Source organism: Artibeus jamaicensis, unplaced genomic scaffold (genome assembly GCF_021234435.1).
Source record: "Artibeus jamaicensis isolate MK-2021 breed Jamaican fruit bat unplaced genomic scaffold, CSHL_Jam_final scaffold_666, whole genome shotgun sequence".
NCBI classification, from domain to species: Eukaryota; Metazoa; Chordata; class Mammalia; order Chiroptera; family Phyllostomidae; genus Artibeus; species Artibeus jamaicensis.
In genome coordinates, this window is record NW_026522053.1 from 2,017,976 (window position 1) to 2,126,152 (window position 108,177).

Sequence of the window (108,177 nt, forward strand, 5' to 3'; positions counted from 1 at the left end):
GAACATAGGGAGTGTGGTTGGCAAACTATTTAAATGTCCCCCACTGGACATTGCTGTACTGCAGTGATTTTCAGCCTTTTTCTTCTCATGGCACACATAATTATTAAAATTCATCAGCACACCCCCAAAATTTTTTTTTGCTGATCTGACCAAACTAAGCTGTACATTTTATTGATATGCAAGTAATAATAATAATACTAATAGTAATCACCTACCCTTTTATCTCCAAAGTGACTTCAAAAAATCAGATGCCTATACTTGTATATAAGGGTTTGTGGTACCAAGAATTAACCAGACATGGCCTTTTCATGTTCGTGACCAGTAAAATGCAAATCTATTATATGGCCTATGTATTTATGGTTCAAGAAATGGCCATAATGGCCACTTATGGTTCAACACAGCCCTTCCCACCAAAGGGCTGTATTGGCTGCTATCATTTTTTTATTTGACAATCTAAGGAAAAAGAGGTCAGTGCCCCTGACTAAATAGTCAGATACTGCATGTTTTAAAAATTCTTGCAGCACACTGGTTGAACATTGCTGCTCTTCTGGAAGCCTTTCCCTTTCTCCCTCCTCCCTCTCACCTGTGCGGTCCTTCAAATTCCTCTCCCCTTTATTAGCACAGAATGACACAGCCCTGAAGTGCACATGCCCTCTGCCACGTGGAGCCGCTTTAGAAATCTTTTGGGCAAAGCTATCTCTATAAGCCTCAGTTTTATGATATGTAAAACAGAGCTAATGAAACCTACCTCAGGGCCTGTGTGATGATGAAATAAAATAAATTTCTTCGTAAATTTTCCACATTATTATTACTATAAGATTTGTGAGATTTCTGAAAGTTCACTAGAAAACTATCTAGAAGGATATAATATCAAAATGCTCACAGTAGTTACCATTAGCTGTACTTCCTTTTTTTTCTTGATATCTTTCCATATTTATCCATTCGTTCCACAGGCATTTATTGTATTACGCCAGGCCTGTGCTAAGAAGTTAGGAATACAGAAATGTCCTAGACAGGTAAGGAACATCTAGAGGGAACATTAATCAAATAATGGCATTAATCAAATAATGACACAACTGCAGCTGTCATAAGTGATTAAGTTTTCACAAAGCAGAAATCAGAAAAAAAAAGCAATTTCCTATAATAAAAATATTCTAAGGTTATGCACAGAAATTTCTACAAACACTGAGATGGAGGGGTGTCCAACCTTCCAGCGTTTGTGCACCACACTGGAAGAATAAGAGTTGTCTTGGGCCATACATTAAATACATTGAAAGAGTAATCACAAAACAAATTCAATAGTGTTTTAAGTAAATTTACAATTTTGTGTTAGGCTGCAGGTTGGACACCCTGAAAGATGGGATTACTAATGATTTCGGGAAGGACTCGAATACAGGAACAAGGCAGGCAACAGACAAAGAATGGGAAAGTCCTAAAGCTGCCTCTTCTGAAATTTAGCCCCTGGAAGGGCGTCCCCCGCCCCAGTGACCTTGATCTGAAGGTGGCGTATTCAGTACTCGGGTAAGCCAAGAACTCAATGCCAGCCAGTTACCTTCCCGAAGTTTTGAGACTTGCCCGCGTTAGTTGCTAGCGCTCGGGGACAGTTAAGGAGGGGTGCCGACTTAAGCGCAGCGCCTGGCGCCAGCCTGGCTACAACCCCGCCCCAGCCTAAGCTCGGTGGTTCCCAGACCCGAGCCCACAAGGCCTGTTCCGAAACTGCTCCGGCCAGCCTGTGTTCGTGCCCCTGATGCACTCCCCAACGCCCCGGATTCTTCCAGCATCTTTGTGAGCTCCCCCCAGGATCGTTCTGGAGGTGCCCGTGTCCCACGATCGCCCCATCTGCCCAGAGAGACACCTCGCTCCCCCTCCCGCCCCCCCCCCCCCCCCCCCCAGCGCCAGCCTGCGAGTCCGGTTCTCTGCTTCCTGGTTCTCTCAGGGGCCCACCCGCCCTGCACCCTGGAGAACCAGGCTACAAGCCACTGCTACCTCCTCTGGATTCTTGCAGCCCTGATCAGCGGCTGCCTCTCCAGTCCGCCTAAAAGGGAGGTAGGTGCGGCAGCAGTCAGTTGGGTCGATGGGTGCGGGTTTGGACGCTGTAGGAATGCACGCCCCGTGCAACCCGCACTGGAGCCCGCAGGGTCTGGGGCTTGGAAGTGGGTCCCTAGGCGTCGCAGGAGAGTGTTGGAGGTGCTTCTGTCCTGTTTAAACTCTTGGGCTCAGTGTTGGCTTCTGTAAAGCGGGGGAGTTGTGCAGGTTAACAGCATTCTCTACTGGGAAAACACTTGGCACGCAAGCAGCTGGGAGAGGCTTGGGGCCTTCGCCCGGGTGCCTCAGGGTCTGCAGAGAACAGGGACAACATTGCTGTTCTGTCCCTGAAGGACTTGGAGCTGCATGCCTCACTCCAGCCCTAAATGGAGGCCAGAATTCTGGGAGCTTTGAGGACTGTGTAGAGTAACCTTTGCTGCATTGTTGGCTAAAGGAGTCGGGTGTTGGCAGGCTTGGCTGACAGATGAGCCAAAGGGCCGGGCATAAATATGCGTTTGGAGGCACGGGGGTGCGGCTTCCCGGGTAAGTCTTGGCCTAGTTTTGTCTACGCCCCTAGTGTGACAGGAGCTTGCCTGGGAGGGAGCCTGACTTCCGGGGCCTTTGGCGCTGGTGGCCTTAGGGCCACTCAGCCAGGAAGTGGAGTAACACAGTGCACTCCTGATATTATGGAGGAGGAAACCGAGGTCCTGGTGGTCTAACAACAGACTCTAATTAGCAAGATGGACAAAGTAAAAGAGGGAATACAGAGCAATCAAGTGGAACCTGATCATGCCTGATGTGGTGTGTGTGTGGGGGGGTGGGGTTGCAGAGTAGGGTTGGTGGAGAAGGCTTCCTGGAAGAGGTGATGTATCAACTGAGTTGGAGAGGATGCCTGTCAGTGGAAGAAGGTAGGGGTTTAGAGATAGAGGTATGCAGGTATCCTTCTCTATAGCCTCCACAGCACCTTGCATTCATTCTTGTGTTCATGTATGAATTTAACAAATACAGTAAAACTTCTTGATGATATGAATCCAGGTGTAACATGATTAGGATTGCCATCCCGCATTCCTCTCAGTCCCCTTCTCAAAGGGAGTGAGTAGGCTGAGGTCACAAGTTCTTATCCTCAGGAGGTGGGGGAGGCAGGAAGTCAGTCCTGCTAATCATTGAAATGATCTCTATCTATGTATAATCAATTGTGTGCAGTCTATATGATTTATCTTTTTTTTTTTCTTTTGTGCTGTGTGTGCTGGGATAGTACCTTTTGGCTGATTAAGAATAAATCACTGATTTGATTTTTAAACATTTTGAGTGTATTATCTTGCAGAGACAGCTATTGGCCACCAGCATCCATGTTCTTTTCTTCCTGGGGTATCACCCAGATGAATTTCCCAGGCTCCCTTACAGTGAGGTGGGTTGTTGTGACTGAGTTTGGCTGATGGTATGTGAGCAGAAATAGTGTGTTCCCCTTTCAAGCCTGGACCCTAAAAACCTACCCCACTGTCCCCTTTTACCAGCTGAGTTGAGAGGACTCTCCGGGCCTGTAGGAGGACAGAGTCACCAGCCTGGGGGATCCTGGGCCCCTGAGTGACTGTGGACAGAGCATCTCCTTTCTGTCCCCATCCCATTGCTTCGTGGCTATCTGCTGAAGAAAATGGGATCCAGTAAGCTCTTTGCAAGGTCTAGGGGTGTGAGTGGGGCTTTTTGGCTGTGGCCTTCCCCTTGGGCTGTTCTGGCTGATCTGTTCCACTGTGGAAGGGTGTTATGCCTTTTTTTTTTTTTTTTTTCTGACACTGGTCTGATTGATTCCCCAAAGAAGTTTTGCCCATTTTTTAGTAGGATTGTATCTGGTTGCCAGGACACTCAGGAGTATGGAAGGAGGCAGAGGGTCAACAGCAAACTTGGATTCATTTCGGATCATTCTCTAGGATTCATTCTTTCTGATTCCCTTTCTGATTCAATCATGAAGCTGAAGCAGAAAAAACTGATGATCAGAACTACATTCAAAGTATTAGCAGCTGGTAGACTGATTAAAAAACAGGACTTTTTGTGTTGGGCAGATCAGTTACACTGACCAAGAAGCTGTAGACTGTTACCTCCATGAACTGAGAATTTTCTAGCAGTCAAAATGATGGCACAGGTAAACACAGCTCAGCTCTTCGCACAAAAACATCAAAATTACAACTAAACTATAGAACAATCATTACTCAGAATTGCCAGAAATTGAGCTGAATGGAAGTCTGACAATTATGGAACTGGTTGGGCAGTTCATCCAAACTGGTGGGGCAGGAGGTGAAGACAGGGAACAGGCTAGCCCCATGTCCACATGTGGTGGATTAAAATTCAGGAGGGATATCTTGGGAGTGAGGAGTTTCAGCCCCATACCAGGACCCCCTGCTCCCACAGGGTGCCAGTGCCAGGAAGATAAATTCTCATAACTTTTGTCTGCAAAAGTCAGCAGGGATTTAGTCAGTGGAAGAAACTTCTGAAGTCTCAAGAATTCCTCTTAAAGAGCCCACATACAGACTTACTCCATCTGAGCTCCAGCACTGGGATAGCAGCTTGAAAAGCACCAGTGGCAGACAGGGAGGAACTGAAGTGTCTGGCATCAAGGCAAGAACTGGGGGACAGCTTTCTCTCAGATAGAAAGATGGGCATAGGCAATTTTCCTGTTTCTGAACTTTCCCCTCACAGAGCCACAGAGCCAGCAGGGGTTGCCATATCTGAAATTCCATCAACCTGGCCAACATTGTTTACCCCACCCAGTAGATACCCTGAGGCTCCATTCCACCCCACTTATGGGCCTATGCAATCTATTAACAGTGGCTTTTCCATATGAATGGCTGGTCTTGGCTCAGGCTTCACAACTTCCTAAGTCCTCTCAAACAAGCTACAGACAGTCTCAGTTAGAACCCCAACACCCATACCTCTTATTAAGAGGTACTGGTCCCAGCCCTGGCACTAGCAGCAGCCAGCCTAGATTCACAGCTTGGCTTTGCCTGGGAATCTTCAAGGCCAGCACAAGTAGCAGCCATCTCAGATTACTTTGTAGCTCAGGCAGGGTAGACCCAGGCAAAATACAGGTGGAGACAGATCTTGGCTTGTACCAGCTTGGAAACCACAGAGCCTGTGCACCCAGTGGACAACTACAGACCACATTGGAGCACCATTACCCTGCCCCTGCACAGCTGATCCTCTATAGAGGAGAGCTGTGGTCACAGCCAGTCTTTACAACTGACTGACCTGGGGAAATCCCTCCTATTGTCCTGCTAACAGCAATCCGGGCTCAACTACAAAAGATGGGTCTACTAAGCTCATACTAAGGGTGTACTTCAAGTACCCAGCTTGGATGATACAGGAGGCTGTGCTCCTGGATTCCATAGGACACCTACTACATTAGGCCACACTCTAAGACAGGGTGTCATAGCAGCTCTACCTAATACATAGGAAAAAACACAGGGAACCTGCCACAATGAGGAGACAAAAATAACAAAACAAAACAAAACAAAAAACATGGCCCAAATGAAAGAACAGATCAAAACTCCAGAAAAAGAACTATATAAAATGTAGATAAGCAATCTATCAGATGCAGACCTCAAAACACTGGTTATAAGGATGCTCAAGGAACTTAGTGAGGACCTCAACAGTATAAAAATGATCCAGTTAGAAATGAAGGCTACACTAATTAAAATGAAGAGCAAGTCACAGGAGAACAACAGTACAGTGGATGAAGCTGAGAACCAAATCAATAATTTGGAACATAAGGAAGTAAAACAACCAATCAGAACAATAAGAAGGAAAATGAATCCAAAAAGTGAGGATAGTATAAGCAGCCTCTGGGACAACTTCAAGAGGTACAACATTTATCTCATCGGGATGCCAGAAGAAGAGAAGAAGCAATAATTGGAATCTATTTGAAAAAATAATGAAAGAAAACTTCCCTAATTTGGTGAAGAACATAGACATACAAGTTCAGGAAGCACAGAGTCCCAAACAAGATGGAATCAAAGAGGTCCACTCAAAGACATATCATAATTAAAATGCTGAAGGTTAAAGACAAAGAGGGAGTCTTAAAAGCAGAAAGAGAAAAGCAGTTAGGTACCTATGGGGGATTTCCCATAAGACTGCCAGCTGATTTCTCAGAAGGACCTTTGCAGTCTAGAAGGGGTTGGCAAGAAACATTCAAAGTCATGAAAAGCAGGGACCTCCAGCCAAGATTGTTCTACCTAGCAAAGATTTTATTTAGAGGACTTCCAGCCAAGCTGGAGGCATAGGTGGAAATACTGTTCCTCCTCACACAACCAAATTTAAGGACAACAAAGATTTAGAAACAAAAACACGATCAAAACAGACAGAAAATTGAACTGTACCAAAGTCCAACAACGACGAACCATTCATACAAACTGGTAAGAGGGGTGGAGTCAGTGGCCAGCAGAAAGAGGTCCCAGGAGGAAAAGGTGGTATTTAGTGGACCTGGGCAGGCACAGGGATGAAATGGGCACCCAGTAAGGCTCACAAGGTGGCTGGCTGATTATGGACACACATTTGTATGCAGATAAACCAGGCAGTGAGACAGACTGCACAACCCAGGGCCCCAGTGACAGGAATTAAAGCCTAAAAGCAACTATTGGAAAAACTTTCAGGGGTTGAGGTGCTGGGAGAGGCTCCCAGCCTCACAGGAGAGTTCATTGGAGAGACCCACAGGGTCCTAGAACGTACACAAGCCCACCCACCCAGGAACCAACACCAGAAGGGCCCAATTTGCTTGTGGGAAGAGGCAGAGGGGGCCGAAATCTGAGAGAGAGATGAACAAGTGCCATTGCTCCCTCTCTGACCCTGCTCCCAGTCACAACCCAGCAACTGGGTTGACCCATTCCTCATACGTAACAGATGCCAACAGACCAAAACATTACGGCCCAAGCAGAAGAACAGCTCAAAGTCCCAGAGCCAATACTTTTAAGCGACAAAGAGATAGCCAACCTATTAGATGCACAGTTCAAAACACTGGTGATCAGCATGCTCACAGAACTGGTTGATTTAAGTCATAAATTAGATGAAAAAATGAAGGCTACACTAAGTGAAATGAAGGAAAATGCACAGGGAACCAATAGTGATGGAAAGAAAACTGCAACTCAGGTCAATGGAATGGACCAGAAGAAAGAAACAACCAAACAGAAAAGAATGAAGAAAGAAGAATTCAAACAAATAAGGAGAGACTTAGGAACCTCCAGGACATCATTAAATTGTTCCAACATCCGAATTGTAGGGGTACCAGAAGGGGAAGAGGAACAGCAACAAGTGGAAAACTTATTTGAACAAATAATAAAGGAGAACTTCCTCAATCTGGCAAAGGCAGTAGACTTCCAGGAAATACAGGAAGCTCAGAGAGTCCCAAAGAAGTTGGACCCAAGAAGGAACACACCACGGCACATCTTAATTACATTAGCCAAAATTAAAATGAAGGAGAGAATCCTAGAAGCAGCAAGAGATAAGGGGACAGTCACCTACAAAGAAGTTCCCATCAGACTGTCAGCTGATTTCTCAAAAGAGACCTTACAGGCAAAAAGGGGCTGGAAAGAAGTATTCCAAGTCATGAAATCCAAAGACCTACAACCAAGATTGCTCTATTCAGCAAAGCTTTCATTTAGAATGGAAGGCCAGATAAAGTGCTTCTCAGATAAGATCAAATTCAAGGAATGCATCATCACCAAGCCCTTATTATATGCAATGTTAAAGGGACTTACCTAAGAAAAAGAAGATAAAAAATATGAGCAGTGAAAGGACAGCAAACTCAGAATTATTAACAACCACACCTAAAAGAAAAGCAAACTAAGAGGACAGCTAGATCAGGAGCAGAAACATAGAAATGAAGATCACATGGAGGGTTAGCAACAGGGTAGTGGAAGGAGGAGAGAGGGGGAGAAGGTACAGAGAATAAGTAGCATAGACGGTAAATAGAAAATAGACAGGGGGAGGGCAAGAATAGTATGGGAAATGTAGAAGCTAAAGAACTTGTGACACATGGACATGAACTAAAAAGGGGAATGGGGGAGGGGATGTGTAGGATGGAGGGGAACGAAGGGGGGGATGGGACAACTGTAATGGAATAATCAATAAAATATATTTTTAAAATATTTTATTAGACTCATCGGGCAGATAAAGAGCTTCCCTGGCAAAAAACTAAAGGACTTCATCATCACCAAAAAATTATTATATGACATGTTAAAGGGACTTATTTAGAAACAAGAAGATGATCAAAACTATGAACAGTGAAATGGCAATAAATACATATCTATCAACATTTGAACCTAAAAAACAAACAAGCCAACAAGAACAGCAGAGACAGAATCATGGATATGAAGAGCATTTTGATAGTTGTCAGATTGAGGGGTGGGGTTTGGGGGAATGGGTGAAGAGGTGAGGGGATTAAGAAGTACAGAAGAGCCATGTGGCTGTAAAGTACAGTATAGAAAATGGAGTAGCCAAAGAAGTTATAGGCATCACCCATGGACATGAACAATGGTGTGGGGATTGTCTGAGGGAGTGAGGGGTGCTGGGTGCAGTGGGGCAACAGGAGAAAAATTGGGACAACTGTAATAGTACAATCAACAAAATATAATTTTTTTAAAGGAGAATTTTCTAGAAGGTGGTTATAGTGACCACCATGGGATAAAAGTGGCTTGGGCCTTAAAGTGTTTCTTGATTAAACTCTTTTAGCCAAGGCTGATGGGCACAATAAAGAAGGCTTCAAACAGAGGAAGGAACAAGTCACACATATGCTAATGACAAAGGGGAAGATGACAGTCCTCAGGTCCCCAAAGCTCCACAGAAACATTTTAAATATCTGGAAAGTCAGTGGGTGGACAATATTTAGTTTTTCCAGTGTGGCACTTTCTAGACTTAGCAAGAAGTCCACAGGGAGCAAGTACTGAGAGGCAAGTGATTCGACTGCAGAAAATTCTTCTGGGCCAGTGGTTCTTGAAGTTAAGGGCACATGAGAAGCAGCTGAGGGGCTTGTTTAAACACACATTGCTAGGCCCACACCAAGAGTTTTTAGTTTAGTAGGGCTAGACTGGGGCCTGAGAATTTGCATGCCTAAGTAGGACTGCTTCTGCTGCTAATGGCCCCAGGTCCATGTTTTCAGGACTGGGTTAGCCAATGATGACTGAGTGAAAGCCCAGGTTCAGCCTGCACTGGCCTCAAACCCATCTGCTCCATTTCCTAGCCATATGATATTCAGCAGGTTATGTAACCTCTCTGTTCCTTCATTTCCTCATCTGTAGGATGAAGCTATTATGCCTATCACTGGGATTTGGGGGAGTCTTCCTGGAAGAGATGACATCTAAGCTGAGGCTTGAGGGAATAGTAGAGGAGTTGGCCAGGGGATGGGTAGGGAGGGCAGGTGGTGATGTGTGCTAAACTGAGGACACAGGATGAGCAAAGCCCAGGGATGGCAGAACCCATGTCCTCCAAGGAGCTGAGCAGAGTGACAAAGCCAGTGCTTTGTGAGTGGTACCGAAATGGTATGAATCTGTTCCAGGCTGTCTCAGGGCAGGACCAAGGAAAATGTGCCATTGAGGTGGGTGTGGAAGCAGCAGGTGTGGGATTTCTGTCCATATCCCATTGCCCCCAGTGCAGTTGCATGGTCCCACCTAGATGTAAAAGGTGCTGGGAAATGTAGTCCCTGTCTGAGCAGGGGAGCATAGGTTTATGGTGAGAACCAGCAATCTGTGCCACAGTGGCCTTTTCTGGCCCCTGGCCACCTCTCTCAATTCTTCACCTTGCTCACTCTGCTCTACTTTTTTGATTGAGTGAATTTTACAGATGAGGAAGCTGAAGTTCAGTGAGATTAAGTAATTTGCCCAATGTCCCTCAGCTAGTAGCAGAGTCAGGACTTGAATCAAGATCTGTTTGTCCCAAAAGCCTTATCAGGCAAGATCCTGGTCATGAGTGCTTTTTGAGGACTTCCCCATGATCCAGGCTTTTCCACTAAGGATCTCAGCCATGTTTTCAGGCTAACCAACCCCAGACAACTTGTCATTATTGCTCCATAGTCCCTCTGTTCCTCCAGGGCTGCAGTCCCATTATAGCCACAAAATTGCTAGTTTTCTCCAGCTACTTGTCAATTCATGCATCATACATTTATGAAGGACCAAATGTGTGCCAGGCATCGTGATCTTGGCTGAGAGATAGAGAGGAATGAGACACGGCCCCTGTTGATTCAGGCACTCATGTGGTCCGGCCATGGAGAGGCCGTTATAAACAAGAGCTCCCACTGAGAAGTGAGACATGCTCTTTCCCTGGAATACAGTGTGTCCTGGGTACATAAGAAGGGTGCCCATGAAGTCATCAAAAATTAAAATCCTAGCCCTTCTGTGCATTTTGTTAACTGACGCTATAATGACAATAATTTGTACTTTGTTTTTTTTAAATTTTTTTATTGATTATGCTGTTACAGTTGTTCTATTCCCCCTTCATTCCCCTCCACCCTACCCCCCATCCCCACCATTACCCCCCCTTTAGTTTATGACCATGTGTCTCAAGTCCTTTAGATTCTATATTTCCCATGCTATTCTTGCCCCCCTTCTATTTTCTATCTAATCTCTATGCTACTTATTTTCTGTACCTTTTCCCCCCATCTCCTCCTCCCACTCCCCTGTTGCTAACCCTCCTTGAGATCTTCATTTCTATGTTTCCACTCCTGATCTAGCTGTCCTTTTAGTTTGCTTTCGTTTTAGGTGTGGTTGTTAATAACTGTGAGTTTGCTGTCCTTTCACTGTTCATGTTTCTTTAACTTCTTTTTCTTAGATAAGTCCCTTTAACATTTCATATAATAAGGGCTTGGTGATGATGAACTCCTTGAATTTGATCTTATCTGAGAAGCACCTTATCTGTCCTTCCATTCTAAATGAAAGTTTTGCTGGATAGAGCAATCTTGGATGTAGGTCTTTGGATTTCATGACTTGGAATACCTCTTTCCAGCCCCTTCTTGCCTGTAAGGTCTCTTTTGAGAAATCTGCTGACAGTCTGATGGGGACTCCTTTGTAGGTGACTGTCCCCTTAGCTCTTGCTGCTTCTAGGATTCTCTCCTTCATTTTAATTTTGGCTAATGTAATTATGATGTGCCTTGGTGTGTTCCTCCTTGGGTCCAACTTCTTTGGTACTCTCTGAGCTTCCTGTATTTCCTGGAAGTCTATTTCCTTTGCCAGATTGGGGAAATTCTCCTTTATTATTTGTTCAAATAAGTTTTCCACTGGTGGCTGTGCCTTTCCCCCTTCTGGTACCCCTATAATTTGGATGTTGGAGCATTTAAAGATGTCCTGGAGGTTCCTAAGACTCTCCTCATTTCTTTGAATTCTTGCTTCCTGGCTCTTTTCTGTTTGGCCATTATTTGCTTTCTTCTGGTCCACTCCATTGATTTGAGTCCCAGTTTCCTTTTCATTGCTATTGGTGTCCTGTGCAATTCCATTCATTTCAATTAGTTTCGCCTTCATATATTTGTCTAATTTGTGGCTATAATCAACCAGTTCTGTGAGGATCCTGATGACCAGTGTTTTAAACTGTGCGTCTAAGAGTTTTGCTATTTCTTCATCGCTTAGATCTATGGGCTCTAGAGCTTTGAGAACTTGCGCCATTCTTGGTCTGTTCTGGCCCTTTAAGTGTGAGAAGCGGTGCCTTGGACTCCCAGGTCGCTGGGTTGTGACGCTGTATGTGGGGGCGTGGTCAGAGCAGGGAAATGGCAGCGCCCTCCACTGCCACCTGCCACGGGGACTGCCGGCCCGGTCCAACCTCCCACTCCCTCGCCTATCCGCTCGCACACAAATGGGCGACCACAGTCAACACGCAGCACTGCTTCCCTGCTGTCTCCTTCGCAGTTGCTCGCCTGGTGGCTCGCTTGGTCTCTCACTAGGTCCAATCCTGCACCTGGATTCCGCGCGTCTGGATTCCGCGCCTGAGTCCGTCTGACTGAGTCCTTCTGTGCAACCCCTCACCAGTCGCTGGTTTCGCCCCTTACCGGTCAGGCTGAAGAATTTGTTGTTAATGGACTTCCGAAAAGTTCAATTTTCCGTGTTCTGGCTGTGTTTTCTGTTGCTGATATTTAGTTGTCTCTAAACTTGGTTGTGTGAGAAGGCACGGCACATCCACCTATGCCTCCATCTTGGCGGAAGTCCCTAATTTGTACTTTGTATTATAAAATGTATTTTTCTGATTTTGAAAACCATAGTATAGTCTTTATACCATAACAGGTTTTTTAAAATATATTTTATTGCCCTGGCTGGTATAGCTCAGTGGACTGAGCGTGGGCCTGCAAACCAGATGATCATGGTTCAATTCCCAGTCAGGGCACATGCTTGGATTGCAGGCCAGTTCCCAGTAGGGGATGCATGAGAGGCAACCATACATTGATATTCTCTCCCTCTCTCCTTCCCTTCCTCTCTAAAGATAAATAAATAAAATAAAATAAATAAAAATATATTATACTGATTATGCTATTACAGTTCCATTTTTTCTTCCCTTTATTTCCCTTACCCTGCACCCCCTCCCACCAGCATTCTCCCCACATCAGTTTATGTAAACAGGTCATATGTATACGTTCTTTGACTTCTCCATTTCCTATACTGTTCTTAACACCCCCCTGTCTATTTTGCACCTACCATTTATGCTACTTATTATGGTTTTTCCCAGAGTGGGGCAACCCCCTTAGCTGTGTTGTGGTATGTGGAGGCAGGGTCAGAGAAGCAACAATGCCACTTGCTCCGCTCTTGACCAGCTTTCAGTCACTTCCTCCACTACCCACAAACAAATTGGGTCTTTCTGGTGCTGATTCCTGGGTGTGTGGGCTTGTGTACATTCTAGGACCCTATGGGTCTCTTCAGTGAACTTTCCTGTGAGACTGCGAGTTTCTCCCACTGCCACAATTCCCACAGGTTTTTATAGCCGGAGGTATTGAGGCTTTATTTCCCTGTGCTGGTACCCTGGATTGCATGGTCTGTCTCACTCCCCAGTTGTTCCTCTCAGTTTATCCATATGCAAATGTGGGACCACCTTGTCCTCCAGCCACTGCCTTGCTACATGTCCTCTCTGCCCTGGCTGCCCATCTCCATCTCTCCTACCTGTTTGAATGAATACTTCTTTAACTTTTTGGTTGCTGGACTTCCATAAAGGTCCATTTTCTGGCAGTTGTGGTTATTTTTTGTTTTTAAATTTGTTGTTGTCCTCCTTTTGGTTGTGCAAGGAAGCACTGCGTATCTTCCTATGCCTCCATCTTGGCCGGAAGTCTTCCATAATACTGTGAACAAAGCACAGTATATGGCAGTGATTATTTTATGAGCCTTTAGCAGCACAAATATTGGCTCCTTGGTTCAGTTGTGGATTGCTCATTTCATCAGTGAGTAAGCACATTTCTCCTCTTTCTGGTATGTGTGGAGGTTTGTTTTTAGGAAAGAAAGGAGAGCAGATAAGGGAAGGCTTGTTGGAATTCGGCCAGAATCATTCTAGAGCAGGTTTCTCAGCCTTGGCACTATTTACAGTTTGGTACATAATTCTGTGTTATTGGGCTGTTCAGCATCCCTGGTCTCTATCCACTAGGTGCCAGTTGCACTTCCCAAGTTGTGACACCAAAAATGTCTCCAGGCATTGCCAAGTGTCCTCTTGTTGACAAAATTGCCCCATGTTTAGGACCACTGTTCTGGACTGTATTTGTTTCCTCTTGCTAATGTGACTAGTCACAAACTTAGCAGCTTAAAACAATACAAATTTATTCTCTGAATTGTTCAGGAGGTCAGAAGTTTAAAAGTCAAGGTGTCAGCAGAGCTGTGTTCCCTTGAGAGGCTCCAGGGAGATCCATTTCTTTACTTCTTCCGCTTTTACAGGCTGTGCATTCCTTGGTTTGTTGCCCCTTCCTCCAACTTCAAAACACCAACAAATGACTCCTGCTCTGTTGTCATTTCTCTTTCTCTAACTCTGCCTCTCCTGCCTGCTTTTATGAGGACCCTATGATTGTGCTGGGCTCACCAGATAATCCAGGATAATCTCCCCTTCTCAAGACCCTCAGTTTAATCACACTTGCAAAGTTGCCTTTCCATATAAGGGAACATATTTACAGGCTCTAGGAATTGGGGCATGGTTGGGGCCATTATGCTGCCTACCACATAGACTGTTGGTTTCTGGGTATAATGGAAATGCTCATGGAGGGCCTAGAAGGAGGAAAGTGACTTTAGAGGGTGGGGGAATGGGGATGTTTAGGGCATAATAGAAGCTGGTACTTTTGAACAATTCTCTGCCCGACACCATATGCCTGATCTCACATACTTCTCAGAACAATTCCTGGGGTAGGTTCTGCCCCCATCGTACAGACAAGGAAACCACCCAGAGAAGCTTTTCTGGGGGAGTTACATTTTCAAGCTGGATTTAGAAGGGAACAAAGGGGTTTGGCAGCAACTAAGATAGGTATTCTAGGAAGAGGGTCTATCAGGTGCAAGGGCAGGAAGGTAAGCATGGCTGTGAATGACGGTTCTTGGTTGGAGCAAGTGGAGGAGATAACATAGCAGAGAAAAGGCAGGTGGGTGTGGACATCTGTAAATAAGTCCTTTTATTCTGACATAAACTACAGTGGAACCTTGGTTCTTGACTTTAATTTGTCCCAGAAAACTGTTTAAGAAGTGATGTGTTTGAAAACTGAATGTCCTTTGTTTGTTACCTGAGAGACACATGACTGATCATACAGGTATCAGCATGAAAGGGTTGTCAGGTAGAGAATTGAGACCTGAAATTTTATTAGAAAACCAAGGCATTTTTTTTTCTGTGAACAACTTGGTCAAGAACCAAATTGTTTGAAAACCAAGGCATTTAAGAACTAATTTAAACTATTGTGAGATATAAACCATTATTTCTCACAATAACTTAAATAAATGTTTATGTGTGAGTACCCACCACATGCTGGAGCACGTATATAAATAAGACACTGACATGAGCTCCTAGCTTGGTGCTTGATTTAGTGATTCCCAGTGTTATCATCCCCCTCCAGTAAGTAAATAAAATACAGCCAGGAGATGTATTTGATTAACACCTGTTGATCCCTGCTCAGTGCCAGTGGCTGTGGGAGGTCACAGCCAGCCCCTCAACATCTGCTCTTTAGGACAGGTTCACCAAACATAGACAGGAATTCAGACCAGGCCACACAGTGACAGAGCACAGGGTCTCTGTTACTGTCTTGGGCTTTCTTTCTTGTTTTGTTTTTCACCAGGTTTATTGAGGTATAACTGACGAATTAAAATTGTATACAGTCAGACCTTGGTTCTCAAACATCTCTCACCTAGAACAATTTGGTTCTTGACCAAGTTGTTGATGGAAATGGCTGCCAAATAAAACTTCAGTTCTCCATCCAACAGCCCTTTCATGCTAATATCTGTATTTCTAATAGGAAAAATGATTTGATTTTCAAACAAAGTGCTTCTTGAACAGCCTTCTGGAACAAATTAAGTTTGGGAAGTGAGCTTCCACTGTATTTAAGGTGTACAATGTGATGATTTGATATAGGAATATATTGTGAAATGGCTACCATAATCAAGCTAATCAACACATCCATCTCCTCACATAGTTACCTTTTTTGTGTGTAGTAGAAACACTTAGGATTTACTCTCTTAACAGATTTTCTATTTACAGTATGGTATTAACTATAGTCACCCTGCTGTACATGAGCTCTCTAGGACGTCCTCACCTTGCATAATGGAAACTCGACCCTCTCACCACCTTCTCCATTTCCCCCACCCTCAGCTCCTGGCAACTCCAGTGCTGCTCTCTGTTTCTGCAAGTTTGGCTTTTTAGATTCTACAAGTAAGTGAGATCATGCAGTATTTGCTTTTTTGTGTATGGCTTATTTCATTTAATAATGTCCTCCAGGCATATCCGTGTTTTTGCAAATGACAGAATTTCATTTTTTTTGACAGGATAATATTCCATTATGCATATTCACCACAGTCTCTTTATCCATTCATCCATCAATAAACACGGGTTGTTACTATACCTTGGCTATTATGAATAATACTGCAGTGAACATGGGGGTATATATCTAAGACAGTTTTTTAAAAATATTTTATTTATTTATCTTTAGAGGGGAAGGAGAGAAGGAGAGGAGAGAAATATCAATGTATGGTTGCCTCTTGTGCGTCCCCTGCTGGGAACTGGCCTGCAACCCAGGCATATGCCCTGACTGGGAATCGAACCACGATCCTTGGGTTCTCAGGCCCGTGCTCAATCCACTGAGCTACACCAGCCAGGGCTCTAAGACAGTTTTTTATGCTCTAGTTTGAATAAAACTGAGGACTCAATCTAGAGCTCAAGATATCTTTGGAACAAGTCGGGTACAGCCTAAGGGCAGCTTCGCTCTGCTTAGTTTCCCTTCCCAGGGTGGCCCTGAGAAGGCAGGCAACTACCTCTCTGCCTTGCAACTCCTGCCACTGGCAGATGAGAAAGTCTGTGTCAAGTGCGTAGCATGACACCTGGGTTGCAGTAAGTTGTTCACGTGTGTTACGTATCTGTCTTGTTCAGTAAAAAGCATGCATTTTTGAGGTTCATAGGAACAAAAATCTCTTCTGCTTTCTTGTCACTCATTTGCAATGTAAAAGCTACCTCTTTCATTCATTCTTGCAGTGAGAACTCATGCTAAGCTGAGAAACCCATAGCTCCTTCTGGTTGGTGTGATAAGAGACAGAGTTCTTGGCATGCTGTCTAAAGGAACCAAGAGAAGACCTACCAGTCTGGGATTGCATTGGGAAAGGGATGTGAAGCTAACGCTAATTTATTTCACCAGGAAATCAATAGATAAGGACCAAACTAGATAAATTAAGAAATAGCAGAATATGCATATTATCTAGAGATGTGGAAGTAACTTCCACGAGTAACATCTAGAGTACTTGGAAGTGGTTGTCTCTGCAGGCAGGGGGCAGGGTTGCCAATGTACTGCTGTAAAGGTTGCTCACTGGAGTTGAGCAGCACCCAGCCTATGTGGTCATACACAGTGGCCCTAGTAGGACAGGGGTGTTATTTTTAGCTATATGCTGTAATGAAAGTGTTATTTTTTAATTATGTAGAAAGAATATAAGCCCTAAGTCCTGACTGACTGGGTTTTGCACTTTAATGTTGCAGGTGACAAAAACCTATGTGTAGCCAGCCAAGTTGTCCCTCTACCCCAGCCTCTGACAGGCAATGGTTTTTGTGTCATGTAATGCAGAAGTCCAGGTGGGTTGTTTGGCTTTGGGAATGTTTGGATTCAGGGTCTCAAGTGATGTCATCACTACTCATTTTTCTTTGTCTTTCTTCCTGCGCTCTCCACTGAATGTCAGCTTTGTTCTCCTGTGGCCTCAGTCTTTGTCTCAGAATCATACTCTGCAGGAAATGATTAACCTCATCCAGTCACTCAAGCTGAAGCCCCAGGCTTATCTGCAGTTGGGCGAGTTTGGTTTGACTTGAGTTACATGCCACCTCTGAGCCAGTCACTGTGGCCAGGTGCCTGAATTGTGTTCTTCTTAGATCTGGGCCACATGACACTCCCAGTGACTTGGCTGTGGATCCTAAACCCCAGGCATATGGCATGAGAGCAGGGGATATGCAGATCCCAGAACAGAAGCAAGTACATGATATAAGGTGGCCCACAAGTCAGCCTGTCTACTGTGGTTGCAATTGAGGACCAGTAGGTGCTGGCCATATACACTAGTGTGTGCACTGGCTGGCTCAGTGCAGGCCACATTGTCCTGGGGTGCTGGCTCCCAGAGTGATGGGTGGGAGAGTATAGCTCATTTCTACAACAGGAGGGTAGCTCCTGGGGAGGAGGGGAGCCTGAGGAGGACTGATAGCCTCGACCTGGGCATTCCAAACATCGTTTTCTGAGTTGGCTGAGTAGCCTATAGCAAGATGCTGTGATAGCAGTGATTTGGTAGCCAGAGCATAAATAGCCTGTTCTTTGAGGATCCTGGAGAAGCTTGGTTGGTTGCTAATCAGACATATAGGTCATTAGCCTTGCAGGACCCAAGGCTCAGTCCCCTTCATTTCTGATATTGGAAATGATGATAATAATAGATGCTGTGTTTTAATGCTTGCTCCATGCTAGCACTGTCAAGGTGTGGGCACAATTCTGCACTCCACATTGTAGTGAGGAAGCCAAGGCTCAAGAGGTGAAGTCACACAGATAGTAAGTGGCAGAGCTAGGGCTTAAACTTGGTCTGCCTAAATCAGAACCCCACTGAGCTGCATATCCATAGAAATATCTTCCCAGAGTATGTTGGGGACTGGAAGAGGACAATGTGGATGCCTGAGTGAGGGCAGACGTGGGGGCGACTTTGCCCTCAAGTCCCCCCCATCCACCACGGATGAAAGTAAACACTACCAAGACGTGATCTGCTTGGGGAGGAAAGGTGGCCAGTTTCTCAGAGGAAAAAGGCCTTGAGCTCCTCCTCCAGGAGCTTTTATTGGGTTGTAATACACAGGAATATAGGGCGGCAAGGATCAAAGTAACATTTCAAAGAAATCTAAGGGCTTAGTCTGAGTCAGAGTCTGTCAGGAAGGGGGTTTGCAGAAACTTTGGGAGACATACTCATTTCCTGCTTGGATCCTTAACATATGAATGAAAGAACTCTTATCAAAGCAGGTTTCACAGGATTTTTAGGAATTCTTTCTTATGCCAGATTTCTCCCCATAGTGCTCTAGCAAGGCAAGGAGCTGCACCCCTCCCCATCAGGTTTTCAGGCTTAAGTATATTAGAGCTAGGAGGTGCTTCTCCCAGAGGACATGGGGAGTTGGGCTATGTCACATAGCCATAGGGCAAGGGTCCATTGTTCCTTACCCTCTTTGTCGCAGCCCCCAGAGTCCTTCCATGATGGCCTCCCAAGTGATCCAGTCTGGCTTAGGTTGCCCCTCTCTCTGTGAGAAGCCTTACCTGTCATTGACTTCCGACTATGCTTTGGGGTCAGGGAGTAAACTGAGGCAGCATTTGCTACCACAGACAAGCCTTTGTCTCCTGTGGCTCGCATTCTGGAGGTTACTCACTCATCCTTAGCCATGGGAGGTAGTTACAATTCCTGCAACCAGGCCAGAGCGGTCCCCAACAGGCAGAGCAAACCTTTTAGAGAATCTTGACATACTGGGAGCTGGGGTCCTGCTCCTGGTCTCAGTCTCTCACTCACAGGAACAGGCCCCTTCTGTGGGCCCAGGGAAGCCCAAGTTAGATGGAGGTTCCTAGGAAGATGGGTTCCCTGGCTGGTGTTGGAACAGGCATTGTGGGGCTGAGTTATGGGCCATTTAAGGCTCCTTGCCTGTCTAGGGGAATTCAGTGTCTTCTACTGCCCAGTCTTCATGGGCAAATGTGGGAGCAGCTGTCACATTAGGACTCTGGATTGAGGCCACAGTTTTCCCAGGCCAATCCTACCAGGTACCAACTTGTTATAAGGTATGTGATGTGACTTTTTATAATACGGGAAAGAAAGGTCTACTGGACCAGATAGGATTAGAAAGTAGTAAGAAAAAAAGAAAATTACTATAGATTATATAAGGTTAGATAGTAAAGTCTGAAGATTGTCAGTCCAGAGCTGTTATGCTGCTTCATGATATAAGGTTATGCTGCCCCAGGCTTCCTTTATTGTCATTCTGCCTTCCTTAGCACATGGCTTCCTCATGTTTAAACAGTTGCTTGAACTCCAACCATCACACTTTCATTCCAGCTAGCAGGAAGGAGGGAGAGCAGAAGGGGACATTTCTTCCCTCCCTTTAAAAACCCTTTCCTAAAACCGAAAACTGTCTTTCTGCTTATATCCCCTTGGCCAGACTTGGTCACATGGTCACACTTAACTGCAAAGGACTCTGGGAAGTGTAGACCTATTCTAAGTGGCCATGTACTTAACCCAAGACCAGTGGTTCTATTATTAAGAAGGAGAGAACAGCTGCCCTCTCTTTCTTAGTTAGCAGGTGCTGGCAGAGCTGTGTTGAGCAAATTTATGATAACTGAAAAGCCATAAAACAGATCCCGCTCACAGTTCTGGAATACATATCAAATGTCTTCTGAGAACAAAGTACCATGCTAGGCAGGGTCATAGCTGCTTGTCTGCAGCTGCTTTTGTTTCCCAGGGCTGAAGAGAATTTTGGGTGTATGGTAGACATGGCCAAGGACCAGGTTTCTGGTGATAATTCCCCTGTGAACTAACTGCCATGAAACCCACACTTGCCTACTCAGCTCCCTTCACAAATGGGGGTGCTGGTGACATGAATTAATTTGGTTGAGGTCACCAGCAGTCCAGGCTCCTAACACTGTACTACAGTGCCTGAAGGCCTGCAGGGTGAAGCTGTGGCCCCCTCCTCTGGCATCGTCTCAGCCCCAGAGGCCAGTGACCTGGCTGGGCCTGCTGGCAGCTCCAGGCTCCACACTGTGTTGGTCAGCAGGTATTTTGGCCAAGGGCTGACCAGGACTGAGTAGCACTGGGGCTTGAGAGGGAGGGGAGATTCAGGCATGGGCCAGGGAAGGTTTTGGTAACAAGCAGGATCAGTGACTCAACAACGGGATCCAGGAAGTGACCGTGTTTTGCACTGAGGGTAAGGTCAGTGATTGTCCAACTGAGTCAAGGAATCAGTATAGCTGATGCATTGAAGTAAAAGAATAAAAAGTAAGAGCACCAAAAAAAAAAAAAAGAAATTAAGTACACCAGAAAGTAGCAAAGCTGAGCATAATTTCCTGAGATTTTAGTTTACGTTTCATGGGTATGAATTGGATTAGGATATAAATGTACATTGGATTAGGATTTCCTGCTGTGATATCAAAAAAGTGCCCATCCTCAGATCTAGAAGACTTCCTGTTGATGGAGAGAGCTGTTAAGAATAACTAGAACCTTGACTGGTGTGGCTCAGTCCTGTAAACTGGACTCAGGCCCCTGGAGGGGCCTCGTCCTGTAAACAGTAAAGTCAGCAGTTTGATTCCCAGTCAGGGTACATGCCTGGGCTGCAGGACAAGTCCCCAGTTGGGAGCATGCAACTGGCAACTGATCGATGTTTCTCTCACACAATGATGTTTCTCTCCCTCTCTTTCTCCCTCCCTTCCCCTTTCTCTAAAAAATAAATAAATAAAATCTCAAAAAAAAAAAAAAACCCAACCCAGAATAGTGGGAATTATTGCCCTGATCCAAAATTTTAATAAGTATTTTACTTATTACCCTGAGCAGTGTGGCTCAGTTGGTTGGGCACCACCTCTTGAAGCAAAAGGTTGCCATTGGATTACCAGTCAGGGCACATGGGGTTTGTGGGTTCTGTCCTGAGTCCCCTCTTTCTAAAAGTAAATAAAGTCCTTAAAATATGTTTTACTTATTTATTATTTTAATAACAGGCAATCCAGGTTTTATTTTTTAGTTTTATTTATTTTTATTTTTTCCACTTTTTAAAATATATTATAAAATGCTATTACAGTTGCACCATTTACCCTTCTTCATTCCCCTCCACCCTGCACATCCCCTCCCACCCACATCCTCCCCCTTTACTTCATGTCCATGTGTCATAAGTTCTTTAGCTTTTACATTTCCCAAACTATTCTTGCCCTCCTGCTGTCTATTTTCTGCCTACCATCTATGCTTATTCTCTGTACCTTTCCCTCCTCTCTCTTCCTCCCACTCCCCTGTTGCTAACCCTCCATGTGATCTCCATTTCTGTGATTCTGTTCCTGCTCTAGTTGTTTCCTTAGCTTGTTTTTGTTTTAGGTGTGGTTATTAATAATTATGAGTTTGCTGTCATTTTACTGTATGTGTTTTATCTTCTTTTTTTTTTTAAGATAAGTCCCTTTAACATTTCATAAAATAAAGGCTTGGTGATGATGAACTCCTTGAACTTGACCTTATCTAAGAAGTGCTTTATCTGCCCTTCCATTCTAAATGCAAGCTTTGCTGGATAGAGCAATCTTAGATGTAGGTCTTTGTATTTCATGACTTGGAATACTTCTTTCCAGCCCCTTCTTGCCTGCAAGGTGCCTTTTGAGAAATCCGCTGACAGTCTGATGGGAACTCCTTTGTAGGTGACTGATCTTTTATCTCTTGCTGCTTCTAGAATTCTCTCCTTCATTTTAATCTTGGGTAATGTAATGATGATGTGCCTTGGTGTGTTCCTCCTTGGGTCCAACTTCTTTTGGACTCTCTGAGCTTCCTGGATTTCCTGGAAGTCTATTTCCTTTGCCAGGTTGGGGAAGTTCTCCTTTATTATTTGTTCAAATAAATTTTCCACTTGTTGCTGTTCCTCTTCCCCTTCTGGTACCCCTATAATTGGGATGTTGGAACATTTAAAGTCCTGGAGGTTCCTAAGCCTCTCCTCATTTGTTTGAATTCTTGTTTCTTCATTCTTTTCTGTTTGGTTGTTTCTTTCTTCCTTCTGTTCCACTCCATTGATCTGAGTCCCAGCTTTCTTTCCATCACTATTGGTTCCTTGTGCATCTCACTTAGTGTAGCCTTCATTTTTCATCTAATTTGTGACTAAAATCAGCCAATTCTGTGAGCATCCTGAATACCAGTGTTTTGAACTGTGCATCTGATAGGTTGGCTATCTATCACTTAGAAGTATTGGCTCTGGGGCTTTGAACTGTTCTTCTTCTTGAGCCATAATGTTTTGGTCTGTTCGTGCCTGTTACATATGAATGGCAGAGCCTTAGGTGTTCACCAGGGTGGGGCTGCCCAGAAACTGGGCTGTGATGCTGTATGTGGGGGCGGGGTCAGAGAGGGAGCAATGGCACTTGTTCAGCTCTCTCTCAGATTTTGGCCCCCTCTGCCTCTTCCCACAAGCAAACTGGGCCCTTCTAGTGCTGGTTCCTGGGTGGGTGGACTTGTGTACGTTCTAGGACCCTGTGGGTCTCTCCTGCGAACTCTCCTGTGAGGCTGGGAGCCTCTCCCAGCACCTCAACCCCCAAAACTTTTTCCACTCAGTGCTTTTAGGTTTTAATTCCTGTTGCTGGGGCCCTGGGTTGCGCAGTCTGTCTCACTGTCAGTTTTTTTTTCCCTGGTTTATCTGCGCATGAATGTGTGACCGTGGTCATCCAGCTGCCTGGCACCCTCATTGGGTCTGCCCGTTACCACCCCATGCCTGGGAGCCGCCAACTGCCACCTGCACGCCTGGGACGGTCTGGCAACCACTGCTTTTTCCTGCTGGGACCCCTCTTTGCTGGCCGCTCACTCCGCCCTTCTTCCCGGTCTGGATGAATGGTTCGTTGTTGTTGGACTTTGGTACAGTTCAATTTTCTGTCTGATTTGGTTTCAGACAGAAACCAGGTTTGGTTTTGTTTCTAAATCTTTGTTGTCCTTAAATTTGGTTGTGCAAGAAGGTACAGTATTTCCACCTACACCTCTATCTTGGCTGCTCTCCTCATTTTTTTGAATTCTTGTTTCTTCATTCTGTTCTGGTTGAATGTTTCTTCCTTCCTTCTGGTCCACTCCATTGATTTGAGTCCCAGTTTTCTTCCCATCACTATTGGTTCCCTGTGCATTTCCCTTCATTTCACTTAGTGTAGCCTTCATTTGTTCATCTAATTTGCGACCAAAATCAACCAGTTCTGTGAGCATCCTGATCACCATTGTTTTTAACTGTGCATCTGCTTGTTGGCTATCTCTTGGTCGCTTAATTGCATTATTTCTGGAGCTTTGATGTTCTTCCTTTTCGGCCATTTTTTTTTGTCTTGTCGTGCCTATTACATATGAGGGATGGAGCCTTAGATGTTCACCAAGGGCAGGGCAACCCGGTAGCTGGTGTGTGACGCTGTATGTGCAGGTTAGGTCCGAGAGGGAACAATGACATTTGCTCCATTCTCTGTTGCATCTCAGTCCCTTCCACCATTTTCCCCAAGCAAACTGGGCCTTTCTGGTGCGCATTCCCGTGTGGGTGGGCTTGTATGCATTCTAGGACTCTGTGGATCTCTCCAACAAACTCTCCTGTGAGTCTGGGAGTCTCTCCATGTCCCTCAACTCCCACAGGTATTTTCAATCAGTGTCTTGAGGCTTTATTTCCCGGTGCTAGGACCCTGGGTTAAGCGATCTGTCTCACTCCCCAGTATCTACATGTGAATATGAGACCACTGCCCAGTCAGCCAGCCGCCTTGCCCCCAGTGCCCTGCTTCTCAATCGCTGTCTTGCTGGGCCTGCCCATTGCCACCCCATGCCTGGGGTCTGCCAGCCACTGCCTGGGTGCCCAGGGCCTGCCTGGTGCCATCTTGCGCTCCCGGGGTGCCTTGTGTGCCTGAGGTGCCTTGCACACCTAGTGTCACCGCTTCCTGTGCTGTGATCCCTCTCTGCTCTGCTGCCCAACTCCACCCCGCTTACTGGTCTGGATGAATGTGTCTATGTCAGCTCCTTGGCTGTCCGACTTCCATATAGTTCAATTTTCTGTTAGTTCTGGTTGTTATTTTGTTTCTAAATTTTTGTTGTCCTTATTTTGGTTGTATGTCTATTTACGCCTCTATCTTGGCCGAAAGTCTGTCAAGTTTTGTAAAAAGTTAAAACAGTATAGAAATGTACAAAAAGTTACAAAGTTCCCTTCAGTCCCACAACCCACCCCAGTACTGGTGAGTGTCAGTGGGTCCTGCAGGGAGGTTTTACTGCTTCTACAAACACCCTTTCCTTTTAGCAGAGAGGGTTACCTTAACATGCCTGCTCTTCTGCAACCTGCTTTCTAATTGTTTTTGTTGACTATCTTTTTCTTAAACTTTAGCTTTATTGAAATATAATTTACAAATCTAACTATCCACTGATGTAAAGTGTACAGTGCTTTTTAGTATATTCAGAGTCATGCAACCAACACAAAATCAGTTTTAGAACATTTCCCCCAACTCCAAAGAAACCCATTAGTACATTGTTCCCCATTCCTTCCTAGTCCCCAGCCTTAGTCAACCACTCATGTGCTTCTGGTCTCTGTAGATTTGCCTGCTCCATACATTTCACATAAATAGAATCATTCAATATGTGGTCTTTTGCAGCTGTCTTCCTTCACTTAGCATGATGTTTTAAAGATTCATCATGTATCAGTACTTCATTTCTTTTTGTGGTTGTATCCATTATATGGGTAGACCACATTTGTTTAATTATTCATCAGTTGATGGACATTTTTGGTTGTTTCCCTTTCTGGCTATTATGAATAATGCTGCTCTGAACATGCATAAGTGTTTTGTGTAGACATAATTTCATGTCTTTTGAGTTTATACCTAGAAGTGGAATTGCTGGATCATTCTGTTTAACTTGTTGAGGAAATACCAGACTTTTTTCAAGTGGCTGCACCATTTTATATTCCTATCAATAGTATGTGAGGGTTTCAGTTTATCCACATCTTTGCCAACACTTTTTACTTTCCAGTTTTTAAAACTATATCTATGCCAGTGGCTTTGATTTATATGTCCCTAATGGCTAATGATGTTGAGCATAACATTTTGTGTGCTTTTTAGCCATGTGTGTATCTTCTTTAGAGAAATGTCTATTCAAGTCCTTTGCCCATTTTTATTTGGGTTGTCTTTTTATTATTAAGTTATATGCATTCTTTATGTAATTCCTCATCAGATATATGATGACCAAAATTTTCTCCCATTCTGTGAGTTGTCTCTTCACTCTCCTGGTGGAGTCCTTTGAACCATAAAAGTTTTTAATTTTGATGTCCAGTTCATCTATTCTTTTGTAGTTTTTGCTTTTGGTGTTCTGAGAAGTCTTTGCTTAACTCAAGGTTACAAAGATTTTTTTCTAAGAGAGTTTTAGGCCTTATATTGAAGTCTTTGATACATTTGAGTTAATTTTTGTATATAGAGTAAGGAGGGGCTTCAACTTCATTCTTTTTCAGTGTGTATCCACTTGTTCTAGCACCATTTGTTGAAAAGATTATTCTTTCCCCATTGAATGGTCTTTGTAAACTTGTTAAAAATCAGTTGGCCATAAATGTGAGGCTTCATTTCTGGGCTCTCAGTCCCATTCCATTGATTTATGTGTCTGCCCTTATGCCTGTCCCAGTTGTTTTGATGGCTGTAGCTCAGTTTTGAATTCAGGAAGTGTGACTCCTCCAACTTTGTCCCCGCCCCCCCAAGGTTGTTTTGACTATTCTGGGTCCATTGAATTTCCTTCTGAATTTTAGGACCTGTTTGTCAATTTCTACAAAGCTGCCAGCTGGAATTTTTCATAGTGATTGGGTTGAACCTATAGATCAATTTGGGGAGTATTGTCATCATAACGATATTAAATCTGATCTATGAGCACAGGATGTCTTTCCATTTATTTAAGTCCTCTTTAAATTCTTTGACAAATTTTGTTTTTCAGTGTACAAGTCATGCACTTCTATTGTTAAATTCATTCCCAAGTATTTTATTCTTATTGATGCTATTATGGGTGGCATTGTTTTCTTAATTTCATTTTTTTGATTATTCATTACTAGTATATAAAAATAATACTGTATCCTACAACCTTCTTGAACTCTTTCTTGACTATCTTGCATGTCTGTGTATCCAGAACTCCCATGGTGACAGTCGCACAGCCTCTCATGGTGTAGAGCAGGCCTCCATGGATGAGCATTGTGGGCTGTTACTGAGAACACTCTGGAAGCCACTCATTCATCCTGGGGATGTGAATTGAGTCCCTACACTACCAGGCACTGTTTGAGACACTGGGACATACACAATAAGTAAATGAGATGATTTCAGCTTGGGCTGTGTACTAGAGGAGTGACTGAGTATGCATTTGAGAGGGGTTCTCAATAATTTTTTATTTTTAAATTACAGTTGACATTCAATGTCATATTAGTTTCAGGTATATAGCATAGTGATTAGACATTTATATAACTTACAAAGTGACCCCCTTTATAAGTCTAGTATCCACCTGGCATCATACGTAACTATTACAATGTTATTGACTGTATTCCCCATGACTGTTTTGTAAATGCCAATTTATACATCTTAATCCTTTCCCCCTTTCATCCAGCTCCCCAACCCGTCTCCTTCTGGCAATCATCAGTTTGTTCTCTGTATCTATGAGTCTTTTTCTGTTTTGTTTGTTTATTTTGTTCTTTAGATTCCACATACATAAAGTCATATAGCATTTGTCTTTGTCTGACTTATTTCAATACCCTCTAGGTCCATCCATGTTGTTACAGATGGCAAGCTTTCATTCTTTTTTATGGCTCGGTAATAATTCCATTGTATATATGTACCACCACTTTTTTATCTTCTGGGAAAAAGGCATTACCCTCAAGTAACCTATCACACTTCAAACTTCATTTCAGCATTTGCTTCGCAGTGGTCTCAACTAACTCAAAAGGGCTTAATGTTATCAACTTTGACCAACACCTTCCTGCAGCAAAATTCATGAAGTCTGAGCAATAACAATCATGGCTCAGAAGTTTAAGAAATTCATTACGAAGGTAAAAAGAACAATCTTGGGACAGAGTGATGATGGAAAAGGAACAAATGGCCAGCCACCAGCTCCTCAGAGCCATCTTGATTGCCAGAATCAACATATGATTGTCTATTGACTGGCACTTGGATTGTTTCCATATCTTGGTTATATTGTAAATAACATTGTAGTGGACATAAACATGCATATATCTTTTTAATCATTGCTTTAAGTTTCTTCAGATAAATACCCAGAAGTGGGATTGATGGGTTATATGGTAGGGTTTATTTTTATTTTTGTTTTTTTTTAATCACTGGAGCCATAAAAATTTTATTGATGCAGTAGAACACCTAATATTCACAGTTTATCTCCTACGCTCATCCATCTGCTTGTGCTTTACCAAGGCCTCCAAAGTATTAGCCAGCTTTTTACTCATCTAGCCAGATAACCATGACATTCTCTATCTAGTGGACCCATGTTACATCCCACAGGATGTCCTTCTAGTTCAGACCTCTTTGGGCCAGGCTACAACCCTCTGGCTGCCACTCCAATCATGCTGTTGATTATAATGATTGTGCCCACTTGGCTTTGGATGGTTATGTACTATCACCTGCTTTTCTTGTTTCAGATTCTAATCATTGACTTTGCTGTCTGTGATCCCTCACCTGCCACATCATCTTTTCCTGTCAGTTCTGGCCACAGAGAGCAGCCACCACTGAACTTCTTAGTGATGTTTATGTTCCTTTTTTGTATCACATTACTTGTTGGTTTGGTAGACAATGTTTCCTCCATACCATCATGTGGAGCAGTTTAGGGTAGCTGGAACCCTTCAAAGGATTGATATCCTTTTACTCTATCATGTGGTCAGAAGGGACCCTGGTGTCACCTTAGATATGACCAGCACTGTTAAAGAAATGTGGTCCAAATACACTCCACAAGGGCCTCCAATGAGCAAGTTTTGTCCTCCCACTTGAATTCTCTGCCGTAGAAGCTGCAAGATATGTTGATTCTGGCAATCAAGATGGCTCTGAGGAGCTGGTGGCTGGCCATTTGTCCCTTTTCCATCATCACTCTGTCCCAAGATTGTTCTTTTTACCTTCGTAATGAATTTCTTAAACTTCTGAGCCATGATTGTTATTGCTCAGACTTCATGAATTTTGCTGCAGGAAGGTGTTGGTCAAAGTTGATAACATTAAGCCCTTTTGAGTTAGTTGAGACCACTGCGAAGCAAATGCTGAAATGAAGTTTGAAGTGTGATAGGTTACTTGAGGGTAATGCCTTTTTCCCAGAAGAAAATGCAAAATTCTTTGATGAAGTTCATTCTTCTCCTTTGATACCCCATAACTTAAATACTGTGGTATGTGATTGACTGTATTTGGACACACTGGCTCTAAGCTCCAGTATTGTGGCAGCAGCCCAAAAGGCACTGGGGCACATGGGACAAAACTGAATTGTCTGTCATCAGTGTGGGAGCTGCAGAGGCAGCTTTCTCCTAGACAGAAGTGCTGGCAGAGTCTGTTATCAAGGTAGTTCTATTTTTAATTTTTTGAAGAATGAGAGGGGTTCTTTGAATTGAGGAATCAGAGCAGATTTCTCTAGAAATGTGACTTTTGACCTGGGATCTAGATGATGAGGAAGAACTCGATGTTAGAAGATTAGGAAGGGTGTTCCTGGCACAAGCTACAGCAAGTACAAAGGCCTGAGGGGGAATGGGTTCCTCACATTTACAGAACCAGAAGAAAGCCAGTGTGCCTGGGGGACACCACAGCCTGAGGAGAGGTGGTGAGAGACCAGTTAACTCGGGCCTTGGGACCTTAAAAGGCGTTGGGATTTTATCAGAAATGTAAAGAGAAGCTGAGGGAGGGTGTTAAGCAGGAGAACCACTTGATTTAAATGTCCTAAAAAAATTACTTTAGTTGCTTAAAGAAGCATTTAGTTTCCCTGCCTTGTTTTAAGCACTTGAGTTCTTGGGTATGGAATTATTGGGTTGATGGATTTGTACTTTTAAAATGTCCCTGCATGGTGCCTGCCAAGTGCCTCCCCAAAAGATAGCTGTAGTTTTCAGTCTGAGAGTGCTGATTCTTGTCATCACCAGTGGCATTCAGGTGAGGTGCCTGTTAGCTAGCCTCTCCCCGCATAGGACCCAGCACCCATTCTCTTGCTTTTTTTCAGGGCCCGCTCTGCAGCTTTTACCCAGGAACTCTGGCTGTACTACCCACCCCTGGGGCATAACAGGCACCGTGGGAGCATGGCAGATGAAGACCTCATCTTCCCTCTGGAAGGCATTGGTGGCAGCCAGACCTCTGGGGCCAGCCAGGAGGTGGACTCTGAGGAAGACAGCGATGAAAATGAATATTTCTTCATCTGCCCCATCACTGATGACCCCAGAGCACATGAGAATGGCAACTCCAAGGTTAATAACTACTACAGCAACCTAATGAAAAGTGAACAGTATGGCTTCAGTGCATCTCCAGTGAGCTCCTTCAATTTTAAGGTGAATGGACCATATCCCCCATCTGCCCCAGCCCTGGTCACCTACCACACAGGTGGGCAGTTAGGGTCGCTGGTTGAGGTGTTTCCTGTGTTTCCGGACTCTGGGCAGCCCTGTAAATTCTGGGTCTGAGTCTATGCCTGTGAAGCTGATTGTTGGTTTAGAGCAAGTTCATTACTGTCAACCAGTGTTTAGCTGCTCAGAATGCACTTTCGGGTTGTAAAAACCTTGACTAACTTTTTAAGAAATAGAAGAGAATGGAAGAGACTAGAAAGTATTGGAAGGCACTACAAATTATAAAGATTTTATTTTTTGGAATGTATACATACACATTGCACACCTCAATGTGGCGATCAGCTTAGCTTCTCCAGATATACCAGTTATTACATATTTTTATTTCACCCAGTGTCTGCATGTGTGGTTCTAGGGATGGGATGTGAAATGTAGTCATTTGTTCTGGTTGCAGTCAAAAAATCCACTGCTTATGTTTGGGCATCCCTTTTCTGGATTGAAGAAAAGGGCACTTGTTTTGTTAGGAATTTGTGTTCATATCATGGCAAAGCTCATATAAAAGAGAGGAGGAAGGGGGATGTTACTGGATTTTTGTATAACTGATGGTGAAAAAATTCTAAATGCAATACTGTTGTCCTTATTTAATTTAATCCTCACAAACAGATAAAATGCCTAGTAGGCAAAATGCCTATTACCATTTAGGGACCTGAAATTGCCATCGTTTTTTCTAACTTCTGTATTAATCTGTTTTAGAAAATAATTCTAGTTTTTGGCCAGTGGGGTATTTTTTTGTTCAGGTCCATACTTCTAGTTCGAATCCCTCTGGGGCAGGCAGCTCCAGAAATAGTCCTGTGGATCTCCTCTCAGGTTAGGGGGCCACTAAAGTGTCAGGCTGTGACTTGACCTACTTGACTGTTGAGGGGAGATTCTGAAACAGATTGAGCCCCATGGGAAGAGCAGGAGGGCTGTATGGCCTGCTGTCTGTTCATTTTAGGCCAGGAAGGCTCAAGGACATGTGGATCTCTGTGTTGTCCCGGGGGTGGGGAGCTACTGAAACAGAAACCAGCTCACACCAGTTTAAGGGGAAAGGGGAATTTTTTGTAAAATTCTATGATTATTTCTTGGGACTGAGGGATAGAAGGGCTGTCTGGTTTTCAAGGGGACAGATCTAGGACCCAGAAAGCAGTAGTACTATCTCTGTCTATCATGTCACTCAATCTCTCTGCCTATTATTTATTCTTCTCTGCCCTTTAGTCTACACAGTGGGAAAGTGGACCCCTCAAAAGCCCATGATCCCTTCATTCTAGATGGAGCCACATGCAAAGACACATTTGATCTTCTTTGTCCCAATTCCATGAATAGAATCTGCTTGGCCTAGCTTGAGTCAGGCATTCTCCATCTCTTATCCAGTCAGTTCCAGCCAGGGCATGGAATGAGGAAGGTGGGGGTCAGTAGAGAAGAGGGGCTGTTTCCAGGGTAGGAGGATCCCGGTGGCCTCGTAGAGAGCAGGCCCAGGAGGGGCTCTATCCCCATCTGCCTGTTCTCAGGAACTGGGTGTCTGGTTGGGGCCTTCAGGCAAACACTGGATGGGTCCCCAAGCTGAAGGGTCTCAGGTACAGAGGGACACAGTTTCTAAACACAGAAACACAGTATGGTAAATATTTTCAAGGAAATAGACTGAGTGATCCAGACAAACAGGTTTGGGTTTAGGATGTGAGCTTCATGATGGAGGACCTGTGCTGGTTTATTGCTCATCCCAGTGCCTCAATCCATGCTGTGAACACGGTAGGTGCTCGGTTTGGGATCAGCGAGGTGATGGTCGAATGCTGAGAGCTCACTTCAGTGTGGGTGCTGTGCTTCAAAAGGAGAGAGAGAAGATATCATAGTATTTACACAAAACATAAACCCCTGTTGGACCATTTCACAGTTGTTATTAAAATAAAATATTTATAGCTCAAATGGCAATTCCATCTCCAAGATTCATCTTCTGCCAAAATGTTCCCAACTAAGGTGCTATTGGCATTTTGAGAGGGACAGCTCTTACTGGATATTCAGCATGCCTGGCCCCAGCTCACAAAATGCCCCATTTCCCCCCACTTGTTATGACAACCCCAAATATTCTCCATAGTATATTTGCAAAACCCACATGGAGGGGTGCTGCCCTCTATTGACAACCAATAGAAAAATGTTTGTACAAGTGCTCAGATTTAAATATTCTAAGATGTGCTTTGTTTCTATTGTTTGTAATAAAGAAAATATATAAATGGCTCAAAGGTCCATCCAGAGGAGCCTATTTATAGGCTATGGTTCAAACAGAGGGCTCTATTAACATTAAAACAGAGATGACCTTTCTATGTGATTTGACTTGAACACCAGGTCAAGATATATAAGTATTTTACCAGAGAAAGAAATCTGTGACAAGTCCTTGGCACAGTGCTGGTCCATAAGGACCATCTGTTTTGATTATCATGTGCTGTTTTGTTTATACATGCTGATAAGTAAAAAGCAAGTGGAAATATAATATGATTCCACTTTTATCAAAAAACATGTCTATATACATATATTAGTATTTGCATGGCAAAAACTTACAGAAAATTGTATCCAACAGTCAACAGTGATTCTCTCTGAGTGAGAAAATGCAGTTAAGGGGACTTTGATGATCTACATTATATATTTTTTACTTTTTAAAAAGATTTTATTTATTTTTTACTTCCAGCCCAGATGGAGGCATAGGTAGATATGCTTTGTTTCCTTGCACAACCAACAGAAGGACAACAACAAATTTAAAAACAAAAAAACAAAAGAACTGCCAGAAAGTTGAACTGTATGGAAATCCGACAACCAAGGAGTTAAAGAAAACATTCATACAGACTGGTAGGAGGGGCAGAGATGGGCAGCTGGGGTAGAGAGGATGTGAGGCAAGGTGACAGACTGGGTGGGCAAGGTGGCACCTGGCAGATTGAGCAGTCCCACATTAGCATACAGATAAACCAGGAGGAACAACTGGGGAGCAAGACAGACCATGCAACCAGGGTTCCAATATAGGGAAATAAAGCCTCAGAACCTCTGGCTGTAAAAACCTGTGAGAATCGCAGCAGCAGGAGAAACTCCCAGCCTCACAGAAGAGTTCGAAGAGTTCACTGGAGAGACCCATAGGGTCCTAGAACATACACAAGCCCACACACCTGGGAATCGTGTGGGCCTAATTCACTTGTGGGTAGCAGGGGAAGTGACTGAAAGTGGGGCAGGTGGCATTGTTCCCTCTCTGACCCCACCCACATATATAGCATCACAATGTAGTGACCTGGGTTGTCCCACCTTGGCAAATATCTAAGATTCTGCTCCTTACTACATAACAGGCACACCCAGACAAAAAAATATGGCCCAAATGAAAGAACAGATCAAGATCCATAAAAAGAACTAAGTGATAGGAGATAGTCAACCTATCAGATGCAGAGTTCAAAACACTGGATATCAGGATGCTCACAGAAATGATTGAGTACAGACACCAAATAGAGGAAAAAGTGATGGCTATGCAAAGTGAAATAAAGAAAAATATACAGGGAACCAACAGTGAAGGGAAGGAAACCAGGAATCAAGTTAATGGTTGGGAGCAGAAGGAAGAAATAAACATTCAACCAGAACAGAATGAAAAAACAAGAATTCAAAAAAAAATGAGGAGAAACTTGGGAACCTCTGGGACAACTTTAAACATTCCAACATCTGAATCATAGGGGTGCCAGAGGGGAAAAGGAAGAGCAAGAAATTGAAAACTTCTTTGGAAAAAATAATAAAGGAAAACTTCCCCAATCTGGTGAAGGAAATAGACTTCCAGGACATCTAGGAAGCTCAGAGAATCCCAAAGAACTCGAATCCAAGGAGGAACACACCAAGACACATCCTGATTAAATTACTGAAGATTAAAGATAAGGAGAGACTCTTAAAAGCAGTGAGAAAAGGAGACTGTTACCTACAAAACAGTTCCCATAAGACTATCAGCTGATTTCTCAAAAATCAGGAAAGAAGGGACTGAAAAGAAATATTCAAAGTCATGAAAGGCAAGGACCTTCATCCAAGATTATTTTATCCAGCAAAGCTTTCATTTAGAATGGAAGGGCAGATAAAGTGCTTCCCAGAGAAGGTCAAGTTAAAGGAGTTCATCGTCACCAAGCCCTTATCATATGAAATGTTAAAGGGACTTATCTAAGAAAAAGAAGATGATCAAAAATATGAAAAGTAAAATAACAACAAACACACAACTATCAACAACTGAACCTAAAAAACAAGAACAGAAACAAACTAAGCAAACAAGTAGAACAAGAACAGAATCTCAGAAATGGAGATCACGTGGAGGGTTATCAGCAGAGAATGGGTCAGGGGAGAATGGGGGAAAGGTAAAGGGACTAAGAAGCATAAATGGTAGGTACAAAATAGACAGGGGGAGGTTAAGAATAGTATGTGAAATGGAGAAGTCAAAGAACTTATATTTGTGACCCATGGACCTGAACTAATGGGGGGAATGCTGGTGGAAGGTGTGGTACAGGGCAGAATGGAATAAAAGAGAGGAAAATAGGGGACAACTGTAATAGCATAATCAATAAAACATACTTAAAATAAATAAAAGTTTTATTAATATTTTTAAAGAGAGGAGAAGGGAGAGAAACATCAATGTGTAGTTGCCTCTCACACACCCCCTAATGGGGATCTGGCTTATAACCCAGGCAGGTGCCCAACTAGGAATCAAACCGGCGACTCTTTGGTTTGCAGGCCAACACTCAATCCACTGAGCCATACCAGCCAGTGTGTTCAGTTGCTTCTTGTGCACTCCCTAAGCGGGAACTGAACCTGCAACCCAGGCATGTGCCCTGACCAGGAATCGAACCAATGACCTTTCTGTCCTCAAAGTACATCCAACCCACTGAAACACACCAATTCGGGAGTTATTGATTGATTCTTGTATGTGCCTGACAAGAGATCAAATCCTCACTGCTGGCATATCAGAATGATGCTCCAACCAAGTGAGCCATCAGACTGGGCCAACAGAGATAGTTTTGGGTAAGAAGTGATTCGCTCTTTTCTCCTTCTCTCTCATTTCTCTGTTTTCCAGAATAAGTATATCTGTGTTTTACATTTTTTAACAGAGTGGAAAATTGTATTTTAAAATATTGTTTTTTAGGCCTGAAAATACCTTGGGGATCACTCCACATCAGCACACACAGGTCTCTTTTTTAAGGTGGATTAAATTGTATTCTGTCATCTGAGGTGCATGGACTTATTTAGGCAGCCCCCTTCTTGAGTTTTTGTTTCCTTTTTTCCCCCGTCATAATCAGTGCTATAATAAATGTGCTTCTACAGACATCTATGCAAACTTTAAAAAGCTTAAAATTTATAATATGTAAATATTATATGAACAAGATAAAAATAATTAAAACTATAAAAAATGATATACCATATATTGAAAAGCCTCCCACTTCTGATCTGTTCCCTGGAGGGCTGTCTTTCTTTGCAAGGACAAACTGATACCAGCCAGAACTTTCCCAGCAGGCAGTGTGTGTGTGTGTGTGTGTGTGTGTGTGTGTGTGTGTGTGTGTGCAGGTGTTACTCATACCAGTTTATTGAATCTGCATGGCAAACCTCGATGATTAGCATTTGGCAGATAGTAAGCCTGAGCCTCTGAATTTAACCACTTGGTACTCTTCACAACTGCTATGTATAGTCTTGCATATTCTGTTCTTATTTTTTAATGGCTAAATATCATGCCATTGACTGGAAGCAGCATAATATATGTAGCCAGTCCTCATGGATGGGTATGCAGGTCATTTCCAGGCTCTTGAGAGTAAAAACAGCACTTCCATATTGTCCCTGTGTGTATGTTATTGTGCCCATGCAGGTATGTGCAACTGGCTAAAACCCCTAGTGTTGGAAGGGCTGAAGCAAATGTTTGTGGGTTTAGAACTTGGCCGGGCATTTCTAGTTACCCTACAAAGTTGTTGCACTAGCATCTGTGGCCCCCTAAGATGCATGGGCACCCCTGCTTCCCATACCCTTGTCAGCAGACCAGGTGATGACACTGATCATTTCAGCCATGCAGCTCAGAGCTTAGTCAAGGGATAGCTATCCCCCAGAATGACATGGAGGAGCCAGCATTCAATGACTCACTGAGGAGAGAGGCATCTCTGCCCACCTGAGCCCTGAGAGACTGTACCCTGGCAACACTGGGCTTCTGCCCCTGCCCAGGGACTGACCACAGGATGCTCTGTACACAGCCAGAGGTAGTGGCCAGTTTTGTGCTCTACGTGCACCTCTGGGAATGCACACTTAGAAAGGGAAGCTTAGGCATCCTTGGTCCAAACAGCTTTGGACCTCCAACAAGATAAGGGCCTGCTTGGCAGATGAAGGAAAAAGAGTGATACTGGCACTGGACAGGGCCACCTGATAACCTGGGCTCTGGACAACAGGAGGCATAGGAGATTGAAGTCAGGCTGTGGGGACTCATCTTTCCAGAGAATGTGCCTGTGCTAAAATGCCCACATCCTTTGTGGAAATGTTGGGACATAAGGGTCCCCCTTTTATTTTATTTTGTAAATTTTTTTAGCATCATTAATTAAATAGAATCCATATGCCATACAACTTACCCATTTAATATGTACGATTCAATGGCTTTTGTTATATTCATAAAATGATACATCTACATCACCACATCAATTTTAGCCCATTTTCATTACCCTAAAAAGAAACCCCATACCTTTTAGCCATCACCCTCAGTTGTTCCCATTCCACCTACCCCCTGGCAACCACTAAGCTACTTTCAGTCTCTGTGTTCACCTTTTCTGGACATTTCATATAAATAGGATTGTGTAATATGTGGCCTTTTATGTCTGGCTGCTTTCACTAAGCATAATGTTTTCCACACTCACCCATGTTGTGACTGTCAGTACTTCCTTCTTTTTTATTGCCGAATATTACTCCATCGTATAAATAGACCACATTTTGTTAATCCATTCATTAGCTGATGCACATTTGGGTTATTTCTCCCTTTTGAATATTATGAGTATTCAACACAAATCTTGGTGTGGACATGCTTTTATTTCTTTTGAGTAGATACTTAGGAATTGCTGGGTTATGTGGTCACACTCTACGTTAGGATCTAATTCTTTTTGCAAAAGAGCAGGCAACTGGGCTCAACAAGTTTGGGTCTGCATGTCTGTAGGCAGGTCACTTCCCTGCTCTCTGAGCCTCTGGTATCTCATCAGGGGATTGGGAACTGTCCTACCTGACTGTCTGCCCCTAACAAGGTTGCCAGGATCCTGTCAAGGAGGGGCTCCCAGGAGTCCAGGGAATCATGTCATCCTATTGCTTCTGCTTTGTTGTTATTGTCTCCAGCCTTCCCATCATGTCCTCTCTAGCCTTGTCTCTGAATCTCACTGGTTGAGGTGGAATCAGCTGCTGCTACTGTTTTTGACAAAGATTTCTTCAGTTTTTTTCAACTTTGTTTCTTTTACAGTTATTTGTTTTATTGATCATATAAGTAATTTGTCTTCCTTGCAGAAAACAAAAGTATAGATAAAATTGCTATTAAGAGACTTCCAGCCAAGATGGAAGCATAGGCAGACACACTGTACCACCTCACACAACCAAAATTGAGGACAACAGAAATTTAGAAACAAACAAAAAAACTGGAACTGACAGAAAATTAAACTGTATGGAAGTCCAACAACCATTCACGCAGATCTGTAGGAGGGATGGAGTTGAAGGCTGGTGGAGAAGGGTGGCAGCAGGAAAAGTGTTGTAGCTGGCAGACCCCGGGCACAGGATGCCAAGGGGTAGACCCAGCAAGGCTGCAATTGTGAAGCGAGGCACTGCACCCAAGGCAGCTGGCTCACCTGGCAGTCCCACATTGGTGTGCAGATAAACCAGGCAAAAACAGGCAGCAAGGCTGACCTCACAACCCAGGGCCCCAGGACAGGGAAATAAAGCATAAAAGCACCGACTGAAAACACCTGTGGGGGTTGAGGCTCAGGGACAAACTCCCAGCCTCACAGGAGAATTTTTTGGAGAGACCCACAGGGTCCTAGAACATACACAAGTCCACCCACATGGTAATCAGCACCAGAAAGGCTCAGTTTGCTTGGGGGAAGTGGCGGAAGGGACTGAAATCCAAGAGAGTGTCGTAAGAGCCATTGTTCCCTCTCGGACCCCACCCCCACATACAAAGTCACCATACAGTGACTGGGTTGCCCCACCCTGGTGAACACCTAACGCTCTGCCCCTCACTACATAACAGGCACACAAGACCAAAAAAAAAATGGCCATAATGGCCATAATGGAAGAACAGATCAATGCTCCACAGCAAATACAACTAAGTGACCAAGAGATAGCCAGCCTATCAGATGCACAGTTCAAAGCACTGGTAATCAGGATGCTCACAGAATTGGTTGAATATGGTCGCAAATTAGATGAAAAATGAAGGCTACACTAAGTGAAATGAAGGGAAATGCACAGGGAACTAATAGCGATGGGAAGAAAACTGGGACTCGAATCAATGGAGTGGAACAGAAGGAAGAAAGAAACAACCAAACAGAAAAGAATGAAGAAACAAGAATTCAAACGAGGAGAGGCTTAGGAATCTCCAGGACATCTTTAAACGCATTCCAACATCTGAATTATAGGGGTACCAGAAGGGGAAGAGGAACAGCTACAAGTGGAAAACTTATTTGAACAAATAATAAAGGAGAACTTCCCCAACCTGGCAAAGGAAATAGACTTCCAGGAAGTCCAGGAAGCTCAGAGAGTCCAAAAGAAGTTGGACCCAAGGAGGAACACACCAAGGCACATCATCATTACATTACCCAAGATTAAAATGAAGGAGAGAATCCTAGAAGCAGCAAGAGATAAGGGGACAGTCACCTAAAAAGGAGTCTCATCAGACTGCCAGCTGATTTCTCAAAAGACACCTTACAGGCAAGAAGGGGCTGGAAAGGATTATTCCAAGTCATGAAAGGGAAGGACCTACATCCAAGATTGATCTATCTAGCAAAGCTTTCATTTAGAATGGAAGGGCAGATAAAGCACTTCTCAGATAAGGTCAAGTTCAGAGAGTTCATTATCAACAAGCCCTTATGAAATGTTAAAGGGACTTATCTAAGAAAAAGAAGATAAAAAGCATGTACAGTAAAATGACAGCAAACTCACAATTATTAACAACCACACCTAAAACATGAACCAACTAAGCAAACAACTAGAACAGGAACAGAACCACAGAAATGGAGATCACATGGAGGTTAGCAACAGGGGAGTGGGAGAAGGAGAGAGGGGGGAAAGGTACAGATAATAAGTGGCATAGATGGCAGGTAGAAAATAGAGGGAGGGCAAAAATAGTATGGGAAATGTAGAAGCTAAAGAACTGTGACACATGGACATGAACTAAAGGGGAAATGTGGGTGGGAGAGGGTGTGCAGGGTGGAGGGGAATGAAAGGGGGAAATGGGACAACTGTAATAGTATAATCAATACGATATATTTAAAAAATAAAAAATTGCTATTAAGATCTTAGTGTATATTTCAGACTTTTCTATGTTTCAGTATAAATACAGATGCAAATCAATAATTAGGGAATTTATGACAATAGGACCATGCTCTCTATACTTACCAGTTTTTTTCTGGGCAATCAAGGTAGTGCATGTCTTCACACATCAGTAAATATGGATCTAGTTCATCATGTTTTTAATGGCTTCATGGAAGCCCTTTGTATGGATATACCCCATTTCTTTAAGTGCTTCCTCTTGTGGGATAGTTAGACAGTTCCTATTTTTTTGCTGCTATATTTAATCTGTCTTTTTTGGACATTGCAGGAAACCTCTAAGTGCACATGGCTTAGAGTGGGTCAGCCACACAGCATTGTTGGCCACTTCCCATCCCAGAGCATGACTCTGTGTTCCCACTTGATCCCCTTTCTTTTATTTGTCCTTGGGCATGGTTTATTGTTGGCCAGGAGGGGCAGAGGGGGCTGACACAGAGTCATAGCTCCTAAAGCCTATAGAAGTGAAGATGGAAAAAACATACTTTATAACATTCACTTGGTGAATGCAACTGTTGATGTGTGGGGAAGGCCTCTGGGAGCCACAGGTGCATCCTCATGTAAGATCTGAAGGCCTTGGTTGCTATGACAGTGATAAAAACAGTGATATAAAAATGGCAGCCATACATTTTATATTCCAAAGAAATTGCAGACACATTACTCGCATATCCAACCTCACTTCTGGCATATCCCAGGGAATTTATTTTATTTATTTATTTTTGAAAGTATATTTTATTGATTATGGTGTTACAGTTGTCCCATTTGCCCCCGTTCATTCCTCTCTACCCTGCACACCCTCTCCCACCCACATTCACCCCCCTTTAATTCATGGCCATGTGTCTTAAGTTGTTTTTGTTTTAAAGATTTCATGTTTTTATTTTTATTTTTTTAATTTAACTTATTTATCTTTAGAAGGAAAAGGAAGGAGAGAGAGAGAGAAATATCAATGTATGGTTGCCTCTCCTGTATCCCCTGGTGGGAACTGGCCCCTGGTGGGAACTGGCCTGCAACCCAGGCATGTACCCTAAAGAGGAACCAAACCGCAATCTTTTGGTTTGCAGGCCTGTGCTCAATCCACTGAGCTACACCAGCCAGGGCTGTCTTAAGTTCTTTAGCTTCTACATTTCCCATACTATTTTTGCCCTCCCTCTATTTTCTACCTGCCGTCTATGCCACTTATTATCTGTACCTTTCCCCCCTCTCTCCTCCTCCCACTCCCCTGTTGCTAACCTCCATGTGATCTCCATTTCTGTGGTTCTGTTCTTGTTCTAGTTGTTTGCTTAGTTGGTTCATGTTTTAGGTGTGGTTGTTAATAATTGTGACTTTGCTGTCATTTTACTATACGTGCTTTTTATCTTCTTTTTCTTAGATAAGTCCCTTTAACATTTCATAAGGGCTTGTTGATGATGAACTCTCTGAACCTGACCTTATCTGAGAAGTGCTTTATCTGCCCTTCCATTCTAAATGAAAGCTTTGCTGGATAGATCAATCTTGGATGTAGGTCCTTGCCTTTCATGACTTGGAATAATCCTTTCCAGCCCCTTCTTGCCTGTAAGGTGTCTTTTGAGAAATCAGCTGGCAGTCTGATGAGACTCCTTTTTAGGTGACTGTCCCCTTATCTCTTGCTGCTTCTAGGATTCTCTCCTTCATTTTAATCTTGGGTAATGAAATGATGATGTGCCTTGGTGTGTTCTTTCTTGGGTCCAACTTCTTTGGGACTCTCTGAGCTTCCCGGATTTCCTGGAAGTCTATTGTTTTTGCCATAATGGGTAAATTCTCCTTTGTTATTTGTTCAAATAAGTTTTCCACTGGTGGCTGTTCTTTTCCCCCTTCTGGTACCCCTATAATTCAGATGTTGGAGCTTTTAAAGCTGTCCTGGAGGTTCCTAAGTCTCTCCTCATTTTTTAAAATTTTTGTTTCTTCATATTTTCCTGTTTGGTCATTTTTTTCTTCCTTCTGATTCATTCTCTTGATTTGAGTTCCAGTTTCCTTTTCATCACTATTGGTTTCCTGTGCAATTCCCTTAATTTCAATTAGTTTAGCCTTCATATGTTCCTCTAATTTGTGACTAAAATCAACCAGTTCTGTGAGCATCCTGATCATCAGTGTTTTGAACTGTGCATCTGAAAGTTTTGCTATTTCTTCATTGCTTAGAGTCATGGGCTCTGGGGCTTTGAGATCTTCTTGAGCCATATTTTGGTCTGTTCACGCCCATTAAGTATGAGGAGCGGAGCCTTAGGTGTTCACCAGGGCAGGGCCACTCAGGTCGCTGGGGTGTGATGCTGTCTGTGGGGGTGGGGTCAGAGCCGGGAAATGGCGGCTGTCTCTGCTGCCTGCCATCTCTGCTGCCTCCCACCACTGGGGCCTGCTTGGTCCTGTCTCACTGCCCACTCCCTCGTGGGTCTGTTTGCGCAGGAATGCGCAACCACAGTCAACCTGCCGCCCTGCACCCTCACTGGGTCTGCCGGTCACTCACTGGGTCCCTCACTGGGTCCGTCTGTTGCAACCCCACGCCTGGGATCCAAGTGCCTGAGTCCATCTGACTGAGTTTTCCTGTGTAACTCTGCTCTGCCAGCTGCTGGCTTCGCCCCTCTTACCAGTCAGGCTGAAGAATTCATTGTTATCAGACTTCTGAAAAGTTCAATTTTCTGTGTTCTGGCTGTGTTTTCTGTTGCTAATATTTTTTTGTCTCTAAACTTGATTGTGTGAGAAAGCATGGCGTCTCCACCTATGCCTCCATCTTGGCGGAGGTGGATAAATATACTTTTATGTATTTATCTACAGACTCACACACCCCTTAGAAATATATGGTAGTGATTTGGGGGTTTCTGCCACAATTAAATTGGGTCATATTGTTTGTATTATGTAGCAACTTGCTTTTTCCCCTAAACCATAAGTCTTAGAGAGTTCTCATGTAAGCACTGCATACAAGTGACTTTTAATGACTGCATTCAAGTACAGTCATGTGTGGCTTAACAGCAGGGCACATTCTGAAAAACATGTCATTAGGTGATTTCATCATCATGAATATCAGAGTACACAGCTGAATAGCATAGCCTGCTGCACACCTCAGCTGTGTGGTAGAGCCTAGTGCTCCCAGGCTGCAAACCTGTACAGCCTGTTATGTCCTTAATACTGTAGATGGTACACCTTTAGGGTACTCACCAGAAAGGGAGTCTTTAGGCCTGGAAGTTGCTCTGTGTGAGTCAGTGAGTGAGTGGTGAGTCAAGGCCTGGGGCATTACTGTGCACTGTTGTAGACCTTGTAAATGCTGTACACTTAGGCTACACTAAATTTATAAAGTGACATGAGGTTAGATCAAGCACAAGAGAAAATAATGCAATCAAAAGATGCAGTAAATACATGACGTACTTTTTTATAAATAGAAAGACTGAACTGTAAAATAACAATAAAAAGTGTAGTATAGTAAGTCCATACATGAACAATATAGTCATTTATGATCATTATCAAGCACTACAACATTACAACTGCTACAACATCACTTAGTGATAGGAATTTTCAGCTTCATTATAATCTCATGGGACCACAGTCATTGACTGAAACATCATTATGCATCAAGTATATGAAATCATCTCTCTATGGTCAGGCAGGTTGTTTGCAGTGTCCAACCGTTATATAACATTATAAGTGCTGAGCATCTTTGGGCCAGCTCACCTGGATATACCTGGGTAAGTGATCAGAATGGCTGGGTCACGTATCACTGAGGAAAGCTCATAGTCAGTGGTGGCAGTACTTCCTCCCACTGCCTTCACAGTGTCTGATAGTACTCACTGCCCAGGCCTCCATAAACACCTGTTTTTCCTAACCTGATGGGTAAAATAGTACACCTGTGATTTCAGCTCAGGCAGGGGTTGTTTACCTGTAATAAGCACTGTGACCTCAGTGAGCCACTATTTCTGGTGGGAACATCTCTACCCCAGGTTTGGGAGCAGGAAAAAAGTTGACTCCTAGTAGTCACAACATTCTTCATTGTTGTTATAAACAAGGAAGTATATGTTCCCACAATTAATCAGCAGTGGATAGAACCAGAGTCAAGGGAACCAAATTGGAGTACAGGACTTTTTATACTGTGCTCTTAAAAAACATTAGTTGCATTAAACCCATCTGTTGTGAATAAAATATGTCTCTTTTTCTGGATTTTGGGAACCAGGTAAGCTTGATGCTGAGAAATAACACTCTAATTCCAAAATACTTTTTTCTTGATTGTTTTTTTGGTTGGTGACTCAGCCTCCAGCCAGGAGGTAATTTCTGTTGGTACTTGTTACTGAATGTGGGAGCCCTGCTTTGGTGTCTTATGGAGCATTTGAGTCATCAGTTGAGAGGGGTGCAGTTGGACCCCTGAGGTGTTCATGTGCCTCGGGCACAGGAACGGGCTCCTAAAAAGGCAGGGTTGGATGACTGACCCTGTCACTCACAGCAGCTGGAGTATAGGAGAGAATTGGCACCTTTGTAAAGTATAAAAATTCAGAAACTCCCTTAGTTGTAAATGTGTCAGCTACAAGGTTATTTATAACAGGGGAAAGCCAGTGACAACTTAAAAGTCTACCTGTAGCAAATTGTAGACAAATGGTTAAGTCAATAATGATAAAGCCATACTGTAGATTATTATGCCAACTAACTACCTTGTAAATTCACAGTGTCATGTTTGTGTTAAAAATTTTAAGTAATTTGTGCACTGCCTATTGGAGTGTAACTTAGGAAATCTTTTTCTGGAAAAAAAACTCCAAACATGTAAATTTTAAGCATGATCCAGCAATTAGACTTCTAAGAGGTTTGTCCTACCAAGATCTTACATAAGTACAGAAAGGTTTAACACGGGGCTGTTCACTTCAGCAGTGTTCATACTAGGAAGTATTGGAGAGGATCCAACTATCCATGAACTTAGGGAAAAATACCTCAAGGTACATTTATACAATTATGTATCTTACAACCACAGAGGGAAATAAGGTCAATCCAGCCTCTCTGTCTATGACATGGAAAGACTTTCAAGGTGTTGTGTTAAGTCAGATGCAGGCAGAATGTGTGTGCCATCGGAGGGCTTTCAGACTCATCTGCGTACAAGTGCAGAAGAGAAAATTGCAGAGTATCGACACCAACTGTCAGCTGTGGTTTGCAGAGGAATGAAGGTTAGAAAGGACTTTCACTTTCTAATTCAATTCTGTAGTGCTCCCAGTGTTTTACAAAGATGCGTAGATCACACATTTGGAATCAGAAAAACTCAAGATTACTAAATAAAAGTACCAAGTCACATCGACCCATGCTCCTGAAAGGCTGGAAATTATATTGACAGTGTCATTCCAGTCTTATAAAAATTACATGTGAAGGACCTGGGAAGAACTAATTAGTCCGAACCACTGATGATAATTGCTCTGGGTAGATGGCCTGTGGAGGGTTTGAATTTTCTTGATCTTCTATATTTTCCAAGTGTTTTCCCCTTTTTTATTTTCTTTTTTCTTTAGTGTTTTTATTAAATGTGAATTAGATTCACATTTAATTGGAAGAAAAAATTTATCAACTCTACTTTGGAAAGATTAAAAAGCTCCAGCAAGGAGCTCTGGGCAGTGTGTGCATGCGTGTGTGTGTCTGTCTCTTTTTCTTAGAAGGCACAGCTCCTGTCCTGTCTTCGAGCAGGATCCCAGTGACAGGGCCCAGGCAAGGGCATGGGTGGGATGCTGTCCTGTTTAGACTGAGTCTGTGGGAGGCAGGACTCCTGTATAACTGTTCTGGATGGCTGAGGGATTACTGTATGGAGGTAGTGAGAAGGTCTGGAGTCAGAGTGGGCCTGCCATGCCCAGATAGTGTCTAGCACCACAAGCCTCTTCTTGTGCGTGGCTCAGGACTGTGACCTGGAAGGGAATTGTGGTCTCTCTGATTCTGGGGTACCGCAGGGCAAAAGTTCGAGTTCTTCAGGAAAGGAGGAAGAGGATCACCCAGTGTGGGTGTCAGGAGTGCTTGTTTGGTGGGGACAGAGAGGGATTCCACTTTGGGATTATATAAAAGCAATTAAATGAGGTTTTTAAAAACAAAAAATGGGGCTTTTTTGAGACTTGGTATTGTTTTGACCATAAGACTTGAGAATCAGAATTTTCTGTTTTTCATAATGTGCCTTGGTCATCTTTCCAAGTAGCTCTGAAAGAGCCCTGGTTCTCATCAGTTTTGAAAGTTTTGGATGATGTTATTAGTCATCACAACTGTGACAGGAGCAGGGGAGGGCACTGCAGGCACTGGATTTTCCACATCCTCAGGTCATTGGCACTGTCACAGAAACCTGTTTGTAATTATCTGAGCCCAGAATTTAGTGCTCTGTTAATGTAAAGGCAACCTATTTTTTGTGTGGTTTTTTAAAAAGATTTTTTGTTTATTTTTTAGAGAGAAGGGAAGGGAGGGAGAAAGAGGGGGAGAGAAACATCAATGTGCAAGAGAATCATCAATTGATCAGCTGCCTTTCATGCATCCCCCAGCCAGGGACCTGGTCCACAAGCGAGGCATGAGCCCTGACAAGGAATTGAACCAGTGACCTTTCAGCTCACAGGCTGGCACTCAACCCACTGAGCCACATAAGCCAGGGCTTTTGTATGATCTTAATACACTCTGAGTTTAGAAGGTCATGTATCTCTGAATTTCATATAGGGTAGTGAATGTGGTGCATTTATAATTTAGATAACACTTTTAAGTTCACTTTTATACAGTCACAACAATAATGCCTCTCGGGTGTATGTTTACACACTTGTGTTCGTTTTTCTGTAGGACACACTCCTAGATTTAGAACTCTGAGTGAAAATAAAGGAATGTATTTCTCATCTTCTTACATTGCCAGATTATCTCTTAAAGGAGGTTAATGCCCATGGGCAGTGTGTCAGGGCACTCGTTTCCCCACACTCTGGCCAGCACTCACTATTAGCAGTCGTGAAAATGTTTGCCAGTCCGAACAGTGGGGATGGGGGATGATATCTCATTTTCATTCTCAACATTTTTTAAAATTATATTTTATTGATTATTCTATTACAATTGTCCTGATTTTTTTCCCTTTTTACCCTCCTTCACCCAACACTCCCCACACCCTCAGGCAACTCTCACACCATTGTTCATGTCCATGAATCATGTGTATAAATTCTTTGGCTGCTCAATTTTCTATACTGTACTTTACATCCACATGGCTATTCTGTAACTATCTATTTGTACTTCTCAATCCCCTCACCTCTTCACCCATTCCCCCACACCACACTCCTATCTGGCAACCAGCAAAAAGCTCTCCATATCCATGATTCTGTCTCTGTTGTTCTTGTTTGCTTAGTTTGTCTTTTAGATTCAATTGCTGAATATATACATATAGTCATTTTATTATTCATAGTTTTGATCACCTTCTTTTTTTTAAATAAATCCCTTTAACATGTCATATAATAATGGTTTGGCAATGGTAAACTACTTTAGTTTTTTTTTCTTTTCTGGGAAGCTCTTTATCTGTCCTTCGATTCTAAATGATATCTTTGCTGGGTAGAGAAATCTTGGCTGTAGGTCCTTGCTTTTCATGATCTTGAATATTTCTTGCCAATCCCTTCTAGACTGCAAAGTTTCTTTTGAGAAATCAACTGACAGTCTTATGGTAACTTCCCCGGAGGTAACTAACTGCTTTTCTCTTGCTACATTTAAGATTCCCTCTTTATCTTTAACCTTCAGCATTTTAATTATGATGTATTTTGGAGTGGGCCTCTTTGCATCCATCTTATTTGGGACTCTCTGTGCTTCCTAGACTTGTATGTCTATGTTCTTTATAAAATTAGAGACGTTTTCTTCCATTCTTATTCTTTCTCTTCTCCTTCTGGCATCCCTATGAGGTAAATGTTGTACCTCTTGAAGTTGTCCCAGAGGCTGCTTATACTATCCTAATTTTTTTTACTCTTTTTTCTCTTCTTGTTCTACACCTTATATTCCAGATAATTGATTTGATTCTCAGCTTCATCCACTCTACTGTTGTTCTCCTGTAAATTGTTCTTTATTTCAATTAGTGTATCCTTCATTTCTGACTGCATCATTTTTATTCTGTTGAGGTTCTCACTAAATTTCTTGAGTATCCTTATAATCAGTGCTTTAAATTCTGCATTTGATAGATTGCTTATCTCCACTTTGTTTAGTTCTTTTTCTGGAATTTTGATCTGTTCTTTCATTTGGGACATGTTTCTTTGTCTCTTAATTTTGGCAGCCTTCCTGTGTTTGTTTCTATGTATTAGTACAGCTGCTTTGACTCCCTGTCTTGATAGTGTGGCCTAACATAGTAAGTGTTCCGTAGAATCCAGGCCACAGCCACACTGTTTCACCCCTGGTCTGACATGCCCTTTGCCTTCTGCAGGAAGCTTGGAAGCATGCAATTGAGAAGGCCAAGCACATGCCTGACCCCTGGGCTGAGTTCCACCTGGAGGACATTACCACTGAATGTGCTACACGTCACAGGTCAGCAGCTTGTCTGGGGTTGCTATAAGGCCCCAAGACTCAGGAGTCCTTGAGGTGTGGGTCCTGCTTCCTCTGCTTATAATCAGTGAGGCCTGAGTGCCCTTGATTATCAAGGAGAATGGAATAATAATAATAATATCAGCCAATATTTGAGTGTGTGTACTTCAGGTATGCACTGTCTCATTTAATCCTCACCATGGTACTGTAAGGTATGAATGTGATAGGCTAGGCTGAGTTGTGCTGCAGTAACAAATACCCCCAGGGCTTAATGCAACAAAGGTGTGTTTCTCACTCAGATGAAGGTGGGTGGGAATTGAGCAGTTCTTCAGGGTGACTTTCATCTTGTGGCTCCATCATTTCAGGATGAGACCCTAACTAGTGCTATCAGAGGGAAGAGCCTGAAGGGTAGCACACCAGCTTTTCAGTGCCTTGGCCCCAAGAATATTCACAAAAAGAGTTGGGAGTATCTAATTTCCTGTTTTTAGGGGGTTTCAGAAAGAAGAATAAAAACAAAACAAAATAAATGCCACCACTAATGTAATAAGAATGATGAAGACAGTAGTGATGAGGGACTTTATTTATTGAATCTTCCATGTGCCAGGCACTGTTTTAAGCCTTCTATATGTATTTCATCATTAAGAAAAGCCTAGGTAAGAATCATGTCAGGCATTTGTCATCCCTTTTAAGGATCCGATGAGATCCATATCAGAAAATTGCACACATATATCTAATTTTGCTCATAATGCTAAAGGACTCATGGATCTATTCTGAGCCCACGCCTGTCCCATGACTCTGTAGACCCCTCCATCTCTGAATGATCCAAGCCAGTCCTCTCAGGAAGAGAGGGGTTTGCCAAGGATCACCAGGTAGTTATTGAGTGGGTCAAAAAGTCCATATGGTTTTTTCCATAAAATAAAGGACATAATTTTTTATTTCCACCAATAACTTTATTGATTTGGATATTTTGAGTATGTTGGCTGTCTCCCTCATGGTATAACATTGATTGTCTTCAGTCAGTGTCCCAATTTCGCTATCAACTCTGACTGGTCTACCTGACCTTGGAGCATCATCCAGAGAGAAATCTCCACCATGAAACTTCTTAAACCACTTCTGACATGTTCAATTAGTCACAGCACCTTTTCCATGCACTGCACAAATCTTTTTTTGAGTTTCAGTTGCACTTTTAACCTTTATTTTTTTAAAAAAGATCTTATTTATTTATTTATTTTTAGAGAGGGGGGAAAGAAGGAAGAAGGAGAGGGAAACATTAGTGTGTGGTTACCTTTCTATGCCCCCCACCAAGGACCTGGCCCACAGCCCAGGCATGTGCCCTAACTGGGAGTTGAAGCAGTGACCCTTTGGTTAGTAGATCAGTACTCAATCCACCGAGCCACACCAGCCAGGGCACATTTTTTCCTTTCTTGAAATAATAAAGCATAATATGCCGAAAATGTTGCTTATTTTCTTCCATTACCAATATTAAAATGACTACACAAAAATTACCAATTTGATAAGGTTTTTTTTTTAAGATTTTATTTATTTTTATAGACAGAGAGGGAGAAAGAGTGGGAGAGAAACATCAATGTGTGGCTGCCTCCCATGCACCCCCCACTAGGGACCTGGCCCACAACCCAGGCATGTGCCCTGACCAAGAATTGAACCAACGACCCTTTGGTTTACAGGCTGGCACTTAATCCACTGTGCCACACCAGCCAGGGCATACATTTTTTTTTTCTTAATGTACACTGATATGACAGCTGTCGCAATACAATCTAACAAAATTGTTTGGAATGAAGTTAAAGACAACTAAGCACTACTAGGGCCACCATATGGAAAAAAACAAATGAACTTTAGCCAACCCAATAATAAGCTAACCTTTTGACTCAGTCCAGTCAGTACCTTCAAAGTAGTCAGAACTCGGTTTCAAATGCAGTAGCAGAAACTGAATACACAGTGGCTTAAGGATAGTGGGGAATGTTTTGTTAGTGTACAGGGTGGGGCAAAAATAAGTTTACAGTTAGTACATGAAGCTCGGAGTTTATTCTTGTATTATTTATTAATTGCTGTGTTATTTTCCATACAAACAACTATAAATCTACTTTTGCCCTACCCTATATGTAGATTTCAGGTATGGCTAATTCCAGATGTTCCAAGGATGCTTTCAGCTATGACCTCAAACATAGTCTCTCATATCAGTGGCAGACAGTGCCCCTGGGAACTCCACATTTCATCTCACGCAGTGGGTATTTTATCAACTTTTTAAGCAAAAGTTCCATATATGAATCTCATTGACCTGGCTTTGGTTATATGCCCATCTCTAAACCAGTCATTGTGTCAGGGAATGTTGCTCTGATTGGCCAGGTCTGGTCATATACCATAAGCCAGGGTGCTGGGGATCAGCCCCACCCAGTCCACATATTCCGAAAATAGAGAACAGGGTTTCCCAAAGGAATATTCCGGGGTGCTGTTGCCAGAAGAAAAGGGAGTGGATGCAGAAATACTGGAGCAGTCCCCGCCTTTCAGCAACATGCTCCTGCTCTCTCCCTGTGAAGAGAGGCTAGATCCTGGCATGCACCCCTTCCCACCACTGGCGGCCCACCCTCTAGTGGGCTCTGGGCTCTGTGCCAGCAGCCAAGGTCAGCATTGTGGGGGCTCTTGCAGGGGAGGGTGTAAGTTCTGTTTCTTCTCACCTATAAAGGCAGCATGGTGGCTGACTGGTGACACATGGCCTCCAGGCAGAGGTAGCCTCCAGGACCCACATGCTGGGCTGGATCTGTGTGTCTTAGCTCTGCAGGGACCTAGGACCAGGCACCAAGCTGACCTGTGTTTATTTCCTAACCAAAGTATCTGCTGCCTGCTACTGGAGGGCAGTCAGGCTAGATGGCCAGAGTTTCCAGAGGTTTCGAAATTGGGGGCTTCCACGTGTATTCTTGGTTTTGAAAGAGCACTGATGCCAGCTGGCTGTTTAGGGCAGATTTCCTGTTCGTGTGGGTTGTACACAGGCTGGTTAAGAGCAAGGTTCTGGTTGAAACCAATCTGAGTTTGAATCCTGGCTCTCAGGCAGGATTCTTCACCATTCTTAGCCTCAGTAACTGTGCCAGTCTCATAGGGCTGCTGTGAGGGTCGGTTGCAGGTACTGGTTTAAGCACCCAGCATACAGTGAACACTCAGCCCTTTGAGCAGCTCTGTCCTTTGTGATGTCAGTGGTCTTGAAGGACAAATATGATGCTACATACCCCCACCCTGCCCCTTCCAGGTGCCCCTCAGTTTTTAGTCTTTTTTGAAGGTGAGGAAAGACTATTCCCCTTACTTTGGTCTCTACATAGTAATAATAATAATCATTGCTGTTATTTATCAAGCATAGTACCTGGAACAGGCTAGTGGTGAGCCTTCCTCCTGTCAGGCCTGAGGGAAGCTACCTCTGCCATTCTTCCTCATGGAGGTTTCAGGCTCTGAGAAGCTGTTCACACTGGGATTGAGAGTATTCTCGAGTCTGTTTCCCCTGCTTTGGGGAGGTCTAGGGAAGTTTCCGCTAGAGCTAAGAACACTTCAGTCCTGGGGGACATTTTACAATAGAGATTTACTGAGCCTAGGTGCTTTCCACCAGGCACAACTGTTTGAGACTCAGCCAGGCCTGTGAGTTCAGCCGGGCATATAAGCTAGGGAGAGAGGATTCCTGGGAAAGAAGAGACAGAAATATTCTGGAATCCTTTCCATCTCTCTCTACTTTGGCTGTTCATACAGCAGCTGGCTGCCTATGCTGGACAGTTACCAGGATATGCACCGGCTACCTGGGCTTGGCTGCACATAGGTGCCTGGTAAGGTTGAGGACACTGCCACCCTCTGTCCTGGGACACATCATTTGTTATGTAGCCCGATTATAATAAGGATATTTACTTATTCAGTAATTCATCCAGTGTGCATTTGTTAAGCATTCCCACACACACCAGACCTTGTAGTGAACAGGACAGACATGGGCCTGCCTGTGTGGTCTCAGTCCGGGGGAGCCCACCCACAGCACAGCAGTGAGTGCTGGGAGCACACGGTGGACAGGCACCCTGTGTTTGAGGAAGGGAAGGAGGCTAGTGTGCAGGGAAAGTGTCCTCAAACGCAACCCAGGAGGTCAGCTGGACAACTGAGTAAATAGGCTTGATCCATAGGTAGTGGGGAGCCTTTAGCCAGTAAGTGACAAGACCAGGTGATGAATGCTGCACCCTGTGGTGGGTTCTGGTCTCCACAGGTACAATGCTGTCACTGGGCAGTGGCTGGAGGATGAAGTTCTGATCAAGATGGCATCTCAGGTGAGTAGATCTTCTAGCCCAGAGGGGCAAGACTGAGCAGGGTTTTCTCGAGCTGATTTCAGTTCATGTTCCCTCTCCTCCAAACCCACTTTATTTTTACAACTTTTGGGAATTCTTTACAGTATTGTATATGTAACTCTTTATAACAGATTTATTAAACTCTAATTCACACATCATACAACATACTGATGTGAAGTGTACAGTTCAGTGGTTTTTAGCGTGTCACAGCATTGTGCAGCGATCACCACAGTTGATTCCAGAACATTTCACTGTCTCCAAGAGAAACCCCACACATAGCCATTATGTCAGCACCTGGTTACTTTCTCTGTGCCCAGCCCTGGGAAACCACTACACTGCCTTATACCTCCATAGATTGCCCTATTCGGGTCATCCTATATCAAAATACCCTTCTTGGCACTGCTATTGAAAATCAGTTGACTGTAAATGGCTATAGTTTTCTAAAATTGCAGGTTACCACCTATTGCTGAGTTGTAACATGAATTTAATGGCTAGCCACCAGCCTTTTGAAAAAAGAAATAGACTAGAAAATAGAGGACTTCCTGCACTGTGAGGGGGAGAAATGTTTTGTGAAACTTCCATTAGCGTATTGCACAGGCAGAAGAGCATATAGAAAGTGGGTTTCATGGAGTGAACACACATGTAATCAGCACTCAGAGCAGGACACAGAGTGTCACCAGCACCCTAGGAGCCCCTCAGCCCAGTCACTACTTTTTTATACCTGAGGGTCAGCACCAGCCTGAATTTTGTCACCCAAGGTCAGTTTTGCCCACTTTTGTATCTCATATAAATAAAGCCATATAATAGGTGTGCTTTTTAGTATGGTTTCTTTTGCTCAACATTTTCTCTATGAGCTTTGTACATGTTTTTGCTGGAACTGTAATATTTTCATTCTCATTGCTATGCAGTATTTCGCCAAATGAATAAATGTAATTTATTAAGTTATTGATGGACATTTGGGTTCTGTTACAGATGGAGCTGTAAACACATCCCTTGGCACACACTGTCTCCCCCACTACATTGCTCCCAGAACGTCATCACCCCCAGGAGTTCTTCCACTCAGCTGTGGTCAGAGAATGGGGTGCTCTTATTCCTGTAACCTCCAGGCTTCATTGCTGGGGTATAGCAGGGAGGGTCAGAGATTTTAGGCTTGAGATGAGGTCCACTTGGTGGGTGCCATCCAAAGGAGAATTGTCCTTTTGACTCAGGGTTGATTCTGGGTAGAGCATGGGGACTGACAACCCCTTCCTTGTGGTGTCTTTCAGCCCTTTGGCCATGGAGCAATGAGGGAGTGCTTCAGGACGTAAGTGACAATCTGCTCTGAGGGTCCTGCCCAGACTCCCTCAGGCTTCTAAGAGCATAGTTCTTGTGACATTTCTGGCCTGGGAATGGAGTCCGTGGCCTCTGCTTCTTGTAACCCATGTTCCTCTCCATCTGGTCTCCCTTGGATCACATGTTGGGCCTGTCTGTGGGGATAAGCTCTGGGAGAACAAAGAGTATCCTACTCATCACCACTCTGGTTCTTTGAGGCCAAGGGGCTCGAAATAGGAGACCTTTACTAGTATCCCTTAAGTCCCCTACCCAACTCTGTGAAGCATGCTGTGCAATAGGGAACCCCTCCCACCTCCTGCAGCTTGTTCCTGGCTCAGCCAGGTGTCCTTGTCCTGAGGATTCAGGGCTGGATCCCTGGTGAACCCAGTGCCCAGGCAGGCTCCTTGCTTCTTCTCTTCCCAGGAAGAAGCTCTCCAACTTCCTGCATACCCAGCAGTGGAAGGGAGCCTCCAACTATGTGGCAAAGCGCTACATTGAGTCAGTGGACAGGGACGTGTACTTTGAGGACGTGCGTCTACAGATGGAAGCCAAGCTCTGGGGAGAGGAGTATAATCGGCACAAGCCCCCCAAACAGGTGTGTGGCACTGTCCTTGCCACCTGCCCCCACCAGGGCAGCCAGGGGCAGTGTCAGGAGATGAGGGGGATGACGGTGGTGCCAGTCACAGGTTTTCTTCTTCACCATATTAACTATAGTAGCTACTAACAACCACCATTTATCAAGCACAATGGACCAGGTGCAAAGAGTTCTTTATTCCTGAAAACAAGAGTGTTCGGCTTGTTTGAGGTGGGTTGGAATGTTTGCATCCCATTTACAAGTAGGATCTAATAGGGTTTTTGTTTGCAAATGACAGAAACCCAAAAAGGGAATATAATCCAAAAAGGAAATGTATTGTTTAGTGGGACTGAGAAATAGCACCGACCACAGGCATGGCTGGGTCCAGGACCAAGCTGAGGTTGTTGGGAATTTTCTTCCATCTCTAGCTTCTGTGCCCTTCTGTGCTGCCATCACTCCCAGGCAGCTGCTTGGCTTGCTGTGGAGTGTTGGCCCCCAGCAGCTGCAGCCTTGCTTTCTGTCTTCTCAGCAACTCTGGCAAAGTAACACCTGTTTCCTCAGAAGTGCCGGTGAAAGTCTCAGAATTGGGTTTCATTGGCTCTGACAGGTGCCTGTCTCTGAGCCAAACACAATGAATGGCCAGGGGAAGGGGACATGCAGATTGGGCAGGCCTAAGCTATGTGCCTACCCTTAGAACTAGGAATGTGGATCTTCTGGAGCTGAAATGGTGGTTTCCAAGAAAAAGCAGAAGGAGAAGGGAGGGGGTTGGATATCTTTTCCTGGGGAAACCAGGACCCAAAGGGGTTAAGTGAACTGCTGTAACAGGCAGAGATGGAGCCAGGGCTCAAATCCAGACTTTCCAAACACCATCCTGGTTGGTTTCTTCTATTTTGCTGCCAGGGTATTGAAATAGAATTTCCTGTTGCCTTCGAGGAAATTCTATTTGGCATTTGAGGAAATGGCACCCCAGGCCTCTGCCCTGCCTAAATCCACAGCTTAGCTGGCCCACTGCGTGAGTACCTACTAGATACAAGGCACTGTCCTGAGTGCCTCAGGAGAGCCACATTTCTAGGCAATCAGCAGAATTCATTGAGCATCTGCTGTTTGCAGGACCCTTAACTAAGTGCTCTTAAGATGAACGCAAGAAGCCACGGTCTATCCCTTGGCCAGGTAGCCCAGTTAGTTAGAACATCATCCACAACCAGGGTTGTGGGTTCGATCCTGGGTCAGGGTACATACAAGAATAACCAAAGGATGCGTAAATCAGTGGAACAACAAATTGATACCTATCTCTGTCTGTCTGTCTCTGTCTCTTTCACCAAAAGATAAAAATTTAAAAAGCCACAGTCCTTACCCTAATGACTTGTGACCCCCTCAGTAATTAGCTCATCTCTGACTAGACCTCCTTTCTCTTCTTCCCTGAGGCTGTTTCTTGCCTCAGGACCTTTGCCCTGGCTGTGCCCTCAGCCCATATTACAGGTCTCCACAGTGCCTTGCATGTTGAGCTCCTTCTCTTAATTCAGGTCTCAGCTCATAATGTTATCTACTCAGAGACCACCTATACCATCCTAAATAATGTACCCCTTCCAGCACTCTTACCCTCTGTCATGTCATTGCACTTGTTCTGGTTTCTTTTTTTGGGAGCAGTTAGCACTATCTGAAGGAATCTTGTTTATGTAGTTAATATTTGAATAGCATCTCCCCTGAGGGCAGGGATTTCTCTGTCTTGTTCACTGTGTACTCCAGTGCCTAGGTGGTCAGGAAATGATAATGTGGTTGAATTAATGAAGGAGAGGATGTGGGTATTTGAGGAAGAGCTAGGTGTCTCCTGACTGCACCCCTGCCACTGCCTCTTACCCAGTGAGCCTTCTGGCAAAGCAGGTGGCCCACCAGCCCTAGGTTTCCTTGTTATTTGGGAGCCAGCATTTGGGTGAGGATCCTGAGAACTGGCCATACTGCCCCTCAGGCTAGTTTTTGGAATAGGTTGTGTAGGGCAGTTCTGGGCCCTCAGCTCTGGGCCCCTTCAGCCTCCGCAGCTCTTGCTTGCCTATCTGGTGACAGCCAAGCAGCTCCCCAGGAGCTCATTTCCTGTGGGGAACCCGCCAGCTGTAGGAAGAATTAAGGGGAAATGGTGCTGTGGGTGAGTCCTTGTGTAACAGACACACGTTGGAACCGCAGGTCTTCCCTACTCCACTTACACCCAATACAGCACTTATACATTTTCTTCTATGTACAGAATTATACATACACTTTGTGCAAAATTCATCAAGGAAAGTTTGAGTTCCCCACTGTTTACAGTTTGGTATATATTACTCTAGAATTGTGTCTACTCTAGAATTGATAATGACATCAGAAAACCTTGACAGAGTCTTTTGTGAACCAGGACATTTCATCCTTATGTGAAGTATGAGATCCCCATTCCACAGGTGAGGAAACAGGCACGGAGAGGTGAAATAACTTGCCCAGACTCACAGTATTAATGTAAGGCACAAGCCAGGTTGCTTAGCAGACAGACCTACAAATGTGTGCTAATATGATATAGTATCTTTCTTTTCTAACACTCCCTCATTGATGACGGTGCTTAGGGTGGGCTGGTGCCTTGCTTCCTTAAGTCATCCAGAGGTCTGGTTCCTTCTGTCTTATTGCTCTGCTATCTTCTGAGGGTTGCCCTGGACCAGTGCTCAGTTCTGGCTCACTGGTAGGTGTCCACTGTACAGCCTCAGGAAGGGACCAAATGAGAGGAGGGCAGGCTGGAATTGCATCATCACTGTTGCTGGCTTCTTGTCTGGGCTTGGTCACATGCCTACACCTAGCAGCAAGGCAAGTCAAGTAATGTCATCCCTAATGGATGTTTGTGTATCTTGTTAAAACTCAGGGTTGGGGGTTATCTTAGTCTGTTTGGACTGTTATAATGAAATACCACAAACTGGGTAACTTATAAACAACAGAAATTTATTACAGTTTTAGAAGTTGAGAAGTCTAAGATCAAGGTGCTGACATGGTTGCATTCTGGTAAGGACCCTCTTCCAGCACCTTCTGGCTGTCTTCATCTGGTAGAAGGGGGAGGGACCTCTGTGGGTCTCTTTTCTGAGATCTTATTCCATTCATCAGAACTTCACCCTCATGACCTAGTGAACGTCCACTCAGCCCAGATCCTAATACCATCACCTGTGAGTGTTAAGATCACAACATATGAATTCAGAGAGGGGAATACATTCAGGCCATAGCATGGGTTTACATTCTCAGAGGAAGAGGGGACACTGGATTCTGGGGACAGTTAGCAGTTCTGCCTCAAAATGCTGTTAAGTGATGGAGCTCTGGCAGGCTGGCTCCTCTCAATGTCTCTGCTTCTGCCTCTTGTCAGAGAGGCTGCTGCCAGGGCCCTGTCCCCACACCTGATATGCCTCTCCCTCCACCAGGTGGACATCATGCAGATGTGTGTCATGGAGCTGAAGGAGAGGCCAGGCAAGCCCTTATTCCACCTGGAGCACTACATCGAGGGCAAGTACATCAAGTACAACTCCAACTCAGGCTTTGTTCATGATGACAACATGCGCCTGACACCACAGGTGTGGCCCCTGGAAAGAAAGGTCCCCTGGGGGAGGTGGTTCTCACCCTTAGAGGCCCTCAAGCCCTGTGGAGCATCCCAAGGTTATTCCATGCCAGCTCTGTCAGCCACCCAGAGGTTTCTACCAAGTTAAACAGGGCTCCTTCCTTTGTCTTTTCCTCTAAACAACTCCCCTGTGCAGAGAAGGCCCCCACCATGGGCAGAGCTGGGGTGTCTCAGTCTCTCAGAGTAGTGGCTGGCCAATGTCCACACAGCCTACAGCCTGGTCTCTTATCATCTTTTTCTTCCTGTCCCCCACAGGCCTTCAGCCATTTCACATTTGAGCGTTCTGGCCATCAGCTGATTGTGGTGGACATCCAGGGTGTGGGTGACCTCTACACCGACCCACAGATCCACACCATGAAGGGCACTGACTTTGGAGATGGCAACCTAGGTAGCTGGGGAAAGCAAGCTCTTTCCATAGAGACCATACACCCCTCCCTCGAATCTCCCAGCTCTTTGTACAGCCAGCAAAAACAGGGCAAGTCGGCATATGGGCCTTGCCAAGGTTGTGGCGGCGGGAGCCTAGGACATTGGGACCCCACCTCTTCCTTTTTCAGCATGGTTACATTTGCCCCTGTCACAAAGCAGAACCACACCCCTGACACCACTACTCTGTCCTCAGGTGTCCGGGGCATGGCTCTCTTCTTTTACTCCCATGCCTGCAACCGGATTTGCAAGAGCATGGGCCTCACTCCTTTCGACCTCTCACCAAGAGAGCAGGATGCAGTGAATCGGAACACCAAGCTGCTGGTGGGTGCTCCATGTGAGCCTTCTGGGACTGATGGTGTCCTTCTGCTTCTGGGCTAGCAAACGTGCTTCACTGGGTGACAGCAGCCCCAGCCTGTGATGCTTAATTGAAGAGTGTCAGGGCTGGAAGGACCTCAGTCCCAACCATGCCCCTCATGCCTCCCAAATCAGTGCATGAAGCCTCCCTGAGTATCCTACTAATAAAGAGTAACTGGGGTATGCTTGATTTGGGCCCATTTTTTACCAGAGTGAGGAGACCAGGTGTGTGAAGATTGGGAGAGAAGTGTATGGTGTGTGTGTGTGTCAACAAATAGCTGGACTAGACTTAGACCTGGCTCCCTGGGCCCCTCACTATATCCTGGATGTGCCCACTCCACCCCAACTACAAGAGAATGTTGGCAAAGACCAGCTTGGGATTCTGAATATGAAGTGATATCTATTCCCCAGGTCAGGGCTGGGAAATGTGGTTAGTGCTTTGAGGGAGGTTGGCTGGCCAGTCCCTATCCAAGATGCCCCTTTGGCTTAATCCTCACTTAGTACTTTCAGATTTCCCACCAGTCTCTAAACAAGCATGTATAAGAGCCATAGGACCTCAGAGTTCAAAGTAACAACAGGCAACAGGAAGAGTCCCTCACTCCCCAGAGGGTGCCTTTGTGACATGAATGTCCCTGTTAATTCTCCAGCAATCCTCGAAGACCATCTTGAGGGGGACAGAGGAAAAGTGTGGGAGCCCTCGAGTAAGGACCTTCTCTGGGAGCTGGCCACCCTGGCTCCTCTGCCTTTCAGAGACCTCTGGAGATGAGAACATGAACGACATGACCTTCAACTCTCTCCCTTCCTCCCCATCTTCAGCCATGCCACTGGACCTCCACAGCCAGAAACTGGACCTCCTCTGTAAGTGATTGTTTGGTCCTTGGTCCTTGTTCTTGGAGGGAACAGGCACCAGGTCTACAGAGCTAAACTGGCTTTCACTTAATTTTAGAAAATCAGACACACTAACCAAAAAGATTCATGGCCCAAAGGGTTTTACAGGCGAGTTCTTTCAATAAATGTTCAAGATGCAGCAGGTCATCTGGATGCTATAAAAGCAGCCCATATTATAGAAAATGTTTTTCAGTGTGTTTTATGAAACTAGCAAAACTTGACAAAACACTGAAAAAGAAAACTATATTCAAATCTCATTCACAAATATATAATGCAGAAATTCTAAATGAGGTATTAACATACAAAGATTAGTAGTATCCTAAGGGAATCATCTGTCATAGTCCAATAAGGTTTTCACAGGAATCTGAGGGTTGTTCAACATTAGAAAGTGGATTATTGGCATATGACTAGGTCAAAGGAGAAAAGCAATTGTTATTTCTGAAGTTGCAGTGACAGTTTGCTGATGATGTGGGTGTGGGGTCTATAGGAAAGAGGGAGGGAAGGCTGATGCCAAGGTTTGGCCTGAGAACTGAAAGGATGGTGCAGCTATTAGTTCAGCTGGGGGTCTGTGGGGGAACAGGAGACGATTCTGTGTCAAATGTTAAAGAGCTTTTAGATATCTCTACTGGAAGGCCTCGGGAACAGTCTGGAGCAGGAGTCAATAAGCTTGTTCTTAAAAGGCCAAAGTAAATGTTTTAGGCTTTGTTGGCCACATGGTCTGTTTTCAGTCTGTGTGCTTCCATAGACAATGATGAAGCAAACAGGTGTGGCTGTCATTTCAATACTCCTTTCGTGGACATTGAAGTTTGAATTTCATATAATTTTCATGTATCACAAGATGTTGTTCTTTTGATTTTTTTCCAACCATGTAAAAATGTAAAAACTATTCATAAAAACTATGTAAAAACAAGAGATAAGCCAGGTTTGGCCTGGGGGTGGGAGGGCCTGAGGTGACAGGATAAGTAGAAAATTGTGGGTATTGAAGCCATCTGGGGCTTCCCCGCTTGTAGCTCCTCACTGGGCCCCAAATGTACAAATGGCCTTTCTTTCTTCACAACTGCACCTCATGAAGGCCCATGGTGAGCCATGCACACGTGCTTACAAACATGTTACACAAATATGTTTATTTGCATTATGATAACTCCAAGGAGGCATAGGAATTAAGCTGCTTGCTCAGGGCCCCACAACTGGCAAGTGGCAGACTTGAAGAAAATTCTCAAGAAATAGCTGTTGACCCAAGTGCTGATAACATTCTTCTCCCTTTATTGCACCTTTAATTTAAATTAAAAAATTTAAAATAAAGGCATGGTGGCAGGTACAGTCAGCTCTAGGCTGTGGGTTTGCCTTATGAACTGCCTAGCAGTGGACCCAGAGCATTGTCTGACTCTATTTTCTCCCTGCCCAGATTGGCCTGTACTCAGTGACCTCGATAACATGGCTCCCCAATATCATGACCATCTGGACAACCACCTGGTGAGTGGAGAGGGAAGGAGGGGCAGGGCAGGTAGGACTACACTCAGTCTGGTGGGAACTGAGGGTGAATGTGCAGGTACAGAGGTGGGCAGCCCAGGTCTGCTCCAGGCATTGCCAAGAGGGCATGGGGAGGAATTGGGGGATACAGGTGAATCTCAGCCTCCTGCCCAAGGCAGCAGTATTTTTGGAAAGAGCTGGGTCCATTCCCCTTCCCAGAGGTGGTTAGAGAAGAGGAAATCCAAGTCAACAGCAATGTGACCTTCTGGTAACTGCCGGGCTCAGCCCTGAGCTGGTTTGGCCACCTATGTATGGACAGCTATGTTGGGGGGAAGGGGCTATGCTGTGTTCAGACTTGTCACTGACAGCACAGTCAACTGGGATGCTCTCAGATTGGATAAACAGAACAGGTTCTTGGAGCTTCTGGGTGACTCAGTGGTAAGAAACTGAAAGCATCATATTTGCATTCAGGCAAACACATCATGGTGTCAAGTTTAAAATTCTTGGGAATTTTAAAAACAGACTTTACAGAAATGTCACACTTGCCCAGACCACAAGTGCATCATTAGATGGTTCCAAAGGTTCAAGTTTACTCTTGACTATTTTTCACAATTCTTGAGGGGAAGAAAAAAATAATAGCATTATTGTGGGCAAATGCTATGTTGAGGACTTGATAGATATTCTCAATTTATCCTGACAACAACCTACAACCTACAAGGTTATATATTTTTTAATATTTTATTTATTTATTTTCAGAGAGATGGGAAGGGAGGGAGAAAGAGAGGGAGAGGAACATCAATGTGTGGTTGCTTCTCACGTGCCCCCTACCAGGGGACCTGGCCTGCAACCCAGGCATGTGCCCTGACTGAAATTGAATCAGTAACCTTTTGGTTCACAGGCCAGCACTCAATCCACTCAGCCATAACAGCCAGGGCCTTTGAGGTAGATTTTGTAAATTCCTTTATAATAAATTTTATTCTAGAATTAGAATAAATTTTAAAATTTCAGGATAGCTCATCCATTCTTATGGTTGAAAAGAAAAGGTACAAAGGATTGGTACAGCAAAATGTCTTGCTCTTGCCTGTCCCTCGGCCACCTGTTCCTTTTCCCCAATATTACCACTCATGGTGCAGGACTCATTGTCCGTAATTTAGAGATGAGGACAACGAGGCACACAAAGGTTGAGCCACTTGCTCCTGGTTACTTAGTGATGGAGCCAAGATTCAAACCCACCTTCTGACTGCTGCCCTTTGCCTCTGTTCCCCACCTCTGAGTGGGTAGTCCCCCCATTACTCAGATGGGGATAACAAGGTTTGGAGAGGTTGGCTGCCTTGCCCAGGGACCCAGAAGCTGGGGTTTGTATGAAATCCTTCATTGCTCACCTTGGTCTTGATTCCAGAGGGAGGGATGGGGTGCAGGAGGGTGACTGAAGGCCATGTAGTGGAGGGGGCAGTGCAAGGATCAGGCTGTCTGGAGCTTCTGAGTATAGCCTGCAGTCCATTTTCCAAAACAGCCTTTCATTCCACTCCCCGAACAGTTAGGTGATCTATAACTAATACCTCAGTTTTAAAAATTGGGGGAAAAACAAACAAAAGCCTTTCAGCTCACACAGAATAAAGGCCTTGGGGGAGGCTGGGAGGGGAGTTTGTAGGGCTTGTGGGGTAGAGGATCCCACCAAAGCAGGGACCAGGGATTCCATTGTGTGTGGTTGCAGTGACCCAGGTTTTACATTTAAGCTAGTGATCCCAAGCTTCTTTTAAAGAAGCTGGCTAGTGTGGCTCAGTGGATTGAGTGCCAGCCATGGTCCCAAAAGGTTGCCAGTTTGATTCCCCGTCAGGGTACATGCCTGGGTTGTGGGCTAGGTCCCTGGTTGGGGGCACATGAGAGGCAACCAGTCAATGTATCTCTTGTCTTATTTGCATGTTTGAAATATGTCTTAGTAGAATAAGGAAGGAAAATAATGAAAGTATTAGCTGAATAATGATGTAGGTGACATGCAGATATGGCCAAAATTCAACATTGGTAGACAAGTGATTATAGTTTTAGAGGTTGTAAATTATGTCACTTTCCCTTTCTGAACAGATCTCAGATATAGAACAACAAAAAAAATGCCCAAGTCACCTATGCAGTTTTGAGAAAGGGCTTAGTCATAGTAAATATTATTCCCGGTGCTGCATTTTTATCTATGCCTTATATCCCTTAAATCAGCCTTGTGTTTTTCTGCCCATGCATTGTTGAGCAACACTTAACAATAGCACCTACTGTGATCCCCACTATCACTGTCATCCTCATAGCTTTTGACATAGGTGCTATAATGAGTCCCCATAGCTAAGGAAACTGAAGCTCAGAGAGGGTGAGCAGCTGGCAAATCACAGAGCTCAGATTTGAGCCCCAGCAATCTGGCTCCCAAGCCCAAGCTCTTCACCACTACTTTTTACTGCTCCCTTGTCACCCAACCAGCAAGGGCGAAAGGAGGAAAATATTAAATGAGATGATGGGACAAAGGAGAGAAAGCACATGTCTGGGATGTTCAGATGTCACCACCACCAGGTACTCAGAAGACCACTGAGACCCTCAGGCCATCTTTTCTCCACAGGACTCTGAGAATAGTGGGGATAGCGGATATCCCAGTGAAAAGCAGGGTGAGCTGGATGACCCAGAGCCCCATGAACACGTAAGAAACTCCTAGGAAACGAGACCAGAGTTTTCTGTTGCCTCATTGTCTAGAAGATAAGAGAAGTATGGAAAATGAGAGTGTGTCATGAGAACATGACAAGTAAATTACCAAATAAGATCATTTCAAATAAAGGTGAATGCACCGCAGAAGATAAAGCAGGGTAGTGGGGATCAGTAAGTGTAGTGGGGGAGGGGGTGGCTCCAAGACAAAATTGAAGTGGTTAAGCAGAGAGGATCCTGGGTAATAAGCCAGAATACTGCTGGTATGGGTGGGAGGGTCAACTCTGGCACAGGATATGGCATTCCTAGGATGACCCCCAAAATTTGTGAGGCACCTCCCACAGTGTCCTGGTAAGGGTAGCCAAAGGCAGTGTCATAGCTATTTAAAATTTAGCCCTTTACCAAGTCAGTATCAAGTCCAGTCTTGCTGGAGTCCTCTGGTCTCAGCTTTTGTTACTGCAAATAAAGATATGCAATGGGAGCTTTGGCTAGAGGAAGCACTTGGCCCAGTTTTTTGGGATCCTGTGCCTTTGAGTCAGTTCTACCTGTGCACAGCAAGAGGAGAGTTATGGTTGCCCCAGCATATCAGGCCTGCCTGTTACCCAGCATCCTCTCTGCTTGGCAGGCAGGGTTCCTGCTTTCCCTGATGGGGGTCAAGCTGGTTGCCTGAGAGGAGGGTACCTGGGAGGCCGGATTAGTTTCCAAGGAGGAGGTTCTTGGCCAGACCAGTTTTGGGGAGGAAGAGCAGCTCTTTGTGTCATTCTATTCTCTTTCTGTCAGGGTCGCTCAAATGGTAACCAGAGGTATGAGTCAGATGAAGACAGCCTGAGAAGCTCCAGACAGGTAGTGCTCCTGAGGAACCCTTGTAATGCTTTGTGCTTGCCTTTTGAGACTGTTTTTTTTCTCCTCCCTCATGCCTGCAGCCTACCCAGTTGCTTCACATCTCCAAAAGGAAAATTTCACAAAGGAGCCAAACCTCTTGGCAAATAATTTTTGAGCCTCTGCCCTGGGTGGGACAATGGAAGACTTTTGGGGAGGATTAGGGATATCAGGATCACCTGTTTTGCAGGGGCAATTAAAACAACCATAGCTCACATGTTAAAGCCATGCCAATGTAAGTGCCTTGTAGTGTTAACTTACTTCTGACAGCCACCCAATGAGACAGGCTAATGTTACTCACTCCCATTTTACATAGGAGAAAATGGGGGTCTTGAGCAACTTTCCCTCGGTTACCAGTTAGTGTTTCCAACAAGCATCTCAGGTGATCATCACCACCTCCCAGGTGTGGGAAGAACCAGCCCTTAGGAACACTGTGTTCTTCTCTAGTTGGTTCTGACACACAGCTGACCTCTCACCTTCCAGCCTTCACTAAAGCAAGTCCCTTTCCCACCTACAATGTCCTTTCTCCCACTGTGGTCATATTTCCTCCAAGCCCGCCTACTCTCCTGGCCTGGATCCCAGTTGTACCTCCAGCATGTCCTCTTCGCTGATCACCTCAGCAGGCTTGACCCCTGCTCCCTTAGAATGGACTACATGCCACGTGTTATTCCTCAGTTGGGTCAGGGGGCTCAGCATGGAATGGGGCAGGGTTGTTCAACTATGGCACCATCAACATTTTGAGCTGGGCCATCTTTTGCTGTTGGGGCTGCCTTATGTGTTGTAGGAGGTTTGGGGCACATGCAGCTGCCTGGCCCTGTCCTGTGAGAGCCTTTAAATAGGGCGTGTATCTGGGAGACATTTCCGAAAGCACCCAATTGATGCCCAGATGAAAGCAAATGGACTTGTCGTAAGGCCTAAAGCCAGACATCTTGTGCCTTGTGTGGAGAGCTGGGCAATGGGCAGCTTGGGGTCCAATCTCCCCAACCACATCCAGACTGATAAATGAGGGAAACACTTTTTTGAACTACTGTGGTCCGTTGTGCTGGCTTTTGTGTCTCGTTGCTGTCATTGTCCCTCAGCAACATGAGCTGATAGAATCTAACACCATAAGGGTTCACTGCCTACCTTGCTAACCAGGCTTGTGTAGTAGAAGTTGACAGTATGACCATCCCCAGCCCCTGGCTTCTCTGGCCTAGAAACTCACCATGCCTGGTTTTCTCCTTCAGGTCTGTGTGGAGAAGTGGAATCTTCTCAACTCTTCCCACGTCCACCTGCCGAGACCTTCAGCCATGGCCCTGGAATTGCAAAGGCTTAATGCTCTGGACCTTGAAAAGAAAATTGGGAAGTCCATTTTGGGGAAGGTATCAGAGGTGCCTGTTTCAGAGCCCTTCCTGCAATAACCCAGCTCTCACCTCCTCCACTCATTGCTTCCTCCTGCAGTCTGGGTGGGGGCTCTTGAGTGAAACTTTGGTCTCCCAGACGACCCAACCAACACCCAAGTCTATGTGGCAGGTCCATCTGGCTATGGTGCACTACCATGAGGGTGGGCGCTTCTGTGAGAAGGATGAAGACTGGGACCGAGAGTCAGCCGTCTTCCACTTGGAGCGTGCAGCTGACCTGGGTGAGCTGGAGGCCATTGTGGGCCTAGGACTCATGTACTCACAGCTGCCCCACTACATCCTGGCTGATGTCTCTCTGAAGGTGAGAGGGGCCTGGTACCCAGCCGGGTGGCCTTCATCAGCCCACTATTCCCTCAGTCCTGGGGGGTTTATGCATGTCACAGACAGTTCCTGATCACCAGTAGGGGCCAGGTACTCCTAAGTGAGGTGATACTGGTAGAATTGGTCTACCAGTATCACCTTGGGAAATGAGTGGAAGGCGACAGTCCCATTTCTACATAATCATAACAGTTGTGATGGAAGAAGCAGAAGAGGTGATGGAAATGAATGAGAGAGGGCCCTAACTGGGGTTCCCAGGGGTCAACACCTGCTTCTTCATAGCTGGTTTCAGTGGTATCCTTAGGGGCTAGAAAAGAGCCCAGCACACAGGAGATGCTCAGCATTTGTTGGTGAAATCAATGAATAAAGTGATATCTAGGTTAGACGTAAAGGCTGAATGGTATTGTAAGAGGGGAACAGTTCAGGCAGAGGGAACAGCAGGTGTTCAGTCCCAGAGGTGACAGACAGGATAGCTGATCTGAGGACAGGAGGTGATCAGTGTTTTCAGTACCACTAGAGCACAGGGCATATGGGGATGGTGCATATGGGGGTGAATCTGGGTCTGAAACAGCAGGATGTGGATGTGTGGGGAAATCCCTGGTCCCTAGGCACAGTGAGGAAAGGACTGAGTCCACAGGTCCTGGCTGGGCCTGCAAAATATTATCTTCCCCTTGGAAAAGTTGAGAGGCCCTCCTGAGCATGTGGCTTCAATGTATCTGTTCCCATCCTCTCTATCATGTGGGCCAGGGTCGTGGATGGACAGGTGGCTGGGCAAGTCTGGGCTCAGCCTGGGCCCAGGGTACCAGCACTCCTCAGTGGTCCTGGACATGGCCCAGTGGGTAGGGGGTCTCGGACCAGAAGAAGGCGTGAAGACACTCCAAAGTACTTTATTTAACTTTTTGAACAAGGAACACATTTATGTGATTGATTTTTTTTTTCTTTAAAAGCTTTGTTGTATAGAATTCCATAGTCTATTAGTTTCCTAGGGCTTCCTTAACAAATGACCACAAACTGGGTGGCTTAAAACAACAGGAATTTATTACCTCACAGTTCTGGAAACTAAAAGTCCAAAACTAAGGTGTCTACAGGGCTGTGCTCCCTCCTTCTCTCTTCTAACTTGTAGGGTGCTGGCAACTACAGCGTCCCTTGGCTTTTATTGGTTTGGCCACAAAGTTCGTATGGTTTTTTTCCATAAAATATGACACATTTTCTATTTTCTGAATAACTTTATAGATTTGGACATTTTGAGAAGGTCAACTATCTCCCGTGTGGTATAACATTTGATTATTCTCAATCAGTGTCTCAATTTGATCACTATTAACTTCAACTGGTCTACCCAACCATGGAGCATCGTCCAGTGAGAAATCTCTAGCACAAAAGTTCTCAAACCACTTTTGACACATTGAATCAGTCATAGCATCTTCTCTTTATATTGCACAAATATTTTTCTTGTATTTCAGTTGTGTTTTTACCTTTCTTGAAATAGTAAAGCATAATATGCCAAAAATATTTCTTATTCCATTTTCAATATTAAAATGGCTACACAAAAATTCACTAATTTTGATGTTTTTTTAAATGCACACTGACATGACAGCTGTTACAAGACAACTAAGCACTACTAGAGCAATTTTATAGAAAAAAACAAATGAACTTTTGACCAACCCAATAGATTTCATCTCTCCAGTCTCCATGTCTGCCTTCACATGGCCTCTGTCCATTCCCATCTCTGTCTCTTCTCCTCTTATAAAGACACCAGTCATGTGGTGTTTAGGAACCTCTCTACTCCAGGATGACCTCATCTTAATTATTAACATCTTAACATCTGCAAATATCCTATTTCCAAATCAGTCCAATTTTGAAGTTCTGGGTGGACATAAATTGAGAGGGACACTGTTTAACTCAGTATAAAGAGTTTCCTTACACCAGCACAGAGTATTTTCACCCTTTTTTTTTCTTTAGTTGTCATACCACACACACTCACCTGAACCTAGGTTTTCTCACTGGAAAGCATCCTGTAGACATTTCTTCTCAGTAGTATACAGTGTCCTCATTCTTTTCAACAGCTGTATAATGTCCCTTTGCATGGGTACCACCTGCTTTATTTAACCTTTAATCTGTTGATGAACACTTTGGTTTGTTCCATTCTTTGGATATCACAGAAATTGCTGAAGTGACTAGCTTTGTGCACATGAAGTTGAACTTCATAAAACTACCACTTTTGTAGGTCAGGAAAGGTAGATTATTGACAGTGTCATATGATTCAGTCATGTAGATTATTTGGCATGTGGGCAAGAGATAATCCACAGCCATTTTTTTTCCTGTTTTAGATGGTGAGGGGTAGGCTTGGTTCTGGGAGGGCATTTTTATAGACTGATGACTTGTCTATCTCCTACCTCCTTGCTCCTTGACAACAGTAATGAATATTGCTTATTCAACCAGTAGTGTGCTGGTAAATGTTTACCAGTTGGCTCTTGGGGGTGGGGAGGAAGTGTATCCACATATATATATACAAAATTTATTATAAATTTTACTGATATAAAGAATGTGGGACACATGGGGTGGTGAACACGCAACACAATATACAGATGATGTATTATAGAACTGTACACCTGAAACTTACATAATTTTATTAGCCAGTGTTACCCCAGTAAATTCAATTTAAAAAAGACTGGAGCATACAATTTACAAACAATAATAAATATACTCTTTATTGTAAATTCCATATAGTCAATTGATTCTCACAGTTTGCTTTCACTACTTATTGTGGGACTTTATATCAGTAACCCACTTATGGTTGCAATTGTCGTAGGTATGATGTTTTGACATAAATATTGGTCATTGTAAATATTGGTTGATACTTTCATTTACTTGAGTAAGATGGAGGTGAAATAAGGAAGACCTCTGTCAGAACTGGAACTTCATTTATTTGCCACTGATATGAGCAAATTCATTGTTTGTAATACTAAGAAACTTTTCTTCAATTTACTGTGTTAGTCATAGTATAATGGCTACAAACACAACATACTTTTAAGTTAATCTGCATTAGGAATATTTTTTCATCTCTTTTTCAACCAAGACAATCAAATCTTGATCTGTAGCATTTTCTGCTCTCTGTGGTGTAAAGGTTCCTGCTGTGGCCATTTTTACAGTACCAATATGACATCACTGAACATGGAACTGGGAAAAGACCAGTGGGTCTCAACCAGTCATTTCACCTTTCTGTCTCCAGGGAATAATTAGCAATATCTGGAGACATTTTTGGTTGTCACAACTCTGCGAGTGCAACTGGCATCTAGTGGGTAGAGGCCAGTGAGGTGGCTAACATCCTGCAAGGCTCAGGACTGCTCCACAGCACAGAATAATCTGATTTAAAATGTCAGTGGTACTGAGGCTGAGAAGCCCTGCAGTGGATAGAATTAATTTCAAGAGCATAGGTAGTAAGTAATACAGAGTAAAATATTTAGAAAGTGGTGAGCTTTGAGTAATTGTTACCATTCCTGTAATTTTAAGTTATCAAAATTTTATTTTTAATCATAGCTTGCAGGATTCCTGGAAATTTCAGTCAGTTCTCCTGACCTGTAGGGCCAGCTCTAGCAGGCCACTGCACCTGTCACAGAGCTCAGCCCAATGAGAACACTCAAAGGCCTTGAGGGCTGAATGAAGGAAATCTGGGCCCAGGATGAGTGGTAGGGCCAGGGCCAGCAGATATCCCTCTCTCGGAGGCCCCTGGTAGGTCTCCTTGTGATCTCAGACTTTATACACCAGTGCCTAGGACCTACTTTGTAAGGAGACTCGGAAGCAATTCCAGTGTCCTCAACTGCAGGAATCCCACAGGCCTTGCTGTTGCATACAGACTGTGGCAGCTTCCCCTAGCAGGAGTATGGTTGGATAGAATGTTGTAGTTAGGTCAGGGCAGACAGGAAGGAAGTGAACTGAGTTCAAGCAGGCTTATGGCTTAGCGAGGAAAACAGTGCCCTTGTGTGTCCTGAGAGGCTGATGTGCTCTAGAAAGCTTATGTCCCACTTTCCCGGATGCTCTCATTTTGGGGGTCTTTTTTGTCTTGTGAAGACATGCATCCCTCAAATGTTTGTTGACTATCTTCTATACTCTGGACACTGTCCTAGTTCCTTATTCGTGACAGCAAGCTTTTCAGGCAGGGAAGGGTATAGTACAGGTAACAACAAATGAAAATGTCCAGCAGAATTAAAATAACTAACCTTTACAGAGCACTTCCTGGGCCAAGTATTATTCAGAACTGCTCCAGAGAAAATATGACAGGGAATGTGATCACTAGTGACTAGAAAGGCCTTTGTATAAGGACAAAGTTTCCAGTTGCAGGGAAGGCTGGGAAATGTAGTCTGTCGCTCATCAACCATGTGCCAGTGAAGTGTGGTGGGCGAGAATGGATATAGGGGACACCTGGTAGTCTTTGCCACGCTTCTTGAAGGTTGAAAAGGACCTCATAGGCTGATATGAAGGCTGTGGATTGGTTTCTGAGTAAGATAGAAAGTCTTGGAGCTATTCTGATAGAGTAATGTGACCTGACTGGGGCTTCAAAGGCATCTCTCTGGCTGCTGCTATGGAATAGGTCTTTGCAGAACAATGGAAGCTGGTGTGAATGCAGCCACTATGGAAAACAGCCGGGCAGCTCTCAACTTACACATGACCCAGTAGTTCCACTCCATCCCCAAGAAAATAAAAACATACATCCCCAAGAGAAAAAACTGTACATAAAATTTCACAGCAGCATAATTCTAAAAAGTAGAAAAAAAATACACATGTCCATCAACTGATGACTAGTGGTTGAATAAAGGAAATGTGGTATAGCCACATAATGGAATGTTATTTGGCCATAAAAAGAATGAATCACTGATATATGCTACAACATAAATGAGCCTTGAAAACTTTATGGTGAGTGAAAGAAGCCAGTCACATATGGTATGACTACATTTATGTTAAATGTCCACAATAGGAAAATGCCTAGAAACAGATGGTAGATGAGTGGTTGCCTAGAGTTGTGTAGGATGGAATAGTTTGGAGGTGAGAGTTAAGGGGTATGGTGTTTTGGTTGTTTGAAATTATTACAGTGATGGTTACACATTTTGTGAAAATATACTAAAAACTACTGAATTGTACACTTTCAAGGTTGTGAATTGTATGGTATGTGAACAATATCTCAATAAAGCTACTAAATTTTTTTCTTTTATTTTTTTATTGATTATGCCATTACAGTTGTTCTATTCCCCCCCTTCATTACCCTTCACCCTACCCCCATCCCCGCCATTCCCCCCTTTAGTTTATGACCACGTGTCTCAAGTTCTTTAGATTCTATATTTCATACTATTCTTGCCTCCCCCATCTCTTTTCTATCTACCATCTATGCTACTTATTTTCTGTACCTTCTCCCCCTTTCTCCTTCTCTTACTCCCCTGTTGCTAACCCTCCTTGAGATCTTCATTTCTATGTTTCCACTCTTGATCTAGCTGTCCTTTTAGTTTGCTTTCGTTTTAGGTGTGGTTGTTAATAACTGTGAGTTTGCTGTCCTTTCACTGTTCATTTTTTTTTAACTTCTTTTTCTTAGATAAGTCCCTTTAACATTTCATATAATAAGGGCTTGGTGATGATGAACTCCTTGAATTTGATCTTATCTGAGAAGCACTTTATCTGTCCTTCCATTCTAAATGAAAGTTTTGCTGGATAGAGCAATCTTGGTTGTAGGTCTTTGGATTTCATGACTTGGAATACTCCTTTCCAGCCCCTTCTTGCCTGTAAAGTCTCTTTTGAGAAATCTGCTGACAGTCTGATGGGAACTCCTTTGTAGGTGACTGTCCCCTTAGCTCTTGCTGCTTCTAGGATTCTCTCCTTCATTTTAATCTTGGCTAATGCAAATTATGATGTGCCTTGGTGTGTTCCTCCTTGGGTCCAACTTCTTTGGGACTCTCTGAGCTTCCTGGATTTCCTGGAAGTCTATTTCCTTTGCCAGATTGGGGAAATTCTCCTTTCTTATTTGTTCAAATAAGTTTTCCACTGGTGGCTGTGCCTTTCCCCCTTCTGGTACCCCTATAATTCGGATGTTGGAGCGTTTAAAGATGTCCTGGAGGTTCCTAAGACTCTCCTCATTTCTTTGAATTCTTGCTTCTTGACTCTTTTCTGTTTGGCCATTATTTGCTTTCTTCTGGTCCACTCCATTGATTTGAGTCCCAGTTTCCTTTTCATTACTATTGGTGCCCTGTTCAATTCCATTCATTTCAATTAGTTTCGCCTTCATATATTTGTCTAATTTGTGGCTATAATCAACCAGTTCTGTGAGGATCCTGATCACCAGTGTTTTAAACTGTGCGTCTGAGAGTTTTGCTATTTCTTCATGGCTTAGATCTATGGGCTCTGGGGCTTTGAGAACTTGCGACATTTTTGGTCTGTTCGGGCCCTTTAAGTGTGAGAAGCGGCGCCTTGGACTCCCAGGTCGCTGGGTTGTGACACTACATGTGGGGGCGTGGTCAGAGCGGGGAAATGGCGACCCCCTCTGCTGTTTCGTGCCGCTGGGGAGGAGCAGAGCCTTAGGTGGTTCCCCAGGGCAGGGCCACTCAGGTCGCTGGGTTATGACACTGTATGTGGAGGTGGGGTCAGAGCGGGGAAATGGCGGCGCCCTCTGCTGCCACTCGCCGCTGGGGCCTGCTGGGTCCCGTCTAACCGCCCACTCTCTTGCTGGTCTATCTGTGCACAAATGCGGGACCACAGTCAAATCTCGGCCCTGCTCCCTCGCTGGTTTCCCACAGTCACTCGCTGGGTCGCTCACTAGGTCCACCCATTGCAACCCTGTGCCTGGGTTCCGCATGCCTGAGTCCATCTATCTGACCAAGTTTTCCTGTGCAACCCTGCTCTGCCAGCTGCTGGTTTCGCCCCTCTTACCAGTCAGACTGAAGAATTTGTTGTTATTGGACTTCCGAAAAGTTCAATTTTCTGTGTTTTGGCTGTGTTTTCTGTTGCTAATATTTAGTTGACTCTAAACTTGGTTGTGTGAGAAAGCACGGCGTTTCCACCTATGCCTCCATCTTGGCGGAAGTTATCTAAAATTTTTTTAAAGCGTGGATATAGAAAGTCCTGTTGGAGGCAGATGATGTGGCTCTTTGGAAGAATCAGAGTAGACAGAGGACAATAAGCAAGAGAAAGAGCTAAGCTTTCCATTTCCCCCTCGTGATAGGAATCCAAGGAACTCATTGCACAATGTGCAATTCTACAGTAGTCCCAGTCTAGAGATCCCAAATAATTCAAGAAATGGGGAGAGGATTTATCAGTGATACCTCACAGCCCTTCCAACCTCATTCTCTTTTCTTTTCTCCTCTCTGGTTCACATTGACAGGAGACAGAAGAAAATAAAACCAAAGGATTTGATTACTTACTGAAGGCAGCTAAAGCTGGTGACAGGCAGTCCATGATCCATGTGGCACGAGCTTTTGACACTGGCCAGAACCTCAGCCCAGACAGGTACTGTGGCCTCCACTCACATGGAGCTGGTGGGAACCTGAGCTGCAGGTGGGAGCTTTCCCCTCCAGTATCAGTACTGACCTGGGTTCCAGGCTGGGCTCCCCACTGAGTTCCAGTCCAGTGACCATGGCAAGTTATTTTACCTCCATGGCCTTAGTTTCTTGATTGTGTAAAATGGGAATAACAGAACCTGCATCCTAGGATTGTTGTGTGAGGGTTAAATGAGGTGATGCCTGTAATTCTCACTGTGCCTGGTGCATAAGGCACAAGATACATGGCAGCCACCTTTCAGCACTGGGTACAGAGTGGTTGTTCCTAGATGTTAGGGTAATCGGTGATTAGAATTTACTCTTCCTACTTTTACTTTTGTTATTTTTCACTTCCAGGGGGAAGGTGAGGGGAGGGAAAGAAGCAAGCTCCAGGGTGAGCTCAGGCCTGATGTGAGTTTTCCATGGTGGCTTTGGGACAGCTAAAGGCTACGGCTCTGCAAGTGCTAACTCTTTTTCAGTTATCACTCAGGCTGAGATGCCAGGACTGCTTTCTGGAGTGGGAGGAAGAGAGGATGACTCAACTTCATCTCATCTCCTTGGCTTGGTAGTGGGATATCCCAGAAGTCTAGACTGAGCAGAGGACAGTTGGGGGAATGATCCATTGCTGACCCTCTTTGGTTCCCCTTATATCTCAGCTACTCATTGCTGTCCTCAGGAGCCTGTGGCTTTCTAGAAGGGAGCAGGGTGAGCACATGCATCATCTAAACCTCCAGGGTTGGAGCAGCCTGGCAGTTCTTTCCTTTGGGTCAGGGTCTCATCTTCCTCTCACTGGGTTTAGAAGGAAAGTCAAGATAGTGGCTCTGTCATATCAAGCTCTTAGGATCTAAAACATAAAATAGACATGTGACATCCTGCCTGTACATATCATGGAAAAGGTATCAGACACCTACTGTACCATTCCCTTATATTTGGACCGCTCTTTCACTGAGAACAAGAATTGGGGCTTCTGTGTGTCTGTAGTCCAGAGCTTCACACAGGGCCTATCTCAATATTGTTGAATGAATGAAGCAACACATGTCTTTGGACAGGCAGGGCAGAGATGTTTGGTCCCCATTTTATGGATGAGTAAACTAGTTCTGAGAAGTGAAGGGACTTGCCCATGGTCAAAGATCTAGTAGTGGCAAAGCTAAAACCTAGGTCTTCTCACTTTTTCTCCAGTGGACTACCTACATGGCTGGCTTCATAGTGGATTCAGAATTATACTGGCATGGAGGGGAGGTAAACAACAAAGACACAATGTGATTGTATCAGATCAAATGCCAGAGTAGATGGTGCCCATGGAGTGCAGTGGGGAAACACAGTGTGGGCAGGGGTTGCTGGACCTAGGCACCTAAAAATCTTTGCTCTTTGTGTTTTCATGTTCTTTGTCTCCTTTTTCTTTGACATGATAGTTTATTTGTTGTTGATTTTTAAGAATTTTTAGCTCAGTGGATTGAGCACGGGCTTGCGAACCAGACAATCGCGGTTCGATTCCCAGTCAGGGCACATACCTGGGTTGCGGACCAGTTCCCTGCAGGCCAGTTCCCAGGAGGGGACGCACGAACGGCAACCGTACATTGATGTTTCTCTCCCTCTCTCCTTCCCTTCCCCTCTAAAGATAAATAAATAAAATATTTTTAAAAAAGAATTTTTAATATATTAATGGTAAGAACTATTTGGCATATGAGTTGCCTTAAAAATTTTTTTTTAAGATAACTACCATAGATGTGGGGGGATGGGGATGGCACATGTGCCACTCAATAACAGTTGTTTACCAGGTTTGAGGATATGTTGATTTTTAATATTTATGTAGTTAAATCTATCAAAGTTTTTTAAAGGATTTTATTTATTTGCTTCTTAGAGAGAGAGGAAAGAGAGGGAGAGAAACATTAATGTGGGAGAGATACTATGTGCAAGAGTCAATGTGCAAGGCTGCCTCATGCATGCCTCCAGCTGGGGACCTGGCCCGTAACCCAGGCATGTGCCCGGACTGAGAAATCAAACCTGTGACCTTTTGGTTCACAGGCTGGTGCTCAATGCATTGAGCCATACCAGCCAGGGCTATCAAAGTTTTTCCCTTTTTTTTTTTTTTTAGTTTCTACTGTAGTTGTTTCTTATTCTTCTACCTCATTCCAAGCAGCTCCAGCCTCTTCCATTCAGGTACTATTAATTGAGGGCCACTCTGGATAAGGCAGGGCCCCAGGTAGGCCCAAACTTGCATGTAATGGGTTTCCACCTTCTCACAAGTTACCACCTAGTAGAACAAGGAAAAGTCATTGCAAATTCCAAAGCAAGGATGGGCACCCTAACTACTGGATAAGGCAGGGTTTATCTGGTTTATCTGACTCCACAACTCTACTGGTTGTGGAGTCAGTTGGGGTTGGTGGTAGGTGGGAGAGACTAGGCCCTTCCCCTCTTTTCCATTTAATAATTTCGGGGCAATTCTGTTTTGCCCTTCAAGACCAGGAAGGGTCAGAGGTGAAAAAAGTAAAATCTAGTTTAGTGGTTCCCAGACAAAGGTTAAAACCTTAGCTTGTTAGGTGTGCCACCAAAAATTTTCAAAAGATTTTCTCTTCTATAAAACAAAATGGAATGAGGGTTAGCTTCTCAAGGCTTTCACAACTACCTATGCGTTCACCCTTCATTGGTCCCTGCCTTCCTGGGGCTTTCATTCTCTTTGGGGGAACTGTAATCAACAGTGAATAAGAAAACAGGAGAATTACAATTTAAGGCAATTGTAAGAAATCAGGTATTTGGAGATGGCTTCTCTGAAGAGGTGACATATGAGCTGAGGGTGGAGGGATGTGGAGCCAGGTGTGGAAAGAGGGGGAAAGAACATTCCAAGCAGACAGAACAGCAGTGAAGGCCCAGGAGCTGACAGTAGTTGGCATGTATGGGAACAGAGAGCCTAGCATGGAGGGAGATTAGCAGGAGCTAAGACCTGGGGCTGAGCTATGTCAGGTATGGCCTTGGAGGAGAGGACAGCAAGTCATTGTAGCTGTGTGTCCTGGAATACTTCATGAGACCCATAGACATTCTTATCTGCATCACTCTTTGCTCTTTCCTGATGTACTATAAATACTTACATTCCTAGTAATGGAGTCAGCACACCCAAAGAGAAAGAGCCGCTGCCCTGTTTGCTTTGTATTGTGTGTTTACCTTTGGTTGGAGCTTGTGTCTGTCCTTGGTGGTTTTGCCTTCCACAGGCTGTAGCAGGAAAAAGAGGAGGAGCAAGAAGGGCAGAGCCAGAGAGGGAGCCAGCTCTTCCTGGGGAAGCCCTGCATTGTGCTAGAGGCAGCCAGAGCCTACTGCATGGGCCTAGGATGAGATGGGGTACAAGTCGCTGTTCCCTCCTCTGATTCTGGAAGCCTTGGCATAGCCTGCCACCACCACCCCTGTCCCACCCACCTGGGCTGCCCCTGCCACCTCCTCTCTTATCCAAGTCAGAGGGCAGATTGACTGGGATACCAGCTACTGCTAATGCTGGCCCACAGGGTGCTATCTTGTTCAAACTGGAAAAATGCCTCTCTTCCTCAAAACACTGTTTCCATCAATGGAAAATTGTTGTAATATACCAATTTTATTAGGTAAAGCTAAAGACAGACTGCTATCTCAGTAAATGTAAAAATATACAGTGTAAACAATAACCCTTAGATGTGGTGGCATGGGGTGCTAATTCATAGGTGGTAGTCCCCTGGGATACCTGACTTGCTCCTCCTGATGGTGGGCCTTCTCCCTCCTGCCCACTTGTCATGGTAGCCTCCCTCTTTCCTCTTTATCTTTTGCCAAGGTCCCAAGACTGGCCAGAGGCTCTCTACTGGTATAACACCGCCCTGGACACAACGGATTGTGATGAGGGCGGTGAGTATGATGGGATGCAAGATGAGCCCCGGTACATGCTGCTGGCCAGGGAGGCTGCGATGCTGTCTAAGGGCGGCTTCGGACTGGAAAAGGACCCACAGAGATCAGGTATGACTTGGCAGACCTGCTTCTGCTGTGGAACAGGGCTGGACATGGAGGAACATATTCCTATACCACTGGGAATTATGGCAAGAGGTACCAGTGGGGGAAAGATTCATATGGACCATCTGTTTTGCCAGGCAGGATAACCATATGGTGCTGGCTTAGTAGGGGGCTTCATGGAGCTGCTGTGTAGATGAACATTCTTATTTCAGTGGTTATATATCATGGGCTTGGGTTTTGGGTGTTTTTTTTTTTAAGTAAAAAACCTGAGGACTTCCAGTCAAGATGGAGATGTAGCTGAAACAAGGTTTTCCTCCTCACACAACCTCAGCAAAAATTACAACTAGACTATGAAACAACTATTTCCCAGAATCATTAGAAAATTGAGCTGCTTGAAAGTCTAACAACCGAGGAATTAAAGAAGTCACATTCATATACATGGGTAGGAGGGGTAGAGATACAGACAAGCAGGAGATGTGGAACAGGCAGTCCCATACCCATATGTGGTAGATAAATCAGGAAAGATACCTTGAGAGTGAGCGATACCAGCCCCACACAAGACCACCCAGCCCATGGTTTCAGTGCCATGAAGATAAGTCTCCATAACTTCTGGCTTTAAAAACCAGTGAGGGTTGAGACAGCAGAAGAAACTATGGGATTCTCAAGGGTCTCCTCTTAAGGGGCCCTTAATGGGTTTAGAACTTATGCAGACTCACTTCCTTTGGGTTCCAGCACAGGGGCAGAAGCTGGAAGGGCACCAGTGGCATACAGAGAGAAATTGAGTTTGGCATCAGGACGAGTTCCAGGGGACAACTTCCTCCTGTACAAAACTCCAGAGGCCAACCAGTGGCATTGTCCCCATTCGGAGCACTCCCTCACACAGAGCCACAGAGTGGGGATAGCATGTTGGAGACTTTATCAATCTGATTGACACAAGTTTCCCTGCCCAGGCAATCACCTAAGATTCCCCCATCCAACTTACCATTGTGCTGTTCTACGGTAGGTCATGCTATTAAGATAGGGAGGGAAAGCACTCTATCTAATACATAGAAAAAAACACAAGGAGGCTGCCAAAATAAAGAGACAAATAAATAATGCCCAAATGATCAAAACTCCATAAAAAGAATTAAATGAAATGGAGATAAGCAATCTAACAGATGCAGAGTTCAAAACACTGGTTTATTAGAATTCTCAAGGAACTCACTGGGTATGTCAACAGCATAAAAAAGACCCAGGTTGAAATGAAGCCTACACTAAGTGAAATAAAGAAAAAAATTACAGGGAACCAACAGTGGAATGTATGAGGCCAAGAATCAAATCAATGATTTGGAACATAAGGAAGAAAATAATATTCAATCAGAAAACCAAGAAGAAAAAAGAATCCAAAAATATGAGGACAGTGTAAGCAGCCTCTGGGACAACTTCAAGCATTCCAACATTGCATCATAGGGGTGCCAGAAGGAGAAGAGGAAGAGCAAGAAATTAAAATTTTATTTGAACAAATAATGAAAGAAAACTTCCCTAATTTGGTGAATGAAATAGACATACAAGTCCAGGAAGCACCAAGAGTCCCAAACAAAGAGGACCACCCCAAGGCACATCATAATTAAAGTGTCGAAGGTTAGATATAAAGAGAGAATCTTAAAAGCAGCAGCAAGAGAAAAGGAGTTTCCATAAGACTATCAGCAGATTTTTTCAAAAGAATCCTTACCAGCAAGAAGGGATTGGCAGGAAGTATTCAAAGTGATGAAAAGCAAGAACCTACAACCTAGATTACTCTATACAGCAAATCTGTCATTGAGAATTGTAGGGCAGATAAAGTGTTCCCCAGACAAGGTAAAGCTAAAGGAGTTCATCATCACCAAGCCATTAATACATGAAAAGTTGAAGGGGCTTATTTAAGAAAAAGAAGATCAAAATGATGGTCATTAGTATTGTAATAAATTCACAACTATCAACAACTGAATCTGAAAAACAAAGTAAGCAAACAAGCAGAACAGGAACTGAATCATCGATATGGAGATCATTTGGAGGGTTATTAGTTGGGAGGCAGAAGAGGAAGAATGGGGGAAAAGATGCAGGGATTAAGTTCAAATTGGTAGGTACAGCATAGATAGGAGATGTTAAGAACAGTGGAGGAAATGTAGTATTTAAAGAACTTCCTGTATTTTGCCTTGAGTAATGCTCACATTTTTTGCTTAAATACTTGAGTGAAAAATAAGGATGGGCATTATGCAATGGGTAGTGCTAATTCCACACTATATTAATGGTTTTAATTCTTTTAATTATGTTTATGCATTAAAAGTATAAGTCTAACTTCTGCCAAGATGGAGGTTTAAGGTGGATGTGCCTGCCTCCTCTCACAACCAAGTTTAAGGACAACTAAATATTAGCATCAGAAAACACAACCAGAACACGGAAAACTGAACTTTTCGGAAGTCTGCAGACAACAGATTCTTCGGCCCGACCGGTAGGGGGCGAGACCGGCGGCGGGTGAGGAGTTACAAAGGAGAACTCGATCGACCCGGGCGCGGGCGCGGAATCCAGATGCGCGAATCCAGTCACACGGGTTCCAAACCCAGGATTGGACCTAGTGAGCAGCCCACCGGGTGAGCGACTACGGAGGAGTCAGTGGGGATGCAGTGGCAGCGAGTTGACTGTGGGTGCCCGGTTACGCGCGGGTGAGGGAGTGAGCGGTGGGACCGGCTGCGGCGGCGGCGGCGCCATTTTCCCCGCTCTGGCCACGCCCCCGCATACAGCGTCACAACCCAGCGACCTGGGACTCCAAGGCGCCGCTTCTCTCACTTAAAGGGCCAGAACAGACCAAAAATGTCGCAGGGGGACCTCAAAGTCCCGGAGATAAATCTAAGTGACGAAGAAATAGCAAATCTCTCAGACGCACAGTTTAAAACACTGGTCGTCAGCTTCCTCACAGATCTGGTGGACTATAGCCACAAATTAGAGAAACATATGAAGGCTAAATTAAGGGAAATGAATGGAATTCCACAGGAAACCCATAGAGATGAAAAAAAACTGGGACTCAACTCAATGGAGTGAACCAGAAGGAAGAAAAAAATGATCAATCAGAAAGGAATGGAGAAATAAGAATTCAGAAAAATGAGGAGAAGCTTAGGAACTTCCAGGACATCTATAAACGCTCCAATATCCGAATTATAGGGGTACCAGAAGGGGGAAAGACACAACCACCAGTGGAAAAACTATTTGAACAAATAATAAAAGAAAATTTCCCCAATCTGGCAAAGGAAACAGTCTTCCAAGAAATCCAAGAAGCCCAGAGAGTACCAAAAAAGTTGGACTCAAGAAGAAACACACCAAGGCATATCATAATTACATTAGCCAAAATTAAAACGAAGGAGAGAATCCTGGAAGCAGCGAGAGCTAAGGGGACAATCACCTACAAAGGAGTCCCCATCAGGCTGTCAGCAGATTTCTCAAAAGAGACCTTACAGGCAAGAAGGGGCTGGAAAGAAATATTCCAAGTCATGAAAACTAAAGACCTACAACCAAGATTGCTCTACCCAGCAAAACTTTCATTTAGAACGGAAGGACAGATAAGGTGCTTCTCAGATAAGACCAAATTCAAGGAGTTCATCATCACCAAGCCCTTATTATATGAAATGTTGGAGGGACTTATCTAAGAAAAAGAAGTTAAAGAAACATGAACAGTGAAAGGACAACAAGCTCACAGTTATTAACAACCACACCTGGAGCGAAAGCAAACTAAAAGGACAGCTAGATCAGGAGTGGAAACATAGAAATGAAGATCTCAAGTAGGGTTAGCAACAGGGGAGTGGGAGTAGAAGACGGGGAGAGAAGGTACAGAAAACAGGTAGCATAGACAGTAGATAGAAAATAGATGGGGGGGGGGCAAGAATAGTATGGGAAATACAGAACCTAAAGGACTTGAGACACATGGACATAAGCTAAAGGGGGGGTAATGGGGGGGTTGGGGGGGCAGGGTGGAGGGGAATGAAGGGGGGAATAGAACAACTGTAACAGCATAAACAATTCAAAAAAAATAAATTTATTTAATTTAAAAAAAAGAAATACCTCAAATATGTATCATATACATAAGTGCTCAGTTCCATCCCAAGAAATGGCAAATTAGCAATTTCTATACAACTTCTGAATGGAGCTCAGACAATCCTGGAGCAAGAGTAGACAATCCACAGCTGTTGCTGAAGTTTCTACCATTCACCTACCACAGGGACCTGAGAAAATGTTTCCCACTTTTCTGCCCATAGCAAACATTGTTTGGCCACACCAACAGCCTTTGAACCTAAGAGAGATTAATAAATCACCAGACAACAGTGTCTCCCAGTCCATTTTCTCAAAACTTTAAAGAATCCTCCATGGGGAGAAGGGAGAGCTCCATCAAACAAGTTTAAAAACCACTGAATTAAACAGATTCTCTGGGGATTAATAAGTACAAACTGGTAGCCACAAAACAGTCATAGGGATGTAAAATACAGCACAGGGAATATAGCCAGTAATACTGTAATAACTATGTATGGTGCCAGGTGGGTATTGAAATTTGGGGGGATCACTTTGTATCAATAAACTATGATTGTCTAACCACTATACTGTACACCTGAAACTAATATAAAATGCTGAGTATCTACTGTAATTGAAAAATAAAAATTTTTTTTTAAATTCTAAAAAAAAAAAAAGTATAAGTCTAGAAAGCAATAACAATATCCATATGTTCAAAAATAAATGCTAAAATGTTTTTATATACAAAAACCAAGTATCTAAATATAAACACATACTAATTGAATTAAAAAAGTAAATGAAGTTTTTTTTCTTGAAAGTATGGGCCAAAAACGTGGGTGTGTATTATACATGGCAAAGTGCAGTCTATGCATTACCCATGGATGTGAACTAATTGGAGGATTGCTGAAGGGAATAGGGGGTACTGGGTAGAGGAAGGCAAAGGGGGGGAAATTAGGGCAACTGTAATAGCATAATCAATAAAATATATTTTAAAATAATTAAATATTCTCCAGTGGAAAGAAATTGAGCTTACATTTTTAAAATTTTATTTATTTAATTGTTGTTCAAGTACAGTTTTCTGTTTTTTACTCCCATCCCAGCCCACCTATGCTCTCCACCTCCCTCCCATTTCTACGCCCCCCCCTAGTTTTTGTCCATGTGTCCCTCATACTAGTTCCTGTAAATCCTTCCCCTTTCCCCCTGGAATTCCCTCCCCTCTCCTCTCTGGTCACTGTCCCCCTGTTCTCTATTTCAGTGTCTTTGGTTATATCCTGCTTGCTTGTTTGTTTTGTTGTTTAGGTTCCTGTTAAAGGTGAGATCATATGGTATTTGTCTTTCAGCACCTGGCTTATTTCACTCAGCATAATGCTTTCCAGTTCCATCCATGCAGTTTCAAAGGGTAGGAGCTCCTTTTTTCTTTCTGCAGCATAGAATTCTATTGTGTAAATGTACCATAGTTTTTTGATCCATCCATTTACTGGTGGGCGCCTAGGTTGTTTCCATCTCTTGGCTATTGTAAATTGTGCTGTTATGAACATTGGGGTGCATAGGTTCTTTTGGATTGGTGTTTCAAGGTTCTTAGGATATAATCCCAGCAGTGGAATTACTGGGTCAAAAGGCAATTCCATTTTTAGTTTTCTTAGAAAATTCCATACTGTTTTTCATAGTGGTTGTACCAGTCCACAATCCCACCAACAGTGAACTAGGGTCCCCTTTTCCCCACAACCTCTCCAACATTTGTTTTTGTTGCTTTGTTTATGATGGACATTCTGATCAGTGTAAAGTGGTATCTCATTGTGGTTTTAATTTGCATCTCTCTGATAGCTAGCGATATTGAGCATCTTCTCATGTGTCTCTGGATCCTCTGTATGTCCTCCTTGGAGAAGTGTTGTAGACCACTCTGCCTGGTTTTAGGAATTGTATCTCGATCCCTTGTGGCTAAAGGCAAGGGACGACCTCTGGAGTGCCAGCCACAGGAGACAAAGCTTGTCTCTGGTAGCAAAGGCTACCTCAGTTTCCTCTCTTTGCCCCCAAAGCTTGGTCCGAAGTCAGTGACGGGTAAGCCCCTCACAGCAGGGGGCAACCTAAGCCAGACTCGATCACTTGGGAGGCCTTCATGGAAGGACTCGGGGGGCTGAAACAAAGAGCAATGGACTCTCACCCCTGCCCGGCTTTGACATAGCCCAAGTCCCCACGTTCTCTGGGAGAAGCACTTCCTGGCTCTAATCCCCTTAAGCCTGAATACCTGTTGGAGAGATGTGCAACTCCTCGCCTTGCTAGAGCATGTCCTGGGGAAAAATCTGGCACCACAAAGACTTCCTGATAAACCTGTGAAATCTGCTCTGCTAAGAGTGCTTTCATTCATATGATAAGGGTCTGAGAGGAAATGAGTATGTCTCTCAAAGTTTCTGCAACTCTCTTCCTGACAGACACTGACTCAGACTCTGAAGCCCTCAGATCTCTTTGAAATGTTATCTACTGTTTGATCCTTGCTGCCCTGTATTCCTGTGTATTACAACCCAATAAAAGGCTATGGAGGAGGGCACTCGGGGCCTTTTTCTCCTTGGAGAAACTGGCCACTGCTGGCCTTTGTCTCCCCTGAGAAACTGGCCACAGCCCACTCCTCCTCCCTAAGCAGATCACAGCATGTCTCCACCATATTCATTCACTAGGGTCTGTGGCACTCAGGGGGACTCGAGAGGAAGTCGCTCCCACAGAGAAGTATCTGTTCAAGTCCTTTGCCCATTTTTCAATTGGGTTGCTTGTCTTCTTAGAGTAGAGGCGTGTAAATTCTTCATATATTTTGCAGATTAAACCCTGTCTGAGGTATCATTGGTAAATATGTTTTCCCATACAGTTGGTTCTCTTTTTATTTTAATACTGTTTTCTTTAGCCATACAGAAGCTTTTTATTTTGATGAGATCCCATTTATTAATTCTTTCCTTTATGTTTCTTGCTCTAGGGGACATATCAGTAAATATGTTGCTGCGTGAAATATCTGAGATTTTCTTGCCAATGTTTTCTTCTAGGACTTTAATGGTGTCACGGCTTATATTTCTTTTATCCACCTTAAATTTATTTTGGCGTGTTGTGTAAGTTGGTGCTTGAGTTTCATTTCTTTGCAAGTAGTCGTCCAGTTCTCCCAACACATGTAGAAGAGGCTATTTTGACTTAATTTTATGTTGCTGCCCCCCTTTGTTGAATATTAATTGACTGTAGAGACTTGGGTTTATTTCTGGGCTCTCTGTTTTGTTTCATTGGTCTATGTGCCTGCTTTATGCCTGTACCAGGCTGTTTTGATCATAGTGGCCTTGTAATACAGTTTGGTATCAGGTATTGTGATCCCTCCTACTTTGTTCTTCTTTCTTAAAATTGCAGCTGCTATTCAGGGTCATTTATGGTTCCATATACATTTTTGAAGTGTTTGTTCTATGTCTGTGAAATATTCCATTTGGTACTTTAATTGATATTGCATTGAATCTGTAAATTACTTTGAGTAGTATGGACATTTTGATTATGTTAATTCTTCTAATCCATGAACATAGTATATGTTTCCATTTGTTCATGTCTTCCTTGATTTCTTTCTTCAGTGTTGTGTAGTTTTCTGCATACAGGTCTTTTACCTCCTTGGCTAGGTTTATTCCCAGATATTTTATTCTTCTTTTTGCTATATTAAATGGGATTTTTAAAATTGATTTCTGCTTCTGCTGTTTCATTGTTAGTATACAAAAATGCCTCTGATTTCTGGATATTGACATTGTATCCCGCTGTTTTGCCAAATTCATTTATTAGGTTGAGCAGTTTGTGGGTAGAGTCTATAGAATTTTCCATGTACACTATCATGTCATCTGCAAAACAGTGACAGTTTTGTTACCCCTTTCCTATTTGAATGCCTTTTATTTCCTTTTCTTGTCTGCTCACTGTGGCTAAAACCTCCAATACTATATTGAGTAGAAGTGGTGAAAGTGGACAACCTTGTCTTGTTCCTGATCTTAGTGGAAAAGTTTTAGTTTTTGCCCATAGAGTATGATGTTGGCTGTAGGTCTCTCACATATAACCTTTATTATATTGAGGAATGTTCCCTCTATTCCCACTTTGCTGAGTGTTTTTTTTATCATAAATGGCTGTTGTACCTTATCAAAAGTTTTTTCCTCATCTATTGATATGATGTGATTTTTCTCTTTGCTTTTGTTTATGTGGTGTATTACATTTACTGATTTGCAAATATTGAACCATCCTTGCATCCCTGGGATGAATCCCACTTGGTCATGATGGATGATCTTTTTAATGTGTTGTTGGATGTGATTTGCCAGTATTTTGTTGAGAATTTTAGCATCTATGTTCATCAGTGATATTGGCCTGAAGTTTTCTTTTTTCATTGTGTCTCTATCTGGTTTTGGAATTAGGATGATGCTGGCTTCATAAAAAGAGTTTGGTAGTTTTCCATCATTTTGGATTTTTTGGAATAGTCTGTGAAGAATAGGGGTCTCTTCCTTAAATGCTTTGTAGAATTCTCCTGCGAAACCATCTGGTCCAGGGCTTTTGTCGATGGAGGTTTTTGATGACTACTTCAGTTTCTTCTGCTGTTATTGGTCTGCTCAGGCTTTCTGCTTCTTTTTCACTGAGTTTTGGAAGATTATATTTTTTTTTAGAAATTTGTCCATTTCCCCTAGGTTTTCAAATTTCTTGTCATACAGTTCTTCATAGTAATTTCTTACAATCCTTTCTATTTCTGTGGCATCAGTTGTAATCTCTCCTTTTTCATTTCTGATTGTGTTTATTTGTGTCCTCTCTCTTCTTTTCTTGATGAGTCTACTTAAAGACTTGTCTATTTTGTTTATCTTTTCAAAGAACCAACTCCTGGTTTCCTTGATCCTTAGAATTCTGCTTTTAGTCTCTATGTCATTTAGTTTTGCTCTGATCTTGGTTATTTCCTTCCTTCTGCTTGCTCTGGGCTGTCTTTGTTGTTGTTCCTTGAGTTCTGGCAGGCGTAGGGTTAGGTTGTTTGTTTGAAATGTTTCCATCTTCTTTAGGTAGGCCTGTATTGCTATAAACTTCCCTCTCAGGACTTCCTTCACTGTGTCCCATAAGTTTTGGGTTGTTGTGAGTTCATTTTCATTTGTTTCCAGAAAAGTTTTGATTTCTTCCCTAATTTCATTCTTGTCCCATTTGTTGTTTAATAGCATACCATTCAGTCTTCATGATTTTGGGTGCTTTGGGTTTTTTCCTTTGGGGTTGGTTTTCAATTTCAGTCCCTTGTGGTCAGAGAAGATGCTTGGTATGACTTCAATTTTCTTGAATTTGTTGAGGCTCGTTTTGTGTCCTATCATGTGGTCTATCTTTGAAAATGTTCCATTTGCATTTGAAAAGAATGTGTATTTAGCTTCTTTGGGATGAAGTATTCTGTATATATTTATGATGTTAATGTCTTCTTGGTGGATTCTTCCCTTGAGTATTATGATGTGACCTTCTGGGTTTCTATGGTCCTTTTTCTGAAGTCTATTTTGTCTGATATGAGTATTGCTACCCCAGCTTTTTTTTTCCTGTTCATTTGCTTGGAAAATTAGTTTCCAGCCTTTCACTTTTAGTCTGTGCAAGTCGTTTGTCCTGAGGTGGGTGTCTTGTAGGCAGCATATCTGTGGGTCATGCTTTCTTATCCATTCAGCTATTCCATGTCTTTTGATTGGAGCATTTAATCCATTTATGTTTAAGGTTATTATTGATAGATACTTATTCATTGCCATTTTTGTAGTTATGTTCCTCTCTCTCTCCCTCTCTCTTTTTTCCTTCCTTTCCTAAAAGCAGTCCTTTTTGCATCTCTTGCAGAGCTGGTTTGGAGGAGGCGTATTCTTTTAGACTTCTTTTGTCTTGGAAGCTCTTTATTTGGCTTCCTATCTTGATTGAGAACCTTGCTGGGTAAAGTAGCCTTGGTTGCAGGCCTCTGGTTCTCATTATTTGGAATATTTCTTTCCATTCTCTTCTTGCTTGGAGTTTTTTCATTGATAAGTCAGCAGCTAACATTATTGGGGCTCCCTTGTATGTTACTTCCTTTTTCTCCCTTGCTGCCTTTAAGATTCTCTCTTTGTCTTAGAATTTTTCCATTTCAATGATAATGTGTCTTGAGGTGGGCCTGTTTGGGTTCCTCTTGATTGAGACTCTCTGTGTTTCCTGGATTTGTGTGACTTTTTCTCTCATAAAATTAGAGAAGTTTTTCATCATTACTTTTTCAAACAGGTTTTCTATCTTTTGTTCTTCTTCTTCTCCTTCTGGTATCCCTATTATTTGGATATTGTTATGATTTATATTGTCTTGTATTTCTCCTAATTCCTCTTCATTCTTTCTGAGCCTCTTTTATTTCTTGCTCTTTCTGGTTGTATTTTTTTACTTTGTCCTCCAACTCACTGATCCGATCTTCTGCTTCGTCAGGCCTGCTTTTGATTCCTCCTACTGTGTTCTGCTTCATTCCCTCTTGGCCCTTGTCAGCAGTTTCTATTTTCTTTTCCATGTTAATATAGTTTGCGATGAGTTCATTGTAGTCCCCCTGTAGTTTCTGGTAGCACATTGTGAGCTCTTTGAAATTCCTGATAATCAGTGCTATGAATTCAATATCTGATAGCTGACTTGCCTCAATTTCATCCGGCATTCTTTCTGAGTCTTCCTCCTTTCCTTTCATTTGGGGATTGTTTCTTTGTCTTCCCATTGTTTGTGAGACTCTTCTGGTTAGCTTCAGCTTCTTAAATTGATTTGTTCTGGCTTCTTGGGTTTATGGTGTGAACTTCTGTGGTATAATACCTGTGAGCTTTGGTGGTGTAGTCTCCTTGATCTCCCAAGGTCACTTGTCTTGGGCTGTCGTTTAAATTGGCTCTGTGTTTGTCTTTGGGTTTTGGTTGTTTTGGGGTCTTTCTTTTGTGAGTCCTTCCCACCAACTGGTTAACTGATGGTCCCTATGTCCACCACCTGTTTTTTTTTCCTTTTTTTTTTTATTGATTATGCCATTACATTTGCTCTATTCCCCCCTCCCTTCCCCTCCACCCTGCATACCCCTCCCCCACGATTTCCCCCTTTAGTTCATGAACATGTGTCTCAAATTCTTTAGATTCTGTATTTCCCCCTACTATTCTTACCCTCCCCCCCTATCTATTTTCTATCTACTGTCTATGCTACTTATTTTCTGTACCTTCTCCCCCCCTTCCCCTCCTCCCACTCCCCTGTTGCTAACCCTCCATGAGATCTTCATTTCTATGGTTCTGCTCCTGATCTAGCTATCCTCTTAGTTTGCTTTTGTTTTAGGTGTGGTTGTTAATAACTGTGAGTTTGCTGTCCTTTCACTGTTCATCTTTTTTATCTTCCTTTTCTTAGGTAAGTCCCTTTAACATTTCATATAGTAAGGGCTTGGTGATGATGAACTCCTTGAATTTGGTCTTATCTGAGAAGCACTTTATCTGCCCTTCCATTCTAAATGAAAGTTTTGCTGGGTAGAGCAATCTTGGTTGTAGATCTTTGGTTTTCATGACTTGGAATACCTCTTTCCAGCCCCTTCTTGCCTGTAAGGTCTCTTTTGAGAAATCTGCTGACAGTCTGATGGGGACTCCTTTGTAGGTGACTGTCCCCTTAGCTCTTGCTGCTTCTAGGATTCTCTCCTTCATTTTGATCTTGGCTAATGTAATTATGATGTGCCTTGGTGTGTTCCTTCTTGGGTCCAACTTCTTTGGGACTCTCTGAGCTTCCTGGATTTCCTGGAAGTCTATTTCCTTTGCCAGATTGGGGAAATTCTCCTTTATTATTTGTTCAAATAATTTTTCAACTGGTGGCTGTGCCTTTCCCCCTTCTGGTACCCCTATAATTCGGATGTTGGAACGTTTAAAGATGTCCTGGAGGTTCCTAAGCTTCTCCTCATTTTTCTGAATTCTTATTTCTTCATTCCTTTCTGTTTGATCATTTTTTCTTCCGTCTGGTCCTCTCCCTTGATTTGAGTCCCAATTTTCTTTCCATTACTATTGGTATCTTTTGTATCAGCATTCATTTCAATTAATTTAGCTTCCATATGTTTCTCTAATTTGTGACTAAAATCCACCAGTTCTGTAAGGATCTTTATAACCAGTGTTTTGAACTGTGCATCTGAAAGACTGGCTATTTCTTCATCACTTAGGTCTATCGGTTCTGGGGCTCTGAGTTGTCCTAGAGCCATTTTTGGTCTATTCGTGCTGTTAAGTGAGTGGAGCGAAGCCTTAGTTATTTACCAGGACGGGGCGACCCAGGTCGCTGGTTTGTGAAGCTGTGTGTGGGGGCGGGGTCAGAGAGGGAGCAATGGCGTTCCTCTCCGCTAGCCCAGCGCCTCCAGTCACTCAAACGTCTCGGGCTTGCTTATCCGATCCTAAGTGTGCGAGCCTGCTGCACCGCGAGGGTTTCCCTTCTCACTGGTTTCTCCGCACATAAATGCGTGCGACCAACCGACCCACCGCGCCTCTTCCCTGTGCGCTCCGGCAGCCAGCTTGCTGGCGATCAGCGCCCTCGGTTGCCTGCGCGCACCGCGCACCGCCCCGGGAATTTTTTCTTGCTAACCTGCTCCACTGCTGGCCTCGCTCCTCGTACTGGTCCAGCCGAGTATCTAGTTGTCCTTTGGACTCCGTATTGTCGATTTTCCGTGTGGCTTGGTTGTGACTGCTGTTAAAAATAGTTGTTCTTAGATTTGGTTGTGCACAGAGGTGAGGTGGATCCTCCACCTACTTCTCCATCTTGGCGGAAGTCCGTCCACCACATGTTTTAATTTGTTGTACTGGTAAGAGCAGGTTGTATTGAAGCTAGTTCTTCTGTGTGTACAATGTTTTAAGAATTCTCTTTTGCTTTTTTTCAGTTGTTTGTACTGGGTAGTTTCTCCACTATTTCATTGAGGTTTCCAGATAGGTCTTGGATTGAAGTCTTTGTGGTTTCTACTCCCTGCTTCACCTTCTTATGTTGTTATTTGTTGGTGGTTCATTTGTTATTGGGTTTCCTCTACCAGTGGGTATTCTGGAGTTCTCCACTTCCACCTACTCCTTTATTTGTGTGTGTGTGTGTGATCATTTGGAGGGGGAGGCAAAATGGTTTATGACAGCAGGAGAGTATATTATGATAATTACAGTCACAGCTGGTAGAGAAGAGATAGGAGATCTTTAGGCTATGTATAGTAATCTTCAACACCACTAGCCACTTTTAAGAAAGGATGGACAGGAGATAAGACTCTTGTTGGGGAGGAAAGGCTTGTGAGTTGCATCTAGAAAGCAGTGAGGTTGTGGGGGGTCAGATTCTGAGGTAAGGTGAGAGTAAAGGATGGTAAATAGGTGTAATGTGTGAGCAAATAGAGTTAATCACTATAGTAATAGAGTTCAGGAGACTGAAGAGGTCTAAGGTCTGGGAGATGTGTTGTGAAGTATTTACAGTTGTATAGAACAGCTATTATTTACAATAATATTAGAGCAACAATCATATGACAAACTCTATGTGATCTGGATAACATGAATAGGGAGTATAGAACTTTGGGTAGTGTGCTAAATGAAAATAAGTGTCATGAAGTATAGAAAATTAACAATATACTCTCAAAGAGAGAACAGGGGAAACCTGTCAAGTGATACAATATAACCAGCCAAGGCAAAGAAGCCTATACAGAAAGAGGTGGAATACAAAGATACTATTAACATGTAAAAGATGTGAGAATAATGAAAAAATAATAATATACAAGTATGCAGTAGCTTGTGGCTTCTCTGCTATAGCGAAGTAAAAATTGTCTCTCTGTCTCTACTGTTTGGGTGCTCCCTCTTTGGGTCCAACTCTGGTCTTTTCGCAGTTCTAAGTTGTTTGTGTCACTTGTGGGTAAAAGGGAAAAAAAGAGGCAGGAGAAGGGAGGAAGAAGCCATAAGTTTGGAAAGAACGGAAGAAGGAATAAAACAAAGAAGAAAAGAGAGGAAAATGTATTGAAAGATAAAACAATAATAAAATTAAAAAGATAAAAGATTACTTAAAAAAACAAAAAAAAATCAGAAAAAAAAAAGATGTCTTGTTGGCTTCAGACTGGCCAAACTGTTTTTGTTCTGATCTCAATGGCTACAGGTGGTTGAGGGGTAGTATTTCTGAGAGCGCTCTCTCCCCTGCATCCCTCTTGTGCGCACAGGCCAGGCTGCCTGGGTCCCTCGTGATAGGGCATAGACCCTTCCCAGTTCTGTGGGGGGGACTCTAGGTTTTCTGCCCAACCTCGGGATTGCTGCCAGGCTGGGTGGGGAGCAGGCCAAGTGGCTGTTGCAGGAGAATCCTTCAGTTTACTTTCCAAAAGATTTTTCCTTAAGAAAGCCTGACACTCAGCACAGCCCAATCCCCCATCCAAACCGGTGACTATCTGATTCAGAGCCTGACACTTCGCCTCTCACTTCTCCCAAGCTGGCAACTACAGAGTCCGAGGTTGATAATGGCCCTTTGTTTTTGTCACCCTCTCTGCAATCTCAAGCAAACAGGTCTCTCCCAGTTGTGTTGCCCAACCTTGTTTGGCTGGGGAGGGAGGGAGCTGATGACCCAGCTCTCTCCCAAGGACCTTTCGGTAGGCCTAGGGCTCCCAAAGACTCCAAGGAAGACCCGCCGGGCACCAGGCGCGCCAGTTGAGGGCCGAGACTGCTGCGTCTCCTGTCTCCACTTTGGTTCCTGAGACCCTACAGCCCTGCAGCTGTCTCCTTACCATCTGGTTTTTTAGTTTCCACTACAGTTTCTGGTCTCTTATTTTCATATGTGCTGGGGAACTGTTGTCTGTTTGCGCTGTTCCTCCATAGATCAGCCAGGATTTTCTTCCATGTGTATGGGAGAAATGGAATCTGCTCCCTTTTACTCCGTTGCCATCTTCCTTCCTGAGCTTACATTTTAAAAAAATATTTAATTAATTTATTTTTAGAGAAAGAGAGGGAGAAAGAGAGCAAGAGAAACATCAATGTGTGGTTGCTTCTCAAGCGCCACCAACTGGGGATCTGCCCCACAACTCAGGCATGTGCCCTGACTGGGAATTGAGCCAGTGACCCTTTGGTTTGCAGGCCATCACTCAGTCCACTGAGCCATACCAGCCAGGGCTTGAGCTTACATCTCCATAATCTAAAATTCACCATTTTAAAATGTATAAGCTCAGTGGCGTTTAGGATCTTCACAAGGCTGCATAACCATCACCATTATCTCATTGCAGAATATTTTCACCACACCAGAAAGAAAACCAGTCCTATTTAGCAATGATTTCTTATTCTACCCCCCTTCATTCCTGGAAACCACTAACCTACTTTTTTGTTTTTGTGTATATACCTATTCTGGATATTTCATTAGAATGAATCAAAATATGTGGCCTTTTGTGTCTGGCTTCTTCTACAGAGCCTACTTTCAAGGTTCATTCATGTTGTAGCATTTCTTTTTATTGTCGAATAATATTCCATTGTATAGATATACCACATTCTGTTTATCCATTCGGCAACTGATGCACATACAAGATATTTTTCTTCTATTACATAATAAGTGTACTGAACTCCTTATTTCACTGGTATGAAATCAGGCTAAGTTTAAAAGTTTTTCTTAAGGTTATATTTAAACAATTAAGCAAATAATACAATTCTATAATTCCAAAAGCTTTGAAACCATGTGTTCATGTGGCACAAATTCATTTGATGGCCAGACCTATCCTGAACTAACATGTGGCTATTTATAATCTTTGTTTCTTCAACTTTCACTCATTCCCCAAAAAGTCCTGCAAAGTCCTTGGCCTCATTCTCCTTGGCTCCAATGGAATCATCTACCCACCCCTAAGCCAGTCACAGATGCTCATTGAAATGGCTTACTCTGATGGGTGTGCCTAAGTCTGGGCCAATCCCTGTGGCCTGGTGGGGAATGGGGAGGGCACTTTCATTGACCAGACTTTAATTACTTGTCCACCCAGAGCCCACCCAGATCATGTGGAAGAGGGGATCAGGAGTAGCTTGGATGCTGTTTCCAGAGAGGGTGGGGAACTTTGGGCTGGCAAAAATACCAGGTGGTTGAGCTGTTTGTGGCCCACTTTGCTGTCTTTCAGGTGACTTGTACACCCGGGCTGCAGAGGCAGCGATGGAAGCCATGAAGGGCCGGCTGGCCAACCAGTACTACGAGAAGGCGGAGGAAGCATGGGCCCAGATGGAGCAGTGATGGGACAGGAAAATTCCTCTGTCTGTGGGCCAGTCCAAAGCAAAAGGATAAGGGGGAAAAAGATCTGACTTACAGAAGAGTTGGGGGTTGTTTTGGGGAAATGGGCAAGTATTTTTAGTGTGTTATAAATCAACTTTTTTATGTCATTTTTTGACTCTTGAAAATGTCTTTGCTATCAGCAAAGACACTATAGCTGTCCCCTAGGACAGGATTTGGGGGGGGGGCAGAGATTGAAAAAGCAGCCTAATGAACCAGTGTATCGTTTTGAGGTTCTTTTGTATTTTTGTCATGAAATGTAAGAAAGTGTTTTTCTGCCTTGGAATATATTGAGGCTTTGCTCACTGATGCTTTCAGGCTGGACTAGGCCCACAGAACCCATGTTTCCTGAGCTGGATTGAGAACATATTGCTGCATATAAACTCTCCATGGGGTTGTGTATTGTCATGACTTGGTGCAAAGCCTCCGTTCTCAGCATTTGGAAGCATACATGGCACAATGCCATGTATGCTTGGTGGTACAACACCCTGGCTGCTTCTGCCATGGAGGAAGGATGCACACTGACTGTTGTCTCATCTTTTAGTTTAATTTTCTTCCTGAAAAGCAACTGACTTCATGGAATACAGCCAAATTCCATTTTTAAGCATGCTTTCCACAAACGGCTTTACAAAACAGGTTTGGTGTTTCTACGCACATTTACTACCTCTGACTCTTCTGCCAGCCAGTGTGAAGGTGGGTGTGCCTCAAGACTTTTACATGGAAGGACAGTGGTTTGGCATGGTGAAGCCTCTCCTCCAAGTAGAAATCTCAGTGGCAACACCCACAACATGACTCAAGTATGCCTTGTATAGGACTTCTTCATGTTTTCTTAGTGCCTGATATTCCACCATCATCCTTCACATTTTCTGTTTGAAGCCAGGCTGATTTCCTTGTAATTCACAGCAGGATGCTTTCAGGAGCAGCCCATTGAGATGAATTTACCTCGTTTGAGAATGTGAGGTCTAGCTTTGCACAGTGTCAGTATCATAGCCAATGAGGTTTATCTGAGAATGAGAGGTCAAGAACTAACTCTAAACATTCATTAATTCTAGTAGTTTCCACTAGGCCAGGCCATGGTTAATTGTATATAATGAGCTTTTTCTTTAAAAGAAATTCAATAATATCAGTGTGATTCAGTTGGTATTTCAAATATAGCAAAGAAAACAGACTGCTTTGATCAACCCCAAGTGATTAAGGAGCTTCTCTTTCTTTGTGTAAAATCAGAGTGCAACATACAAACGATTCTTATTTGTTCATTGAAAGAGGTCCTTGCTATGGAACTATGAACCTGTGCAAGCATTAGGTTCCAAAGTCCAAAATATGCCCTAAAGGGAAAAATATCAGGCAGAGCTAAAAAAAAAATCACCCTTGAGAAGTCCTTTAGAGTATCTATAAATGACAGTATCTCTTATTTGTATGTAGACTCTTTATAGCCAGTTTCCTCTAGAAGTTAGAAGTGATCATTCTTTCTCTCTGTGATAGACCAGGTAGTTTTTGTTTTAAACCAGTGCATACAATTAAATTGCATATGTTAAATGTAAGCTACAAGCAAAGTGTTGTGACTTTTCAAAGTAATCAAGCCTTCAAACAATCCATGCTTTTTTGTTGTCATTAATTCAGCCAGTCTGCTTTCTCTCTCTGAGACTTTATTAGGCCCATCATTTGTTCCCTATCTATCTCATTTCTCAGTTATGTATACATGCTTTTCTTTAACACAGGGATTGGAAAACTTTTTTGTAAAGAGCCAGAAAGTAAGTAGTTCAGGCTCCATGGGGTATATGGGCTCTGTAGTGGCTTAACCTTGCTGTGGTAAAGCAGAAGCAGCCATGGACAACACCTAAATGAGTGGGCATGGCTGATGTTCCAATAAATCTTTACTGCAAAAGCAGGTGGCCTGCCTGGGCTGCAGTTTTCCAACCCCTGCTCTAATCCTTGACTGAGAGTATTTGTATTAAGCTGTGGATATGAGCTATCCCAATTTTCCATCCTCTAGAGCTCAGACACACCATGCAGTGGCACAGAGTAGGCATTCAATAAATGTGGGAACAAATAGATAGCCACCCTTAGTCATGGCACCTCCTCTTTGTAGCTCTGGTTCCTCCAGCCAGTCAATGACTCATGGTCTGAATTGGCTTGAACCACCACCCCCACATTTCCACACACCCATGTAGCCTTAATGCCAGCAACTGATTGGTTGCCCAGGACATTGTGATGATCTGTATGTAGAGTTAAGCAAATTTTTTTAAGGACCATTGAGAATAAAATAATCTGTAGGCTGTTGAGATCCTTCTGAGCCAACAAAAGAACTTATTCCACCCTCAGAACCTGGTTTTGTGCCTTCTAAAGTTTGTCAGAGCATTTTCTTTCTCCATAAATGCTGAGCACGCATTCCTACTGCCCACTCCCCGCCCTACCCACACACACACACACACACACACACAAAATAACCAGCACAGTCCAGACCCAACTGGAAGAATATCAAAGACTGTCTTCAAATCTTCAAGTGCAAGAAGTAGGTGAATGTCTGGGAGATTAGATAAGAATTGGAGATTTCATCTGGTACCTTCAATCACAGATAGAGAAATTGAGGTTCAGAAAGGTAGAATCTTTCACAGGGATAGTGCTGGTTAGCCACTAAGCTAGAGTTGAAATTTGAGAGCTGCTGTTACTCAGAGGATCCTGGGAATAAAGTTTAAAGTTAAACTGGACTGTAATGTCCCTTTCAGCTTTGCTATAAGTGGGGGTTGGGGGAAAGCTTTATGAATGTAAAAAAGAAAAAATCCTGAACTTTTGGTGCATCTGCATATTCCTCTTCCCTCCCCCTCCCACTGAGGCACTGTGGGAATTTATCATGAAATGCCACTTTCATGATCCAGCCAGATAAACTACACTTTTACTATTTTATTAACTTCATTCTCCTCCCCCACCCCTACCCTTCTGTTTGCAGTACTCAATATGTTTTAGCAGTTAACAAATGTTTACACAAGTATATGCAGCTTGTGTGGGGGAAAGGAGACAAAATATGCACATTATCTGTGCGGATTTGTGCCTATTATTCATGTTTCTAGTTTCTCGCATAACCATTAGAGAAGGTGGGCACTGGATGGGACCCAGAGAAGTAGCATTTGGTATAGATTTATCTTTGCATATGTATTAAATTTCATTTCATGTTTCCAAATAAAATGGTTTCTTTCCTTCCAGTCTCAAATTCAAATGTCTTGTGGTAGCAAACAAGTGGAGGAGCCGGCTGGAGGCAGAGGTGAACTGGAGGGTCCCATATGAAAGGGGCAACTGTGATTCAGCTCCAAATCATTGTTGCCATGGAGCATGTGGGACCATTCTCCCACACATGGGGCAATGTGCTCCATTTTCTTTCTGGTTTCTCAAAAACTGTTGAAAATTAGATTTTTTAATGCAGGGTCTTCTGATTTTCAACATTACTAATCAGTTCCGAATTTTTTAAAAAGCCTTCTAGATTGCCCTGGCCAATGTGACTAAGTTGGTTGGAGTGTCATCCCATAACCAAAAGGTTGCACGTTCTAGTTCCCATCAGGGCATTTACCTAGGTTGTGGGTTGGATTCCCAGTCCCAGTGCCTGTGTGGGACAGCCTATGGATGCTTCTCCCTTGCACTGATGTTTCTCTCTCTTCCTTCCTCTCTCTAAAAGCAACGAAAAAGGTGTCTATGGGTGAGGATTTTTTTTTCAAAAAAGCTGCCCTGGCTGGTGTGGCTCAGTGGATTGAGTGCCAGTCTGCAAACTAAAAGTTTGCCAGTTCAGTTCCCAGTCAGGGCACATGTCTGGGTTGCAGGCCAGGTCCCTGGTTGAAGGCATGTAAGAGGCAACCAATAGATGTACCTCTTGCATGTAATGTTTCTCTTTCTCCCTTCCCCACTTTCTAAAAATAAATAACCACAATCTTTAAAAAAAAAAAAACCTTTCCAGATTTAGCCCTTATGCTCTCCTTGTGCTATAGATAAAGTATATGAGCCTCTCTTTTTTCTTGATTTTTCTCAGCTATAAAGCAGAAAGAATAATCTTTACCATTATGGAGTTGTCATCGACTTCAAAGAAGAGTATGCATATTAAAGATGTATTGTCATTCAAAGCTTAAGAAAATCTTGGCTATAGGTATGGTCATTTGGTTTCAAGCTGATGATTTTTTTAACTTTTAAGGAATTTGAACACTAGCATAGCTGTGAGGGTAGGTCGAAGACACATAATTACATGAGAAGAAAGAGATTGTGTTGATGTCATAAGCCCAAGAGGATGAAGACAAAGAGGCATCAACAGCAACAAAGTTTTGGATGCTGGAAAACAGATGAACTATAATTGAATTAGAAATGTCTTCAAGAAGACTGAATCCAAGGTCAGCAGTAAGGAAATTTGACAAACAATACAGTTTTCATCACTGAAGAACCCCCCAAAAACTGAGGCATTGGTAAGAGAAACTGTCTTCATTCCAGATGGAGAAATAAAATGGAGCTAAAACTCTAGGTAGGGTCAGTTGAAAGACTATTAAAGCATCTGGCCCGACTGGTGTGGCTCATGTTACTGGGGACACCCAAGTCAGAGGCTCTCCTTCTTGGTTCTTGCCATGCTTGCAAGAGAATTCAAGTGAGAAGCAACACGTATAATGGAAATGAAATGCAAGTTTATTTATGAAATACCTTGAGCAGAAAGGCTACATACAAGTGGGCACAGCTAATCTGAGTACCTGACTATTTGGGCCTCAGCAATTATGTATATATACTTTAGCTAGCTTCTAGATACCCCTCCTTCTCCTCCTTCTAGACTTTGGGATCAATATACAGTTACAAGTGTTTTCTTTCTCAAAGGCTTTCTGTCTCAGTAGGATTGCTACAGAGGCGCCCTTTCCCAGCACAGGGTCTCATGGACTCCCCTGCTCCTGCTCTATTTTTGCCTGTAATGTTCAGAACGCCTGGCAATCTTATTGGACCAGACTCAGGACTGCTCAGTTAATGGATGAGACATGTCTCCCTCCTGCTTCCTGCCTTGGTTTACTATCCAGCCTAACAGCTCACTTGGTTGGGCATCATTCAGCAAAGCAAAAGGTATTTGGTTCAATTCCAGGGCAGGGCATGTGCCTGAGTTGCAGGTTTGGCCCCTGGTGGGGGTGCCTACAAGAGACAAACGATCAATGTTTCCCTCCCTCTCTCCCTCCCTTCTCCTCTTTCTAAAGATAAATTCTTAAAAAAAAAAAAAAAAGGTACAGAGACTATTAAAGCATCCATCAAACTCCCCCCTGTATAGCCATCCAGTCCGCTGCCTCTCCATCAGCCTGAAGAAGCTAGGACACCAGACACATTAGAAGCTACAGTATTGAAAGAAGAGTTAAGTGGGAGTTTCCATGTGGGATTTAGAGGCTCCCCCAGACTTTTTTCCCCTATGCTCCCAGGCACTGGTAACCTGACTTTGACCTCCCTGACAGAAGACCAACAATTGAAGAAATCTCTAGGGAATCTTACCAGTGTAAGATAAAAGACTGAAAGATGCCTCCTGTTAATGAAACAGACTGGCCAGAGCACCTCACAGATTTCTCAGCCACCAGGTCCTACTCATGCCCACAGAAATTCCCCATTCTTAAGAGAGCCCAGTTCTCAAACTTGAAAAAACAGCCAGCCAAATGTCCATGTGTAAGGAAAACATTTCATATAAAACAGCAGAAGAAAATGTCTTGGAGGACTCTACTCAGGGAGAACAGAACTGTAAAAATCAAGGTTATTAATGTCCTTAGGTAGAATGGGGAATCTATGGACTCACACAGCAAAAGCGCTCTTGTAAATGAAAGGTACCCACAAAAATGAGTAACAATATGAAGGTTGAAAAATAGTGGAGGAAATCTACCAGGGGAAAAAAAAGATGAAAAATAGAGAAAATTCTAGGAGTCGGAGGAATAGGAAACCTTGGCTGCACAGTTGGAACAGTTATAATAGTTTTTCTCTTTACTTTGTGGAGAAATTAGCTCCACAGCCCAAGATTATTTATGTGTAGCCTTTTAATGACCTTTCCTTGGCCTTTTAAAATTTGGGACCAAAATTCTAAATTGTTAATTTCATAGTAAAATTTTTCATATGGCCTTTTTAAAAAAATCCTCACCCGAAGATATGGTTTTTTTCATTGATTTTAGAGAGAAACTTCTAGGTAAGACATACACTGATCAGTCACTGCCAGGATCAGACCTGCAATCTAGGTGCATACCCTGAATTGGATTTGCATATAGACATAGATATCATTTTTTCTAAATTATATTTACCATATGTTGATTAAAATATAAATAAATGTAACAGTCCTACCACTGTGCAAATCATTTAGCAATAAGCAAACATTTTCACTGTAATATAATGAGGGTTCCAAAAAGATTGGGTATTTGTCTTTTTACCTTGACATACTTATCAGTATTTAAGGTCACCAGAAGGAACTCAGACTGGGTTTGGTTTTTTTTCCTAAAATGAATAAATAAAAAAATTTATTGAGCCCTGGCTGGTGTACCTCAGTGGATTGAGCATGGGCCTGTGAACCAAAGGTTCGATTCCCAGTTAGAGCACACAACTGGGTTGCAGGCCAGGTCCCCAGCAGGGTTGCGTGAGAGGCAACCACACATTGATGTTTCTCTTCCTCTCTCCCCTTCCCCTCTCTCTAAAAAAAATAGACACACTCTTTTTTAAAAGAATGTATTTATTTTTAGAGAGAGGGTAAGGGAGAGAGAAACTGATCAGTTCCTTTTTGCACACCCCCAATCAGGAACCTAGCCCACAATGTGGGTATATACCCTGATTGGGAATCAAGCCAGCAACCTTCCAGTTCACAGGTCCATGGCTCAACCCACGGAGCCATACCAGCCAGGGTTCTGCTTGTTTTTCTTTTACAGTACATATATTTCTTTCTGACTTCAGGTACAACTTTAGTTTTCCCCATTATGAATATAAACCAAATCAATTCCGAAGAATCAGAGCTATTCATGTTAAGTAGTATCTGTTGGAAAAAGGTATCATAGTCTTAAATAAAACAACAAAAAAAGTTGCTTTATAAAAAAAAGTCTAGGAACCTAACTTACAAGTTTGAGAAAGAACAAAGAACCAGAGGGAAGAGAATCTTTTTTAAAAATTCAAGAACCTTCCTAGGAACCAAAAGATGTGTGTTTCCAAAACAAAAGGGTCCCTCAAGTACTTAGCCAACAGATAAAATTAGATCTATGCCAAGATTCTTCTCAATTTCAGAACATTGAGGACAAGAAAAAGGTCCTGGAAGCTTCCAGATGGAAAGAACCAGTTTAATGCAAAGGATGGAGAATCAGAATGACTTCAGGCATCTCAAGAGTAACATTGGAAGTTTGGAAGTTGCCTTCTAAATTCAGAGGAAAATACTTTCTTTAACCTACAATTTAAGTTCAAACTATTAATCAAGTAAGTATAAGGGTAGAATAAAGACATTTTTAGACATGTAAAGTCTCAAAAGAGTAATAGCTCCTGTACTGTTTCTCCAGAAGATACTAGAGGATTTGCTGTCAAAAGAGGGCCAGTATGGGGAGGGTGGACTAACAAGAAATGTGTATCATCTAGCAGAAGAGTGAGGCCTAGCCTGTTGCTCAGCTGAGAGTGAAGGGTGATGCCTTAAACCGAGAGTTTACTGCCCCTGCCAGGAGGATTTAGGAGAAAAGTCTTCCAAGAAGCCAAAGCCATACACACTTCATGTATATGTATGTCCACAATTTGAAAATTGAATTAGGGACAAATTCCTAGAAATTAGGTAAATATTTTAAAGGGACGATTGTTAAAAATAGACAAGTCCTGACTGCTGTGGTTCAGGTAGTTGTGTGTCATCCTGCAAAGCAAAAGATCACTAGTTTGATTCCTGGCCAGGGCACATGCCTGGGTTGTGGGCTCATCCCGGTTGGGGGCGTGTGAGAGGCAACCAATTGATGTCTCTCTCCCTTTCTCCCTCCCCCTCTCTCTATAAATAAATAAAATCTTAAAAATTCAATCGTGTCTTAGATTCAATAAAGCACAGTGCATAATACATGAATTATTACTATAATGAATTTTTAACTTAGAAAATTTCATATTTTTAATTCTTAGTATTTTAAATTCTTAATTTGATAATTTTATCAAAGTTGTACATGTGTCTAGTATCAATTCTACAAAGCTTGTTATCAAAACGATCAGTATGCATACCTCTTCCACCCCAGGCAACCACTTCCAACATTTAGCTGGTTCTTTTGGTATTTATCTTCATATGTCTGAACAATCTACTTATGTTGCTTTTTAATTTTCCTTTCAATTTCAGGCATTCTGTATTGATTCCTATTAGGAAATATAAAATTTAACTCTACACACCCCACCTCCATCATCATAAACATTTCCATTACCCCAACCTTACTCACAGAGTTATACTGCAATTTCATTTGAGCAATAATCAGTAAATGCTATTCCCTAAGCTTGATCTTAGCTATACACTCAACTATAATTATTTTTCCTTTTCTGGAACATTTTGTTTTCTTTTATAAAACATGTTTTTATTATTTTTTAGAGAGAGGGGAAGAAGGGAAGGAGAAAGAGAGGGAGAGATGTGAGAAAGAAACTTCAGTTGGCTGCCTCTTGTGCAATCAGTGACCTTTCAATTTTCTGGATGACACCCAACCCACCAGGCCACGCTGGTCAGGGCCACAATTGATCTTAAGATGAACCATTATTTTATGTATTAATTTAAAAACTGAAAATAGCCTTGGCCAGTGTGGCTCTGTCAGTTGGAGCATTGTCCTGTACACCAAAAGGTTGGGGGCTCAATCCCCAGTTGGGGTGCATATGGAAGGTTGTCCAGTCAATGTTTCTCTTTCACATCTATGTTTCTCTCTATTTCTCTCTTTTCCTTTCTCTCCAGAATCAATAAACATATTTTTAAATATATTTTATTCACTATGCTATTACAGCTGTCTCATTTTTCCTCTTTATTCCCTTCCACTCTACACCACCCCTTCCACCATCATTCCCCCACTTTAGATCATGTCCATGGGTCATACATATAAGTTCTTTGACATCTCTGTTTCCCATACAAATGGTAGGTCTATTTTGTTCCTATACTATTCTTAACCTCTCCTGTCTATTTTGTACCTACCATTTATACTTTTTATTCCCTGTACCCTTTCCCCCTTCCTCCCTTCGCCCCCTCCCCACTGATATCCTTCCATGTGATCTCTATTTCTGTGAATCTTCCAGTTCTAGTTTGCTTAGTTCATTTTTGTTTTTTAGGTTCAGTTGTTGATAGTTGTGAGTTTGTTGTCTTTTTACTGTTCATATATATTTTTTAAGATTTTGTTTGTTTATTTCTAGATGGAGGAGAAGGGAGGGAGAATGAGAGGGAGAGAAACATCAATGTATGGTTGCCTTTCACAGGCCCCACACACTGGGGACTTGGCCTACAACCCACATGTGTGCCCTGACTGGGAATTGAACCAGTCACCCTTTGGTTCCCAGGCCAGTACTCAATCCACTGAGCCACACCAGCCAGGACTACTGTTCATATTTTTTATCATTTTCTTTCTCTGAGATAAGTCCCTTTAACATTTCATATGATAAGGGCTTGCTGATTATGAACTCTTTTAACTTGACCTTATCTGAAGAAGCACTTTATCTGCCCTTCCATTCTAAATGAAAGCTTTGCTGGATAAACTAATCTTGGATGTAGGTCCTTATCTTTCATGACTTGGAATACTTCTTTCCAGCCCCTTCTTGCCTGTGAGGTTTTTTTTGAGAAATCAGTTGATGGTCTTATGGGAGCTTTTGTAGGTAACAGTCTCCTTCTCTCTTGCTGCTTTTAAGACTCTCTCCTTATCTTTAATCTTGGGTAATGTAATTATGGTGTGCCTAGGTGAGTGCTTACTTGGGTCAAACTTTTTTTGGGATTCTGAGCTTCCTGGACTTCCTGGAAGTCTGTTTTCCTTTGCCAGAGTGGGGAAGTTCTCCATCATTTTTTTTTCAAATAAGTTTTCAGTTTCTTGCTCTTCCTCTTCTCCTTCTGGCACCCCTATGATTCGGGTGTTGGAATGTTTAAAATTGCCTCAGAGAAGGTTCCTCAGCCTCTCTTCACTTTTTTGAATTCTTGTTCCTTCATTCTGTTTTGGTTGAATGTTTATTTCTTCCTTCTGCTCGAAAGCATTGATTTGAGTCCCGGTTTCCTTCCCTTCACTGTTGGTTCCCCGTACACCTTCCTTTGTTTCACTTTTCATAGCCTTCACTTTTTCCTCTATTTTGTGACGGTACTCAACCTTTTCTGTGAACATCCAGATAACCAGTTTTTTGAACTCTGCATCTGATAGGTTGGTAATCTCTTCATCACTTAGTTCTATTTTTTCTGGATCTTTGATCTGTTCTTTCATTTGGGCCATATTTCTTTGTCTGGGTGTGCCTGTTATGTAGTAAGGGGTAGAGCCTTAGATGTTTGCCAAAGTGGGACAACCCAGGTCACTGCGTTGTGGCACTGTATGTGAGGGAGTGGTCGAGAGGGAACACTGCTGCTTGCTCATCTTCCTGTTGACTTTCAGTCACTTCCTCCATTACCCACAAGCAAATTGGGCCCTTCTGGTGCTGGTTCTCAGGTGGGTGAGTCTGTGCACATTCTAGGACCCTGTGGTCTCTCCAATAAACTCTTCTGTGAGGCTGGGAGTTTCTACTGCCACCTCAACCCCCACAAATTTTTTCAGTCAGAAGTTTTGAGGACTTCCGCCAAGATGGAGGCATAGGTGGAGATACTGTGCCTTCTCTCACAACCAAGTTTAGAGACAACTAAATATTAGCAACAGAAAACATAGCCAGAACACAGAAAATTGAACTTTTCAGAAGTCTGATAACAACAAATTCTTCAGCCTGACCAGTAAGAGGGGCAAAACCAGCAGCTGTCAGAGTGGGGTTGCACAGAAAAACTTGGTCAGATGGACTCAGGCGCGCGGAACCCAGGTGCAGGGTTGGACCTAGTAAGCGACTCAGCGAGCGACCTCGGGGGAAACAGCGAGGGAGCAGGGCTGCGGGTTGACTGTGGGCGCACTTTCCTGCGCAGATAGACAAGCAAGGGAGTGGGCAGTGAGACTACGGGACTGAGCAGGCCCAACAGCAAGCGGGAGCACAGGGCGCCGCCATCTCCCCGCTCTGACCCTGCCTCCACATACAGTGTCATAACCCAGTGACCTGAGTGGCTCCGCCCTGGTGAACCACCTAAGGCTCTGCTCCTCACCCAGCTGCTCTAAACAGCAGAGGGGGTTGCCATTTCCCCGCTCTGACCACACCCCCACATATAGCATCACAACCCAGCGACCTGGGAGTCCAAGGCTCCACTCCTCATACTTAACGGGCGAGAACAGACCAAAAATGGCTCAAGAAGATCTCAAAGCCCCAGAGCCTATAAATCTAAGCGATGAAGAAATAGCAAAACTCTCAGATGCACAGTTTAAAACACTGGTGATCAGGATGCTCACAGAACTGGTTGATTATAGCCACAAATTAGACAAACATATGAAGGGGAAACTAATTGAAATGAATGGAATTGCACAGGAAACCAATAGCGACAAAAAGGAAACTTGGACTCAAATCAATGGAGTGGACCAGAAGAAAGTAAATAATGGCCAAACAGAAAAGAGTGAAGAAGCAAGAATTCAAAAAAATGAGGAGAGGCTTAGGAACCTCCAGGACATCTTTAAATGCCCCAACATCTGAATTATAGGGGTACCAGAAGGGGGGAAGGCACAGCCACCAGTGGAAAACTTATTTGAACAAATAATAAAGGAGAATTTCCCCAATCTGGCAAAGGAAATAGACTTCCAGGAAATCCAGGAAGCTCAGAGAGTCCCAAAGAAGTTGGACCCAAGAAGGAACACACCAAGGCACATCATAATTATATTAGCCAAGATTAAAATGAAGGAGAGAGAGAAAAAATAAAATAAAATGAAGGAGAGAGTCCTAGAAGCAGCAAGAGCTAAGGGGACAGTCACCTACAAAGGAGTTCCTATCAGACTGTCAGTGGATTTCTCAAAAGAGACCTTACAGGCAAGAAGGGGCTGGAAAGAGGTATTCCAAGTCATGAAATCCAAAGACCTACAACCAAGATTGCTCTATCCAGTAAAACTTTCAGTTAGAATGGAAGGACAGATAAAGTGCTTCTCAGATAAGATCAAATTCAAGGAGTTCATCATCACCAAGCTCTTATTATATGAAATGTTAAAGGGACTTATCTAAGAAAAAGAAGTTTAAAAAAACATGAACAGTGAAAGGACAGCAAACTCACAGTTATTAACAACCACACCTAAAACAAAAGCAAACTAAAAGGACAGCTAGATCAGGAGCAGAACCATAGAAATGAAGATCTCAAGGAGGGTTAGCAATAGGGGAGTGGGAGGAGGAGAAGGGGAGAGAAGGTACAGAAAATAAGTAGCATAGACAGTAGATAGAAAATAGATGGGGGGCAAGAATAGTATGGGAAATATAGAATCTAAAGAACTTGAGACACATGGTCATAAACTAAAGGGGGGGTAATGGTGGGGATGAGGGGGTAGGGTGGAGGGTACTGAATGGGAGGAATAGAACAACTGTAATGGCATGATTAATAAAAAATAAAATAAAAAAGAGAAGTTTTGAGGCTTTATTACCCTATGCTGGGACCCAGGGTTGTGTGGTCTATCTCACTCTTCAGTTCTTCCTCTCAGTTTATCTGCACACAAACGTGGGACTGCCTCACTTGGTCCACCACCTGCGACCTTGTTGGCAGTCCTCTCCACTGCAGCCGTCCATCTCTGCCCCTCCTAGCGGAATGGATGAATGTTTCTTCTTTAACTCCTTGGTTGTCAGACTCCCATACAGTCCAATTTTCTGGTAGTTTTGGTTATTTTTGTTTTTAAATTTGTTGTCATTCTTTTGGTTGTGTGAGGAGGCAAGGTGTACCTACCTACATCTCCATCTTAGCTTGAAGTCCTTCCATAAACATATTTTTGGGGGTATAATAATCCCATGTATAACATGCACAAAAATGTGGGTGTGCAGTATACATGGCAAATAAGCATATTTTTTACTAAACTGAAAATAAACTCTATGCCATTGATTATAAGATGCAGGTCAGTTTTAGAGATACTGAAATATGGAAAAACTGTGTCTTTGAAACAATAATATATAATATGTCAAACATTGGCCTGGGCATATACAATTATCCCTAACCCTGAAACAAACCTTGTTATTATTGTGACCATTTTACAAATGAAGCTTAAAGTGGTCCCATATAGAAAGCATTTGACAAGAATATTTTCATTAATCAAAGAGGAAAGTTGGAGGTTTAAAGATCACATATCATTATAGTTTCAACATAATGCCAATGGATGCATTATTTCCATGCCCTACAACCACCTTCTGGAGACACCAGGAGTTTGTTTGCAGCTCTAAAATTTAAAAAAATTGATGAAGGGTGCCCCCAGTCACGGAGCCTGTTGCTTAACTGGACTCAACACAGCAAATCCCATTTACATCTGACAACTTAGATGGAACTTTGAGGGGACAAGGTGTAAGATGATAAAATGACCCAGTTTACCAGGGAATGTCCTAGTTCACATCTTTGAATTAAGCATTTGTTTCAGGAATGAAGTATGCTGGCAACTCTGCTAAGGATGTGTGCTCTGCACACATCTAAAGTGTGTCTCCTCTGCAAGAACAAATTTCCTTTGGGGGAGGCCTAGGTGATCAGGTGGGTTTCTTGGTTGCAGGTAACAGAAATAAAGGCTGGTTAACTTTATCAAAGAAGCCATTTTGGGGGAAAAAAGTAGTTTACAGAATGGGAGGTAAAAGAGGAAGAGTTAGGCGTTAGAAAATGAGGTGCCAGGGCAAGTGTGGAGATCTATGTAGGAAGTGGAAGGTCACAAAAAGCCCAGTAGTTCTCTTCATGGCTCTGCCATTGGGCTAAATCCTCGGGTGTCCAGATTCAGACCCGGACAAAGCCTCCGACTGGCCATATTTAGATCTTGTGCCTGTCCCCTGAGTGCTTTAATTGACAGTTTCTCTAGGACCACAGGCAGGAGTGTTCCCTCAAAGTAAAAATCAGTATTGTTAATAGAAAATGGGGGAAAGGCTTCTGGGAAGGCAAAAATAAGATTCCCACCCAGAGAGAGTATTCCTTTTAGAAAGGTAAAGGACAAAAAAGAAAATTTTTACATGGTTTTGTCGCAAAATTTAATTACAGTCTTGTTGCAGTGTAAACCCTCCTGGAGGGAATTCAAAGATTCACATTTATAGGGATATTTTCAAAAAATTATTTTTATTACAGTCT

General features: G+C 43.4%; 1 protein-coding gene across 6 annotated transcripts; it reads left to right on the plus strand.

The window, feature by feature from the left end:
- Positions 1-1,885: 1,885 nt before the first annotated feature.
- Positions 1,886-94,095, plus strand: EEF2K (eukaryotic elongation factor 2 kinase). Of its 6 annotated transcripts, XM_053659494.1 has the most exons (19): positions 1,886-2,046; positions 29,559-29,880; positions 47,834-47,934; positions 52,175-52,235; positions 53,519-53,556; positions 53,988-54,159; positions 57,558-57,707; positions 58,007-58,139; positions 58,371-58,498; positions 59,179-59,389; positions 60,825-60,892; positions 63,486-63,563; positions 64,346-64,408; positions 65,671-65,814; positions 65,957-66,145; positions 73,523-73,647; positions 77,467-77,645; positions 82,994-83,052; positions 93,718-93,795. In XM_053659494.1, the coding sequence occupies exons 2-18, from the start codon at positions 29,635-29,637 to the stop codon at positions 83,017-83,019; spliced, it is 2,112 nt and encodes a 703-aa protein (XP_053515469.1). In that variant the 5' UTR covers positions 1,886-2,046; positions 29,559-29,634; the 3' UTR covers positions 83,020-83,052; positions 93,718-93,795. The 6 variants fall into 6 exon arrangements, with proteins under 6 accessions (XP_053515469.1, XP_053515466.1, XP_053515468.1 ...); XM_053659491.1 differs by lacking the exon at positions 82,994-83,052 and having other exon boundaries at positions 93,718-94,095; XM_053659492.1 differs by lacking the exon at positions 82,994-83,052 and having other exon boundaries at positions 1,887-2,046; positions 65,671-65,805; positions 93,718-94,095.
- Positions 94,096-108,177: the final 14,082 nt, after the last annotated feature.

Coding starts and splice junctions, on each gene's coding strand:
- EEF2K (XM_053659491.1), top strand. CDS start 29,635: ATGGCAGATGAAGACCTCATCTTCCCTCTGGAAGGCATTGGTGGCAGC. Junction 52,236..53,518: donor TGATCAAGATGGCATCTCAG/GTGAGTAGATCT, acceptor GGTGTCTTTCAG/CCCTTTGGCCATGGAGCAAT. Junction 77,646..93,717: donor AAAGGACCCACAGAGATCAG/GTATGACTTGGC, acceptor GCTGTCTTTCAG/GTGACTTGTACACCCGGGCT.